The sequence below is a fragment of the Malaclemys terrapin genome, chromosome 6 (assembly GCF_027887155.1).
Source record: "Malaclemys terrapin pileata isolate rMalTer1 chromosome 6, rMalTer1.hap1, whole genome shotgun sequence".
In the NCBI taxonomy this organism is placed as follows: domain Eukaryota; kingdom Metazoa; phylum Chordata; order Testudines; family Emydidae; genus Malaclemys; species Malaclemys terrapin.
In genome coordinates, this window is record NC_071510.1 from 49484079 (window position 1) to 49621796 (window position 137718).

Here is a 137718-nt window from a genome sequence, read left to right on the forward strand (position 1 = left end):
GTAACTGAGGCGGGGGAGATTGGAGCCCAATGGGTGGAGGTGGCAGAAAAGAAAAAAACTAGTAGCAGTTGGAGCGAATGGGCAAGGACGTTGTTAATTATGTCCGGTCTTGTGAGGTGTGCCAACGAGTGGGAAAGCCCCAAGACCAGGTTAAAGCCCCTCTCCAGCCACTACCCATAATTGAGGTCCCATTTCAGCGCGTAGCTGTGGATATTCTGGGTCCTTTCCCAAAGAAGACACCCAGAGGAAAGCAGTACGTACTGACTTTCATGGATTTTGCTACCCGATGGCCGGAAGCAGTACCCTTAAGCAACACCAGGGCTAAAAGTGTGTGTCAGGCATTAACAGACATTTTTGCCAGGGTAGGGTGGCCCTCCGACATCCTTACAGATTCGGGAACTAACTTCCTGGCAGGAACCATGGAAAACCTGTGGGAAGCTCATGGGGTGAATCACTTGGTTGCCACCCCTTACCACCATGAAACCAATGGCCTAGTGGAGAGGTTTAATGGAACTTTGGGGGCCATGATACGTAAATTTGTAAATGAACACTCCAATGATTGGGACCTCGTGTTGCAGCAGTTGCTTTTTGCCTACAGGGATGTACCACATCCCAGTTTAGGGTTTTCACCATTTGAACTTGTGTATGGCCGTGAGGTTAAGGGGCCATTACAGTTGGTGAAGCAGCAATGGGAGGGGTTTACGCCTTTTCCAGGAACTAACATTCTAGACTTTGTAAGCAACCTACAAAACACCCTCCGACATTCTTTAGCCCTTGCTAAAGAAAACCTAAAGAATGCTCAGGAAGAGCAAAAGGCCTGGTATGATAAACATTCCAGAGAACGGTCCTTCAAAGTAGGAGACCTAGTCATGGTCTTAAAGGCGCTCCAGGCCCATAAAATGGAAGCGTCGTGGGAAGGACCATTCACGGTCCAGGAGCGCCTAGGAACTGTTAACTATCTCATAGCCTCCCCCACCTCCAACATAAAGCCTAAGGTATACCATGTTAATTCTCTTAAGCCCTTTTATTCCAGAGAATTAAACGTTTGCCAGTTTACAGCCCAGGAAACAGATGACGCGGAGTGGCCTGAAGGTGTCTACTACGAAGGAAAAAAGGATGGTGGCGTGGAAGAGGTGAACCTCTCCACGATCCTTGGATGTCTGCAGCGACAGCAGATCAAGGAGCTGTGCACAAGCTTTGCACCAATTTTCTCAGCCACTCCAGGATGGACCGAACGGGCATACCACTCCATTAACACAGAACTCCAGGAAGAAATCACAGCCAGTGTGGAACCGAACATCCAACACTATCTGTGATTTGGGGGGCGTGTCATAACTATAAAGGGAAGGGTAATAGCTGTCCTGTGTACAGTACTATAAAACCCCTCCTGGCCAGAGACTCCAAAATCCTTTTCCCTGTAAAGGGTTAAGAAGCTCAGGTAACCTGGCTGGCATCTGACCTAAAGGACCAATAAGGGAACAAGATACTTTCAAATCTTGGGGGGGAAGGCTGTTGTTTGTGTTCTTTGTTTTGGGAGTGTGTTCCTTCTCGGGACTGAGAGGGACCAGACATCAATCCAGGTTCTCCACATCTTTCTAAACAAGTCTCTCCTATTTCAAACTTGTAAGTAAATAGCCAGGCAAGGCGTGTTAGTTTTCCTTTGTTTTTCTCAACTTGTAAATGTACCTTTTACTAGAGTGTTTATCTTTGTTTGCTGTACTTTGAACCTGAGACTAGAGGGGAGTCCTCTGAGCTCTTTAAGTTTGATTACCCTGTAAGGTTAATTTCCATACTGATTTTACAGAGATGATTTTTACCTTTTTCTTTAATTAAAAGCCTTCTTTTTAAGAACCTGATTGATTTTTCCTTGTTTTAAGATCCAAGGGGTTTGGATCTTGATTCACCAGGAGTTGGTGGGAGGAAGGAGGGGGGATGGTTAATTTCCCCTTGTTTTAAGATCCAAGGGGTTTGGATCTGTTTTCACCAGGGACTTGGTGAAGTTTTTTTCAAGGTTTCCCAGGAATGGAATCCATTGAAATGGTGGCAGCAGAACCAGAGCTAAGCTGGTAGTTAAGCTTAGAAGTTTTCATGCAGGCCCCTACATTTGTACCCTAAAGTTCAAAGTGGGGATCCAGCCTTGACACCTTCCATTTCAGGTTTATAATTTGTATTGCTTGAAGTCATCAGTGTACTTTGAAATTTTCAGTATTATCATAGCCTCACTATGGACATGATCATATACGAACTGAAATCAATAGAAAGATTCCCATTGACTACCTTGAGTATTTGATCAGCCCCTATGAAAACAGGTCCTAAGCAATTAGATTAATTTCAGAACAACAGTACAGTCCATTCTCTGCACTCAGTCTGGAATTTGAAGTTGTAAGGCTTTTTCCATGTCAAAATGATTTTGGTATCAGAGATTTTGGTGTGTTTTCCTGACCAATTAGAGTCTATGGCTCCACCTGCTAGGAGCTCAGCATTCCGCATTAAATCCTGCCCCATTTAATCAATGGATAGTTTGCCATTGACTTCCATGGGGCCAGGACTGCACCAGATAGTTCTAAATGTAGCACAGCACTAAAGCAGATGCTAAGCATGTGCTTAAGAGCTTTTCTAGATCAGTGTGAAAGAACTGAGTACCTTGCAGGATTGAGTCCTATTTGTTTATGTATGTAAATTTAAAGTTTTCTATAGTGCTTGTAACTGTAGTATCTAAGCTCTGCACAAGTAAGTTAGGTCTGTTTTGTGATGAAGTTTGTAGTGGACTTCATTAAGTATTCTGCTCTTTGCTCATCTCTTCCAAAGTTTTCCAGGAAGTTCTATTTAGAAAATATAAAATTATAATTCTGGTTACAGTGGAAAAGCTTTGTCACAAAATAGGGCCTTGCAGTGTGTTCTAAAAAGTGGTTGGACTCTAGATTGGTCTAATCGTCTTCTAGTAGCTCATTCCCTAGTTGAGCCCCTTCCTCCAAGAATATTTTGTCTCTAGCTTCCATACACTTTGTTCTGGGTTTATTAGCTGCATTATTCTAGAGGACTAAAGCACATGGTGGATTTTTGGCTGATTTTTGTTGGCCTTACAAATCTGCACTTTTTTTGCAGACTGCCATCTTGTGCTGCAGAATAATTATTTTTAAAATCTCTAATCTTTATGATTGTGAAGATAACCTTTAAAATATAAACCAATTCAGTGATAGCTGGCTAAAGTTTGCAGACAGGGAGGTGTGACGGCTACTCGTTCATTTCAATGCCGTATTAACGCTATAACCTAAGATGATAATTTACATGTCTGCATTGTTAACTATTGTTGCTTATCAAAGTGCACAAGAAAAGCAAAAAATAGTATTAAGACAATCTATACAATCTTCTGCAAGTTATGTCTTGCTTTAATGTCCCAAGTGGGTCGTGCTTGGAACAGCATTAACACCATTTTCCCCCGTTTCAGCCTTTGAGCGCAGCTGTCTTGGCAGGCCATGGATGAAGATGATATCATTGATTCACTGAACTGGCAAAAGACACAAATTGAGAATCCATAGAGGAAGTGAAACAAAGCAGTGATGTACTCAGCTTCAAGTTACAATAATCCAGCCTGGACCTGATGAACATGTGGATCGTTGTGGCCCACTCCTCACTCAAAAGGAATGGACAAAGTCTCGTGACAAAATGAAGTTGGAATTAGAGATCCATCTTTTCTCTTCCACCTTGCAAGAAAAAGAGCAAGGGGAACATAAGCAATGGATACATTTTTTCTTCAACAAGGAAAACATATGCTACTCTCATGTATATCTGCTCACCTAGGTCTTAACAAAATTTATGTAATCTGAGTATATAACGCATGAGGTCTGTGATCTTGATTGCTTCTGCAGGGCAAGAAATATTTATTTCCTTCTCCCAACGCTGATGAAGGTGCTCATAAAGCAAAAATGACCGATTTATGTACATAGCCAGTACTGATTGTATGTATACATAGCGCCTAACACATTCTGATCCATGATCGGGGCTACCACAGTGCAAGTAATAATAATAGGAATAAATGTGTATGTTCTTTAGCCTCCTCTGCTGGTTGAGTTTCAGAAGAATCTCACTGGAGCATGGCCTGGATGTTAGTTGATGGAATTTAGATAAACATCTAACAGTATAAAATAGAAATGTAAGATAAGCAAAAAAACTATTGTAGGTGCATTAAGATTGTTATGAGAAAATTTACTTTTGTATTTCCTAACTTGTGATTGTTTAAAATTATAACCTTAATATTACGTGAACATAAGGGAGGTTGTTTTTGATATTTAAATGCTGAGCCCACTGTGGCTGCTACTGCAGTCTAAATAATAAATAATGTAATTTCCTTGTTTCTTTTTTGTGTGTTTGTTTGTTTAAGAATAATGAAAAATAGGTTCATTATCTCACCTAAATTTAGTAAAATTAAATTAAGTTGGGGATAAATCACTAGTCTATTTACTTATTTAAAAAAGAAAACAACTGAAAATCTTATCTTTCACACAGAGAACTGCAAACAGGTAAAAAAAATGCATGAGAATTAAAACTAACCCACTAAGAGATTATAATGTAGTGATTTTTACCAATAATAAGACCCATTGGAAAAAGAAATAATTTTATTTAATACCACCTGTCAAAGCTGAATCCCCACTCAGTCACTCCGAGTGCAGGAAGTGGGGGCCCACAAGGATTTTAAAAATTAATACTTGCCACTCCAGGCTTGTATTAAACTCCCAAGGTTACAGCTTCTCTCTGACCTTGGCTTGATAAACACTGCCACCACCCAAATGCAAAAAAAAAAAAAACCCTTTGAACCCAGGAAGGACCACTTGAGAATTCCTCCCTGTGGGGTACCCTCAAGCCCTTTCACCACCCTCCAGGGAAGAGCTGAGAAAGAAAACAAAGGAAATTAGCTGTGGCTATCAGCTAATCAAACAACATGCACAAACCTCTTAGGACACTCAAAATCCAATTAAAAAGAAAAAAGGAAAAAATACATCTGGATCTTAGGCTTTTTGCTAGATCTTAAAAGAAACAATTACAAAAATTAAGCACCCAAAATAGCTTTCTTGGGGGTTCAGCTTAAAGGTTAAACAAGATCATGAGGGGTTAGCACAGAGGAGATCCACAAGCCAAAATAAAGAAAATAAACCTGATCGCGTCTAGCTAAACATTCTGATTTACTTACACATTTGGAGTTCAGATAAGTAGTTCTAGGCATGATCTAATGATTTATGATCATACCTGGCTTAAGTTGCTTATAGCATGGCTGTTCTGTCCCTCCAGGCCAGAGAACAACAGACAAAGAGAAAGTTTCTTTCCCCATTTTAAAAAGTTCTAGCCTTCCCATTGACTCTTTTGGTCAGGAGCCCACTTTTTTTTTTCTTTACCTGGGGGACTTTTTAACCCTTTACAGGTAAAGCAAGTAAAGAACAGCTATGAAGAGGGATTTTACAGCTAACTGGCTGGCTGGGTGTCCATCCAAGGGAGCTATCCCCCCACTTTATTTATCACGCCACCTGAGAAATGACAAAGCTCCATTTTCAGCAAGATATTTAGGCACATGCATTCAGTCTGCAGTCAGTGTATACAACTCTAATTCAGTATGAATTGTGGGAAACAAACGCAGTATGTAGCCTTAACAATGCAAATTACTTGCATTTCCTGATCTCTAAATACACCTATTATAGCTGAGAGGTCTCTTTACCGTTATCATTATTTATCTAACATGCTTAACAATCACAGAATTCCCAAATTGCCAATCTCCTTCATATCGAAAAGCAATAGAACGGTTGTGTATACTGGAGAATTAATTCTACTGAAACAATGAAACAAATATGATTTTATTTTTAATTTTGAGGTCTGGAAAGACTTCAGTTAAAATCATAATCACAATCAAAACAGCAACCAATGTACAGTGCAATTCATTTTCAGTGAACATGGATTGAGTGAAACTGCTTCTAATTTAGTAAAATGAAAGTCCTAACGTTTCAATGTATTACAGTTTCATTTATACTGAAACTCTGTATACAGGCCCAGATCTTTTCTGTTTTATGCAAGATTTGGTGGTAGACTTATTTCACTATGACAGGTTTCTACTGTTTTATAAGGTACCTCAGACTAATTTAATAATAAACAAGAGCATAGTCTCTGTTAAATGAACCAAATAAAAAAAAAATCAGCTGCTGACTGCAACTCTGATGGTTCATCACAGTGCAGTACAACACGTGCAACAGCATGAATGCAGCATCTGTAAAGTATCTGTTTAACCTGCCATGTATTTCAGTAACCCGGAAATAATGCTGCATCAGAGAGAGCTAACGTAAGGTATGCACGTCTCTCTGTGTACCTTTGTGTCATAGCAACTGTCACCAATGTAGGTAAAGAATGAACTGGAGCTGAATAAATTCGACCAGAGATTAATTTCTGGCAGCATACTGAACCTACAGAAACAGTCATTATCTCCTACACGAGTGCAAGAAACACGCACAACAGGTGAGTGAAATATGGGGTTGCTGATAAGTAGAAGAATAACAAAAGAGGAGTATACTTCTGACTCATTCATTGTCAGTATTTAAACTTTTTCTCATGCCAAGTAGAGTTTTTTAGCTTGGAAAACCTATCAGAACTACTATGCAGTATATGAAATACCATAAACAAATATTACATACAACTGATTAATAAAGAAATAATGGCTATCGATTTTCTTTTAAATCTATTCTTTTTAAATACCTGTACAAAATCAAGAACATTCATACATTTTGGAATTTTCTTGCTGACTATATATATTTTTCTGAATAGTTCAAAGATGGCATTAGCAAGTGGACACTGGATTAGAAAAGAGGTAATTGGAGACTCCCCAACCCCTAGGTATGTTATAATGGTAATAACTGACTATTGTCTATCAGTCTCCTTCAAATACCCTGTTTTCTGTTTCACTTTTATACAGTAAAAGGGTGAGTTGGATTTAGTTCATGTTGCTGCACCTAATTTGGCCTATGAATAAGAAAATCTGCTGTTATTCAAACAGTGTTTTACATTTTCTATCTGCCTTTGCAGCTTAACATTAATTAAAAATCATATATCTTTCAGATGAAATATAAAACTGAGATTCTGATCACTTGTGATTACATAAGATCCCATAATATAATTTTTGCACAGTTAAGGATTTTAGCCTGGCTATTTTGGTCAAATTCCAGTTTGGGTAATTATGTTTTAGGACTCTATGTTGAAGATAGGGTCCATGTGTGCAAATGTGTTTACAGGATTAGATCTATAGTTTTCAAAGTAATATTCCAACAGAAACTGGGAAGGGAATCATTCTATCCCTGAACCACTCCCTATCAACCATTAATTTGTTTGAAAAATATTAATGGGACATATCAATTCTAGATAAAACCAGGAGATGAGTAGGGGAGTTGTAAAAAGGAACTTCTTCAATGACAGGGGCAAAGAGTTTATGGATAGAATGTATAAAATGAATTCTTTTCTTGACGCTAATGGTCCATCACCTTATTTACTGATTTAATAAAACTAACCACACAGGCACTTGGTGAATTTTTTTTTTTAATCTACTGAAATTCTGTGAATATATTTGTTTGGTCATTAATTTTATAATCTTTGTACTTGGATACTTAATAACAGTTGAAGCTGTGCTGGGACCTTCTTTATAGTTGAACAATTCATCTCTGGAAAACTACTATGTCCCTGGGCTTTGCAACTAAAAGGACACACTGGTGATAATAATCTAAAGGATTTTTTTTATTTCCTTTTCTCATCTGCAACAGTGGACAATGCTGCTTCATGTGTTTGAAGTGCCAATATTCCAGTCATGCAGCAGAATGTGCTTTCTTCTATTTTTGACAATCATGTTCTCTGTTTACAGTGCTCTCTCCTGGATTGCTTAATACCAGAGAAACTTTGCTTATATTAGTTTCAGTTCTTCCTTGACATTAGAGAGCCCATGGAATAAAACAGTCCTAAGAGCAAGCTATATCTAGGTGTGAATAAATAAGACTGAAAAAATTACAAAGAGCTTCTAGTGTCACTATCAAAGCCCTGTGGAGATACTTCTGGAAGTGCTAGGCCAACCACTAGTATTATCTGCAATGGGGGTGAAAAGGAAGAGGTAGATTGAACACCAAAGCTTCCCCAAAGTGGAAATGGAGAGGGGGATGGAAGACACACTGCTGAGTGAGAGGGGCTTTTATCTTTACCTATCCATCCTATTATCTTGTTGTGAGATTAACCCCATGCCCTCACTCTGCCAATGAGGACAGCCTCAGTAGTTCGCATCTCCCAGAATCAATTTCAGGCTCTCTCCCTTACTGTTACTTGTGTGTCGGAAAAATCTCCACCTTCAGGTTCCTCCTTAAAACTCACCTCTGCTGCTATGTATACAGAAAACTAGCATTGGATAATGGCTAGGCAGGTGGCAAGTTGTGATTCCTGATACTGATTGGCTATGAATTGTGCCATATGCTTGTCTGTACCGACATCCTAATATTTGATATCCCATCCTCTTCCTCCTCCCGTTCCTGACATGTATGTAATTTAGGCAATAAACTCTTTGGGACACTGATTCTTTTACAGCATCTAACACAATCAAGCCCTGGCCTGGCTGAGATCTCTTGTTGTTACCACAATATAAATGGCAAATAATCATAATGAACAGCCTTGATAGAAGAAAAAAATATTGCAGTCATGTCAACAACTCAGATTATTCACCATTGTTCTGTTTCATTTTTAGGCATGGACATGCATTGACAATGGCAGGCAACATAGCATTTGTATTTGGAGGCTGTTCCATTTATAATACCTTTGTAAGTGCAGCTGGATATCGTTGCCATAATTTATTGAACTGTTAACACTGAGCAATTTGTGGTAGAACTGTATTCAGTTACATCATTTAGTGCTTTTTATTTTAAATCTAGTTTTACTGTTTGTTGTTCTGAGTTCAGAAATGTTTACTTAAGAATCGTTGCAGAAGCATTCCATGTATTGTGTGCTGTGATGTATTTCAGTACTACACCCACTGCTCCCTGGTAACCATCTGTGTATTATTTCTTGTACCAGTCACTGTTTAATTAAAAGGGTTTTCTCTACTTTGGTGGTTTATTAATGTCCTGAGAATAAATATATCAACTTCAATTTCTTTCTCTGTCTCTCTCCCCCAGGATGATCAGCGAACATATTTCAATGACTTCTACATGTTGACAAGTGAGATATTTTTCATCTTTTGTGGCAGGCAAAATACTCATAGGTTTATTCCTCTTTTTGGAGTTGCACATATTTCACTGTGATAGGATGATCATTTGTGATACATATAACGTGTTATTACCATAGAAATAGTGAAGGGTTACTGCAAAAAGCAGTGAGACCAAGACTAAAATTGCTTAACAATAGTTTAAAAATTATTTCAGGTTTTCTTCCTGTTCTGCTAGGTTTGAATAGATGTACTGAAACAAAAGCTGCATAATTATAATTCTCCATGGATTTGAATGTACTTAATATCATCAACCAACATCTCCTCACTTAGAGTATTACCGAGCGAGCTTGTTTAGATATATTTTACAATCTAGTTGCTGATCTGCTGTGATTAATTATTTCTTTATATTTTTGGAGCAGTGATATTAGTATAATTTGCTGCTGCCAAATTACTAGCAAACAGAATGCCCAAATTCATGAGTGAAGTTTATCAACTTGAGACTTGTACTTCTTGCAGCCAGACATATTGCAAAGGAAATGAGTTTGTCTTGGAAGGACAGAGAGGAAGGGCAAGGGACTGGTAGCTCAAAGTTTTCTTCTTGCAGCTGTTGGACACTCCATGGCTCACTATGGGCATCAGTTTCACAGGAAGCAGCACAATCTTTTTCTCAAACAAAAATAAAAAGATTACAGGGAGAATAAGGCAAGTCTATTTTTAAAAGTGTACTAGTTGTAAATGTGCCTTATGAGAGAATATTATTGAGAATTTGAAGCATAACATTCCTTTTCAAACTTACTTTTCAGTGTGTTTATCTAATTACATTTTATAGAATGATAATGATTTTAATAATCAAACATATCCTTATTTATCAACAGTTACTCTTACTGATTTGACTTGGGAAAGAATACCTCATGATGGACATATTCCTTGTGCCAGAGAAGGTCATACACTTTGGTAAGCAAAGAATTCAGAACTTTCCCTGCCATCAGTTTGATAAATCTTTAGGTCATTCTCTCACACTTCCTCATTGTTATTTGGACAGCAACTTTTGAAAAATTAAATCACATAAGGAAAAATCAAAGCTTTCCATTTCAAGAGAATTGCTAAAAAGCCTGAATTCTGGTGGTAACTTAAAAATTGGAGATCACGTTCAACAAGTATTAGAATAAAAAAGTAAATGGGTTGTTATAGGCATCTGTCTTTTTCTGTAGACAAAGCTCCCAGAGTTCAAAACTGGATATAGCATCAAGCAATACACAAAATCATGAATAATTAAATAAGGATACACCATTAAAGAAATGAAATAAATAACAAAAGCTAGTAGTGGCAGTAGAAGAATTTACTCATGAGTAAATATATCGGTAACATTCTGGATTGTTTAAGTGCCTAAAAGTTGTATACTGCAACTTTCACAGGCCAGCCTATTTAGAGGAAAGTTTGCTTAATTCTGCATTCCACAGCTGCAGGATATGGAAGATTTCCCACTCTTGATTAGCAGTTGTGGCAAATTTCAGCTTGATTGGACTGTAGGTTCTCTTCAGCCATAAGAGTGGTTCATCGAAAAATTACTTGCTAATTCAAAATTTTATGGTCTTGCACAAAATTCACCCATAGGAAAGTAGAGTTCAACTTTAGAAATGTGTGTTTCACATTTTTATTTGATAACTATCAAATTCGATAGTAATTATGTTTCCTTTCCTCACTGCCTGTAGTTATAAACCACAACTTGGACACATCCATCTTTTCACTGTGGCATGTGGCTACACTACACACTGCCACAAGTGTAGACATAGCCTACATAGTAAATGGTAACTATCACTTGGGTTCCAGTGTACTCCTCGGCTATTTGGTGTGAATGGGAGCAAAATTGCAGAAATCTCATGTGGCTGAGAAGGGAGCTATGGGAAAGGCAATTGCACAGTAGCATTTTCCCCTACAGGGTAGCAGCAGCAGCCACTGCATGACCATTTTAGAAAACCACTCTATACGGCAATTCCATCTTTCAATACATAGAATGAACTAAAGAGGTTGAGTTAATGTTGCTGGGAGCAGCCTTATTTCTAGTTGTATACTCCAGTCACCCAAGAGGAGAAATCATTCAGTGCAGGCAGTGACCAAGACACTATGAATTCCATATTTCTTTAATAATTAACACACAAGCAAACATTTTCAAACCTGCATGCCTAAAGGTAGACTCCTAGATAAGAGTGGCCTGATTTTCAGAGGTGCTGAGCAACTGCAGCTCCCATTGACATCACTTGTGTTCCCAAGAAAAAATGGTTGTTCAGTGACCTGTACTTCCCTTGACTTTAATAGAAGCTGTAGGTGCTCAGCAAGTCTCAAGATAGGGCCTTTGTTTTTAGCCTAAAAGTTTAAAAATTAGGCACCAAGTTTAAAAATTTTGGACACAGTATCTCCGTAAAATAAGGGCCAGATATCCTGAACAATGTTTCTTTGATTAATTTAAATGATAGCTAGCACCCATAGGCCCACATACCATTTGGCTAAGTTATTTAAGAATGAGGACATGAGGGATCACTCAGTGTTTCAATATCAAGAATCATATTGAGCATAGAAATGTAGGGTTAAAGGGACCTTGAGAGTTCATCTAGTCCAGTCCTTTGCTTTGAGGCAGGACCAAGTATACGTTGACCATCCCTGACTAGGGTTGCCAACTTTGTAATATTTTTTAAATGGACAATCCAGCAGGAGTGCCGGAACCTCCTCCACCCCTCCTCTTCCCCCCGCCCCCACCCTGCCTCTTCCCTGAGGCCTTGCCCCCCATTCGCTCCTCTTCCCCCCCACACTCCCCATCACTTGCTGCTCTTCCCCACCCCCGCCCGTGTCATGAGGTACTTGCCTGTGGAGCCAGGGCTGAGAGCTGCAGACACCCAATGCAGATCAGGGCTGCCCAGAGGATTCAGGGGGCCTGGGGCAAAGCGGGGGAGCGGACATAAAAAAAGGCGCCACCCGCTGCGGCGCTTGTCCTCACTGGGCAGCGCTCCGAGTCTTCGGCAGCAGATCCTTCACTGGCTCTGGGTCTTCCATGGCACTGAAGGACCCCCCTGCTGCCGAAGTGCCACCGAAGTCCCGGAGTGAGGTGAAGGACCCCCCCGCCGCCGAAGTGCTGCCGAAGACCCGGAGCACCGCCAGGTGAGTAAAAATTAAAAAGGCACCTCTAGCCAGGAAAGGGATTCTCAGCCAGGGCTCGTGGGGCCCCTGCGGAGCCTGGGGCAAATTGCTCCACTTGCCCCCTCTCTCCCCCAGGCGGCCCTGATGCAGGTAGGAGGCGGCCCCGACTGAGTAGGGAATGGCGCAGGTGATGACTTGATGCCTCTCCACCTCCCCCGACCTCAATAACCAGACTTTGTGTGTCCTGTCAATATTTCCCTCACAGCTGGATTTCCACTTGAGCCATTCTTGGATTCCCTGTTGTGTGATTATTTGGCTCTCTTATGTATTCCTTTATAATTTGTTTTAAGATAGCAAGAAAACTTCTTTTTTTTTTGTATCTCTGAGGGGATTAAAGGAACAAAACAGCCTCAAAGAAAGAGGGAGTGGCAGCTCAGTGACATTCTTCTGTCCCTCTTGGTGAGCAGAAAACCCTCCATGAAGCTCGTACCCACATACATATTTGGGGATGACATGGGGCAGAAAGGGAGATCAGCTACTTTGCATAGCATGTTCCCCTTAATTACTGGCAGATTCCCATGTGAAAATTCACAGGATACTTAAATACTGGACAGACCAATATTAACTCTCTCCTGGGCCTTCTAGGTCCCTCAAAAAATAGGTAAAGCAAATAGGTGGGGTGAGCTAATGGTAACCTTGGTCCGGAGAGAGGATGGGTCATCACAAACACAATCTGGCTCAGTAATCCTATGGAGGGTGTCCAAGGCTGGCCTCGGTCTGTGGTAGCAGACTCAGAAAATAAAGGGAAAAATGCCCAAAATATATTTTAAACTGTCCTTTTAAGGGTCCAAACTCCAATTAGAAACGTTCTCCTTAAAGGAGCTTGCCTGTTTCTGGAGAAGGAAACCCAGGCTTCCATCAGCTGTGGAATGTTTGGAAAGAGTCCACTGCAAAGACCTGAGCAGGCTCCGTTGGGACCTTATAAGGAGATAAAAATATCAAACAGCCTTATCTACAGCCCTCTCCAAGTAGAGATAGAGCAGTCTGCTGTCAAATAGCAGTAGCTCTGATTCTTTTCCTCCATAGGCTGTTTAAATAGCTGCCTTACTGAATCCAGGTGGAGATTTTCTCTCTTCCTTGGCAGGCAAAACAGGTTGTGTGAAGGGTTCCTGTAGTAGGTCCTAGCCGGGGCTCGACCCTTCCGGACAGGAGGGGAGCCACACCGACTCACTACTGTGGGAACAAGTAGTCAGTTAGTCCCGAAACTCCGGCTCTTTAGTGCAGAGTCGGAGCAACCACAGTTAAAGCTCAGGCCCTTGACTGCAGGGGCTGAGCGAGCAAATAGTTCGGAGCCCAGGCCCTGGGTCAGGGCGGGGCAACCACAGTTAAAGCTCAGGCCCTTGACTGCAGGGGCTGAGCGAGCAAATAGTTCGGAGCCCAGGCCCTGGATCAGGGCGGGGCAAACACAGTTAGGCTCAGGCCCTTGTTTGCAGGGGCTGAGCGAGCAAATAGTTCAGAGCCCAGGCCCTGGATCAGGGCGGGGCAAACACAGTTAAAGCTCAGGCCCTTGACTGCAGGGGCTGAGCGAGCAAATAGTTCAGAGCCCAGGCCCTGGAGCAGGGCGGGGCAAACACAGTTAAAGCTCAGGCCCTTGACTGCAGGGGCTGAGCGAGCAAATAGTTCAGAGCCCAGGCCCTGGAGCAGGGCGGGGCAAACACAGTTAGGCTCAGGCCCTTGTTTGCAGGGGCTGAGCGAGCAAATAGTTCAGAGCCCAGGCCCTGGAGCAGGGCGGGGCAAACACAGTTAGGCTCAGGCCCTTGTTGCAGGGGCTGAGCGAGCAAATAGTTCAGAGCCCAGGCCCTGGATCAGGGCGGGGCAAACACAGTTAGGCTCAGGCCCTTGTTGCAGGGGCTGAGCGAGCAAATAGTTCAAAGGTACGCCTAGGCTTGCTGTAGCCGAGCGTTGGGTGAGGGGGAAGCCTGCCACCCGTGCAGGGGGTGGCAGGGGGGAACGCAGGCCCACCCACTCCACTGCGTTCCAGCCCGGGGCCCTAACAGCGGTTGCTGCCGCTGCTGGTCAGTGGGGTATCCAAACCGCAACACACTGACATAGGCTCACACTCAGTTGCAGCCGGACCGGGGTCGGCTATCCCCGGGCTACTTCCGTGATCCCCCTCACAGCCTACCTCGTTCGTTACGCCGGGATCGGGCCAGTCCATCTCCATGGGCTCCTCTCTGCCCGGGCTCGGCGGCAAGTCTGGTAGCTCTGCCGGGAAGTCCGGCCAATGGTCCTCAGGCGGCTCCTCTGGATAGCAGCAGGGGTGAAGGGGTTCGGGTCCAGTCTCACCCTCAGGGTTAGTGGGGTCCGGTTCCCAGGGGTTCTCCCAGTGGCGGGCGTGAACGGGCTCCGGCGGCTCCTCCTCGTAGTGGGCCCGGGGTAGCTCAGGCCAGCCAGGGTCCAAGCCCCGGTCTTCGACGGTCTCCTGGCCAGGAGCTACCGGCCGCACGTCTGCTCCCTGTGGTGGCTGAGACCCAACTGAGCTCTGGCGGCTGGCCTTTATACTTCCTGTCCCGCCCCTTGACTTCCGGGGGGCGGGGACAGGCGGTGGTGGTTCCACCCACTCCGGTGCCGGCACGTGGGCTCCCTCTTCTGGACAGGAGGGGAGCCACACCGACTCACTACAGTTCCCCTTTCCCTGTAGGAAATTAACCCCTTCCCTCACTGCTGTAGTGTGACATATGTACAACCAGTCCCAGAGGAGCTCAGTGATGTGCCTCCTGGATGCCACCACAAGGATTTATGGGATTGGACCCTGAGTTCCTTGCAGCTGGGTGAGATTTGCAGGCTGCACCCCAGGTCTCTCCCCAAAGCCACAAACCCGTCCTCCCTGAGAGAAGCACAAGGCACTAACTCCAAGTTCTAACTCATGAGACCAGAGCCTTAACTGGCATATCTCCATCATTAACTTCAGTGCCAGTTTACAACAGTGGAGGATGTGGCCATGGATTTTTTTAGTTATTTTTCCTATCCTGTGTTTTTTCCCCAGGAGAGGAACCCCATACCAGGCGGTAACAATATTTTCTTTCTTCTATTTGGAGCTCATCAGTACATCTTGTAGGCGAATCACATCAAGAGTGTGGTGGGGGAGATCCCAGGTCCTGTTTACATTAAACAAATTTACTCTAGTATAACTACATCAGTGTACACTGGTGCAAGCCCCTAAAGTAAACATGCTGCACAGATATGAAATAGTTTTCACCAGTGCAAATTCTCTGATGGAGCCTAATCTCAGTGCCTGACACTTAAGGACAGGGATCTCAAACAGACATCCCTGGAGCCGCATGTGGCCCGCGGGGTTGTTTTCTGCAGCCCGCGAACTCCTCACGGCCCCCCTCCCTAGCATTTACCTAGAGCAGCTCCAGCCCGACGCGCACCGGGGGAAGGGCAGGCTCCCGGGAAGGCCACTCCGGGAAGCGGCTGGAACATGGGGAAGGGGGGGCACAGGGCTCTGTGTGTTGCTCTTGCTTCAGGCAGCGCCCCCAGCAGCTCCCATTGGCCACAGTTCCCCGTTCAAGGCCAATGGGAGCTGCTGGGGGTGGTGCCTGTAGCAACAGCAACACACACAGACCCCTGTGCCCCTCCTCCCCCAGGTTCCGGCCACTTCCCGGAGTGGTGCGGGGACAGGCAGGCAGGCGGCCTGCCCTGCTCCCAGGTGCGTGTCGGGCCGGAGCCCACCCCCCGAGCTCCTCCTGCAGCCCAACCCCCTGCTGTACCCCACTCCCCTCCTGAGCCCAACCCCCTGCTGTACCTCACACCCCTCCTGCACCCCATACCCCAACTCCCTGCCCTGAGCCCCCACCACACCCCACACCCTCCTGTCCTCCCTGGGGGCAGGAAGGGGGCAGAGTTGGGATGGGGATTACAGGGAAGGGGTTGGAATGGGGGCAGGGCCTCATGAAAGGGGTGGAGTGGGGGCGGGGCCAAGGATGGCGGGGGAGGTGTCAGTAATGTGGCCCTCAGCCAATGTACTAGTCCTCATGTGACCCTCATGGTCATTTGAGTTTGAGACCCCTGCTTAAGGAAATGCGCATCAGAAGAGCAAACTACACTTTAGTACAGAAAACAATCTCATTCAAATAAAAATCTGGTATCTAAGGAGTAGAAACTTGCCATATAAGATATCCCACAGCAAAACTCTATCTGATCACATTTGTTAATCATTTTGGAACCACTTGTAAGGATCTTTAACATTTCCCCTGACTTATGTCATTGCCTTTAGACTAGGCTATCAATGTACCTTGCCCATATTAATGCACCACAGAAAAAAAATCATTCTCAGAGAAAAATGGAAGTTTTATCCTCTAAAAAATAATAATTCAGGACACTCTGCCCTTCTGAGAATTTCAAAGCTCTTTACAACATCAGTTAATTAAAACTCACAGCATCTTTATGGAGTGGGTTAGTATTATCCCCCTTTTTACAGATAAAAGTCCTTGTGCCTCACTCCTGTAAAGTGTTTTGACAAATCTCTGACTGAGTCAGGAATAGGGCTGAGGGGTCTACACTGGTGGGGGGGGGGGAATTGATCTAAGGCTACATCTACACTACAGGGGGGAGTCGATTTAAGATACACAAATTCAGCTACATGAATAGCGTAGCTGAATTAGACGTATCGCAGCCAACTTACCCCGCTGTGAGGACGGCGGCAAAATCGACCTCTGCGGCTTCCCGTCGATGTTTAAATAGCTGCCTCCCACCTCCGCTGGTGGAGTAAGAGCGTCGATTCGGGGATCGATTGTCGCGTCCCAACGGGACGCGATAAATCGATCCCCAAGAGGTCGATTTCTACCCGCCGATTCAGGCGGGTAGTGTAGACCCAGCCTAAGATATGCAACTTCAGCTACGAGAATAGCGTAGCTGAAGTCGATGTATCTTAGATCGACTTACTTACTTTGCATCCTCGCGGCACAGGATCAACGTCCGCGGCTCCCCCGTGGACTTTACTTCCACCTCTCGCTGAGCTGGAGTTCAGCAGTCGACGGGAAAGCAATCGGGGATCGATTTATCGCGTCTACACTACACGCGATAAATCGATCCCCGATAGATCGATCACTACCCGCCAATCCGGCGGGTACTGTAGACCTACCCTGAGCACCTTCCTTTGGACCACATTCCCTCGTTTATTCTTTCAGTCTGGGTGTATTTATTTATTTGTCATCGCAATATACTTGCAATTTGGGAGTTTGTAGTAAATAAGTACAATTTGCCTTTTCAGAAATGTTTTATTTTGTTGGTTTGGAACTCACTTAATGTGATACGTACAAACAGACAGAATACCTGAGAGACAAACAATTGTATGGCAGGGAGTCCTCAGTGATAAGAGACAAGTGGAAGTCTGGCTGTGAAGAAAATAACTGACTTCACTGTATTTTAAAATGGTCTCTACTTGAGGCTTACATTTATAATCTCTAACTTCCATAACATGGCCCCATGTGGGCCATAACAGTGGACTCTTTAAATTTGCCTGCTCCTGCAAGGTAAATAAACACTTATATCCAAGATACAAAAGACTTGTGATTTGGCTTAAGTTAATTAAGCCTGCTGTTCTGAAATACTGTAATTATCAAGATTCTTGGCTCAAGAAATCTAGATTTTCATAACAACATTCATTAATTCATCTTCATGTATGTAAAATTTGTTAGGGATACTGGAATGCATTGGATGTTAAATACTGCCTTGTTTTCCAAGAATGATAATGAATCATTATAACAAGGTTGTATCCATACTTTAAGCCAATAAGTGACAAGCATGTCTACAAAAAGTGCTGTTCAGTTGGAACAGTTGGGAGTATGCGATAGGTAGATCAAAGTGCAGCACAAAATCCTTCTTTAGCAAAACCAATACTGCAGAAATAACCACTGACTAAAAAGAAATAATTTGCACTTTATTAGCATCTTTTATCAAAGCATTATATCTCAAAAGCACTTCAAAACATTAACTATGAAGCACTGGGTCAATAAGATGATATATGATATTTGCTGCCATTTTCATTTTCTCCATTAATATTAAAAAATGTTAAAAAATAGAAGGAAATTGTGGCTAGAATACAAACGCTTATATTAGGCAAATTTGAGAAAGAGCCACGTGGTACCATTTTAACAGTGATGATGAATTAAATTTCAAATTATTGCATCAATGTGCTTTTGCTTTCCAGGTTTTTCATTTATAGATGAATTTGCTTTAAATACATAGACATGTTTCCATTTTTGGGTAAAAGGGTACTGCCAACTAATTTCCTCAGTTAATAAAATACTATCCAATTCGTTTTTAGATGTATCATGAGGCCAAAACAGCACTGAATATTTTAGTTACTCAGTGATGGAGTGGGGAGAACTTTTTACTAGATTCTTGGCATCAGAGGGCATCTTTTTCTATAATAGTTTTAAAGTCTATGGACCTAAACATCTTGACATTGTACCTTTTTGTAAATCTAAACAGCGTAGATACAATTAGTGGGGAGGTAAAAACTTTAATCGGAATCCAGATAAAATTTTATTGCAGCTGGATACAAAATACAGTTTATATATGTGCATTGCTAACAGGAATTAATAAAAAATGTAATGGGTTTTCTATACAAATCACTTTTAATAATTCAGGATATGTTTTATGAACCAATTGTAAAATCATTATTTTTATTACAGTGTAGTAAGAGGGAAGATATATTTATTTGGAGGGTGTTCAACCCAGGATGCTAAAGAATGTCTTCCAGGAGTCTACAGATTTGACCTCAGTGAGTAGAAATATAAGATTACATTTTGTGCTATTTATAGTTCACTAAGGTAATGATAAGTCTAAGGGACCATTATTCAAATTAAAGCAATATGCTGCTTTCACTATGAAAACTTGCAATGATTATTTTAATGTATTAATAATCAAGACACCCCCACATATGACTCCTAACATCTCTACCCTCCTCCAAAAATGGCATCCTTATCTTTTGTATGGAAAAAGACTATGCTCTCCACAGATTGAGAGCTGTAATTATCTTAGAATGAAAGGTTTTAGAAGATGAAACCTAAACAAAATCTGCTTTTGAATCTGCATTTATAGTGCATCTTTTTTTTTATTGGCAGAAATATTTATTAGACCTAATCCCACAAAAAAATTGAGCTAATTCTGTGTAGATATTGTTTAATAGTCAGTTAACTAAATAAAGATGGTTGGCAATGGATTTACTCTGTTTATTGCTATGTAGCTGTTACTCTAATTCTAGAGCTTACTTTCCCATGACCCGTAGAGAAATAAAAGGAATACAGCTCATTTAAGAGTGCCTCTTTGAGGTATTAGGGAGGCAAGGTGGGTGAGTAATATCTTTTATTGGACCAACTTCTGTTAGTAAGAGAGATGAGTTTACAGAGAACTCTTCTTCGGGTCTTCATTGAGTTATGTGTTCTTACTTCAGTCCCTGAAACAATGTGATTAGTAGTTGAGATTCCTTGCTGTAAACTTTCCATGTGAAAGGTTAATTCTGTACCAAATGTCAGTTCATGATGCACCACATTTCAAGTCAGGGCTTGTCTTCACTACCCGCCTAGATCGGCGGGTAGAAATCGATCTCTTGGGGATCGAATTATCGCGTCTCGTCGGGACACGACAATCGATCCCCGAATCGATGCGCGTACTCCACCAGCGCAGGTAGGAGTAAGTGCCGTTGATGGGGGAGCCACAGCGGTCAATTTGCCGCCATCCTCACAGCGGGGTAAGTCGGCTCGGATACGTCAAATTCAGCTACGCTATCACGTAGCTGAATTTGCGTATCTTAAATCGATCCCTCCCCTAGTATAGACCTAGCCTCAGAGTAACTAGTTCCACAAAGGAACATACTTTTAGGCACTGAGCTAGACCTGGGCAAGACCCTCTAAAAGTTATAATTTTAAGCATTCATACATAAAACAAATAAAACTAATGTGGGAGGGATAGCTCAGTAGTTTGAGCATTAGCTTGCTAAACCCAGGGTTGTGAGTTCAATTCTTGAGGGGGCCATTTAGGAATCTGAGGCAAAAGAATTGGTCCTGCTAGTGAAGGCAGTGGACTGGACTTGATGACCTTTCAAGGTCCCTTCCAGATCTATGGGATAGGTATATCTCCATATATTATGTAATGGCTACATTTTGAAAAGTTAATGTACAAGTCACTTTCCCAGACATTGTATAAGGTACATTATATATTTGGCTTGGGGGGGAAATGGGTTTTTTCCCCCAAAGATTAATGCACATTTTCAGTGTATATTCACATTCCTTAGGCAGAGGCATTAATATAAACACTATCAATATCACTTTGTACTGTATGATCATTGGATTTATTTATTTTGCAAAGTAAAAAACATTAAATAGTAATCAAAATTCAACAGTAAGGGCCAAATTTTCAAAATATTATGCACAAACGTGCACAAGCACCTCCCCTAGATATGCTGATAACCCTGACTTCAGAATATGCATTAGGGTAACTCACACAGTTTGCTTTGTATGTGACTCCTAATTTGCCTTCACACATTAGGGGATTTGCACAAGATTTCGGAAAGCTTTCTGAAGGTTATTACTATGTAATTTGGCTCAAAAATCAAGAGCAGAAGTCAGTAATTACAAAAATACATTATTGATTTGGTCTATAAAAGCATTATTACAATAAACCTATTTAAGATTGTTTGGTAATACTATATAAAGTTGCTGGTAACAGAGATGTGACCTATGATATATGTACTCGCTATAAAAATGATTTAACACTGCAGACATGCTGTATGGCTCTGATGTGTAAATGAGGTAAACTTTTACCAACCCCTCTCATTATTCATTTTTCTTTGTTTTGCTCTTCTGCAAAAATAACACATTTTTAAAAGTCTTTAGATTTTTTGATAAATAAGCTTTTTTAATTATTTTTTCAAGTAAGTAGCAATGGAAATAAAGGAACAAGTAATGGACAAGGTGTGTACAAACCAAATTCATGATGTAAATTTACAAAACAATGAAAATAAAAAGTGCAGTCTCAATCAGACAGTTTATTATTATTTGAAAAGATGAGCATACCATAAGAACATAAGAAAGGCCGTACCGGGTCAGACCAAAGGTCCATCTAGCCCAGTATCCTGTCTACCGACAGTGGCCAATGCCAGGTGCCCCAGAGGGAGTGAACCTAACAGGCAATGATCAAGTGATCTCTCTCCTGCCATCCATCTCCATCATCTGACAGACAGAGGCTAGGGACACCATTCCTTACCCGTCCGGGCTAATAGCCATTAATGAACTTAACCACCATGAATTTATCCACTTCTCTTTTAAACTCTGTTATAGTCCTAGCCTTCACAACCTTCTCAGGTAAGGAGTTCCACAAGTTGACTGTGCGCTGCGTGAAGAAGAACTTCCTTTTATTTGTTTTAAACCTACTGCCTATTAATTTCATTTGAAATTAGTTCTTGTATTACAGGAATAAGTACATAACTTTTCCTTATCCACTTTCTCCACATCACTCATGATTTTATATACCTCTATCATATCCCCCCTTAGTCTCCTCTTTTCCAAGCTGAAGAGTCCTAGCCTCTTTAATCTCTCCTCATATGGGACCCGTTCCAAACCCTTAATCATTTTAGTTGCCCTTTTCTGAACCTTTTCTAGTGCCAGTATATCTTTTTTGAGATGAGGAGACCACATCTGTACGCAGTATTTGAGATGAGGGCATACCATCGATTTATATAAGGGCAATAATATATTCTCAGTCTTATTCTCTATCCCCTTTTTAATGATTCCTAACATCCTGTTTGCTTTTTTGACCGCCTCTGCACACTGCGTGGACATTTTCAGAGAACTATCCACGATGACTCCAAGATCTTTTTCCTGACTTGTTGTAGCTAAATTAGCCCCCATCATATTGTATGTATAGTTGGGGTTGTTGTTGTAGCTAAATTAGCCCCCATCATATTGTATGTATAGTTGGGGTTGTTTTTTCCAATGTGCATTACTTTACGTTTATCCACATTAAATTTCATTTGCCATTTTGTTGCCCAATCACTTAGTTTTGTGAGATCTTTTTGAAGTTCTTCACAGTCTGCTTTGGACTTAACTATCTTTAGCAGTTTAGTATCATCTGCTAACTCATCTCATTAGCATGTAAGTACATTTTGTGCTAATGTTTAATATGTGAATTAAAGGCCTGATATAAATCCCACTGAAGTCAATGGGATTCTTTCCAATGACTTCAGTGGGCTTTGGATTGACGCCTTGAGAAATAAAAGTAAAGTGAGTGTGTGTTGGGTGCGGAGGGTATTGTGTATTTGGGGGAAGCCACAAAGGGATATGGTAATGGAATATTTGGCATTAAAACAATTGTGAGCATAGAATAACAAGGGAGGTGCTAATTGACAGGAGGAGCCAATAGGGACCTGTTATGTGTAGGGTGACCATACATCCTGTTTTGGCCGGGACAGTCCCTTTTTTAAGCCCTGTCCTGGCTATCCCAACTTTTTTCCAAAGGGAGGCATTTGTCCCATTTGCTCTTGCTGACTTGATCAGTTGGCAAGAGCAAACAGGACAAATGCCCACTTTTGTCAAAAAGTGGGGTATGGTGTGGATGGGGCAAGCAGAGATGCCACCTTGGGGGGTGGGATAGCTCAGTGGTTTGAGCATTGGCCTGCTAAACCCAGGGTTGTGAGTTCAATCCTTGAGGAGGCCATTTAGGGATCTGGGGCAAAATCAGTACTTGGTCCTGCTAGTGAAGGCAGGGGGCTGGACTCAATGATCTTTCAAGGTCCCTTCCAGTTCTAGGAGATAGGATATCTTTATTTATTTAATTTAACCCCATTATAGGGGGGAGACAGGGCTGGGGGAGTTTCAGCATGTTCCAGCTTGCGGGAGGGTGGGGAGCACAGGGTTCCAGCAACCAGGCAACAGCCTCCTGAGGGGGCCCCCCCGCATAGTTCCAGTGACTAGGCAATAGCCTCGGGGGTGGGGGAGGGGCAGGGTTTCAGTGATGGGCAACAGCATTGAGGGGTATCCCATTTTCTGTTTGGGAAATATGGTTACCCTAGTTACATGATGTATTTCATAGTTGGGTATGACGGGCTGTATTACTCATCTGGAGTCTGGGAACTTTGAGATTGGGATAAAGGTAACTCCTATAGAGAATGCTTTGGAATGTTTTATTTTGGAGTTGGAGTTGCTTGGTTTCCTTAGGGAAGAAGGGCCACTCGCCCACAGAAGACTTTCCTGGAGCAAGGATGTCTTATAGTATCTTCCAGGATAGGGAGAATAAGTCTAGGTTGCTTCTCCTTATCATTAGGATTAAAGATGCAGGTTCTGTTTTCTATTGTGTGAGGGTAAGTAGCATTAAAATCTTTCCAATAGCTACAGCTGATTATTGTATATAAAGAGGTGTGAGAACACATTTTTCAGGTACAGTCAGTAACATGGCACTGTGCTCACCAATGCCAAGAAGACAACAATGTGGAGTGGAGCTGGTGGAATTTAGAGCTTATGCAGAAGGTTGTCCAGGTCAGGGAATTTTTGGCAAAGAATCTTATAAATATAGGGCTGGAGGGCACCTGGAGAGGTCATTAAGTTCATCCCCTTGAGCTAAGTCAGGATTAAATAAACCTAAACCATCCCTGACAGAAGTTTGTCTCACCTGTTCTTAAAAACCTCCAATGACAGAGATTCCACCACTTCTCTTTGAAGCCTATTCCAATATTTAATTATTTTTATAGTTAGAAATTTTTTCCTAATATCTAACCTAACTCTCCCTTGGTGCAGATTAAGCCCATTACTTCTTGTCCTACCTTCAGTGGACATGGAGAACAATTGATCACTGTCCTCTTGATAACAACCTTAATATATTTTAAGACTAATCAATTCCCCTCTCATTCTTCTGTTCACTTGACTAAACATGCCTAGTTTTTTAACCTTTCCTCATAGGTCAGGTTTTCTAAATCTTTTATCATTTTTGTTGCTTTCCTCTGGACTCTCTCCAATTGATCCACATCTCTCTTAAAGTGTGACGCCCAAAACTGGACGTTCCAGCTTTGGCCGAGTGCTAAGTAGAGTGGGGCAATTACCTCTCACGTCTTCCATACAACACTCCTGTTAGTGCACCCCAGAATTATATTAGCCTTTGTTGCAACTGCATCACATTGTTGATTTATATGCAATTTGTGATCCACTATAATCCCCAGATCCTTTTCTGCAGTATTACTGCCCAACTAGTTATTCCCCATCTCATAGTCGTGCATTGATTTTTCCTTCCTACGTGCACTACTTTGCACTTGTCTTTATCAAATTTCATCTTGTTGATTTCAGACCAATTCTCCAATTTATCAAGCTCATTTTGAATTCTAATCCTGTCCTTCAAAGTGCTTGTAACGCCTCCGATCTTGGTGTCATCTGCAAATTTTATAAGAATACTCTCTACTACCTTATCCAAGTCATTTATGAAAATATTGAATAATACGAGACCTACAACAGACCCCTTCTTCACCCCACAGTCGGACTGTGTCAAAAGCCTTACTAAAAATCAAGATACTATTTATCATGTTTACTGCTTCCCCCATCCACTAGGCCAGTAACCCTGCCAAAAAAGCAAATTAGTTTCGTTTGGCATGATTTGTTCTTAAGTAATAGCCAACATGGATTTGTCATCACCCTATTATTCTCTAGGTGCTTACAGATTAACTGTTTAATAATTTATCCCAGTATCTTTCTAGGTATCAAAGTTAGACTGACTGGTTTATAATGCACCAGGTCCTCTTTGTTCTCCTTTTTAAAGATAGGCAAACATAGTACCTTTCTCCAGTCTTCTGGGATCTCACCTGTCCTCCATGAATTTTCAGAGATAATCTCTAATGGTTCCAAAACTGGATTCTGCTAGTTCCTTTAGTATCCTAGGATGAAATTCATCAAGCTTTGCTGACTTGAATCCATTTAATTAATCTAAATATTCTTTAACCTGTTCTTTCCCTACTTTGGCTTATGTTCCTTCCCCTTTGTTGTTAATATGAATTGTGTGTCACCATTAACCTATTTAGTGAAGACTAAAGCTAAACAGGCCTTAAACCCTTCAGCCTTCTTGATGTCATCCATTATTAGCTCTCCTTTCTCACTAAGTAGTGGACTAACACTTGATTTCATCTTTCTTTTGCTCCTAATATATTTATAGAACCTCTTCTTATTGGCTTTTATGTTCCTTGCTAGATGTAACTCATTTTGGCTTAGCCTTTCTGATTTTATCCCCACATGCTTGTGCACCTCTTTTGTGCTCATCCTTAGCAATTTGTTCAATGTTTCCACTTTTTATAGATTTTTTTTTAATTTTTCAATAATTAAAGAGCTCTTGATGCAGCCATATTGGCCTCTAACTATTTTTTCTCTCCTTCCTTTGCATCAGGATTGTTGGCTGTTGTGTCTTAAAAATTATCTCTGAGAAATTGTGATTTCTCCTGAACTTCTTTTTTTCCCTTAGATTTATTCCCATGTAACACTACCTACTAGTTCTCTGAGTTTGCAAAAGTCTCCTTTTTGAAGTCTTATTCTGCTGCTTCTTCCCTGATAGTCAGAATCAATCTAAAATGGCTGCCCTCCCTCAGTAATTCCTCCACCTTCTGAAACAAGAAGTTTTCCCCAACACATTCCAATAACTTATTGGACATTTTGTGTTTTGCTGAATTACTTTTCCAACAGATGCCGGGTTAGTTAAAGTCCCCAATTACTACCAGGTCTTATGTTTTGGATATTTCTGTTATTTATTCTAAAAATACCTCATTCACCTCCTCCTAGTGATTTTGTGCTCTGAAATAGTATCTCTACCATGAGGTCAGTCTGTTTTTTTCTCCTTTTATCTTCAACACACACTCTCCCCACCTTAGTATGACTATAGACTTTCAACTGGTCTGTGTGATAGTGAAACAGGAAAATGGACAAACCTCCAGCAGACTGTACAATCTGTGAGGTTTTCTGTCTGCAGTTTGCTAGTCTCCAATATAATCTGCTTGATACTTTATTTTGAATTAGGAATAGGTTGGCTGAAAGGTGGTAATTTTATGTTCTGTGATTCATCTCCTAATGAGATGTAAATATAGTCAGAGAACTTAAATATATTATCTGTCTCCTTCTCCCCCCGCTCCTCCAGTCTGTGTGTGTCACTTGTTTTCTCAGGCCCTGATCCTGCAATCAGATCCATGTGGCTAGATCCCAGCACCTGAGCAAGTCTCCTTTCACTTGCATGAATTCTGATGCAGGATCAGGACACGTGTTCGTCTCAGAATCCTCAAATATCTCCTCCCCTCCTGCTGATTTTTGCAGAAACAAATTTCTGTTTCTTCCCTAGTTTTAGGACTAGACATCTACCTCCACAAATAGCCTCTTTGCCAAAACATAATCTTGCCATATTTTTATAAGGCAGATATATCATCTGAATATTTACCTATTTTAGAGTTTGAAACAATAATTCACTAAGTGCTTGATTGTAGAGAGCAAGACACCCACCCTACTGTATGTGTACACACACACACACACACCCCTGCACAGTCTTCACAAACCTTGGTTCCAGCTTGCAGGAATGAGTGTGCACTATACAGCTGCTACTCTGTCTCCAAAGCAGGTGCACAGAAAGTGAACAGAGCATTAGCTACCCACCAGTGTGCCTGCCAGTGATGCTGAGCCAGCATAGAGAAAGTGGATAAAAATTCCAAATATTCCATTCTTTGGGAAGCAGAGGTTTTGTTCCTAGAGGAATTAGGCTATTGACACATATACAAGTCACCAGATTTAGGGAGTGGAATTGGAAAAAATCCAAAAAACTTATATTTTAAAAAGAGCTAGAAATCATCAGAGTCCTGCAGAGACTCAAGGAGCATATCTGCTCCGTAGCCCTCACATGTGTGCCACTCGTGTGAAAAATGTTGACAGATGTATCATGTGTAGAAACTAAAATGGAAACTGTTTGTTTCCCTTTCTTCTTGGTGAAAGTAGAGGAAGATTCTCTAAAATTTTGGTTTGTTGTTTTAGGTTCTTTAACATGGCAGAAGGTAAAAACCAATGGCATTGCACCTCAGACCCTCAGACACAGTTCAGCAGTAATAGGGGAAAATATCTATGTCTATGGTGGAGTTCATTATGGAAAAGCTGTTGATGACCTGTATATGTTCAGTACTGGTAAGTAAATCTACTCTGTTATAAAAAAATCATCACTCAGATTCTAAGAAAATATCTTTGAGTCCCACTCTTGCAAAAACACAGAATATTTTTTGCACAGAACGATGCAGCTTCCAGGCCAATGAAAAATTCCTGCATTAAAAATCTAAACGTTTTACCAGAATAAGGACAGTGGGTTCTATATATCATAAACTTGACCAGCTAAAGACAGTTTACAAATTAGTTTGAAGACTTACATTCATTCCTCATACTAAGATTTCCAAAAAAGACTTCAACTTAGCCCTCATTTCTCTGGGCTCATGCAGGTACATAGATGTCTAATTGACAGCATTTGCACCCACAATTAATTGCAGGTACAATTTTTGTGAACGTAAATTTGTGCCTTTAAAAGTGGAAGCCAGCCTCAAAATCAGGCCCTTTAAGTCTTCTTTTTTTTTTTTTTTTTTTTTTTGCATATGCCATGTGAATATAGAACAATTTCTTAATCATCAGTAACTTGCTTATTGTCTTTCATATTATGCACATGAGGTGAGACCCAAGAGTGAGCATATAGGCCAACATTTTTCAACTTGGGCACTTAATTTTTTTTTAAATGTTGCCCATATTGCAAGTAAAATACATACTACTTTCCTATAGTGGACTACAAAACTACAAAATCTCTCTTACACCTCACATTCTATTCATGTGAATTACTGTGCTCTGAAAACTATGCGGACATATTGTGCAAGCAATTTTTAAGCAGAACTCATGACTGCAGTCCAGAAAAACCAATTATATGTTAAAACAATTGGGTTTTATGTGTTACTGTTAGTTCAGCATACTAGTAATGACTTGTTTGCATTGCCATTACTATATCCTGTAATTTAAAATTCTATATTATGTTTCAGTATCTCTCAGCTGGACCCCAGTCAAAACCACTGGTTCAGCACCTGGGGCCAGGTTAGTGATTTTCTAAGACTACCTTCGTAGGGAATAAGGGATTAAATGATTAAGGGGACTGGATCAAAATGGAGTCACATACATAAAAGGTTTTGCCAATTAGCTCCAATTTCTACCCAAAAATAGCAAGAGTATACATCATATTTGGAATAATTTTGTGCTTCTTTCTGAGATTCACAAAGAAACGATGGCAACTTTTTAATATAGTCACACAAAAATAATTCATTAAAATTATGTTTAGGCTGTGATAAAGCAAGGTGATGCATAGGTAGGGAAGAAATGTACTGGATTCTTCTGTACTGACAAAATAGGCCACGTAAAGAAAGTTAAATATACACTCCTTGGGCCATTAAGTTAGAGAACAGGGTGTGTTCACATCATAACAATGCTTTGGATCTGAAAAAAAATCAGGCTCAAAATACAAAGAACTTTGAAGAAGAAATTTTCCTGGATGTTCAAGATTAAAGAGAAAAAAATTTCACAAAAAAAAATCAGCAAATATTTCACTAAAAAACAAACAAACAACAACACTGTATTTAGTTGACTTCTGAAGAATTGGTGTGCAAAATTTGGAAACTAAGCAAATGTATTTTTAAATAATATTCTGTTATTTAATGCTGTGTTTTTGCATGTGATTTGCATAAAACAATGAAGAAACAAAATGACAGAGCTTTGACTTCATTTTCCTTCATATCAGTAGAATCATTGACACATAAGAGAGCCATAGGCAAGTGTTTCATAAAGCAAAATAAAAAATATGGTTAGCTTTTATTTGGGAACATAAACTGCATGTAGTTGGGCTCTTTGGGCTTTTTTCAGTATGTGGACATATCAGGATGTCTACCTGCCTAGTACAGCTCCCTATCACAGATTCACTGCTTGCTGTTTCCCCAAGTGTCCTTCTGCACTCTCTCATGGGATTGTGCCCATTCTCTGTACAGAGGAACAAGACAGAAATGCTCTTTGTGTTCTTTCCCTACCTCTTGTGTGCCCCTGCAGGATATGGGCTACAATCTGGACCTAAATATTAAAGATGTTTGTTTCTTTACAGCTTAACAATACAAAATAGTCTATTTTTAAAACAGTATTGGAAAAACCCTATATATATTACATATACATACACACGATAGATTTTGCCTACCTATTAAGATTTCCCAACACTTCCCTCAGCACAGAAACTAAGGAGTGAATGGATACAGAGACTGAACCACTGTCTCATCCCTAGAAGGTCCATCTGAATCTCAGGTGAAGCACATTGGTGGAATAATATGGGGAGTTTGCATGAGCTCTACTCTGGCTCCCCCCCCCCCTTCATAAATGGAAGACTTCAGTCTCCAATTCAGCCAATCCAGCACCTTCCATTAGCACTAACGTCACATTTAAAAACCAAAATGTAAAATCATAGCTAATTTGCAGCCAAGCTTCTTCTGTCCCCAGCTGTCAGGATATAGGTAGATTTAAAAGGCTATTTGGTAAACCTTGTGTATGATAGATATATTATAAAAAATATCTAGACTATTCTGAGTCATTCATTAATTGAGCTCCAAACTAACTCTTAAAATGAGGAAAATTTCTATTTAGGTCATCTTCTCCGTCTCCCTTTCAGTTCAGGATGTTTCAAACAGTCAATTTTTTGGAGTTTGTTCTGTCCAGTTTTAAAACAACTCAAAATCGTTCCCTTATGAGACTAACCCATAGTCTAATAGACTTCACTACTAGTACATTTTTCCCCAGTGATGGACCAGATTCTGCTCACAGTTATATGGTGAAATTTCAGTGGAAGTTAATGGGAGTTAAACCTAGATGCTGACAGTAAGTTTTGTCCCATTAGGTCTACATTTTCCTTTCATAGATTTCAATTAATTCCATTAACCCTAGGTATAGTTCCTTGGAGTCACTTATAGTTTAACAAAATAATTGAAGTTTAATGGTACTGTCTGCCAAGTTCCAATTTCTAAGATGAAAGAAGGAAGTTTCTGCTCTTTGTTCAGGGAGCAACAGTCATTCTTCTTTCCAGGCTTTTTCTTTTCTCTATTTCTCATTTTCCTCTGTTTATAGAAATCACGTGGCACCAGATTTTTATATAATTCTTGACATAATGGGAGTGTCTCTCTCAACACACACAAGATTGTGGCAAGTGTTGTCTTGAAAAACATTCAAATTCTAAAAGCATGATAAGTGGTGTTATATATTTAGTGTAAAGCCTTAGACTCCTTCCAATAAAAGTAGGGTTCACTGAGAGCTCATTGAGTGTAAGGACAAACAGCAAGAATGGTACAACAAAAAGCACCAACTGGCTGTTCTCATGGGGTTCTAGGTGCAGTTCAGACTAGTGGAGGGTTGCCTCACTACTTGCCTTGCTAACAATGCTTTGTTGCTGAAGCTTCCAGACTGGGATGCTCAGAGCCAGCCCACAAGCATGTAGGCCACACCCTGAATGTGTGTGCTACATAGCCAGCCCTGGTTCAGCAGCTCTGATCCCAGCAGCCCATCTACAGCCCCACTCTGGTGTCTACCAGTCTCAGTTACAACCAGCAAGAGACCCTAACACACACCCAGTCCCAAATTATCCCAATATTCAGCCCACTCCTGGATAGTTCAGAGAAATAATAAGGTTCATTTGTTCCTTTACAGAGAAGGAAGTATATCACAGCTTATTAACCCAACTGAGGTAACTACACCTTCCCTGCAAACACAGGACTGAGTTGGGCTATGGTAAAACAAATTTATTAGCAGGACATAGGTTAAGTGATGCCAAGTAAAAGGAATAAAGTTAGAAAGGGTACAAGCAAGTAAGAGTGAAAACACATCTAAAAGTCTAAAACTTAATCTAGCAGGGTATAGGTTTTGTTGAAGATGGTCTCTCTCAACAGTCATTCCTCTCACCAGTCATTCTTCTTCCCAGCCATGGTGACTTTCGTTCAGTCAGGACCTTCAACAGAAGTACAAGATGCAGGCTTCCCTCGTCTTCCTAAGTGAAAGATCTTTGTCTGAGCAGGTTTCTTACCTGTATTCAGTTTCCAGAGACTTCAGCCTCTCCGTGGTTGAAGGACCCATCTTTTTCAGCATGCAAGAGCTCTGTTCCCTTGAGTCTGTCTAGTGATGGATGCCCAAGATGGCTTCTATCCTTGCTTTTATCTTCAAAAGTTCAATGATCTTCAGGATGACCTCATGCTGATTTTCCCTTCCTGTGGGTTTCCCATCCCCCTGTATGTAAATGGGGCTTCCATTGCTTTGATTCCACTGTGCTTAATTTACATAGGAGACAGATAGGTAGCTGCCTTATGCATTCTAGACTGGGCTCTGGCCTTTGTTCATAGGAGACTGGTAGATAGCTGCCTTCTCTCCTGTTTGACAGGGAATCTGTGTCTCCTGGTTTAGTCACAAGCTTTAAAGCATAATATCATTAAGTATCTAAATTTCTTCATATAGTATTACTCAGCGGTGGCTCCAGGCACCAGTGCAGCAAGCATGTGCCTGGGGCGGCAAGCCGCGGGGGGCGCCCTGGCGGTTGCTGCGAGGGCGGCAGTCAGGCAGCCTTTGGCAGCATGCCTGCGGGAGGTCCGCCGGTCCTGTGGATTCGGCGGCAATTCGGCAGCAGGTACGCTGAAGCCGTGGGACCGGCAGACCTCCCGCAGGCATGCCGCCGAATCCGCGGAACCGGGAACCTCCCACAGGCATGCTGCCAAAGGCAGCCTGCCTGCCGTGCGTGGGGCGGCAAAAAAGCTAGACCGCCCCTGGTATTACTACATACATGTCAGTGACATTAATCACCAGTGTGTCATTAACTTTCAGAAAAGACCTCACTCTATACACTTTTATAATACAGTAATATAGTATACAAGTGATTCAATTGCTTATCATTTGAGCATCAATACCCTCGGCAATGATGCAATAAGATTTAGCCACTGGCTACTCCACAGGCATCAGTTCAAAGTTCCCTGAACCCAAAAACTGTGGCAGGATATATTTCTTCCCCTTTTGGGTAGGACGTGGGATAGGGACCACAGTGTCCATTGCAAACCTATAAAATGCCTCTTGTATTACAGGCAAGGGGTGGAGACAAACTTTCTAGGGTCCTGCAGGTCTTTTTCTTTTTTGTGATAATTCACAAGACCTGCAATAATCTCCCACCTCATTCTGTGTCCCTGACCAGTAGAAATATTTCTTTAACCTCTCATAGGTTTTCTGGGCCCCTAAATGACCCGCAAAAGGACAGTCCTGGTGTTGGGCAGGTACAACCAGCTGCTTGTAAGGTTTTCCCAGGCTTTCCCTCCATGGGACATTCCCTGCATAGTCTCCCTACCTTTTCAAAAAATATTTCCCAATTTCCCTTCAGTGGAGGATCCCTTCAGGACATATCCCTTTATGCACCCTAGAGTGGGGTCTGTCCTTCATTCATCTGCAAAACACTGGCAGCTGGGACAGATTCTTCAGTAACAGGGGTTACTTCTTCCCATTCTCCAGCTCTAAGAGCATACTACTTTCCTTTGTTATGCAAGAGCTGGCCTCAGCACCTCCCACACTCAAAAGCACATTGCTTCTTCCTACCGAGATAGGGCTGTCCCTTGCCCTGACAGCTGTTTCTTTATCTGCACAATTCTCTGAGATCAAGGGACAATTATTCCTTTTTACTATGGGTTACAATTTTAACAATCTTGCACCTATTAAGAATATCATTTCCCACCAGCATTGCTGTGGGAATGCTGTCTAACTAGCCCAGCCTTCAAGGTAACTTTCGAGCCTTCCCAATCCAAATGCATTTTAACCAGAGTTACAGGAATTTTATATTTCTCCAATGCCAGCTCTACATCCTCACCAGGTAACATGTTAGTTTTTCTGACCATGGTTTCCCTGACCAGAGAAATTTGTGCACCACCAGTGTCTCTCCATTCCCTGCCATTTACTTCAGCAACCTTGATAAACTCCAGGTCCACCTCCTCAGAGTCAGACCTAACAAAATTAATCGGGCTCAGCATGCACCTCTGTGTGTTATAATCGGGATGTGGACAGTAAGACCTAGTGGTCAGAGCAGGGATCAGGGCTGGTCAGGTACCAGAGGGCCAAAATCCAAGACTGGCCAGAGGGCAGAACAAGACTCAGGCATCAGGAGATGGGCAGATTTGGAAACCAGAGTCTGGGGTCTCCTGCACACAGGTCTGAAGCTGATTTATTGGTGGGCATGTGGCGGAGGGCTTCCGAGAACTCGGCCAAAGTGAGAGGCAGCTCTAGCCAGATTTGGTCTCCTGCACTGACCGTTGGGAGTCCGTCCCAGAGCACTCTGCAAGCATCAGGATCGGTCGGATCTGGGGAGAAAAGGCCTGCATAGAGTTCCCTGGCCCTCCGACACATCTCCTCCAGATCCGTGAGGGCAGTGCCATCCTCTGCCAGGAGGCAGGTGACGTGCTTCTTGGTCCCCCTACTTTTCTCCAGGGTGTAGAAGAAGCGGGAGCCGCGACCCATCTCCCGAAGGAGGCGGATGCGGGATTGGACAAAGGCATCCCGGGCCCGATGGTCCTTGAGGGCCTGGAGCTTCTCCCACTTCTCCTGGCACACTCCGCAGAGGAATGGATCCTTGTTGCTGATGGACAGATGCCTCTCCAGCTCTAAGATCATCCGTTCCAACCGCTCTATCACTGCATGCCTCCGTCAGCTGGCGCCCCAGGTGTAGTCACAGCAGAAGATCCGGGCGCACACCTTCCCCACGTCCCACCACCGCCACGCCAAAGGAAAAGCACACCTCTGCCCTCTCCAGGCCAGCTAGAACTCCCAGAAGGTTGCCATGAAGCCCACATCCTCCAGTCTAGCTTAAGTACTGGTGCCAGCCAATCAGTGGGCGGTGAGGAACTGCCACTTAGGTCCTGCTGGTGTTACTTCCTGCTGAGTCCAGCCTCACAGAATCCTCCTGCCAGAGCCCAGCCTCCTGTGTTGATGTGGAGGTTTCAAAGGCCCAGGTACCCCATAGGACCAAGTTCTAACAGTGTGTTAATAATCACAGTATTAACCTGGGTGAAGGCTAAGTGTTTTGGGTTTTTTTTAAGCTTAGAGCAATTACACTGATAGCACCCTCTTTGACCATTCTCCTGCCCAGGAGGTCTGTGATGGGGATTTCTAGGAGGGGAACAATTCTGGGAAGGTGAGTGCCTGGGATCCTCACCACCCTCCACCTTCCCAGGGATAAAAGAAGGCCCCCTCTTTACACCAAGCTTCTGACCCGTCCTTCTCTGTCTTGCACTCATCAGACTTTTGGGCTTGCACAAAGGAATCAGGAAGTCAACTTCCTGTACAGAATGTAAAGATTTATCCCATACTGTGTCTTTGACTTCCCCAGAATGTTTGAGCAAAGAGATCAAACAACTGGACATAGTTCTCAGCCCCTTGTCCCTTTGCCTGTTCTTATTCGATCTTACTCGCTATGACTCATGCCAGCACTTTTCCTGAGATTTCTGAATTTCAACCTTTACACCTCAATGGTAATTTGAAACCTTTGCAAGACAGCTTTTTAAATTTGGGATATTTCAAAGTTTGTTCAATTGGCATTTCATGAAATACATTTAAGGTTTTATCAGACAACCTTGCAATCAGTGTGGGGACTTTCTTGTGTTCTGAAACTACAGTATGATTCTCACATAACCTTTCAAAAGTGGTAAAATATTCTTATATAGTCTGCTTCTTTATGTGAAGGGCAGAGCTTCTCCCAGGTAGGTGTTTCTTGGATGGAGGGAGCACCTAGGAACTCTGGTATCTTCCCTTGCTTGTACATTATGCTCTGGGCATGCAGCTTTTCCTTCTCATTTTCTTGGGTTCTTTCTCTTTCAGCTCCATGGCATGTTGGTGAGCAGCTATGTCTGCTTCCAGGACCAACCAGCGTGCTTCTTCTTGCTGCTGCCTTTCTGCCTCTCTCTCCTTGGCTCTCATGTCTGCTTCCCACTTTTAGTGTTCACACTCTGTCTTTCTGTTCATATAATCATTTTTGGTGTTCACGCACCTGTCTCATTTTGTCATTCTCCAACCTGGCCTGCAATAAGGGCTAGTCTATACTAGAAGCGCTACGGCAGCACAGCTGCACTGATGCAGCTGCACCACTGTCGCACATCTGGTGAAGACACTTTATGCTGATAGGAGAGAGCTCTCCCATTGGCATAATAAAACCACCGTCATATAAGATGGTAGCTATGTTGGCAGAAGAAGCTCTCCCACTGACATAGCGCTGTCCACATCGCTCGGAGGGCAGGGGTGGGGGTGGCTTATTCACACTCCTGAGTGACATAAGTTATACCGACATAAGTAGTAGTGTATACAAACCCTATCTTTGTAGTTGCTGACATTCCTGTTTTCATCTTTACATTTGTTCTATTTCCCTTACCCAAAATAAACAGAAAATAATAAAACTGTAACCTTTCTTTTACTGTTCCCAACCTTCACACTTGAGAATCACTTAAAGTTGTTACACCGGCACTTAAAGTGTAATTCTCAGTTAAAATAGCAAGCTGTGTGTAACCCTTGTTTTGACTATGCCATTGTCACCTTCTTGGGTCTAATCCAGACCGGTGAGGAGTTGTGCCACCTCATACCCTGTACTACAGAGTGCCTCAATGCTTGCTACTGTAGTTCTGTTAGGGCTGGTCCACACTAAGCCCCCAGTTCGAACTAAGATACGCAACTTCAGCTACGTGAAGTCGAAGTATCTTAGTTGGAACTTAAAGGTACTTACCGCGGGTCCACACGCGGCAGGTAGGCTCCCCCGTCGACTCCACCTACTCCTCTTGCGGAGCAGGATTACCGGTGTCGACGGCGAGCACTTCCGGGATCGATTTATCGCGTCTAGACAAGACGCGATAAATTGATCCCAGAAGATCGATTGCTTGCCGCCGAATCAGCGGGTAAGTATAGACGTACCCTTAGCAACAAGCACGCAGGTCACACTCTGAGTGTCTGTGTGTTATGCGGCCAGCCTTGGTTCAGCAACCCTGACCCCAGCAGCCTGTCTACAGCCCCTCAATCTTTATAGACCAGTAAACCTTTGAAATGGATTCTCCTAAAGGTTACCCCTGAAAGTAAAGTTTATTTAAGCTGTGCGGAAGGCGACATGAAGTCTAATGGTGAAGGAAGCTCCATGTTTTTTCTTCCCCTCCTGCTGTTTGCTAAAATGCAAATTGTTCTGTTTCCTTCAGTCTCCCCCTCCCACCAACTTGTTAGTTTGATGGCCCTGTTTACAACATATATGTGTACTGCAGTAAACCCATATTCTTTTGTTTAAGGCAGACTGTGCTTATGCACTGCTTGTGAAACACTTTTTAAGAATATAATTCTGGCACATATCATAACTCTTAATACCCACCACATACATACATCACACAAAAATATTAATGATAAGTGAGTTATTAGTTTTCAAATGATACCTCAGAAGGCATATTTTGTACAAAGATTACTACAATAGTGTGTAGGCTGTGAATACAGAGGTGCTTCGAGTCACAGGTATATTTTTAAATTAAGGGATTTCTAAGATAGCCATGTGATTTTAAGCAATCTTTCAAAGCACTTTAAAACCAGTAATTGTCATGAAAATAAAATATTTCTCATACATTTGCATTTACCATGAAAAAAGCTTTACTCTAAAAATCACAAGTTCTGCTTTATATATCAGATGCACAAAGAATTGGTTGTCAAATAGAATTTATTCTGACCCTGTCTCTGTATCTATATTTCGATTACATGGAATTACTCATTGCAAAGAAAACAAGGGGATGGGGAATTAGTAAATAGGCTTAAATCTTCGCACCTGGCAAGGCTTGATTAAATAGGCTTCCCACAGAGGAGTTCTGCAAGGCCTTGGAGTGCAGCATCCTACTTAGGAATGTGTCTCATACACACACACACGCCCTCCAATTGCAGCAGATCAAGCCTCCATGAAGCAGTGCTCCACAATTCAGAACTTCCTTTACAGCTGTCCACATCCTGCTCCTGCTGTTTACTATGAGCCAACAAGAAGCTGGCCAAAGTAAATAGATTAAGGTACCTTTAGAGTAGTTTCTTTTTCCTCTCAGCCAAAATGTTGCAAGTTATGATTGAGATGCATTGGCAGGACTATGTGACTGTTCACTAAGTGTCTCTTCCCTGCCATCAGTGTCACTTTTGTTAACACCACAGAAACTTTGAGCTCCAGTTCTGCACTAAGCCCCGTGGACCTTCACACATGCATGGAGACTCAATTAAGGTCATTGGGATTCTTTAGCAATGGTCTTGTCTACACCCAAAAGTTGTTACAGTTTTAACTATATTGGTATAGGATTTTCCATGGCCAGGTGGCCTAGCAGCTGGCCTTTCAATCTGTAAGGCCAGAGAGGATGGTAGGGGGACCCAGGCCCTCCCTCTCCACTGGGTCCCAGCCCAGGGCCCTATGTAGGTCAACCCCTAAACAGAGGAGTTGGGTCTGCCTCCCAGTGTGTGTTCCGTGGGTTTCTTCCTACAAGTCTCTTTAGTTTGGGGCATGGCCCCACTAGTCCAGATGCCCAACATCTAGGGATTATTTGCATACTTCCCTTGGCAGGGGAACATTTGCTTGCCTCAAGTGGCTGTGCTAGCTGGCAGGTTTCTGATCCATCTCAGCCAGCAGATAGCTCCTGCCATCTCACCAGTCAGCTGCCAAATGAGCCAGCCTCCCTTCTTTTCTACCCCCTCCAGACCTGGTATTGGCTGCAGGTATAGCAGGGCAGGGCTAGCTGAACCCAAAGGTTTTCTTTAATCCTCACTGTGCCAGATGGCAGTTTCTTTGCTCCTTCATAGGCCCCGATTCTGCAATTGGTTGGGTCCTACAACAGGTGCAGCAGATGCTTACATGCTAACAATTGCAAGATCAGGGCCTAATTCTCCAACCCCCAAATATCCTTGTAACTCAAAATTTGTGCTCTAGTCAATCCCATATCCATAATTTTTATCAAAATTAGTAGTTACAAAATCCCAGTTTTATAAAGGTTTTGTGATCTTCCCTGAGATCTTAAAAATTAATAAATCAGGGATTTACGTGTATCACTGGTGACCTGCATAGGAAACTATATCCAGTTTGTATCTTTCTCTATGCTATATAAAAAAGGCTTGAAAGTCTTGTAAAATTATATGTCTGTTCTTGTATTAGCAATGCAGGTCTTTCCTGGGCTGAAAGACTTCACAATGCCTGGAGAACTAGTGAAATGGTGACATCACAATACCCAAAAGAGTGCAATTGTGGGGGAGGGATTTAGTTAGACTATTTAAAACCTTTTTGGGATGTGTTTTAGTAACACCTATTTAATTCCAGTGACAAATTAACATTTGGAATTAAGGGAGCATTTGTTAAAAGATCCAGCACTCTCTTCTATCACAATAAACATCCCTTATGCCTCCCCGGCTTGACAGTCCTGAACCCTTATATTTTTATGGTGAAAAGCAAGTATTAACAAAGCAAATAACAAACAAGGCATCTGGGCAGTCTTTATAAAGAAAGGGACATCAGACCAATTTAAAAAAAAATACTTCACAGATCACATTTAGGGTTAAACTGATTCCTGTAGCTTTTATATTTTAATAAAATATTTACAGGCTAGACTTTTGAAGGTATTCAGGTATCTAAAGCTGCAGATAGATGCTTAGTGGGATTTACAAAGGTGCCTAACTCCTATTGGTTTCAATGAAAATTAGGTGCCTGTGTGCTCTTAAAATCCGACTAGGCATCTATCTGTATGTATAAGCCTTTAATATACCTTTAAAACTCTGGCCCTACATTACTTTTGAATACTGCAAATCCTTATTCATGATGAAAGGATGATATTGTAATGATGCTACTCATACATGCACTTGTAGGTCCAGCCTATTATATTAACATTTTGGGAAACTTTTTGGACTTTAAGAAAGCCAAACATTTTCTCATTGCAAAAACTCTCTCCTCTCTGGATCAGGAAGAAATGGGAATCGATATGGCCAATGTGGACATTTCTAAAAACTCTTTCCTGCCAAAATTCTCCTATCTATGATTTTAAGGCTTCTTTTTCTCCTTTAGGATATTATTTAGTGTAGGAGTTTTCATTCTATAATACTAATTTAAGACAGGGAATTGTTGTATCGGAGTTACTATGGAGAAATGATTTCTCAGATGTACAGCTGTCTAGTCTTTGTTAATTATGCTTTAATTAGAAAACATAAGGTTTTTTTTTTTTTCTTTTTTAACCAGATTATTTCTTTTGTACAATGGATTTGTTGTAGCCTTCTTATATCTACCTTTATCCTACTGGCATATAACAGTCCCCAAGGATCACTTGAGAACCTCATGCCCTGCCCCGCCCCTGACATGTCCCCTTCCTCTCTGCTCTCAAAATGTCCCTTACATAGGATGGGGCAAGAGGAGCTCATGTAGGGCTGATTACTCCATCCCTGTGCCAGCACACTCCCTGACATCCCTCAGGTTCAGGGGGTTGGAAAGGTGGGGAAAACCACCTAAGCCACCCACCCCACCTCCATGCACTGAGCCCCACTTTAGTGCACCTGGAGAGCTGGGGATTTAGCCCAAGATATTGAAAGGTGGATGAGGGAACCTCTCTGGAATGACAAGGAAAAGTGGTTGAGTTGTTTATAGATGTAATGCACACAAGCACATGTGCAGCTACTATATGGAAATAAGAGCTAATGCTTCTTCAGAGAAGGGGAGGAAAGCACAGATGCTGTAACACTACTGCTATGAGTGTAACAAACAGGATATATTTTCCCCTATGTTGTTCTGACCTGTAATGAATAGCAGTCTGGCTTCTTCCGGTTTCAGTAATTGTGCTTACTTAGTGAATGTTAGAAAAACTGTTGGCTTCAAATGTTATTTTATTCTTTTCAGGTCAGGCCATGCTTTTGCAACAGTTGGACAAGTAATATACATGTTTGGCGGTTCTTCGGGTGAAAATATTTACTGCACTGATGTGCATGCATTGGATACAGGTATCTTTTAGAATTGCAGATGATTTCCTTCTTAGTACATTTTATAGATATATAAAGTGTGATAAGAGAAGAGGAGTATCACAAACCTGTCTTACAGATCCCGTGGTACTATTTCTAACCTCCCAGCAGGATCCAGAGTTGGTGCAGAATTGCTCTGCAGCCAATACTCCATTCTGAGGACAGGACTAGGCCCCGCAGCCTTAGTGCCCCTTCCATTGATAGAAGGACTGGAGAATCTGCACAACAGTAGGGACTTCAGTCAGACCTCCAAAGAACTGCTGCATGTAGCTGTGCAAGAGCTTCTTCTGTACTGGACTCCACACAATGCAGAAGAGCCTGCACCTACTTTGTGAGCTCTTGGATTGTTTCTTCCTGGCCCCTGTGCTGCAAAACTACCAAGGTTCATCTCTGTTAGTGGGCACCTACAGAGGAGGGGAGAAAATTTTGACCTTTGTGTGAAGTATCATTTTTGTTACCTGTCTTTGAGAGATGTGCCAAGAATACAGTCTTAAATATAAGCTTGTAAATATAGTACTGAAAAGGTGAATTTACAACAGAAAATTAAAGCCAGCCAAAGCACATTGAAAGAGTTGCATAGTTTATTTAATTACATTTGCTTTATTCATAAGTCTGATAGGCCTGCAAAATAGAAATCCTTAAAAGCATCATAGAAACAGGCACACACAGCTGGAGTGTAGATGAAAATGTACCCCTTTTTCTATCCTTCCCACTTAAATCCATCCTCACCCACCACATTTACTGTCTTCAGAGGAACCACACAGGGTAAATTGAGATACTTCCTAGAAATTTCTCATTGTTTCATTTCAAATATCTTCTTTCCTAGGTTGGATATGAGCTAACTGATATGAAATAATTGTATTGCCTTGTCATGCATTTGTATATTGCCTCATGAAAATACACCTAATGTATTTACAGCTGCAGACTGGATTCAGGGACAACCTAAATTATTAGGAGGGGCCGGTCATTAAGTTATTTGTCTGGAGACAACTGCTTCTTTCACCTATCCTGAGTCAGGAAAAAAGACAGTAGAAACAAGCCACTATCTCAAGCCCCTCTTGTGAACTGTTTGTCTTCTAGGATAAGTTAATTGAAATTTCCCTCTCCCAACTCAAACTTGAATTTTAATATGTCCAGATGGAAATAGGCCATTTTTGCAGAGACCTTGGCTTTTTCACTGTAAAGGGAGTTTTCCAGCTCAAAAATCGCCTTTATTTTTATCAGAGGTTTGAGATGAGACTGCATGGGGGCAAATAGGCTGTGGCCTCGGTATGGTTGCATGGGGCCAGGTGTGGCCCCTGCATAACTACATGGAGCCAGAGGGGTGAGCAAGACAATTTACCCCTCTCTGCAGCTGTGCAAAGGTTACACACAGACCAGTCCCTGTCCTGCCTGCACTTTGGGGAGCACAAAGACAGCCTAGCCTTGGTCACCCCTTCCACTTCCCCCCAGGAAGCAGGGCTCTGCAGAGGGAGGAGGCAGGAGGCAGGGCTGTGATCCCACTCCCCTTCTGCATCAGTTTGTGGAGTGGAGTCAGCACATAAAGGTAGCAGATTGCTCACCTCTTATGTACGAGGAGCATCACCGGAAAGATTGTGCCAACCTCCCGAGTGCTCCTTCTGAGGCATTGCTACTTGAATGGCCTTCTCTTCAGGACAGTGGCTGAAAAGCCACAATCTAGCTCAAAATGTTTCACTCCAGCTGACCTGCAAAAAATATTTTTCCCCCACATTGTTTCTTCAGCAGTGATAGTTGGTGGTTTTGCACCACTCTGTTTTGTTAACCCATGAACTATAACTGTAACTTCCTTTGATCTATTAGCCTTTCAAGTAATACTTCTTGCAACAATTTACTATGCCGTCCCACCAAGTTTTCTGCTGGTGAACTAAACAAATTGGGAGAAAATAAATCTGGATCCCCCACAAGTCCATCTTTGCAACCAGCTTTTGGATTATAGCTGCACTTTAAAAGGCTGTAGTATGTAAATTTTATGATTTTCAGATAGCAAGGGAAATCAATGGAAAATATATAATTATGTGAGGCTCTTTTCCAACAGGTTTGTTAACCTGGCAGCAGTGTGAAATCAAGGGAGAGATACCCAGTGGAAGGTCACATCACACATTTACAGCACACCATGACAAGGTATAGACCAAATGTCATTTTTCTGTCCTGGTTTATTTTTTCTGTAATTCCAATATGGAAGGAAGATGCAGGAATGTCTCCTTCTCAACACTTCTCAGATATATACTCTTAAAGAAGGTGTAATGAGATTCACCTCTAGGTTTTTCTGAGCAGCAGTATGATCAAGAAGTCTAGTACAGGAGTAGGAGCCAGGAACTCCTGCCCTTTAATTTTTGTCTACTCCATTTGAGGCCTCATTTTCAAAGGTGCTAAGCAACCATAGATCCCATTGACTTCATATGGAATTTTGGGTGCTCAGTGCTTCTGAAAGTGTCTCAAAATGAACACCAAAAAACGGAGGCATCCCATAGAAATGCCCGCTTTAGAAAAAGTTGATCTTAATATCTCTTCCCCAGATTCCCATCTTAGAAACAGGGATAATAATACTTACTTACCCCACACAGATGCTGTCAGAATATATTCATTAATTCTCGAAAGTGGAGTATATTATTTTTTCAAATGTAAAGCCATATGCAAGTGCTAAGTTTTCAGTTGGGATTTCCTCATAAATATCACTGGCACAATGTGATCCATTTGTTGTATAGGTCGCTTGTTCAAATTTAGCCCAGATTACTAGTGATTGAATGTTATTGCTCTCTAGCTTTTTTGTCTGTGTGAGTGAGTGAATGTCCCTGGTCCAGTTCCCAGTGGACAGGTGCCTACATCAATAAACATCACTACAGTTGGCAATCTCATCAGAGAGACTCTAGATCAGTGATGGGCAACCTGCGGCCGGCGGGCCACATGCGGCCCATCAGGGTAATCTGTTTGTGGGCTGCAAGACATTTTGCTGATATTGACCATCCGCAGGCGCAGCCCCCCCACAGCTCCCAGTGGCCACTGGGAGCCAGGGATGGCTCCAGGATTTTTGCTGCCCCATTCTTCGGCAGCAATTTGGCGGCAGGTCCTTCGCTCCAAGAGGGAGTGAGGGACCCACCGCCGAATTGCCACCGAAGAGCCGGACATGCTGCCTCTCTCCGTTGGCCACCCCAAGCACCTGCTTGCTGCACTGGTGCCTGGAGCTGGCCCTGCTGGGAGCTGCGGGGGGCCGTGCCTGCAGACAGTCAACATAAGCAAAATGTCTCACAGCCCGCAATCAGATTACCCTGATGGGCTGCATGTGGCCTGTGGGCCGCAGGTTGCCCACCACTGCTCTAGACTGAATGGGCATGGAGGCTGAACAAACTTCACAATCCTTGTAGCATTCTTTCCAGCACAGAGCTCAGGACCAGTGGCAGAGCAATGCCAGTGCTTTTTAGTAGTGCATAAATGAAGGAGTTCAGTTTGCAATACTGTCAAACATAGCAAATAACTTTCATGCAAACACTATGCTCACTTTTAAAAATATCATTACTTCCTGCAAGACTTGCTTATGTCTCATAGTTTCCTCTGTTGCCACACTGCATAGGTTGCTGAAAGAGTGCTGAATGCCATATCTTTTTCTTCTAAAGTCTAACCACACTATATGCGCTACCTTCTGGGAATCCAACAACCTGGACGATGAGCGAAAGTACTGATTCTCTTCCTTTTCACTGCAGTCTGAAACACCTCTTACTTGCAAACGCTGAAGCATTTTTGCATTCACTAATATATGGACAATGTTCAGAATGCCCAAGAATCTGTCTATTTTAAGGTTTTCTATAGCCTCATCAGTGTAATAACCAAGCAGTAAATCCAGGTAAATTAGTTCCACATAGAGAGAGTCCAGTGGATTTCGTTACATTGTCTACTCTTCTCCTTTCCTTAGTAATAAGAGTTAATAAATAATTAGGTTTTCTTCCCCCACCTACCCGCCTCTCTTTTTTTTTTTTTTTTTTTTTTGCGGGGTGGTATAGGTGATATGTGTGTGTTGAGAGGAGAGGGGAGTTTTCATGTTGTTTTTCTAGATACATACAGTTAAATTGCAGGGAAAGAGACTTTCCATAAGATAATACTTTGAGAACAGAGTCATATATATTGTATTACAGTTGCAATTCTTGCCAACAGGATATCTATTTGTTTGGAGGAATATATGAATCTAAAGATGGTAATAAAACAACAAAGAATGATGTAAAGAAATTAAGCTTAGGTGAGTAAAAATGCAAAAAGAGGGTTGTCAGCACAATTTTTTAATCACTGAATAGAGCAAGATACTATGCAGTACTATCCTAAAGCTAAATGGCTGCACAAGGGCATAGTCTTGTAATAAAATGAACCTGAGTACATCTTTAAATATGTGTGGAGCTACATAAAAATACATCCAAATGCACAAGTGCATCTCTGTAGTCAATATATGATCAATCATTTAACAATTTATTGAAAATTTGTAAGATTTAATTAAAAGTTGTATAATATTTATACACACATATATGCTCCAAATCTAACACCACTCTCTATCCCCTTAAAGATGTTATCACACCTTCCAGTTTTGCCTTGAATCTGTAATGTAAGGTTGCACAGCATTTTATGGCTTACATTAGGTTGCAATGTTTCTCTAGACAAGCTCTGTAAACCACTTTAATTCAACACTTTTTGTTGCCCAAGAGATTGCAGGAAACCTCTGAACCTCTCCCTTCCTTCCCTTGGTGAGCAGTTACTCACCCAAGTGGTTCTATAGAAGTCCTTGAGACTACATAGGGAAGTAACTGCTCAAGAGCAGGAACAGAAGGTTCACAATGTGACCTATAGTGATTTGGGAAGGCTGCAAAACGCCATTCTTTAGGAAAGTCAGATTTCAAATATGATTTCACCTGTTGTTTTAAACAATGGTCATGCAAAAAGAATGGACATACCGTGGAGTTGTACAATACTCATGTTGGGCTGCAGTTAGTGACTGCTTAGCACGTTTTTTCTAACTGTTTTCCTTAAACAGAGGAGAAAAATGTTACACCTGTTTATAAATTCATTGTCATTTAGTTTTTCCATGTTTTTGTGCAGAGAAGCTTTTTTAACCAACTTTTCTGGTTTAAAATAAACAAGTATATTTAAAATTAAATAGTTGCAATGACATTTAAAAAAAGTTAAATCTGACAATACATTGGCTCACTTTTCTGTCTCCTTTCAAGGTGAATCCCTGCAGGACACTAAGTAAAAAGGAACTTTATGAGTGTAATTTATTATAGAGCCACACTGTTGATGAGAATTAGGGGGAGCAGGGAACTATTGGAAATATTTTCAAGAAAATTAATGCAACTTTTTTTAACCAGGGTTTTGTTGTTGTTGTTTGTTGTTTTTCCATGATTTCTCACCCCAGAATTTCAGGTGACTGAAAACTATTTGCATTGAAGCCTGCAAAAACTTGAAAAGCCATTTTTGCATGAAAATTCACCCACATGAATTTTAACAAAGTTGCTGGAGGAAGTTCCTTCCAAAACCCACATGATTTAATGGATTAAGTACAGCAGACTAAACTGTGATCTGCTGGTGCTGAGTTATTTTCAGAAGTTCTACCTTCTTGGCTATAATGCAGTATGGCAAAGGGCATGATCAGACAGGAATCACTTGCTGTGCTTTATGGCACATGCATAACCCCATATTGTGAAATCTTTATACATAATTTTCTATTGGATCTACCAGAGTAACAACACAAATAGTGCCACAGAATGCAACTTCTACATTGTGTGTTCTTTGTGTCCTTTGTCACATATCATCACTCCCATCACATATCTTTTTTGCTTGACAATACATATCGTCACTTTTTGTGATGGCTCTCCCTTTGTGCCCTAAATTATTGTTTAGAGTTGCTGGTCTTGAATCAACCCTGAGATATTTTTGACTTCTATCAGCTTATTCCAGTGAACAAAGCCTTTGGTGGCAGGAAGTCTACCTGGAAGTGGGATTGAGATGCAAAACACCTGTAACTCATGCTCTGCCTTGAGGTCGAGAGCCAGATAGCAATTGTCTCTATGCATCCGAAGAAGTGAGGTTTTTACTCACGAAAGCTTATGCCCAAATAAATCTGTTAGTCTTTAAGGTGCCACCAGACTCTTTGTTGTTTTTGTAGATACAGACTAACACGGCTACCCCCTGATACTAGATAGCAATTATGAAAGTTTAAAGCTACCAAACACTTGGAGTGTGTCTCTCTGCGGCAGAGCTATCCTCCTTGTCACAAGGGCATGAATTGAGTTCACGGTGTGCAGCTAAACAGATGCCATGTTCACTCCATAGATGGCTGCATTTCACTGATGGGCAGAGATCCCTGTATATGGAAGTGGGAAAACACTTTGAGATCACTTGGGATTAAAAGTCATATAAATGTAACAGATTTACTGCATTAACATTATTATCCTCCTTGACATTACAAATAGACTTCCCTATCATGGCTTACATTACTACATTACATTAGTGGGAGGAGTTGCAAACTCGGAGGAGGATAGGGATACTCTGCAGGGAGACTTGAATGAGCTTGTGAATTGGAGTATCAGAAATAGGATGAAATTTAATAGTAAAAAGTGTAAGGTGATGCACTTGGGGACGAATAATAACAATTTTAGTTACAAGATGGGGACGCATTGGTTAGAAGTAACGGAAGAGGAGAAGGACCTAGGGGTCCTTGTGGACCGCAGGATGACTATGAGTCGGCAATGTGACGTGGCGGTGAAAAAAGCCAATGCGGTCTTGGGATGTATTAGGCGAGGTATATCTAGTAGAGATAGGGAGGTCCTGCTTCCGTTGTATAAGGCGCTGGTGAGACCTCATTTGGAGTACTGTGTGCAGTTCTGGTCTCCAATGTTTAAAAAAGATGAACTCAAACTGGAACGGGTGCAGAGAAGGGCAACTAAGATGATCAGAGGAATGGAAAACCTGTCGTATGAAAAGAGATTAGAGGAGCTTGGGTTGTTTAGTCTGACAAAGCGAAGGCTGAGGGGGGATATGATTGCTATCTTTAAATATATCAGAGGGGTTAATACAAGGGAGGGAGAGGAATTATTCCAGTTTAGTACTAATGTGGACACGAGAACGAATGGATACAAACTGGCCGGGGGGAAGTTTAGGCTTGAAATTAGACGAAGGTTTCTTACCATCAGAGGGGTGAAATATTGGAACGGCCTTCCGAGGGAAACGGTGGGGGCGACGGACCTGTCTGGTTTTAAGATTAAGTTGGATGAGTTTATGGAGGGAATGGTTTAATGATAAAACATAGTAGCCAAGGAAAACCAAGCAATGGTACATGAACAGCATAATGGCCAACAAGGGTCAGGCTAGAGACTCTTGCCTATATGCTCGGGGTATTACTGATCGCCATATTTGGGGTCGGGAAGGAATTTTCCTCCAGGGTAGATTGGCTGAGCCTCTGGAGGTTTTTCGCCTTCCTCCGCAGCATGGGGCAGGGATCACTAGCAGGAGGGTCTCAGCCGATTGAAGTCACTAAAACACAGGATTGGGGACTTCAACGGTAGAGTCCAGGGAAGGGTCTTGCGGCCTGCAGCATGCAGGGGGTCAGACCAGATGATCATAATGGTCCCTTCTGACCTTAATGTCTATGAGTCTATGAGTCTATGAATCATCTCCCATCCTTGGAATGTTTTTCTTAGCTGCTTATTTTGAGTAAATCTATTTTAAGACAATAACTTGGGTATACATTTCTTTTTGGAATGTGTTTGGCTTTAGTGATTTTGATCTTTCTGAGGTCAGTCATTAGTTTTTGGAAGACTGAAAGATACCTGTCTGAAAGGGCTTTCTTTTTGTCATTAGAGGATTACCCAGAATTCTTTGTTTTGCATTTTCCCCTGTGGCTTTCACTACTGCTGTTCTTTGCTTGGCAGGTCCTATAATTATACAAATGTCTTAGGCTTGCAAGTGCTTCATGTGTAATACTGAGAATATCTAGGGCCTAACTTACTGCAAAGACATGTCTGTCAATGCATTGACAGTAGATATGTTCTATTTTTGATTTCTGTCTTTTGTATTTTACAGCAAAGATGAAATGGAAGATGCCACTTTATGTAGGGATCCCCCCCGCTTGCAGACACAACCATGTAGCATTTATTCTTCATAGCCATGTAAGTGAATGTAATGTTAAAGCAGAATTCTGCCATCCCTAAACTTTACTAACTGTGTTTCATCCTTACTGATTTAAAGAGCCTACCTGCAATCTGTATTTATTCAGGCAACATACAGCTCGGCTGTTTCTTCAGTTCTTAATTGTATATGTAGTCACCGTATAGACCTACATTTTAGTTTTCTATTTTCTATTAATCCCCATGTTGATTTTAATCATTCTTTTCAAAACACAATTTACAACAATTAAATAGTTGCATTTAACAAAATAAAAATAGTTTATTAATACATGAAACAATGTACAGAAAGTCCAGTAAATCAAGGTTTTTTAAGGGCAGTAGTAGGAGCAGAGTGAAGTACGAGCAAGGCTTCTTATGGATTGTTGTTGCTCACCACACTGTTTCAAGTATAAATGTAGACTTCCAAGTATTCCACTCAGCATCTTTTTGACTGTCATTAGTGAAAGAGTTCTCCACAGGAGCTACACCACAAAGACTGTTGCTTCAGCTCTTCTTCACATCCCAGCAATATCTCTGGATATCTTTTTCTCAGATTCTACCTTGTTTTTCAGTGGTTAAATTTCAAAGGTCTTTGCTTTGAGCATTTCAATACATTTTTGCAGCTGTTCATCAGTTGTTGTTTTTTTCAGTGCTCTGGTGGCTGACTCTGGCACCTGCTTGAAGCTCTGGCACTCCTGGTTTCTTGTGCTTGACATTGTCTCTGCACCTCAACGCCTGCTTTGGTGCAGCTACATTTTTTCCTTTGTACCTCAGTGCCTGTGTTTCTAGTGACTCCGTGCTACTGCAGTACCTCACCACCAGTGTTTCTCAGTGGTTTAACACCAAACTTTGCATTTTGGCTTGGCTTCCATCTTGGCATTTAGCATTTGCTTCACTGTTCCACATCTTTGGGACATTACTTAATGTAGCAGTTTGTCTATTAGGTATGGTGGGTGCTTCCCTGGAGGAGCCTGCACCCTTTTCCTTTTCACAGGAAGTAACTTCTAAAACGGAAGGAAGGTTGCACAGTAGCAATTCATGTGAATGAAACACATGATGTCTGTGATGACTGATAATCTTTGTGCCATCTATCTTGGAGTCAGCCACAACGTGCATGGGTGACAGACATGCTTGCAAATATTACCCAAAGAACTTAAGAAATGTTCAGAATGACTCCAAGCATGCTTTGATAAACCCCTGGGGTACTCCTGTAAGTCCAAAACAAGGTGTGTCACATCACTGACTAAACCCTCAAGGCATAAAACTGAGTTGGCCAAGACCCCTGAGCACTAGGACTCAGCACTGGTGCTGTGTTGGTACAAACCGACCTTCTCTATGACACGTCCATTGTAGCCTTTTCCTCAAAGTGGCTCACACAGTCACCTCTAGCATTGGGGGGTTCCACTAAGTATCGGTTCCTGAATGCACTCGAGTGGTCTCGGAGCCTGATCTTGCAGTGAGATCAATGACAAAGCTCACATTGACTCCAGTGGTGCAGGATCAGGCCCTCAGTCTTTGAAGTCAGTTGTTCTGAGCTCCAGCTCCTCAGGTAAGGAGGGACCGTCCACATGAGAGACTGCGGTAGAAGGCACTGATTGCAGGCCAGCAGCGCTCCCCTGTTGAAGCTGCTAACTAGACAGCTCTATAGTGTGGGCTCTAAACTTTCTTTTGCAGGCAGTAAATATAAACCAAAAAGGGTTTTCGTGTGTATTTTATTTTATTTATTTAACACTCTCCACCCAATAGTGTTGCCAATGCATTGGAGTGAGCAACAGAAATTACTCAGGACTGTTCCTCTATGAGATTAGATGGTAGTGGGTCTTCTTCCCTTGCCGACACAAGGACTGTGGGAACAGCTAAGGAGGCTCTCTTCTGAACTACTGGAAGTCCCAAAATGAGCATAAAGTCACTCTCTGGGATGAGCTGCTCAACTTCTTTCAGAGGGGCAGGGAGACTGGAAACATCTTCTCTAGAGGAAATTAGGCAACAACTTCTGTAAGGTCCTGCATAGACCGGGCTGAGCAGTTCCTCTCCTCGCCTGGGGCAGGGCAGGCAGATTATGTCAGAGTCTTCTGTGCGGGGATCCCAGGCAGTGACACAGTCAGGCATTTTCCATTTATTGGAATTATACAGTTTTTTCAAGAAGAGTTTTACTGTATTCGATTGGAGTGAGCACCAGGAACCATAAATACAGAATGTACTATACTAAAGGGCCTCTGCAAACATTAACTGATACATTAATGTGATTATGCAACCCTGTCATTATTTTGGTTTGCTATTGATGTCACTTGCTTTTTCATTGTTCCCAGCTCTATATCTTTGGTGGCATGAATGAGGAAGAAGAACTCAATGATATAATGGGGATGAAATTGATAAACCCATCAGACAGACAACCTAGTAAGTTTACTATGAATTTGGTAAATTCTAAACTTATTGTTAACTTGAAGCCAATTCTTCATGTGTCCGTCCTTTCCCGCTCCCATCTTATGCCAAATTCTGTGATAATATGTCTATAGAAAGACAGTACTATTATGTTTGCTTAACATGGGCTTCCAGAGCTGCTGTTCACTCCTTAAAATGCTATTTAATACATCACCTAAACTGACTGTCATGATCTCTGGAAAACATACACTCTATCTGGTCTGATAGGGCCCAGTCCTCTGAGGTGCTGAGTGCCACCTGTGAGGAACTGAACTCCTTTGACAGTCATTGACTTGAAGATCAAATAGCAGTGTGCTTGTTTTCTGAAGAAAATAACTTTCAGTTAACTTTAGTGGGAGTTAAGAGCTCTCATCACCTGGTAGGATCACATGCTCAAGTATTACCTTAAGTTACACTGTAAAATAGTTCACTAAAATGTACTTAGTCCCTTAATACCATAGGATTGGTTTTCCACTTTTAGCCTTTTTAAAATAAGAATAATGGTAATATCAGCTAGTTGTAGTCATAGATCCAACTAAAATATTGTAAATATAACAGGGTGTGGCCCTCTGTTCACTTCTGTCTTCTTGTTCAAATGACTGTAACAACTCTGATTTGTAAACACTGACATATAGCTTATTTGGGTTATCTCAACCACCACCTCTTTTACAGTCCATGCAGCAACTCCGTTTACAGTGACATACAAACCTCATCCCCCTTTTGCCAGCAAGAAGAGAGGGAAGAGATCTCGCCACACAGAGATCTCCCTTTTACCCAGCCCTATTCCTATCCCTTATGCCATTCTCATTGCCCCTTCCCCTTGCACTTCCTTCCTGTGTGCCATTCTACTCTTTCAGTTAATGGGTTAACTAGCTTGTTAGCGCCCCCAGCTCAAACTGATCTAGTAATTAGCTCCAGCTTCACAAGAACATAAGAATGGCCATACTGGGTCAGACCATAGTAGCCCAATATCCTGTCTTCTGACAGTAGCCAATACCAGGTGCCCCAGAGGGAATGAACAAAACAGGTAATCACCAAGTGATCCATCCCCTGTCACCATTCCCAGGTTCTGACAAACAGAGGCTAGGGACCCCATCCCTGTCCATCCTGGCTAATAGCCACTGATGGACCTATCCTCCATGGCTTCCATCAGTCAGGTCTTCTTTGGGGAAACTACTTGGACTTAAATTGACTAACGTGCTGGTTCAGCTGCTGGTTCTCATCACTCTGTCACAGTAAGTAATAGTTCATCTAAAATGTGTTTCTTATTAAATGTCTGAGTAAAATGAGCACAGTAGCTCATAACAAAATGAGCACTGGCACTAACCCTATTATCAGCAGGAGAAAATAGCCCATCTTAACTGATGACTCTCGTTAAAGTTAGTATGGCAACACCCATTTTTTCATGTCCTCTGTGTATATATATCTTCCTACTGTACTTTCCACTGCATGCATCTGATGAAGTGGGTTTTAGCCCACAAAAGCTTATGCTCAGATAAATTTGTTAGTCTCTAAGGTGCCACAAGTACTCCTCGTTCTTTTTGCTGATACAGACTAACATGGCTACCATTCTGAAACCTATAATAATGCTGAATTGATTTTAATTCATGACATTACTAAAAGCTGTTTAAAAATATCTGAGAGAATACATTATTTTCACCCATAAAAGGTGGTGTGAATCGTTAATGCCTACAATGCTCATTTTGTGAATTAGGAGTCTTAATTACCAGCATCCCAGTAATATGTGTCTACCATATTTCCAGACTAGACAGCATGTTATGGAGCGAGTAGTGTTGTTTTCACAATTACCACAAGATGTCATCACACTAACCCACTTTGTGGGTGTCAGCCTAGTAATGTGCGCCAGCTTCACTTGTACACTGTGTGACTGGTGTCCTTTTCAGCTGCATACATCCTCACTATCCCTCTTTATAATTAGCAGTAGGTAATTCTCAGCAGGGACAGGGTTTGTTCAACATTACAAATTTTTGTTCTTATTCAAAGCTCTGAAGCTTTTCCAGTATCCTTTGGACAGTCCCCAATTGTCAGTTTCCCTGCAACACAATTCCTCCTCCAACAAGCCCCATCTCCCCATAGCAGGGGAGTGTTGCTAGCAGCAGGATCTTCAATGGTGTGAAAAAGGACTCTTCTCTCCCACGTTGGTGGCAGGCACTCTTGGTGAGGAAGGTTCTCTGTGGTCTGTCTGGCTGATCTCTTCCAGTGGCATGTCATTTCTGAGGAGGAGATTGATGTGCAAACCTCTAATTTGAGGTGTGGGCCTCTATCTTCCCACTAGAGGCAGTAGCTGGGTGGCAAGACCCGGAGGTCTAAGTGATTCATTTCTCTTCATACTTCATGACACTGTGGAATTGCCTTGGGCTTTCACCCCAGAATGCACAATGTGTGCTTCTCAAGTCAGAGAACAATTGAAATCTCATGCTTGCTGCATTCTGGGACTCAAGTTAGTAGTAAAGCCCGGCAGTGTCAGGAAGTGGGAGAAAGCTGAAACAAGGTTGCAAGCCACTGGGCATATTCTCTGACTGGGGAGGGTACAATTAAGCTCCCAACAACTACACCTCTACCCCGATATAACGCTGTTCTCGGGAGCCAAAAAATCTTACCGCATTATAGGTGAAACCGTGTTATATCGAACTTGCTTTGATCCGCCGGAGCGCACAGCTCCACCCCCACCCCCGGAGCACTGCTTTACCGCGTTATATCCGAATTCGTGTTATATCGGGGTAGAGGTGTATTTAGGCCAAGACCCCTCCTCAGGACTGGCTTTATTTTCAAACCTGTCTGCTGTCCTTGTCTAAGGGTATGTCCACGCTGCAAATAAAAACCTGCAGCTGGCCCATGCCCGCTGACTCGGGCTGCAGGGCTTTTTCATTGCTGTGTAAACTTCCTGGCTCAGATTGCAGCCCAAGCTCTGGGAACCTCCCACCTCATGGGTCCTAGAGACCAGGCTCCAATCCAAGCCTGTAAGTCTACACTGCAAAGAAACGGCCCCACAGCCCAAGCCCCAGGAGCCCCAGTCAGCTGGCTTGGTCCAGCCGCAGGTATCTAATTGCACTGTAGACATACCCTAAGAAGCGGGAAGCATTATATCTGCATTCTGGTAGGTCACATATTTGGTACTAGTCACGTGCCCTGCCACTGCAGCTCACAGTTTTAAAAGGCTCAAGGGCTATAACAAGTGCCCTGGGGGTCTGGGTCGTGTGCATGTTCACCAAGGCCCATCTTGTATGTATGCAGAGGTACAGATGTTTCCAAGTGTTGTGTAATGAAATGCAAGAAAAGAAAATGAAGAGTTGGGGAGAGAGAGAGAGAGAAGCAAGAGCCCATCTCAGCTGATCTCAGTCCATCATGCTGGTACAGAGAGGCAATTCCCGAGGTAGCTAGAATACAAGTAATATAGGGGTTTACTCTTATTTAATATTTATATTACAGTAGTACCCAAAAGCCCCAAACAGGATCAGGGTCCTATTATGTGAGGCCTTATATAAATCAAGATGTGGACACAGTCCATATCCTGAAGAGTTCAATAACTTAAGCTGCACCTAAAAGTGAATAGGGATAGTCTTTGGATGGCTTGTATAATGTGTTCCAGGCACATACCCTATTCCCAATGTGGCAAGCTGGCAGCCACATTCTGTATCAACTGAAGCTTCAAATTATCTTGAGTGTGTGATTTTTGCTATGCTAACATTTTATCACTTCAAAACTTGTCTTGTGGATGAACATTCATAGCAGTTAAAAAAGCTATACACATGTTATTGTAATGATATGGTCTCAGCCAAAATACATTATAAAAATAGTAGAAAGATCCCATAATGGTTCTGATCTATCACTCCTTGTTCATAAAATGTGTTGTTAGACTAATGGCAAATTGATGTCTTAATTTCAGTAATGAAGGAGATTCTCTCAGAATTTGGAATCCAGGGAGTAAGCAGCAGGTATTCTTTATATTTTTGTTTCTTTGCTTTCTTTCTTTCTATGGGAAAACGCAGGAAAGATTGAATATTTGTGATTTTTTTCATATTGGCTCTGCCTTTGACTGAGCTGGCCTCTCCATGCAGTACAAAGTATTTTCTGTGAATAAATCATCATAAATATGTGATTCGTTGATTTTTTGAATCTGGCTCATAACTAATAATTGCCCACATTTCAGTGACAAATACAATGGCCCAGCTACATAAATCAATTCCCTTGCTACTCAGAGAACAGCATTTAATAGCGATAAAGGAATAAGCTGATATTCAGATGTGGGTCCTATTATTCTGGACCCTTAATACAAAGGCTGTCTGCCTTTACTCCTCTTCTTCTCTGGTTTATCTGAGGCTATGTCTACACTGGGCCTGTACCCAAGTCCTGGCTCGCATGCATGCATCTGCATATTAGCTAAGCCCACCACCAGAGTCCACACTGCAGAGCTGCACAGACGCCATACCCCATGTAGCCATGTCCATACTGACAGTGTAGCTACATGGCGTTTCGGAGTCCTGAGTGTCCTCACCATCTGGAGAAGCCCTAGTATTGGTTTGTGGGAGAACTTGTCTGTTCTTCTCAGACCCCTGTGCAGAAGTGCTTTCAGCCTGCCACATTTTAAATGCTGTTTTTTTGTGAGGCGCTTGCAAGTTGTGAATGCTGTTCACTTCTGTCCAGTCCATCCCGGGAAGAGCGTGGGACCAACTGATCAGCTGCACCTGTTTGCAAATGAATGGTTTAAGTAGCAGAGCAGATGTTCAGCAAGACACTGGATGGCATTTCAGGAGCACGTTCTAAGACAAAGAAAGCAGCTGAACTTGGAGGAGGATTCATTCACAGCAGACTGGACACAGCTAATGAATGCCACAATTGGTCCTTATTTTCCATGTATAGACCGGCATATCTGGTGCAGGACAACTAGCATAGTGTGGTAGGACCACATGCTTCCATCTTGGATACCATGTGGTGTCAGCCTGGGGAGGATGCAAGTCTGAGGATAGGGTGGATGCCCTCTGGGAGTCTCCTATGTACCTCCCTCTGCCCAGGATAAACAATAACAGAGTGTTTGTTTAAAAATAAACTTTTCTCAGCTTGGCATCCATCTTGGATACCACATGGTGGTGGGGGCAGCTGGAGCGAGGGGGTCTGGAGCGAGGGAAGGTGCCCTATTGTGACAGATTTATGTTACCAGTCTGCCTGGGGCTTCAGGGATCAGGCTGAGGCCGCAGGATCTTTAGAAGAGGAGATGAAGGAGCACACCAAGTGACTAAGTTTAAAGCTTTATTAACCAAATAACAGTGGTGAGTGCTGGGTGCGCCCCACATCACTCAAAGGGAGGAAGAAAGCGTTAGTGCCCAAGCCCTAACCCACTTTCATACTTACACACGCACAACCCAAGGCTGGCCAAGCCTGGGTGTAACGTAAGAAGAAGTGGGGGGGAAAGATGAGAGTTCTACCCTGTGCACAGGTTGTCTAGGGTCCGCTGTAAATCTCTGTCTTGCTTCAGCTCTCAGGAGAGTTTTAAGCCCTGGGTTCTTCTGGGGGCGTTTCATCCAGTGGCCCCCATCCCCCGTGGTCTCTGTACCAGTCCAAACCGGCCTTCTGCAGTTCCTTTGGCTTCCCCAAAACACACCGGTTTCAGGGTCGCGAGACTGTTGTGTTCCCATTCGCTGGCCTTCGCAATCTTATTAGTTTTGCAACCCCTTCAGTTCTGTCTGGCTCAGTTCTCCTTTCTCACGGCTAGCCGGGGTTGTGATACAGGCTTCCGGCTGTTTGGCAGCAGAGAGCTTGTTTGTGTGCACTGGCCTTGGGCTGCAGTTTCGTTCCTTATCTTTGGTTCGTCAAGTTAACCCGTTCCTTTCTCCCTTCCTCCCTCTTTGGCCCTTTGTAACCTGCAAAGGAATCTTCCATTCCACACTCATACCTTTAACCCTTCCCAAGATACTTCCCAATGCATATGGAGATGTTAGCAATATACAGTGCTGGTGCTTACCCAGGGGACCCCATGAGTGGGGGAGGCATTTTATTGTGACACTATGAGAGTTTCTTGTGTACTGCCCTCCACCCAGGATAAACAAACCTGTTCCCGGAACATAACATCTTTCTCCATAGCAGAACAGGGAATTGTGTGAATGACAATGGAAGAGTAAGTAGACTCGAGGACAGGTCACCACGTCATCGCTATGACCACACTACACAGTGACCAGGTAGCAAGGTGGGTCATGGGTCAATGTGCAGTTTTACCCAGGCCTCCAGACAGGTTTGCCAGCTCCATTTCTACACACCTTTGAACACGCATCTCAGGGATTTGAGTGAGAATGATAGGAATGTAGGAGGCAATGACTAGCGATTTGACACACCGAAAGCCGGAAATGTAGACATACTCTCAGAGAACATCTCTTGCCACCCTGGCCTTCATGTGGACAAAGACACTCATCTGTCTTCTCAGCAAGGATGCCAGTGATATTCATTTACCTCCTGAAGACTTAAGGAGGGAGGACCTGAAATAGTAGATTGAGGATATCAAGTAGGAAGATACTGGATATGGGGAGAGAAAAATAGAAGAGTCAAAGATGACACTAATGCTGAAAGATTAAGTTCTCAAATATTGCTGCTGTTTTGCAAATGTATTATTTGATTCACCCAACTGTAGCATATAGTTCTGTGCTTAATAACTTTGTCCCCTTGAACTAAATCAATATTCTAATACCTGACCTCAAACAACTTCCAGATCAACTAAGAGAAAAAGAGAATTCACCTCCTTTGCAGTCATTTTTATTTGTTTAGAAAAGTGTTTAGTTTCAGGCTCGTTATTAATACCATGATTTTGTGTTTGTGTGTGTGTACAGGTTTACTCCCACCAAAATACCCAAAGTGAAATATGAATTAATGGTATCACCTTTTCCTGCCAGAATGGAGTCCCCACCTGCAATCCCAGTAAGTATCTCACCTCAGTTTCACTAGATCTAAGGAGGTTTGTTTCTTTATGTAACATTGCAGCTGTGGTTTTATCCAGAACACTTAGGAAATGTGCATTCACCTGAAAGTTAAGCAGTAAGACATGACAGGATGTGCTTCATGCTATACAACATTACCCTGCAGGTGCCTTGTGAGGAACAAAGCTAAGGCAAGTTTCCTGAATATCTTGGGCATGATGTTGCACCTTATTGTGCCTCTGGGTAATTACAAAATGGCTTCATGAAAGAAAAATTATTCCTGTTTGCTTGGGGGTTTAGTTGGTTGTTTTTTTAGTGTGGATTTTATATAGATCCTTCCACTTGGAGGGGAAAAAGTCAAAGAAATAAACATTTTAAGGGCCAGATCTCTCTCTCACACACACCCTGACTGGAATGCCCAAGAGGGAGGTGAACTCCATGAGCTGACCCTGGCAGAGATTTTCTTGAATCAGCCCTTAAGGATTTGTGGAGAGGAATGTCTGTACTGAGAACAGGAATTGTCTTACAGGGGTGACTGCTGCATTGCTGCTTCTCCTACCACCCCCACCCCACCCCCGGGCAACATAATTTCTGCAGTTATTGGCTGGGGTCCCCCTGTGGCAGCTCTGTAGCTGCTGCAGAGGTGACTCAGAGAGAGCAATATAGCTCTCAACTGTAGTTCTTCCACCTAGCTGTCTACAAGGCACTTTGCATTGCTCAGAAAGCAACACTTCCCCTCTTCTACTTTTTGGTCTTGTACCATGAACTCAGCAGCATTCCATCCATGATGCAGAGCTCCAGCAGAGAAGCATTAGGGTTGCCAATTTGGTTGGCTGTATTCCTGGAGGTTTCATCTCATGACATGATCTTTAATTAAAGATTAATCTTTAATTCCTGGAGACTCCCGGGCAATCCTGGAGGGATGGCAACCCTAAGAAGCATCCACATTCAGTAAGGAGAGGGGGATGGAGTGACAGAGGAAGTATGGATGCTCTCCAACTTATTCAAGCGTTCCGTTCCGGAACACCTTGAGTAACTCGAATTTTGCGTAAGTTGGGAACATATACCCGACCATTACACACACACACAAAAAATTCTAGCTTACGGAATTTACAGAACTTTTTCAGTAAGTGCAGATTTGCGTAAGTCGGGCTTGCGTAACCCAGGGAGCGTCTATACTCTCCCTTCTGTGCAGCAAGGTCAAGGGTTCCTGCCTGGCTTTGTTTATACTAAGCATGAAAGTAAGAAAAAGGGATCTACAGAACCAGAACCTATTTTAATGTTGTTTATTCTGAAAGAGGTTTCTCTTCCTTTCTCCTTTGACTTAGCAGAAATGGGGTTAAACACTGAACATATTCTTTTTTGGGGGAAGCTGCTAAAGTGTTTGAGTATCTCCAGGAGGAGTAAAAGAGAGAGATACATTAATTAAATAAATAAACTGAAGAGAAAGCTCTGAGGGGGGACATAATGTATTTCATCTTTCCCACCTGACAGGTGTATCACGTTAATGGCCTCCACTCTGAGTCATCTCCTTTGGTGCTAAGGTTTTGGTTTGGAGGTATTATTTTGGCCGGGGAAGGGGGGTGGAGGGGGAGGAAGCTCTTTAAGGTCCCAGTTCAGTAAAGCTTTTAAATACATGCTTAAATACTTTGCTGAATAGGGCTGGATGGCTGAATTGGAGCCTAAATTGCTCCTTCTATTATCATTATACCTTGCATAGTAATTTTAGCAGTTATTTTCAAATTATGGGCTAATAGACTCTTTTAATTTGGTACAAGCCATTCAGGTCAATTTCATGTATTTCTTATGGTATCACATGAAAAAATTGAGTATGCCAGCCCCATCTTCAACCTGCTTTTGGGGATATAATTTGAAAATTATTGCTACAATACAATTACTATATAACTATTTGCTGTAGGTAACAATTTAAATGGGTCACATGTTCCTTGAATCACTTGCATATAAAGATTTCCCAGATTGCCCAATAACAGCATTGCTTAGCAAATAAATTACTGGGTTCTTAACTTATGTAGTAAAATATTTAATTATTGATTTAATTGTCAAGTAAATACGTTGCTCAGTAAAGGAATTAATTTCTATTACTAAACATTATACTACAGAGTATTTGCTAAATGGATGCATTATTTTATTACTATCAATAATTTCAGTGTAATTCCATCCCCCCTGCAGATGATTTGAGATCAGCCTTCAGAAGAATTTCAGCCCTGTCTGTGAGACCAGTGGTAAAAACCAATATGTGCAGGCCACTCTCCTAAAGAGACTGAATAACTAATGCTGTGAACAGGATTAAATGAGGAAAATTCATAGCAAAACAAATTTATTGTTTAGAACAGAAAAGGTAAAAATCACTGCTGAGCAGAGACAAGGTGGAAAAATGTGCAAATAAATAACTAGAGTAAACCAAAAATCACAACTGGCATCCCCCTATGAAATAATGATCAACATGAGTCTGTGTTGTAGTGAAATCTATCATCTCTTACCATCACCCAGGGAAAAACTGGTAGATAGAACAGTAGGTCTTGATGGGAAAACTCATAGATGACTTAGACCATTGTAGGTTTAAGGGGAGATGCTAATAATCATTAAATGCCTTCTCTTCTTCTGTGATTCTTTATGGTATCTCAAGCTGTGTTAACTTATGATTTTCTACATAGGCAGCTCAACTCAGAGATTTCATTTCTGTACGTAACCAAGCAATGGACATGATCACAAGGGCCTTTGCCTTGCTGGACTTGGAGTTTCAAAAGCTAGACACGTATGTATTATTTAGAGTCTCTAGAAATGTTCTTTGTGTTTTGTGGGAGATGGGGGGTAAAAATCTCTTAAAGGGGGCAAGGATAAGGATTATTATGGGAACCAATATTTTACGAGCAAAAAATACGATAGAAATGTCTACAAATGTAAAAGTTCAGCAAGATGATTCGGCTTTTTAAATAAAGGGCTGCAAGCTTCATTATCATTAAACTGTTTTCCCCTCCATGGAGCAGTATGCATCATATGGCTGTGGCTGCTGCCAAAAAGATAATGTGATATTCAGAAACCTCAAAGGGCATAATTGCTCTACTGTTTGCTCACAATTTGTTTAAAGTTTAATATGCAGTATGTATTTTAAAATTTGGATGTTAGTTATTATATCATGAGTAGGTTGACCAGATGTCCTGATTTTATAGGGACAGTCCCGATTTTTGGGTCTTTTTCTTATATAGGCTCCTATTACCCCCCACATTTGCTGTCTGGTCACCCTACATCAGTAGTTCCCAAACTGGGGTTCGCAAACCCCTGGGGGTTCGCAGAACGTTACAGGGGATTCGCCAGAAAAATTTCACTAATGGCAGACAGAGGACCCCGGGCATTAGAGACAGCAGGTGGGACCCAGTTGCAGGGCAGACACCCCGAGCCCCAGGGAGAGCGGGGCCGGGTAGTTGGGGCTGGCAGCCCGAGCCCCAGGGAGAGCGGGACCGGGCAGTTGGGGCTGGCAACCTGCGCCCTGCCCCCACCAACAGGGTAGCCAGCAGTCCGAACCCCAGCGCTCCGCGTGGGACTGGCAGCCCAAGCCCCAGGGAGAGCAGGGCCAGGCAGTTGGGGCTGGCAGCCCGAGCCCTGCCCCCATCAGCAGGGGAGCCGGCAGCCCGAACCCCAGCGCTCCCCACGCAGGGCTGGCAGCCCACGCCCTGGGAAGACTGGGGTCAGGCAGTTGGGGCTGGCAGCCCCAGCTCTGCCCCTGTCAGCAGGGGAGCCAGCAACCCAAACCCCAGCCCGAGCCCCAGGAAGAGCGGGGCGGGCAGTTGTGGCATCCATCACATTGAGGAAATTTAAACTTAAATCCCTGAAAATATTCATTTTTAGGAGGGGGTTCACGAGATTTCACAATTTAGTGAAAGGGGTTCGCGGACTGTTAAAGTTGGGAACCACTGCCCTACATGAATGTCAAAGTATTTTAAGCAACTTACAGAGAAACATGAAAGAGTTACTACTAGGCTTAGTTCTAGTTCTCAGAGCCCGATGGCCCCCTCTGGCAGAAAAACAATACAGAAAGGGACTCAGAGGAAGGAAATTTCCTTAAGGATCATCTTGCAGAGATCCTTCCCTCAGGTTGCTTCACTAGGCGAGTGAGCTTATCCCCTGTGGTACAGGTTGCAGGAGCCACCCACAAATCTGAAGGATTCCTGGGTATCTGTGGGAGATCAGAGTCATCCATGTGCATAACCTGTACTTCCACAGTTGCTTGAGCCCCCAGTGGAATCCTGTGCTCCATCCCTGGCAGCATACCACCACCGTAGCTATGTTATCAGGGACTTGCCTGCAGCTGCCCCTGGGGAAAAGATAATACAGCTCCAATTTGTATTTTCTGAATAATCTTTTCAGGGCTATACTGGGGGAGGGGGATCCACCCAGGTCCACCTATTCTGTGTTCCTTTCTCCAGCCCTGTGTCTACAGAGTGCCCTTCATGTGGTAAAGATGAGGGGAATATTACCCAATTCCCCGCTCCTTCCTGAGAGGTGGAATAACCACCCTCAGTTCTTAGGGGATGTACCATCCTACACAGAGATAATTAGTTGAAGGGCCTTTTGTCTTTGCACTAATTTCCTTGTTACTAATTTCCTTTGCACTAATTTCCTTGTTACCTACCTTTTGGTTTTGTTTTCAGTGTTGTTTAGAGCTTCTTTCTTTTGGATGTTTAATTTCCTTTTAGAGCCTTCTGTAGCAATGGGTGAACCACACAAAGTTTGGAGGTTCAGATCAACAGCGCAAAGTTTGATGCTGATCATAAGCTTTTCTAAAATCTTTTTGGTCTGAAAACCTTGAAAGATCAAGTTCTGGCAGGATTTCCAGTATTTACTACAGCTTTAGCCTGGCTAGAAATAGCACACAAAAAGTCTTTCCCATGGTTTTCCGATTCTTGCTGTCCTTGCCAGAATCACAGTGTACACTTTACAGAGATGAGTGATGATTTTTTTGGGAAAGGGCCCTAGGGGAGGCTAACTTGCTTCTCCTTCCCTCTGAGTTGTAGTGCTCAAATTGCCATTGGATTTATAACACAGCTGTTGGAGTTCTGCTGTGAGTAGTGTGTGTCTGGGCAGGTACTGGTTGCTGAGGTTCAGCAGCTCCCCGCTGGATTTGAGAGGCCTTGTTCAAGTGCAGCCAGGTTCAGTGGACATCAAGCTAAATAGTTGAAGATCAAACTACATATCCCATTGCCAATATTTTATTTTTTTCTTTCAAAATAAAACCACAAGGAAATTGTACACACAAAACTAGCGTAAATGCATTGCTGAAACTGGGAAATCAGACCTCCAGAAGAGAGGAAATGCAGGGTTAAAGTTGAAAACCTTAACTCTGACCCATCTGCTAATTCTTTGTTAATGTAATACAAACAGGGATTTCTTATAACAGCCCTGTGTAAAGTAAGATTTGATTATGTAGGAATGCACAAGGAGGGAGAGAGGGCAGGTAGAGAGGTGTCTAGGTAGAGTCTGTTCCTTTTAAGGTCAATGGGGACCTGGGGCCAGCCAACTCTGTTCCAAGGCATGGCCCCTTTAAGAAAAGGTAGGAGGATCATGAGACCAAACTAGGAATAGGATACTGTGCCTGAGGCATGTGATCATCTGATGAGGATTAAAAAGTAGTGCTGTTTGATCAGTTAGGAGGAACCTAGAGAGGTTGTCTTGTGGTAGGACTACATGATGATGGGTTTGGGAAGCCTGACAGTTCAGGCACAGCCCCAAGAAGGAGGGCTATGGTGACCTTATCTCAAAGGAAAGAGAAGTTTGAGCCCAGGGACTGGTGCCACGAAAAGACCTGGTGGGGTGTTTCTTACTAGAGGGGCCCACAGGCTGGAGAGGAACCAACAGAGCTCCCAGGTAGAGAAGGAACTGGGGAGTTGTGAAAGAGCTTGAGCTTGAGCTTGAAACAAGGGACTTGATTCTTGTCAGTCTCATGGCTGCTCACCACTGAATAGCGGGTGTAAAAGTGACCAGTCTCATGTTCACTTGATAATAAGTCTGGTCTATTTCACTGTTGCAATTCAGCAGTGACTAGTATGAAACTGACAAGGATCGTGTCAATTTCAGTGAGTGGCTTCTACCCTCCATAGCTCCATTTGTGAAATACTGTGGGATTTCAGTTCTCTGAAAACTTTTGATTAGTTGGTTTTCATTCCCATTTGGGATGAAAAATATTTTTTTAAATACAAAATTTCATGCAGAACTAAAATTTGGTTTCCTGGACAGCTTTGACAGTATCTGTTTAAGACAAAGTGCTTCCAGGAGCTCTGTTGCAGCAGTGCACTATGAAGCCCACAATTCCCAGTCTAGACTGGATCAGTTCCAGTGAAATTCATTACCTTGAGATTATTCCACTGACCAAGGTCTTACAATAGAAAACTTTTGCTAAAACGTCTTGTTGTTGTTCCTTGTGTTTGAGCTCCACTGGGGGTGACAATGTAGGCAAAGCTGCCCTCAATTTCCAGTATTTTAAGTAAAGTTGGGCAGGAACCAGACTTCCTGTTTCATGGGAAATTCTGAAATTTTTAAAACTTTTCTGTTTTGAAATAGAATAATTAAAAAATTTGAAATCTCTCAGGAAACAACATTTTGAAAAGTTCATTTTCAGGTCATTTGAAATGTTTTGTTCTAATTTTCACTTGTATTAAAAAAACTTGAAACAATAACATCTTTTCAAAATGAAAAACTGGAAATTTATTGGAATTCCCCATTCTGCTTTTTTAAGTGAAATTTTGTTGAAATCTACACAAATGTTTCATTTTTGGCAAATTGGAATTTTCTTCTGACAGAAAATGTTCCAGAAAATTTCTGACCAGCTCTCATTTTAAACTATATGTCATTTAGCTCTGTTAGACAACATGTGCTTAAAATGCTGATGCCTATAACATGCTCTGTCTACATTAGTGTTGTCACTATTAATAACACCAGTTGTTGTCTGATCCTTTTCAATGATTAATAATGCTTGGATTGGTTGCCAGTTGATCTGATTAATGAGCTGAGGGTAATAGGGCTCTTCGTCCCAGAATCAATCAGGCTACACAGAACTAAACCAACCAATTCCGATATCTTGTAGGGAACCTCGAGGGGTCTGGCAAGGAACTCACACTGAAGGCAAAGTAAAGCCTTAGAAATTTTTATCAGGATCAATAATAAAGCCAGAAAAGCTCTGAGCCACATAAACAGATAGGAATAATACAGTATTGGGGATATCTGTGGTACCATTCTTTGCATATGCTCTTAGATTTGCATACTTATACCCTTCCTTGAGGTACTGATGGTAAGACAAAGGATCAGCCTTGTCTATGGCATGCCAAACGAATCCTGTGGTCCAGGTTCCTCAATGCCCAAGATTGATGAAGGGTCAAATGATGGAAAACTAGCCCCCTCCACATGGTGGTTTGCCCTATTATAGGTAGAGCCCTGCGCGGATACAAGTTTATACCCTCAGATGCGGATATCCACGGATATAAATCGGTGGAACTGCAGGGCTCTCCCAAGAACCACAGCAGTGAAAGGAGCAGAACGTGGGGCCGCCGCTCCCAGGAACCAGCACCTCACTCCAGCAGCTCCTCCAGCGTGGCTGTACTACCTCCGTTCCTTCCATGTAACTGTCTGCGTCTCCTGTCTGGGTGGATGCGCGCTGATTGAACACAAGAGCGTGACCAGGAACAGCTGCCGGTAAGCCTGGTGCCCACCCCAGTGGGCGGCGCTGGGGGCAGTACAGCCACACTGGAGGAGCTGCTGGTGCAGGGCGCTGGCTCCTGGGAGTGGCAGCCCCACATTCTGTTCCTTTCGCCGCTGCGGTTACCAGGAGAGCCCTGTGGTTCCGTGGATACCAATTTATATCTGCAGATATCTGCATCTGCGGGTATGAATTTGTATCTGCGCAAGGCTCTAATGATAGGGCCTGAACACTAGCATGAATATTCATTCTAATGCTCAGCCTTCCATGTCCAAATCTAATTTCCTCACCCTCAAACTATTGGGGTGCACTTATCCTATAGGTTAACATATTAATACATATTCATACCATTTTGACTCATTATTTTATACATCACCTCTTGCTCAAGCAAATTTGTGTTTAGATATCTGCCAATGATCGTATCCTAAAATATCCCAGCTCAGTATCACTTTTATGTCCCTACGGTTACCGGCTATCATTAGGTTTCAACTTCTGCTATTGAGCAAGCTATTCCTAATTCTCCAAAATCTAAGGGTAACTATTAGGCCATTTATCTATGCCAAGGGTCACAGGACTACTATATTTGATTATACTTAAATTAACCTGCCTAAGCTAATATCTTACTGTATACAGGCCTGTAGGTTTCTTGTATTACAACTTAGTATAAAGGCCAGGGTAGCTCTATGGGCTACACAGTGGAGCTGAAACAGTGGGGACATTTTAGCAAAAGTATTCTAGTATAAACACAACTTAAGTGGCGGGAAAAGTTGTTTGTTTGGCACATTTAATATAATTTTTAGAGTGGACAATAGGAAGCAATCCCGCACAAACAAGAAGCTGGACTAGAGATAATGTAACAATTAGATCTTTTCTGTCTATTTTCTCTGACATTTCTAGATTGTAAGCGTGAAAAGGGGTAATTTTTTTTATGATTTTGCCAGGGTGCCAATTAGATTTTAAAGCTGAAATCTAACAAACTAGGTTTGCCAGTTGGGTAAGTTATTTTTATTGAATCCAGGGAGTGTTAGCTTACCAGTTTTAATGCTGGGTTCTTTCCAGGTCAATTTTTAACTTGAACAGTATTCCTTAAATCAGGACACTTCACACTTGCTTATTCTTAGCCAACCAACAATGTATTTATTCACCCAGAACCTCATTAGTATACAATCAACAGTTCACCATTCAAATGTAGACACAACCAATATTCTAGGTGTGTACTATACACACAATACAGTCTTGCAAAAAAATTATTACAGAGTAGAGTTGAGGCTCAGCAGTTATTTTGAGGAACAGTGCAAATTACCAAGATTTCTTACTACATTTACTTATCAGTTATTTAGTACCAACACATTTATCACACTTCCAAGGATACACTTGTCTTTAAGGCACTTTGAAGAGTGTGGGTAGTATGGTACAAATGGATTGGTCCAAAAAGGACAAGTTTAGAATATTAAAAGCAATTGCTTAAAGTTATTGTTTTCAGTCTCACTTGGTTTATAGAGGAATTAAAATTAAAAATATGGTTGCTTGAGAGAAACCATTAGACAGTGTGGGCTCAGCAAAATAATATACAGTTCTTTATGTTAAAGAAATAGGAGTAATACAATCTCTGAACTGAAATCCCCTCACCACTTTTTATCCCTTTAGCCCTGGGATGGGGAGGGTCATTTCCACAAGGCTGGTCTGGTCTGGACCTAGGTCACACTTTTAGGATTCCGAAGCTTCTTGTTGGATTCAGTCAACTCTCTTGAGCACATGGTGACCTCAGTTTATATACCCTAGTTTCAGGACTAATTGGAAGGGATCACCCTCGAATTCCTGATACATGCCAAGTAAGTGCTTAGATTTCAGCTCTTATTTTCTCTGATGCTTTCATTGGTATCCAGTAGATGGCACCGGTATATAACAAATTTTTTTAATCCATTTCTTATCGGAGGCTTTTCAAGCTTGATTCATTTCAAGGATTGTTCTTCATTATTAGCCCCTACTATTAATTGGGATCCCTTCTCCTTCTCCCCACCCCTTTTAAGTAATCCTTGGAATTTCTAAACATTATAGCTGACAGTTTCCTAACTCAAAAAGTGTTACAGCCGACATGGGGGAATTCTATATTAGGCCTTGTCCTAACGTAAAGAGGAAAAGACTACAGAACTAAAAGTTGAATGAATTGATCATATTTATAATGTGCAAACAGAATCTGGACTTTATATATGGTGCTTTAATAGGGCTAAGCTGACTCAGCTGGTAGAAAGAATTTAATCAGAAAAATGTGCATGATAATGTGCATCCTTTAAGAATGCCTTACTAGATGCCCAAAAAGCCAAAATCCCACAACTGAGGAAGAAGACTGTGCGGATTAAAAAAAAAAAAAAAAAATGGTTTAGAAGGGAAGTGAAGGCAGCTATAAAAATAATAAAATAATAATATATAATGAATGGAAGAAAGGGGGAGTTGATAGTCAGAAGTTAGGAATTGTAGAAAATTGATAAGGAAAGCCAAGGGACACAAGGAGAAATGTATGGTCAACAGACAAGGACAATAAGGAGTTTTAAAAATATATTAGGAACAAAAAGAATCCTGACAATGGTATTGGTTCATTATTAGCTAGAAATGAAAGAACTGTCAATAATAATGCATAAAAAGCAAAAAAAGAAAGTGTTCAATAAGTATTTTTGTTCTGTATTTGAAGGAAAAAAAGATGATGAAGTCTCATTATATGGTCCTAACACTCTTTCCATCCCACTAGTATCTCTAGAGGATGTTAAAGAGAAGCCTCCAAAGTCAGACATTTTAAAATCAGCAGGTCCAGAGAAATTGCATCCAAGAGTTTTAAAAGAACTGGCTGAGGAGCTCATTGGACTTGTATTGTTGCTTTTCAATAATTCTTTGAGCACTGGGAAAGTTCTAGAAGAATGGAAAAAACCTAAGGTGCCAATTTTTAAAAAGGATAAACAGGGTGACTCAGGTAATTGTGGGCCTGTCAGCCTGATGTCAATCCCAAGCAAGATAATGGAGTGATGATATGGGGCTGAATTAATAAATAATTAGAGGAAGGTAATGTAATTAATGCAAATCAGCATAGGTTTATGGGAAATAGCTCCTGTGAAACCAATTTTATATCTTTTTGATGAGATTACAAGTTTGGTTGATACAGGTCAAGTGTTGACATTATGTACTTAGATTTCTGTAAGGAGTGTGACTTGGTACTACATAATATTTTTGATTAAAAAACTTGGACGATATAAAATTATCATGGCATACATCAAATGGATTAAAAACTGGCTAAAGGATAGATCTCAAAATGTAACTATAAATGGGAATAGTCATTGAGCCGGCCTGTTTCCAGTGTGGTCCTGCTTGGCCCTATGCTATTTAACATTTTTATCAATGACCGGGAAGAAAATATAAAAGTTTGCAGAAGACACAAAAATTGGTGAGGTGGTTAATAATGGAGAGGAAAGGTCACTGATACAGAGCTATCTAGATCACTTGGTAAACTGGGCACAAGCAAATAATGTGTGTCTTAATACAGCTAAATGTAAATGAATGTAGCTGGAAACAAAGAATATTGGCCATACTTACCATATGGGAAACTCTATCCTGGGAAACAGTGACTCTGAAAAAGATTTGGGGGTCCTGGTAGATAATCAGCTAAATATGAGCTCCCAGCATAACATTGTGTCCAAAAGAGTTAATGCAATCCTTGGATACATAAAGAGGGGAATCTCGAGTAAAGAGAATAGAGAGTTTATTTTACTGCTGTATTTGGCACTTGTGAGACTGCTGATGTAATAGTGTCCAGTTATGGTTCCCATAATTCAGGAAGGATGTTGATAAATTGGAGAAGGTTCAGAGAAGAGTCACAAGAATGACTAAAGAATTGGAAAACATGCTCAAAGAATTTGATCTTTTTAGCTTAACAAAGAGAAGGTTAAGGGGTGACTTGGTTACAGCCTTTAAGTAACTGCATAGGGAACAACTATTTAATAATGGACTTTTCAGTGTAGCAGAGAAAGGTCTAACACGATCCAATGGCTGGAAGTTGAAGCTAGACACATTCAAACTGGAAATAAGGCATGTATTTTTAACAGTGAGAGTAGTTAACCATTGGAACAATTTACTAAGGGTTCCAGTGGAGTCTCCATCACTGGCAATTTTTAAATCAAGATTGGATATCTTTCTAAAAGATATGCTCTAGGAATTATTTGTGCCAGACAATTGCTATTACTTTGAGAATACAACAATGATTTACAAAGAAAACAAACAAAATCCCATAATCTTCTAAATCTGAAGGGGACACTGCATACATTCTTTGATTATACATTAGCATTTCAAATTATTTATGATTTACAATAGAACAAGAGATTTTTTCCACATATACAACAAGAAGTCTGGTGGCACCTTAAAGACTAACAGATTTATTTGGGCATAAGCTTTTGTGGGTAAAAAACCTCACTTCTTCAGATGCAGTGAAAATTACAGATGCAGGCATTATATACTGACACATGGAGAGAAGGGAGTTACCTCACAAGTGGAGAACCAGTGTTGACAGGACCAATTTGATCAGGGTGGATGTAGTCCACTCGCAATAATAGATGAGGAGGTGTCAATTCCAGGAGAGGCAAAGCTGCTTTTGTAATGAGCCAGCCACTCCCAGTCCTATTCAAACCCAAATTAATGGTGTTCAATTTGCAAATGAATTTTAGTTCTACTGTTTCTCTTTGAAGTCCGTTTCTGAAGTTTTTTGGTTCAAGTATAGCTACTTTTAAATCTGTTATAGAATGTCCAGCGAGATTGAAGTGTTGTCCTACTGGCTTTTGTATGTTACCATTCCTGATGTCCAATTTATGTCCATTTATTCTTTTATGTAAGGACTGTCCGGTTTGGCCAATGTACATGGCAGAGGGGCATTGCTGGCACATGATGGCATATATAACATTAGTAGACATGCAGGTGAATGAACCCTTGATGATGTGGCTGATGTGGTTGGGTCCTCTGATGTTGTCACTAGAGTAGATATGGGGACAGAGTAGGCAATGAGGTTTGCTACAGGGATTGGTTCCTGGGTTAGTATTTCTGTGGTGTGGTGTTTAGTTGCTGGTGAGTATTTGCTTCAGGTTGGGGGTCTGATAGTAAGCAAGGACTGGCCTGCCTCCCAAGGTCTGTGAGAATGAGGGATCATTTTCCAGGATAAGTTGTAGATCGTTGATAATGTGCTGGAGAGGTTTTAGCTGGGGGCTGTACATGATGGCCAGTGGTGTTCTGTTATTTTCCTTGTTGGGCCTGTCATGTAATAGGTGATTTCTGGGTACCCGTCTCACTCTGTCAATCTGTTTCCTCACTTCCCCCAGGTGGGTATTGTAGTTTTAAGAATGCTTGATAAAGATCTTGTAGGTATGTATCTCTGTCTGAGAGATTGGAACAAATTCGGTTGTATTTTCGGGCTTGGCTGTAGACAATGGATCATGTGATGTGTCCTGGATGGAAGCTGGAGGATGTAGGTAAGTATAGCTGTCAGTAGGTTTCCAGTGATAGGGTGGTGTTTATGTGACCATCACTTATTTGCACTATAGTGTCCAAGAAGTGGATCTCTTGTGTGGACTGGTCCAGGCTGAGGTTGATGGTGGGGTGGAAATTGTTGAAATCCAGGTGGAATTCTTCAAGGGCCTCCTTTCCAGGGGTCCATATGATGAAGATGTCATCAATGTAGCGCAAGTAGAGGAGGAGTGTTAGGGGACGAGAACTGAGGAAGCGTTGTTCTAAGTCAGCCATAAAAATGTTGACATACTGTGGGGCCATGAGGTTACCCATAGCAGTGCCCCTGACTTGAACGTATATAAGTTGTCCCCAAATCAAATGGTTGTGGGTGAGGACAAAGTCACAAAGCTCAGCCACCAGGTGTGTGGTGGACTCATCAGGGATACTGTTCTTGACAGCTTGTAGTCCATCCTCATGTGGATGTGGTGTAAAGAGCTTCTACATCCATGGTGGCAAGGATGGTGTTTTCAGGAAGATCACCAGTGCATTATAGTTTCCTCAGGAACTCGGTGGTGTCTCGAAGGTAGCTAGGAGTGCTGGTAGCATAGGGTCTGAGGAGAGAGTCCAAATAGCCAGATAATCCCGCTGTAAGAGTGCCGATGCCTGAGATGATGGGGCGTCCAGGGTTTCCAGGTTTATGGATCCTGGGTAGCAGATAGAATATCCCTGGTCAGGGCTCTGGGGGTGTGTTCGTGTAGCTATACTTGAACAAAAATTTTCACCCCATGCATCTGAAGAAGTGGTGTAGGTAATCCACCTCCCTGCGAGACGGTAGGTAGCTCAACAGACAAATTCTTCTCTCGACCTAGCGCTGTCTGCCCTAGAGGTTAGGTCAGTTTAACTATGCCATTCAGGGGTGTGGACCAACACAGCTACAACAACACTGCATACAACTTGGTAACTTAGGGCTAGTCTACACTGAAACGCTAAAGCGCTGCTGCGGCAGTGCTTTAACGTGGCTTGTGTAGTCGTGGCAGAGCACTGTGAGAGAGCTCTCCCAGCGCTCTTAAAAAAAAACACTCACCACTTCACAGCACTGACACTTGCTGTGCTCAGGGAGGTGTTTTTTCACACCCCTGAGCAAGAAAGTTGCAGCTCTGTAAAGTACCAGCATAGACAAGCTCTTAGTGTTCTTCTGGGCTAGGTTGGGTAGGAGAAAGAGGTTTTATTTATATGCAAAGTATGAAAGATTCTTGTTAATAGCCTAGACAATACTCTCATTTAGCCATTTTAGTTTCCATTCTTGGCAAGAGGCACTCCTGTCCTAGGCTGATTTGTGGGTGCTTAGATAAAGTGTCTCAAATGATGTGAACCATTTTCTTAGTGTCTTTACTTCTTAGGTGGATTCTATTTTGTGATAAACAGAGGTGGATAGCTTTTTTTAATTTCTGAGGGCCAGAAGGAATCAGAAAGTATTGATCATTCAAGGGATATCTGTTCTATATATCCCTTACAAGATTCTATTATATATTTATTGTTACAGAAAAGCTATCTTAAACATCCCATTTTCTAAACAAGGCCACAGAAAGAAATAAAAATATTGTTAAAAGTAACTTTAAAAATATGTTTAAAAACTGCAAATCTGTTTTTAAAAATGCTGTACCATTAAAATTGGTTTACACTTCATAACGATTTTAATATTCTCAAAAATCTTTTTAGGAAAAATAGAAATTAGGACAGAAAAAGCACTGGAACTGAGAGAGAGTTTTCTTGGTTCATTTTGGAATTAAGAGCCTCCATTTTGGAATGCAGAGTTTCTCAGAATTATGATAGTAAGCTTTCATCAGATAGTTAGAAATACATAAAGATTACTCTCTTCTTGCAAAAATTTAAATCTTTCTCACTGTATGGCAAGAGTTTAGATAGGCTGTGTGTACACTTACTTTGTTACCACACACAAACGAGACCATTAAAAATATAATTATTATTTTATATTTTGCTTTGTTTTGTAGGGAGTTCAAGCAAGGAACTATAAAAGCATAGATTCTACTTTAATCAACAATATAGATGTATTTGTAACTATCACAGCACCTATAAGGGACTGGGGGAGGGATAGCTCAGTGGTTTGAGCATTGGCCTGCTAAACCCAGGGTTGTGAGTTCAATCCTTGAGGGGGCCACTTGGGAATCTGGGGCAAAATCAGTACTTGGTCCTGCTAGTGAAGGCAGGGGGCTGGACTTGATGACCTTTCAAGGTCCCTTCCAGTTCTAGGAGATGGGATATCTCCATTATTATTATTATTATAAGCCTCTGGCTTTGATCCTACAATTGACTTTGTGGATGGATCCTTGCCCGTTTGAGGAGCTTCATTGATTTTAATGAGGAGCCACCTTGTATGAGGGGTTTGGCCGGGGCTCGTTCCTCTCCGGGGCGGCGGGGGACCACACCGCTTCGGTACTTCCTTCCAGTTGTTGATGGGGAATTAGCCTGGCCGTGGGAGTCTCTCGCCGTGGCAGCAGTAGAGGCGAACACAGACAGTTATTCGTGCCCGGCCCGTGGTCGGCGGCAATAGTGAGTCCAGGGCTCAGGTCCTCAGGCAGGAGCTGAGCAACAGTTTATATAATTAGCAGGCCCCGGCCTTGGGTCGGGGCAGGGCCACAGAGAGTCAGTGGCTTAGGCCCTCAGACACGGGCTGAGCAAAGGCAAGTAAACAACCAGCCCAGGCTCTCGGCTCGGAGGGGCCTGGGAGAGGGGGAGACTGCCACCCAGAATTTGGGTGGCAGGGGGGACGCAGGCCCTCCCATTCCACTGCATCCCAGCCCAGGGCCTTAGCAGCGGCAGAGGACCCACTGCTGTGTCAGTGGGGATCCTGGCCGCAACACACTGACATAGGCTCTGGCAGTGCTGCAGCTAGACTACAGTTGGCTGCCCCCGGGGACACTTCCTAACTTTCCCTCTAGAGGTACCTGGGTCTGGACGGTGTCCTCCAGGGGTTCAAGTACCATGGGCTTCTCAGGGTAACTGGCAAGGGGTAGGCTTGGCAGCTCCTCCGGGCTCTGGTCAGCATCAGGCATTGGTTGGGCGGGCCAGTCTTCGGGTCTGCCACCGGTTGCCGGGGTCTCCCAACTGGGAGCTAGGCCACAGGCATCTGGCCTCTCCAGTGGCTGCTTCTGCAGTGAGCTCTGGGGTTGGGCTTTTATACTTCCTGTCCTGCGCTTTGACCTCTGGGGGGCGGGTGCAGGACTCGCTGGCTCTGCCCACTTTGGTGTCCAGAGGGGCTCGTCCCTCTCTGAGACGGTGGGGGACCACATCGCCTCGCTACACACCTGCATAGAGTTCATTGCGGAACTGAGGCTTTAGATCCTAATCCTGCAAACATTTATGCATGTGCTTAATTTAACTGTACCGTGAGTAGCCCTACTGAAGATAAAGGGCAATTCAGAGTAGTAAAGTTAAGCACATGCAGAATTGGGGCCTTCATCAACAAGGCTGCATGAGAATATTGCCATGAGACCTGGGAAAAATGCCTAAATTCACATTTTTGAAACTTATCCTGCTAGAAACTCCACCATGTTCACATTATGGCATGTCCTTTCTCTTTTTGCCTCAAGTAGGGTGACCAGACAGCAAATGTGAAAAATCGGGATGGGGGTGGGGGGTAATAGGAGCCTATATAAGAAAAAGACCCAAAAATCAGAACTGTCCCTATAAAATCAGGACATCTGATCACCCTAGCCTCAAGGGAAAGGGGTCTCTAACCTGACAATTGAATGAGGCCTACTGAGGCCTCACTTAAGGTTCCTCAGGGAGAACAGGCTGCAACCCTCGGATCCTGTGTTGTAGCATAGAAAACTAGATCCTCCCTGGAGTATCCTGGATCCTCAACTCTGTGCAGTATGATTCCTTAAGGAGCTGTTATTTTTGCTATTGCTTCTCCTCCTCAGCGTCTGTAGTCTCCCCACATACCTCCACCCAGGGGATAAAAGGAGTGAAGGAAGGAAGTTTGGAGCGACATTAATTCCCGGGCAGATTTCCACTTGGAAATTTGTGTGGAAACTAGGCATGTTTAGGGGCTGCTCTAGAAGTGTGCCCTCCTAAACCACAGACCTCTAACACCTGGTATTCCAGCACAGACCTGATCAAATAATTCCATTTACATTTAAAATCTATATTTAAAATGGCGTATTGTGTTTTTAAAATAACTGAAGCCACCAACATCCTTGGAAAACAGGCCTTTTTAATTTGGTAATTTCATGACTTGTTTGTTTTTACTAAACATATTTTCCCCTCCCCCCAATTTACTTTACAGTGAGAAAGCTGAATTAGTTCAGGCCACAATTGCTTTCCAACAAGAAAAGGAGGCTTACAACAAACAGTTCAGATATCAACAGCAGGTGGGTTTCTGTATTTATAAAAGATATGGTGAAAAAGTGGCTGCATGTTCATAGATGGAATTTATTTCTTCAGCAATTACATATTAGCAAAGTATGGGGACACAAAAGTTAAAACATCTCTTGATGCTAACTAGGCTCAACTTGCACAACTCAGGTGTCGATAAATTAGAGAGGGTTCAGAAGAGAGCCCCAGGAATTATTAAAGGATTAGAAAACATGTCTTATAATGATAGACTCAAAGAGCTCAATCTATTTAGTTTAACAAAGAGAAGGTTAAGAAGTGACTTGATTACAGTCTAGGAAGTACCTACATGGGGAACAACCAAATCTTTTTTTAAACGGCTAGTTGCAGGATAAAAAAGGGAATGGGGATTAGCCTGCAGAGCTGCCCTCTCCCCCACTTCATTTTCCCAGCTATAAAAATCTTATCTGGCAATAAATCAGAAATGGAGACTGCATCATTTCTTTTACTTTCAAGAATGGAAACAAGGGCAAGTTCACAAACATCTTGGGCCAGATTCACTAGGCTGCAGGCCCCTGGAAATAGGAAGTCCACTTGGAGCTGGGGCACAGCACCTTTCAGGAACTCACATTGCCCCAAAAGTGGAAATGGCCACCATAGGAGAGAGCAGGGACAGATCAGCTGAGAGTTGTAAGGATTCAGTGTCTCTTCTAAGCAGTTTCCTGCAGAGGAGCTCCTGTACTGCCCCAACAGTAATTTAAAGCTGTTTTTCTCTGGAAGAACTGCTGAGGATAGCAGTTGCACTGCTGCCTACCTTTCCAGAGCAAATCCCCCCTCCATTGTTGCTACTTTTGCAGGTGTAAGGGATGAACTTTTCTATTTTTGTTTTTATCACCATGACATGTGGGCACCTGTTTTGCACCCGTACCCTATCCCCAAAGGAGTGAATCTGTCCCCACTGTAAGTGTGCAAGAGATAAGACAGAAAACGTAGTAACCATCAAATTACACTGTGGGAAAGTGTTAGATCTACACAGGCGTTGTAATATGTCTCTACATAACTTAGCCAGCTGTTATGTCCCTTGGCTACCAAATTCCAAGACATCCTGCTGTTCTTCTGAAAGATTAATAGTCTGTTTTTCCTGTAACATTCTATTCTGCTTCTCCTGTTTTGTAGGATTGAGATTCCTCTCTGTCATGTAGCAGCATCTACATATATTTGTTATTAGATTAAATCTTTCATTTTGATAGCTTTCTATAAAGGATGCTTTCACCTACCACTTAGAGTTTAGGTGCCTGATTTTGGACATTTAAAATATAGGGTGTCTCTAGATCTTGACCCTACTGCTCTCTCCCTGGTCCCTAATTCCTGGTAATTCACAGCATTTTCTTTCTTTGGTCTGCTCTTTCTGCTAACCTAGAGATGCTAATCAAGGCTCTCCACATCCAATCCTTTTCAGAACAGTACTGCAGGCAGCAACAAATTCATTTGCTTTATGGCAATCCAGGCACAAATCTATCCAAGGTTTCAGAGTAGCAGCCGTGTTAGACTGTATCCGCAAAAAGAACAGGAGTACTTGTGGCACCTTAGAAACTAAATCTATCCAAGAATCTCACCCATATATATGATGAAGTTGTGCTCAGAATCTCTTGCCTCCAGCCTGGTTGCAACAGATTATTTTACCTAGTTTTATCCCTCATGGAGATGACTCAAAATTTTGGGAGAAACTTGACAGGCAGGGTTGCCTTGAAAAGCAAGTTATTTACAGTGTATTCAGCTGCTTCCTCCCTCTAGTCCTGTAAGGCCTGTCAAGGCATTTGCTTTCCTTGAAGGGAGAAGATCTAAGCTGTTGCCTGCTAGTGGGAAGCCTGAACTGACCTCCTGATCTATAATATTTGCCTTCTCCACAAATCTTGCAAGCAGTTAAGACTGATCTGTGTCTTTCCTTTGCCCAATGCCCATTCCTCTATGACTAGAACTGAAGGAGACTCATCATTGGTCCCCAGCACCCAGTCTCCACAGTACCACTACCCACACCACACTGCGTCTGTAAGTCCCTCCTTCCCATTTTGTGCTCCTTTCATGTCTTAGGGCTTGTGTACACTGGCACTTTACAGCACTGCAACTTTCTCACTCAGGGGCGTGAAAAAACATCCCCCTGAGCGCAGCAAGTTTCAGCGCTGTAAAGCACCAGTGTAGACAGTGCACCAGCGCTGGGAACTGTGCTCCCAGCACTGGTAGCTACGCCCCTCGTGGAGGGGGTTTATTTAGAGCACTCAGCGCTGCGCTGCGGGAGAGCTCTCTTCCAGCGCTGTGCTACAACCACACAAGGCACATTAAAGTGCTGCCATGGCAACACTTTAATGTTGCCAGTGTAGACTAGCCCTTATTCTTTATTTGTGATAGATTAGTGCCTACTATATACTGGTCATTTTCCAAACATTCAGAAAGGACAGCTCTTGCTCCAAAGAGCTCACAAATCAAAGGGTATGTCTACAGTTAAAACATTACAGCAGCACGAATGCAACAGAGCTGCAGCACTGTAGCACTTCAGTGTAGACACTCATTACAATGACGGGAGAGGATCTGCTTTGCTGTAGTTAATCCACATCCCCAAGAGGCAGTAGCTAGGTTAATGGAAGATTTCTTCCATGGACCTAGCTCACTCTACGCCAGGGGTTAGATTGGCAGAGCTACGTCTCTCAGGGATCTGAAGAGGCGGAGCTATTCCAACGTAAATTTTCAGTATAGACCAGCCCTAAGCAGCTCCTGGTCTCTCACTTGCCGTAGAGCCCAAAGATAGTCATGGCCTCAAATGCCAGCAAGATGTACATGGTACTCAGCTCCATGTCTTCTTTATTTAAATGCACATAGGATATTTGGGAAATGGTGCTGTCTGGCTGAGAGAAATGAAAGGCAGCTGGGTGAAGCTGAACCTGGGCAAGATAAGGGAATGCTGGTGGGAAAAGGGGAAACTTTGAAAGAAAGAAAGACCAGGAAAGAAACCCCTATGGCCTGACTCCAGATTGTTAAATTGGTCTGCAGCCTCAGGCACTCTTCCTGGTCTCCTCACTAGTGCTGGACACAGAGATAGTGATACCCACAAAAATGTATTTATCCATCTAAAACTAGCAATAAGACTGCATCCCATTTTACCTAATATAGACCAGGCCATAAGAATCCATGCCTTTGTCACCTCCACGATGGACTATTCCAACTCACTACTCCAATATTAAAACAGCTTCAGTTAGTCCAGAATGCAGTAGCCCTCTTCTTCAGCATGACCGGCAACTGAGAGCAGTGCTCGGTGCACTATATTGGCTCACAGAGAATGTGGGAACCTTTATTACCTTACACCAGCACCACCACTTTTCTCTTTCTTGGTCATTGTTAGCTACTCCCCAAGTATTTGCCTGCCACTGCCTTTTGCAACACAACACAGGGTGGAAACCCTTGCCTGTGCCTTGTTGTCTGAGGTGAGAGTGGGGAGGTTAGGTTTCAGAATGCTTTTTTCCTTCCATATCCCTCGCTGGAGTTTGCAGCATGCTTTTTCATGTCCAGGACCAGGATGGACTGGGTGAACCTTCCCCACACACAGCAGCAATTTTCTTAATGAGGACAAAATTGACTAAAAACAGAGAGAAAGTGGAGTAAGAACAAAAAAGAAATTGTTTGGTTACATACCTAGACATACACTTTGCATAAGATAAATCAAGTAAGACGCTCTCTGCATCATGTTCCAAAAAGCACTGTGTGGCTCGGAGCCCAGAGTCAGAGTTCCACCCCCACCCTGTTCCAAGGTGAAAGAGAGTCTCCCTTCCCTTTGTTCAGGGACCTCACTTTTCCCTGCCCTGCAGCTTTCCTGTCTAGAAATGCCTCCCATCATCTAGTGTTATTGTAGCCATGTCAGTCCTAGGTGGGTGAGGTAATATCTTTTATTGAATCAGCTTCTGGTGGTGAGAGAGACAAGCTTTGGAGACTCAACATGGAGCTCTTCTTCAAGACCTAAAAGAAGACTCCACTCTAGAGGGTGGCAACTTCATATTTCCAATTTGTATTGCCCATCAAAAACCACTTTACTTGATGGGCAGACTGCTCTGTGAAATACAGTCTTTCAAATGGGTAGTTAAACTTTTGAAAGGTGATAATTAAAGACTATTGGAATCTCAATAGGACATCTCTCAGGCATTAGCTCAACAAAACCTTAGAGAAAACAGCAGGTCCAAAACCTATTGTGTAAAAAAACCTAAATACCTAAAAAGTTATTGGGGGCGGGGGGAGGAGAGACTTGTTTGGAGAATGGGGGTAGCCACCCTAGATAATGGGCGAGACATGATAGGTGAGGTAATATCTTTTATTGGACCAAGTTCCAACTTCTCTTGTGTGAGAGAGACAAAGCTTTCAAGCTACATAGAGTTCTTCTTCAGGTCTTCCCCTAAGAACTTTTTAGGTACTTATTTAGTTTTTTACCCAATAGGTTTTGGACTTACTGTTTTCTCTAAAGTTTTGTTGAGCTAATGCCAGAGAGATGTCCTATTGAGAATCCAGTGGCCTTTAATCATCACCTTTCAAAAGTTTAACTACCCATTTGAAAGACTGTATTTCACAGAGCAGTCTGCCCATCAAGTAAAGTGGCTTCTGATGGGCAATACAAATTGTTCACTGAATAAGGTCTGGCTGAGGAAGAATCTTTCTAAAACTAAAACTCCCCCCTCCTCAGATTATAAATATTACTTTGACATGTTCAGTCCATCACAACTCTCCAGTGAAACAGTACAAGATATTGTACCGCACAGAACACCTTTCTCTTCATGATCTCCCTCAACTACTACATTTCTCTGCAACCCTCTGTGAAGCTTGTGAGAGTGAAGGATTTCTTAGCAACAGGCCCAAAGCTTTGGAACTCATTAATGGAGGAGTAAGAATGAGCTCAAATCTCATTGCCAGCGGGATAAAGTGCAGTGCTCACTTATTAGACTGTGCTATCCCACAGCAACTATACAAAGCAAAGAAAAATAGAGTGGAAGAGGAGGAAAAAAGAGAAAAAAAGATGTAACAGGAGAGATATGGAAGAAACTTGACAAAGCATCATCTGATATAGAAATTCCTGTCTCCAAAGCAGAGGAGGGTGTTATACTTGGATACTTGATAGATATCAGACAACCATTACTTGAGTTTATTTGAACACAAAGACAAAATATCCACCTTTTAACCTTTTACAAGATTGGCTAATTAGCAAGCAGCACAGCAGTCTCTTTGTTTCCTAAATCACAGATTGTTTTAGGTGACAGGTGGGACCAACTATTGAAGAGCAAATCATCCCAGGAAATGTAGATTTTCTTAATGTGAAAGTTTAAAGTGCAGGAGTAAAACCCTGAGTCAGGATCAAATCCAGATGTGTTGTACAAAATATTTTTCACTAATATTTGTGAAAAACTGAAAAGCAGTTTTCCTTCCTTCCTTCTGACCCCCTGCTCCTCATTCAGACACTCCTGTGCTCAGCCAACTACCCGGCTTCCCCAATACTTTTTTATGAGCTTCTCTTCCACTCTGCTTTCCCCTAGAAAACCAGCAATTCCCAGGCTGTAACAAAAGTCCCAGCTTTCCTGGAGAAAGGGCAGCAGACATCAGCTCTCCCAGCCCCATTTATTTTCTTTTTCAGAGCTTTCAGCCCCCACTTCTGGCATCTCCATTGGCATAAGCTGGCACAACTCTATTGATTTCAGTGGAAACCAAGCCAAATTCAGCTCTGTCTTTAAATTGTTGAGCTACACTGGAAGTTGACTTTGTATTTGATCGTGGGCCTTCATATTTATTGCATTTCAATTGTTCTACAACAAATTTGCTCAATTTACAAATAGAAAAATATGTTCTAATTGCCAAGTCTGCAAACTCAGCCTTTAACCTGAAAATCAAATTGAGCTAATACTGGCTAAGACATCACCAGCCGCAGAGATCCTGTAATTGGAACATATTTAACAACTCTGTTGATGCATGAGCCAGAATAAAATCAGCTCATTCTCTCAGTTTTGTTAGCTCTGCAGGACTAACAGGAGTAAGAAGTTGTACAGATTTATCTTAGTCAGTAAATTCAGTTGCTGTGACACTAAATATCCCCTGGAATCCGGTCCATTAAGTAAGAAAGGTGCCATTTTGTATACGCACTTTTCAAAGCTGGAGTGCAATTTACAGGCTCTGTACTGCAGAACCCAGTTCACACAAGTAGTTGTTACTTGGACCATCTAAGCCTTGAACACTGTCTGTACTGGGTGTCCCCTGTAAGTGATGTGACAGGTCATCCTGTCCTTCCTCTCTGTGATGTAGAAGTGGTCTCCAAGCTAGCCCCACACAATGTGAGTCAAAGTCTACAAAAGGGGTATTGGACTTCACTCACAAGTAGCACCATTCAGGTGCAAGCATAGGCCTGCTAAGTATTATTATTCACATTAGCAAGACTTACTTAGATGAGGAAACATCTGCAGAAATAATAGCTTACTGCATTTGTCAAAGAAAACAATGTTCTTTATTATCACTGGTTAAGCAGAAAACTGAACAAAATATAGCTTAGGGAGACTGAAGAAATTTAAACGTGTCCTGAAATTAGGAAGAATCCTAGGATGTGAGTATGCCTTTGACAGCTGTTTCCTGAAAGATGCACTGGACTAGATACTGGCTTGTCTTTTAATGTCCGTAATTGAACATAGACAACTTTAAAGCCAGTACCACTTAGCACATCTTTTAATTTTTGTTTGTTTTTAAACCAGGAGCTGCAAGAGATGCTAGATAAGCACAAGGCCCAAAATGAAGCCTGGCTCAAAGCCAGAGCAGAGGAAAATGACAAGGAAAGGAAAGAAATATGTAAACTGAGGGTAAACTTTTTCCAAAGTAACATATAACTGTGTGCATAACTGGAGAGTCCATTTGGATCCTTTCTATATGTGTTGTGGGCACAATTCTTATAGCAATAATGAAATAAGCAAAATGTGTTTTTTTTTTCTTGAACACCACATATGAAGATGATACAACAACAACAAAACCACTGTTCACAAAGTATTCTAGAAGGAAATGTTAAATGAATCACCGCCTGCTAGTTCTGGATTACATTTTTAAATTGCTTTCAAATAATTTAATTGTTTTCCCCTTCAGCTTTTTAGTTACGGTAGCTAAAATACATAAACATGTTTCCAGCAACCAAACAATCAATTTTTGCATGAACGATAAACATGTTTTGTTTCACTATTGCTCTGTTTTAGTTCTGATTTATCTTTAAGAATTCCTCTGGTAAGAACTGAACCAAAAAAGTCTACTTTTAAAATAGTTAACAACCCCCCCTGCCCTATACTAGTTTATTTAAAAAACTTAAAATACATTATTTTATCCATATAGAGCCAGTTTTAATAATTATCACAATGATTTTCCTTATTAATGTAGCTTTGTTTGTTTTTTAATGCATGCAAACATTCTTTTTATCCTCCTCCTCAGTGGCCCAGTCCTGCCATCCTCACTCAGAGCCAGATTCTCCCCCGTGCTTCGAGTAGAGAGGAGTGCAAGCAGATTATAACTGAGTCAGGGCCACAGAACATGACAGCACCAGCTCTGCAGTATGTTCTCCTCTCCTCCCCCAATAAGGGAAACTGCAGAAGCCTTTTTCCTAGACTGTGCCAGGTCAGGCCTCTGAGGTATTTGGAGGTAGGGCCAGGGATAGAACTAGGGAGCAGGTGCAGTCTGGAGTGTGCTGCCATGCTGAATCCATGGATTATCCAATCAGGCGTTAACATTAATAACTAGGGACTCTCCTTCATGGCTACTACTGTGAAGCTGCAGGGGGTGTCAGCCAGCGGTAGAATGGATCCTGAATAAGAAACTGGCAGGGAGAGGGGCCCTGTGCATTGGCTGCATGGGACCCTGGGCTTCTGGAAATCTCAGGAAGTCAGGAGACCAAACCCTCACTCCAACCATTACACAAGGGGAGAGCAAGCCCAGCCTTGTGAAGTTACAGTGAGGGGGGAACTTAGGGCCACCAGACAGCAAGAGTGAAAAATCAGGACCGGGGTGGCGGGTAATAAGAGCCTATATAAGAAAAAGACCCCAAAATCAGGACACCTGGTCACCCTAGGGGAACTCCACCGCTGAAACTTGGAGATTCCTCCTGCTGCTGACATAAAAAACAGTTTGGGAAGAACATGGTTCTGAGCCCCTACTCAGACAGAACCCCCATTAGAATTGGGGTTTGACTAAGGAATAATAGATGGTAGTTATAAATTCTGCTGTACAACATGTCTGAGCAAGGCCCACTTATGCTCAGAAAATATAGAGCATTTGGCTGAAAGTTTCTGAAATTTTGGCCTTGCTGATAAGGCATGAGAGGGAGTTGGTTGGTAGGTAAAGAGAAGTACTCAATAGCTTTCATGGGAACTAGATGCTCTCTGTGGAATCATCCTCTGCTCAGCCCATAGATTTCCATGCAGAAACTAGAGTTGGAGGTAATGCTGTTAGAAACGTAATAATTCTTGCTGGGTCCCCTCTCTCAGGTTTCTACTAAGTAGCCTCAGGGGAACTCAGCCTGCTGGAGCTGTGTTACTAAAGGGGAAGGGGTAATAGAGAAACACAGGAAGCAGCCATCCATCTGGGCTTTTTTTTGCCACCGGGGATCTGAAAGTATTTTTTCCTGGGGATTCATTGGATTTATTAAATAGGGAGGCTTCACTCCCTGCCTACTCCAAGCCCCAAACCCTGCCATGAGAGGGGACAAATTCCTGCAATCTATATGGCAAGCCCTTGAATTTTCAGTTTGATCTGGCCCTAAATTATTTTTTCCACTTGGCAGTGAGCTAGTTGGATTTTGTTTGTTTTGGTTTTTGAATTTTACTTGACTGAAAGAGAGAGTCTGGTCATAGCTGTGGCTCTCTAGCACTTATGGGTTTTTTTGATTGGAGGGGGGGTGGGTGGGGAGGTGGTGGTATATTTTAACTCATTTTTTATATTAGTTGCCAGGACTGGATGTTTCATCTAAAGCGTGGTCTCCTGCCTTTTGTAGGAAGAGATTCTTCATGATCAGGAGAGGCTAAAAGAAGAACAGCAAAATGTTCAACAGCGCAATCAGCAGCTGCTTTCTATTATGCAACAGTTTAAAGGAATGTGACCAGTCTGCTGAATAAAGCCTGAACCACATGAGCAGGATCATAGCAACAATACAACCCTACTTGAACAACTGAGCTCTTTATACTAATATAAAAAAGATCCAGTTACTGTGCATGTTGAAGGACCATATTCGGTTAGTGTGAAAAGGAGTTTAATCTCCTTAGGTTCTCTCATGAGCACTGGAATGATATCTCAATTAAATTTCCACCCACTACCTTTTGTGCATTTTCCATTTTGATTCAATGTTTTTTTCAGATTTTTGAAGAATTATTTTTTGCCTTGTCTGAGCTTAAAAAAGAAGAAAAGGCAGAACACTATGGCTGCCCCTATGAAAGCTGGACCTACGGAGTTTTATTTCAGGGTCATGCAGTTAAGATTAGGATGTCATTCATATACCAGCCAAAAGAACAGCGCGGTTGTCAAGTAGGACATTCTTCTTTTAAAAAAAAAGTTAAATATTTTGTAACAGTGGGAAAGAAGACAGAAACCATAGCTAGGATAATATGATTAGATTTTATGGCCAGATTCTGCTTACAACTAAACTGGTGTAACTGAAGAACAAGTCTATTGACTATAATGGAGTTACATTGAATTCATACAGGGGGAAACTAGGAACAGAATTTTGAAACTGAGCTTTGCATTGGAGGGACCAAATATGGACCATGTTTAAACAGCTTACAGTGATAAAGCAAAAAATCATGTTTGTTGGGTATGGAGGAATTGTCAAAGGTTTTAGGCATTTTGTTTTCAGCTTGATTCATGAAAAAAAAAGTTATTTCAGTCATCTGCTTCTCTGTATTAAACTATTTCTCCTTTTTAAATTTCAATGGGCTGCTTTATACCATCAGTTTTCAGGCAGAACTCCCTAGTGTTTGAAATCAGTGGGGAGTTTTGCTGAAAAATTGCTGGCACTATATAACCCCACATCTTAAAAATCATTTTTTTAACAAACTAATTGTCAGTGTTTGTAAAGGGAAAAGTTGGAAACATTACACTATATTAGTAACATTCACCCCAATTTCAGAAGTGATGTAGAAGTTAGATCTCCTTATACTCATGCTGTAGTACGTTCATGCCCAAAGCATAAGTGACTCTAAGATGGTCTAATGTACACACTGTAAAGAAAGGAAGTGTGAGTAAAAGTAGGGGAGAAGTCCTACTTGAACTTATGCATTCTTACATCCTCCTGTTAGTTGGTTTTCTTGGTACACTTCTGTGTGGTCCCCTTGGCATGAGAGTATCAATTCAGGCCTGGTCTACACTAGAAAATTAGATCAGATTAACTACATCAGTCAGGGGTATGAAAAATCCACACCTTTGAGTGGTGTTGTTAAACCAGCATAAATCCTTGTGTAGCCAGCACCGATCAACAGAAGAATTCTTCCATCGAGCAAGCTAGTGCCTCTTGAGCATAGGTACTGGAACTAGAGGTGCTGGGGGCGATGCCATACCCCCTGGCTTGAAGTAGTAATAACAACCCAAATATGTGGTTTCCGCCTTCAACATTCCCACTATAACAATTGTCCCAACACCACTGCTCTCGAGATGGATTATCTACAGTGATGGGAAAACCACTCCTATTGGCAACAGGTAGTATCTACACTGAAACACTACAGCAGTGCAGCTGTAGCATTTTAAGTGTAGACAAGCCCTCAGACTCAAATGGCCTAAATTCAGAGGTGTTGTGAAAGGGGGTGATGCAATTAAGTTACACGTTGGTAAGTGGGTATGAGTCGGAGTAAGTCAGTCTAAGGAAGTAGAGGACTGCTGGGGTATTTTTCACTCTCTGACTCAATGACTTGCAGAAAGCTAGCCAGCCAATTGAGTAAGCAGTAATGAGTCCTTCACAGCAGAATAGCTTAAAGCAGCTTTTTGTTAGTATGTATAAATACCAAATTCCAAATAGCATAAAAAATGGTTGCCATAGCACTTGGCCCCCAAACTAAAGGTGCTATTCAGCCACTTTTAGTATCTTGCGATTTGAATGCTGGGATATATCTGAGCGGAGGCTACAGAGTAAATAGATATTTATAAAATACATTGTTATTATACTGCAGCTGTGGAAGGCACAGGCATCGCTCAGTGAGGAGGAATTCACTGGGGCTTAATTCCTCCTCAGACAGTGAAATCTCAGGGACTGTCCCCCACCACCTGAGCAGCTGCCAAGAAAATAGACCACATTCTTTACCCATTCCAGTTTTACTTGGAGTGAAAAATTAACTGTCCATTGGATCCTCACTCCCACACCATGTGTACGACAAGGCTGCTCCCAAGCTTTCCAGCTTACCAGTAGCAGCAGGAGAGTCTGGAGCCATCCTGGGCAACCACAACAGCAGGACACGCAGAGATCACCTGACCTCTTGGACTTCCCCCTCCCCACCCTGTTTCGGTCAGTTAGCATTGGGCTGATGGGCCACCCCTTATGCTCATCTTGCCTCTCCCCAGACTCCTCCCATGCCATTCTTTCCCCCCTTTGCAGTTTGCTGCTTCCCCCATGTCACCTGGTCCCCCAGTGGCCTCCCCCCTTGCAATTCGTCCCCCCCCTATCTTGCATGGTCCCCCTCACCTCACAGTTGACTGCCTTCCAGTTTGTTACCTGCCTCCCCTGGCCACCACCCCACCTATGTTTCCCCTTTATTGTTTGTTACCTACCTCTCCCATCCTGCCCAGTTTCCCTCCTCTTGCTACTTTGTTGCCAGTCCAAGCCTCTTCCCCTTACTGTATGTTCTCTACCTTCACTATCCTCACCTGCCTTATGCACCTGCGCATTCCCAGTGCTTGTGATTCTCCACCCCCATTTTGTTTTCACTCCCTCCCCATCCACTGCACCCTTCACACCTACATCTGCCCATTGCTCCCAGTGCAGCTGGTGGAGCTAGTTTACCCAAAACTGCCTGCTGTGACCCCCCAACTTCTTTGTTGGTTTGTTTTAATTCCACCATTTTCTGTTTGCACCATCCTGCTGCCACTCATAGCCTAGTGAGGAGGAATAGTTAGCATCCATTTTCCCTCCTCCCCCCCTTAATAATTTCTTCCCCCCAGCCCCCACTCCTGTGGCTGTTCCCATCACCTGTCCTCAATGGCGGATCCCAACTCTGCCACATGTGAAGCTTCTGCTCTGGTGGCTGCATCCATGGGGGAAAGAGAGGGAAGAGATTCAGGGGGAGGTTCCCCAGTCACCACTGTTGCCCCATCTTGGTTTTCTCTCCCATCCACCCCTGTGGCTACCACCACCAACACTGGGACAATGGCAGCAGCAGGGACCCTGCTGCTAAAAGTCCTACCACTACCAAGGGAGCCCCCCCTCAATCATCAAAAAGGACCAGGGTAGGAAAAAGGGCAAGAGCCCTCCTTCCATGGTGGCAGCAGCTTCTGCCATGACCCCACCAGCAGTCAGGCTTCCACCTCCCTTAAGAAGAAAAACACCAAGCAGGGAACTAGGAGGTAAGATTTCCAACTGACTCCCTGGAACCATGATGACTTCCACTTAACTATGCTGAGTTTATGATAAAGACTTGGCACAGGCTGACTGGCTCTTTAAGGAGAGCTGGGCACACCCCCACCTGTAACATGCTTAACTCACTTCCCCAGGTGGGGAAAATGAGTAAAGACACATGACAGGCCGCCTGGGGTGGAGATAAGAGAGAAGCATAGGGAAAGTCAAAGTGATACTTTAGGGAAGATAGCATGAGGTTTGGAGCTTAGGAGAGACTTTAAGGTGCCCAGGAGGGGCTGAGGAGAAAAGACAATCTCTTAGGAGGGAGTAGGCCCAGTTTAAGACCAGGAGTGAACATGGAAGACTGTTTTTGTGTTTGTTTTGGACTTGGATAGCCTACAGGGGTGGACTTCCTTCTTTAATGACTTACCCAGAGGACCAAGTCGCTGCAGCAACCAAACCATGCTAGAAGGTCAGGAGATCCAACCTGAGTGAAAGGAAGCTGAGGTAGGAGCTTGCCTGAAGCCAGACTGGAGACTAGGTGGTGTTGTGATGAGACCCCCCCCCTCATGAGACTGGAGAAAAGTCAAAATGGGAGAGGGCTGCTTGAAATCAAATTAAATAAGATCTTAGAAAACCATCACTTCACTACTCCTATTCTTTCAAGGAAAAGGACACCAGACTCTATATGAAGATAAAAACCAAGTTCCAATTTATTGCTAGCAACTAAGTAGCAAAAATATAGTCTCTTTATTGTTCTCTGGTTAGAAAACTCATATACTACATCCTGAGACAACCACCCAAGCAGTAACACATTTCATAAATGTTTAAAAAGACAATATAAGTGATTAGATATAAATATAGTAAAATAGTTACAGAAAACAAGACATATCAACAAATATATTAGTCTTAATTTTAGCTAAAAAATTGCCTTTTATGGGTACAGAGTATCTTAATACTAACATCAACCTGCATTGAGACTACTCTCACAAGCAGGAATCAAGCTGTAGCAGTTTCAGAGTTGATATTGTAGCGCCTAGCTGAATAAGAACTGCTGCTACGTGTGAGTTTTAAATATTTGTAGGAACTTGTTTATGGGCATGAGTATTTCAAAGTCTACTTTTGCCTTTCTTCCTTCCAGACAGGATATCATGGTAGACCGTAACTAGTGGTCAGCTGGGCTGTTAGGCTCTTTTTGCCATTCTTGTCTCCATAACAGTGGTTGCCCGTGCTTCAAGCTTTTTCTGGTCAGGTCTGTCATCTCTCCTTGCATCATTCTTGGATTTGGTTAGCCTAATAACTCATAAATCAGTGAATCCATGACCCATTTCACCCACTTCCTTGTTTTGCAGTTGTTATTTATAATCCTCAAATTTGCGGGATAGCTTCCCTGATGCTTTTAGGCTACAAAGTGTAATAAAAAGGGGTTTTATATCCAGATAACTAACTTGAATTTGCTATCTTGATATAAAATCTTTGCAGAGATAGGCACATGTTGTAGTAAGAGGAGGCCCTGAGAGATAAACCTTGGTATCAGAGGCCTGGTATGAGGCCTAAGGCCTGAACTAAAGTAATGGTCAAGACTTTGCTAACATAAAGCAAAGTTAAGCTGTGAGCCAGAGGCAGGCCCTGCTCACAGAACCTGGCAAGAAAAGGGCTGATGCTGCAAAAAGAGACATACCTAAAAGGTACTGGACACCAGATATTAGAACATACACTATACTGGAACATTCCACAGATAACATGGAACAAGCCGACCCATCCCAATGACAGGGGCAAAAGGGTAAAATGATGGATAGAATTGTTTTGATCAAACGAACATGTACAAGGTGAGAGGCGGCACCTTACTACCTAGAGGGGTTGTACCTTGCTACGTAGAGGGGTTGCACCTCAGTGCGTCAGGAGTGATGTGTAATTTGTTTGTACCGGTGTATAAGAATGTATCCCTGGGGTGGTGTCTTTGTCCGGCCAGGGGGGCAGTGGAAAGTCCCACCACTGAGCCGGGTCCTTGCCAAGAGGCACTTTCTCATAGTATGCCCCGAGTTAGGCTCAGAAACCTACAGGGAACCGCCATTGTGTCCGAGGTCGCAATAAACCTACTCGACGTGATTTTGCATCTTACTAGACTCTGTGGTTATTGGGGGTTCTCTTCGGGTCTGCTGGGTCAGCTATCTGCGCAGAGCTGGGGCAGCACACAGAGGGAACACACGCACCCAGCCGAGTGATATCAATGTAGGAGAAAGCAGAGCACCACACCGGTAGCATCTCACAACACATGTGATTACTACTTTGATGTGGCTAGTTAAAGTCAACACAATGGCCCCTATTTCCCCAGTTGGGGCTGGCCTCATCTAACTGTATCAAAGTAAAAACTACAGAGCCTTGTCTCGGCTAGAATTTTACATCAAAATAGCTAACTTTCTGTAAATACACATTTTTCTTGCAGTGAAGACATAGCCATAAACTATTCACTGGCTTGCCTACTAACTTACTGCAAAAGAAGTGGAGCCCCTTTTCAACCTCTTGGCTAGTGGAAGTTTGGGGCCATGGAAATGTTCCATTTGGGCATAGAAATTGAGATAGTCAGGTATGCCTTTGATGCAGATTTGTTTCTTCACAAAGAATGTACAAAGTCCTAGACTTCTGAATACAGAAGAAATTAAATAGCATGAAAAAGCTTTGTTTTCTCACAATGCCACAAGCACTCTTTTTTTCAGCCTGCACTCCTGACTCAAAAATCTCTCTGCAGGTTTCTTCCAGGTTCAGACAACATGTTTTCAGCCACTCTTCCTGTCTGTCTGTGTCATTGTCTGGTCCTTTGTTCTGGCTATTCTCTCTCTCCTCTCCTTTCCTCCCCCCATCCCAAAACAATACTTTGCAAAAGTCCTTTTTCGTCCACAGTCCAAAACTCCTGTGTGGGTTCACATAAACCTTTTGTCTTAGGTAGAGGCCTATGATTAACTGACCCCTTTCAGTTTTGTGAGAGACAAGGCGGGTGAGGTAATATCTTTTATTGGTCCAACTCCTGTTGGCAGAAGGGACAAGCTTCACAGAGCTCTTCCTCAGGGTCTGAAGAAGGTAACTAGAGTGTTCAAGCTAAATACAAAGTGGGACAAATTGCTAAGCATAAGGGACTCACAGCAAATTCTCTAGAGGGTTAAAATTAACCATGTGGCTGTTACCCAAAACTATATCTCCAATAATGAGTATTTTCATAGATTACTGGTGGTTCAGTAGTATATGCATTTCTTTTGTTCTCTAGCTTTTTACACTACTCCTACAACAGTGCGTTTACATCAGTTAATTCTTTCTGTAAGGCACGGAAAAAAAACTCACCTCTCAGAAGAAGGAAACATTAAGTCAAGTTAGCACCTTCCCAGTTCCAGGCTGTTCCTTGGGATTGAGTGCCCACTGGCACAATTTACACTGCCTCACTGGGCTAAGTGATGACATCCTGTTCCTTCCTGGCTGTGGGTAGCAGCGCTGCTCAGAATCTCCACAAAACCATTTCTCCACACCTGGGATGTCCTCCTGCCCCCAGCCAAGGCCCTGGGCCAGTGTGTGCAAGGACGTCAACTGTAGATGACTCCTTGGTCCCTGCACCCTGGGAATTGTCCCCCGACTGGATCCAGGACTTTTAGAGCCCCTTTACACTGGTCCTTACCTCCAGCATAAAGGAGCTAGGGTGAGGATCTCACCCTCAACAAATCACTTGGGTTTAGTATATGAACCTCTGCCTTCACTCATATTTTTAATTATATTAAAATGGTGAGGTCCATTTATGGATGTAAAACCCAACTTTTTTTTTTTTTTTTTTTTTGTTATTTTAGGCTGTGAGTACAGAAATACATGTTTGTATTCATTTCACTTTTAATTTGTTGCTTCCTATCACTTAGATGAGCAAAACAATTTTTAAAATTACACTTTGAAACAAAAGGGTCTCTTTTTTCCAGGTTTTTAGAACAGATTTTATATGTACAGCCATGTTATAAGTCCCTGAATATAAGAGTTTATCACAGAAACACCAATAGATGCTTATACTGTAATTGTTAATTGGAAATTTTAACTGTAATAAAATTATTAAGTTGAAGCACTTGTCAGTGAATATCAGGTGCCAAACTCTGCTCTGTTATACTGGCATACATTCAGAATAATTATTGGCTTCAGGGAAGCTACTCCAGATCTACACCAGTGTAAATGAACACAGAATTTCTTTAGATATGCATGTTTTAGAAAATTTAGATCATAAAGCTATTGTTCTTGCTCCAAATGGCAACAATGGTAAAACTCTCACTGACTTCACTGGTGCAAGATCAGGCCCTAAATGAAGAAGTAATTTGGTATAGTTTTAACACTAGCAAAAATATTGTGCTACTTTAAATAGAGTAGAAATTACAGGTGATAATAAGAAATCCTGGAGTTCTCTGACAGTGAAATAGCTATCATCATAATGTTCTACTAATGTATCATTAGTAACCAATTATATTTAAACTGTTTTTACTTCATTTGTTCATATGCAGTTAAATTTCTTAAATGGATCAAAAGATTATTTCACTTTAAAAGGTGCATGGAGAAAAGTGTGTGTGAGTGAGAGAGAGAGAGAGGAGATCAAGAGATCTCTTTTTACATAACAGTACTGATCCCCAGTTGCTTAGTGGGAAGGATAGAACACCCTCCCCTAGTGGAGTGTGACTAATGGAAAAAGAATCCTCAGGAATTAAATTTGATTATTAGCCTCTACCTCCAAGCAAATAATCATGAAGGGAAACATCCTCTTCAGAAGCCATTACTAAAACTTCTTGATTGTTCATTGTAGATGGATGTTATCTGCTCAAGGTAGAGATTTAAATAGGCAATACTCCTTAATACTAAGAGGAGCTACACAGTTGAAAAGCCCCAAACTGAGAATTACGGATAAGTGATAGCAACTCTGTAGTAAGGTTGCAATAGAGTTTAAAGCCAGTTTTCAAATTTCTCTATAATCCAGATATACTACCCAATTCCAACACACTATGCTGTGTAAGAATTGGGTAGTATTCCTTCAAATAACTTGTGAGCGCCCACTCTGTGATTCAGAAGCCACCAGACACCCACCAGAGCAGCAGTGTGCATACATAGCTAGGCCTTGCATATTATACATGTTTAGTAAACAGAGTTATTTGGACCCTCTTGTGCCTGTGTGATTCTTTCATATTACATTTGGGATGTAAAGAGCAAATGACTCTACTCATAGTCATAGAGTCATATTATGCTCTAATAAATTTGTTAGTCTCTAAGGTGCCACAAGTACTCCTGTTCTTCTTTTTGCGGATACAGACTAACACGGCTGTTACTCTGAAACTACTCATAGTCATAGATTTAAAGACTAGGAGGGAATCATTATGATCCTCTTGTCTCACCTCCTGATTAACACAGGCCATGGATTTCATCCAGTACTTTCTGCATCTAGTCCAACAACTTGTGGTTCAATTTTATTTTTTTTCAGATGTATCCAATCTTGATTTAAAGACTCCAAATTATCACATCTCTTGATCATTTGTTCCAATGGTTAATTTCCCTTCCTGTTAAAACAGCAGCCTATTTCCAGTTTGAACATTGCTGAGTTCAATTTCCAGTCAGTAGATCTTGACCTTCAATCTATAGATTGAAGAGCCCTCAGGTATCAGTGTGGTTGATTAGTCAGAGAAATATTTTAACTTTGCATTTTTCTTTTTCTAATCTGAGGTTTCTTTTTTAATGTAGCTGCAATGCTCTTGTAAAGGGGTTTGTCAGTTGGGTTGCTTATACTGTAATTCTTGTGTAAAAGCTGTGACTCTGTGTTTCCTGGTTTTTTGAATGTTTAAATTTGAGGAATTAATCTCTCCCATTCAGGAAGTGCAGGGGGAGGAGGAGGCAACACACTGCTGTATGGCAGCAATTTTAACTCCATGTTTACAGGGAGTTTGGTGAGTGATTCTCCCCGTAAGTCTGCTGTGCTGTTTGTTGCCATTGTTTAACTAGTAAGTAATTTTTCCTTTTTTTTTTTTTTTTTTTATCATATTTTTAATGAGACATAGAATTCAGGACCACATGATGAAGAGCTGGGTGAAACCTCTCTGTTTTGAGAGTTTGAAAAGTTAGTCCATGCAGCCATGTTAAACTTTGACACCACATACTCAAACTTTTTGCTTCCCATTTCCTTGTTTTATAAATCTGGGGTTTATTAGGTGTAACCCATCCCCAAATGGGTATTATTGATATTATTCTGCCATCTCCCCCCTAGCCCTTCTCCTTTTGTCATTTTGTACACCATTTTTTCTCTACTCCCCTCTGTCTTGGCTCAGGGTTACCTGCATCTCTGTCCTCTTTCTGCTCTCTCTAGTGCGCTGTTCCCTTCTCACCCTCCCCCAGTGACTTCACCTATGGTCAAGGTGGATTTCCACAATTCTCACACTCTTACACCAGGCTTTTGGCTACTGTACCATGTGTATCAACCATACTTATCCTGCAGGTCCGACTGAGTTTGGACACCTGCGTTTCTTCCCTTCAGGAGTCTATGAGCAGTGATCTACAATGCTGTTGGCATATCTATTAGGCTTACAATCCTCTTATGGTAAACTAGTTGGGCTTAACTTCTTCAGATACTCCAGAGTGATTGTCTTGTTCCCCTGAACAACTCTCCCCCCTCTCTTAAGAAGGAGATCCTCCTTAAACTTCCAGAAGTATTTTATTCTTCTGTGTTCTGGAGCTTTGGCCCTTCTGGACAAGACTGATTATGCACGTTGGCTGGAGAGAAGGTAAAATGTTCAAAGCTAAGAGGTTGGGGCATTGACCCTTAACAACCTTCAAGTGTTTGCTGAAAGGTAGGTTATCTCAAGCTATTCTTTGCCCTTCTTGCTTGTTTTTTTCTAGCTGCACTCTATTGAACTAAATCAATATATTCATTCAGTAAACATATAGCATTTGTACATTATTTCAGAGCAGCTCCACTTCCATAATGCCTTCTTCCTGGATTTGTGACTTATCAAAGTCATAACCAAACACCTCAAATATGCCAGAGGTAATGTCATTAATTTCTGGATTACTTTCTATATGCTAAGGTTTATTAAAATTGTAAAATAAATACAAGATATTGAAGGGAAATATGCAAAAACACAGAAAGGAAGGAAAAAGGCCAATGAATTCATATACATATTCTAGATCTCTCCTGATCCAAAGATGCCACTGACTTCAGTGGTCTTTGGATCAGGCCTTAAATTTGTTTTAACAAGCAATGATTATGACAGTTTCTCTTCAAAACCAGTAGGCTGTACTTGTGAAGAAATTTTCTAGCTAAAGCACAGCTGGTACTAAAATGCCTGTGTTATGGTCTAATAAATATAAAATAGAGAAACTCTAACAAGAGCACTTTTGTACTTTCAGAGTTTATGGGCTAACTAAAGTAATTATACAGTAACTCCTCGCTTAACGTTGTAGTTATGTTCCTGAAAAATGAGACTTTAAGCAAAACGATGTTAAGTGAATCCAATTTCCCCATAAGAATTAATGTAAATGGCGGGGTTAGGTTCCAGGGAAATTTCACCAGACAAAAAACTATATATTACATAGATATACACACAGTATACGTTTTGAACAAACAATGTAATACTGTTCTCAGCTATGATGATTGTGAAGCTTGGTTGAGGTGGTAAAGTCAGAGGGTGGAATGCCTTACTGCTAAATGATGAACTAGCACTCGGCTGAGCCCTCAAGGGTTAACACATTGTTGTTAATGTAGCCTCTCATCAAGGCAGCACAAACATGAGGGAGGGGAGACAGTACAGCAGACAGAAACAGACACACACCTTGTGTGTGGGAAAGAGAGAGAGAGCTGCACACTGTCCCTTTAAGTAAGCTGACCTACTCTTAAGTGCATTTTCTTTTTAAGTGGATCAGGAAGTTGAGACAACAGCTGCTGCCCCAAGCTCTCTGTCTTGTTCCCTCCGTGTCCCCTCCCTGCTCTATATGGAGAAGGGGTAAGCGGGGTGCAGGAGCAGGGGGGAGAGGGACACCCTGACATTAGCCCCCTCTCCTCCCCCCCTGCACAGTAAGCAGGAGTCTCTGGGAACAGCTCCAAGGTAGAGGGCAGGAGCAGCACATGGCAGTGGGGGGAGGGAGGTGAACTGCCAATTGATAGCCTGCTGAGCAGCTGCAGCACAGGGAAGTTAGGGGAGCTGATAGTGGGGCTGCCAGTCTACCCTGGTTCCAAGCCCCCACCAGCTAGCTGCAACGGGCTGCTCATGCAGTGGACAAAGCAGGCGGCTGCCAAATGACATTAGAAGGGAGCATTGCACAACTTTAAATGAGCATGTTCCCTAATTGATCAGCAATGTAACAACGTTAACCGGGACAACTTTAAGTGAGGAGTTACTGTGTAATGCTGATAAACCCCAGTTGTCGGTGGATGGGATCGAACCTGGGACCTCTGGAACTTAGTGCATGAGCCTCTACTCCATGAGCTAAAAGCCAACTGGCTGTTAAGCAGACTCATTTTATCTCTCTCTTTAAGTGGTCTTGGTGCCACTAGATGGGACAGAACACCACATCTAAAAGGTGTGTGAGTTACAATTAGTCTAACTGTACCTTCAACTGTAACTGCCTTGCCCTATAATTAATTAGTAAAACTCTTTCTAACATGTTCCCATTCAAGTATTTCTAAGGACCTGTCTTCCCACTTCATCATTTAGGAAAGTTTTGTATATAGTTTTGTAGATAATTTTGGTTAAAATGGAGCTGGAGAAAACTGGAATCCTTCCAGGAATTCAATACTTTACTTTGCTGAAGACTAAACAATTTCTTTTAAGGATTAGTAAATTATCTGGAGTACAAATAATCCTGTTCTCTACCTATACCTCTGTACCATGCAGAGATGGGATCCCTTGTCTTAAAAATCACAGAGTAAAAGAATAAACTGTAATTTATAACTGAGGAAAGGAGGCATAGCATATACACACTGTCCTGCATTGTAAAAATCTAGAACAGGCAATTATACTTCCTGCCCCACTTTCTTCCTCCTACTTTCTCTCCTTTCCCCCCTTAGCCTGTCTTTACTGCCACCCTCTGAATAGACACTACTTGCTGATAAGATTGCAAAAACAGAAGTAGATTAGCTAGTCATCAACTTCCTCCTCATCCTCTCCTTCTTTGATCTAGTAGTGGTTAGCCTCGGGAACTGCCTGCCCAGACTCCTGGATTCCCTTTTCAGTGGAGCCACTGCTCACTAGGGTGACCTTGGGCAAGTCAATTGATCTCATTGTGTCTTAGTTTCCCCATCTATAAAATGTGTATAACTCATAGGGTTGATCTGAGGCTTTATTAATGTTGGTAAATTATTTTGACACAATCAGATGGCAGGCACTAAGTAAGTGTACTTTTCTCCCCCTTCTCTTCCCTCCCCACCCTTACCCGCCCTTTATTTCACTTTCCCTCCATCATGCAGTACAGTGACAGAAATCCTGGCTCCATTACAGTCAGTGGTAAAACTCCCATTGACTTATATGAAGCCAGGATTTCACCCAGTGAATTTAGTTATCTGCATTTTAATAGTATTACAGCTTAAGAGTTTTGCTCCAAACTGATCTCATGGCATATACAGAACAATGGGATTTGAGTAACAGTCCATTCATGTAAATAAAATCAAAACTACAGATGTAGTTAGTGAGCATATCTGCATATGTAACTAGAAAGCTAAACATTCTTGTAGTGGATTTAAAGTGAGATAACTGTGAGCAACAGTCCTTTGTGTTCCTCTGATGGCTATTCAAAAGAGTCTGAAGCCTCTTTTCACTTCTCATAACAATTTGAATGTCTTTTACTTTCAGCATATTTCATACAAAGTCTCCTCAGCATTTTTGCTCTAAGGTCTGTGCATTACTTCCATTTATAAGGGTGACTCTTTTGTTAGGTCTTTTCAATTTCCACACAATCCCTAGACATGTTTTGATCACTTTAGGGTTCTTGACAGGATTCTCTCCCACTCTTCTCACTTACAAGAAAGGGAGAGGGCAGCAACTTAAGCTAAGGAAAAGTGGGCACAAAAGAAGGTGGAGTTGCTTTACACAATAACAATTACAAGTAGCAAGGGCAGCAATAGGATCAGTGAAACAAATAGGGACAATTTAAAATTTTAAACAGGTTTTAAAAAGGAAATAACTTCAGGGGGAAATGCAGGATATCTTTGCTAACTCAAAGGACAGAACAAACTTATACAAGCCTGCTGGCCTTGAAGCCTAAATGTCCCATTTTTTTAACTAGGATACATGAAAGGATGAATATGATTAAGTGATAAAGCATAAAGAAGTGATCTTTGTCTGGCCCCAGTACTTCTTCACACGGGAATCGGAGCCCACATATGCCTTCGGCTTTAATCTTGGTGAGATCTCACATTTGAGATCCATATTGGCCAGCACAAGATGCCCCATTATTCATACTGTAATTGCTCTAATGAGCTCACATTTTCTTCACATGTGCTCTGATTTCTAAAAAAAGTAAATTAAGAACACAGAGAACTGCTTCCTGCTATGGATTTGTGCTAAAAATGTAGCTACAGGTACCGCTGTGGCTGGTTATTTGATCCATACTGAATTGCTTATAGAGATTCAGGATGGGTGTTTACAGTAAGAACCAACTTCAGTACCGATGCCGAAGACTACCAGGAGGATGTGATGGTGGAAAGGGCGCATGGTGCTAGAAAGAGGTGTAATGGTGGAAAAAGCTGAATAAGTTGTAACATAGATCACAGATGCATTTGACACTACAATAAATTGTAGGGCTGTAACTGAGGGGATTGATGGGGAGCAGGATAATAGAAAACATTTTCATCTCGTATTTACTAGCCTGCTAATCCTTTTTTAGAAGGCTGCTACTGTACATATATCAAATCTTTTCCAAGTCTGATTTCATTTCCCTTTTATATGCAGGAATATTACAATTAATTTACATTGTGCAATACTGTTTTTTATTTTACCTATACCCTAAGGTGTGTACTCTCTAATCTATGGGCCTACTTATCCCCTCAGATAGGCATGGGCAACTCCTATTGTTACTTACATGCATCTGAAGACCAAGGGCCTGAATATCCCCTCCATTAGGGCAAATATGCATTGCTCTCCACCAGCACAATCGGGAGGGGCGAGGGACTTGGGGAAGGAGTGGAATGGGGGTGGGGCGAGGGCGGAGCAGGGGCTGTGGGGTTGAGCACCCACTGGCCAGAGGAGAAGTTGGTACCTGTGAATAGCACAAGCAAGGGGGAATAAAGTTAGGGTATGTCTACACTACAAAATTAGGTCAATTTAATAGAAGTCAATTTTTTAGAAATTGATTTGATACTGTCGATTGTGTGTGTCCCTACTAAGCGCATTAAGTCGGCAGTGTGCGTCCACAGTACCGAGGCATCTGAAGAAGTGAGGTTCTTACCCACGAAAGCTTATGCTCCTAATACTTCTGTTAGTCTTAAAGGTGCCACAGGACCCTCTGTTGCTTTTTACAGATTCAGACTAACACGGCTACCCCTCTGATACTTGAGGCTAGCATTGACTTTCGGAGCGTTGCACTGTGGTAGCTATCCCACAGTTCCCGCAGTCTCCGCTGCCCATTGGAATTCTGGGTTGAGCTCCCAATGCCTGATGGGGCAAAAACATTGTCACGGGTTGTTCTGGGTACATGTCGTCAGGCCCCCCCTCCTTCCCTCCCTCCATGAAAGCAACGGCAAAAAATCGTTTCTTGCCTTTTTTCCTGGGTTACCTGTGCAGACAACATACCACAGCAAGCATGGAGCCCGCTCAGCTGTATGTTTCCTGGATGCTGCTGGCAGATGCGGTACTGCAGTGCTACACAGAAGCATCCCCTTGCCTTGCCTTGCCTTGCCTTGCCTTGCCTTGCCTTGCTTTGCGGATGGCAGATGGTGCAATACGACTGCTAGCCCTCGTCATTGTCATCGTCCCGTGGGTGCTCCTGGCTGACCAGGTTGGTCGGGAACGCCTGGACAAAAATGGGAATGACTCCAGGTCATTCTCTTCTTTAAGTTTCATCTAATAGAGATTCAGTCCTGTCTGGAATATCATGCCAGCTGGAGGCTTCTGCCTCCGGCTGCTCTCCCAGTCAGCAGTACCGCGCGGTTGCACCTACCCCAGCCTATCCCTTGCTCCCATGGCTCATGAAGCCTGGACAGTAGTAAGGAACAGTTCAACTATAGGCTGAGCAAGTGCAGGATGGTGGTAGAATGTGCCTTTGGACATTTAAAAGCTCACTGGCGCAGTTTACTGACTTGGTTAGACCTCAGCGAAACCAATATGCCCATTGTTATTTCTGCTTGCTGTGTGCTCCACAATATCTGTGAGAGTAAGGGGGAGACATTTATGGCAGGGTGGGAGGTTGAGGCAAATCGCCTGGCCACTGATTACGCACAGCCAGACACCAGGGTGGTTAGAAGAGCACAGCAGGGCATGCTGCGCATCAGAGAAGCTTTGAAAACCAGTTTCATGACTGGCCAGGCTACGGTGTGAAAGTTCTGTTTGTTTCTCCTTGATGAAAACCCGCCCCCTTGGTTCACTCTACTTCCCTGTAAGGCAACTGCCCTCCCTCCCCTCTTTGATCTCCGCTTGCAGAGGCAATAAAGTAATTGTTGTTTCAAATTCATGCATTCTTTATTAATTCATCACACAAATGCGGGGATAACTGCCAAGGTAGCCCGGGAGGGGTGGGGGAGGAGGGAAGCACAGGGGTAGGGTTGTTATAGGGGAACCCCCTAGAATGGCATGCAGCTCATCATAGAAGTGGCATGTCTGGGGCTCTGACCCAGAGCGGCCGTTTGCCTCTCTGGTTCTTCGGTAGGCTTCACGCTGCACTACTGCGGGTCCCTGTTATAATCTCTGTCCTTCATGCCCTTGGAGATTTTTTTCAAATATTCTGGCATTTCTTCTTTTGGAACAGAGTTCAGATAGCACGGATTTGTCTCCTCATACAGCGATCAGATCCCTTACTTCCCGTTCAGTCCATGCTGGAGCTCTTTTGCAATTCTGGGACTCCATGGTCACCTGTGCTGATCAGCTCGCTATGCTGGCCAAACAGGAAATGAAATTCAAAAGTTCCTGGGGCTTTTCCTGTCTACCTGGCCAGTGCATCTGAGTTGAGAGTGCTGTCCAGAGTGGTCAAAATGGAGCACTCTGAGTTAGCTCTGGGAGGCCAATACTGTTGAATTACATCCACACTACCCCAAATTCGACCCAGCAGGATCGATTTCAGTGCTAATCCCCTCGTCGGGGAGGAATACAGAAATCGATTTTAAGAACCCTTTAAGTCGACAAAAATGGCTTTGTTGTGTGGACGGGTGCAGGGTTAAATCGATCTAATGCTGCTAAATTTGACCTAAACTCGTACTGTAGACCAGGGCTTAGAAAGGCTAAAGCACAAAATGAGTTACATGTAGCAAGGAATATAAAAAGCAATAAGAAGAGATTCTTTAAATACATTAGGAGCAACAGAAAGATGAAGGAAAGTATAGGGCCTCTCTTTAGCAGGGCAGGAGAGCTAATAACTGATGACCTAAGTTCCCTCTAAGCTGTGTGACCATGCAGCAGGCTATCAAGGGCATGCAGTCATGCAGCCTTAGGGGCCTGGAGTGGAGTGGAGAGGAGAGAGGTAGGGGGCGTGCAGGGCTGTGGCAGAGAGAAGCACCTCTCCCCCGGCCCCAGCCCCGGGGCTTCCGCGGCAAGGAGAGGTCCCTCTCCCCCAGCCCTGGCATGGGGCTGCCATGGCCAAGGAGAGGCGCCTCTCACCGGGCCTCGGGGCTGCTGTGGCAAGAAAGGGCTGGGGGGAGTCCTCTCTCCCCACTGCAGCCCCAGGGCAGCCTGCGCCCCAAACCCCTCATCCCCCCACCCCCAGAACTCGCACTCCCAGCCAGAGCCCTTAATCCCCCTCCCCCGCACTCCCAACCCTTTGCTCTAGCCCTGAGCCCCCTCCCAGACCCCAAACCTCTCATCCCCAGCCCCACTCCAGGGCCCGCATCCCCCAGCCAGAGCCCTCACCCCTCCCGCACCCCAACCATCTGCCCCAGCCCTGAGCCCTCTCCCACACTCCGAATCCCTCAGCCCCACCCCGCCACACATCACCTCCATATTGGTACATATAACAAAATTCATCCCACACATGGATGTAAAAAATTAGAAGGAACACTGCTGATGACATTAAGAAAGTAGAGTTGTTTCATGTTTATTTTGCTTTTTTGGGGTGGAAGATGATGACTTTCACACAGTCCACCCTGTTAAGTGGGAAATAATGACTGACATCAAACTGTCGATGGAACATCTAACCTCCCAGTCAAAAGAACAACAAAATAAGTCTACCTTGTCAGGGTCAATGTTCTAGGCAGATTGGACCTGGGGTGTAGAGATGCATAGCTCCCGAATCGCCAGTCCACAGGCGCGGCAAACTGCTCCCATGGCTACGAGGCAGGAGTGACCTTCAATCCAGCGTTTGTGTTTGGGAAACTTATTTGGCTGATTTGATTGTACCCTCGCAGCTGGTGTTCACGCGCTCAAGAGATGGGTTCGTTATCTTATGTGCATGTATACTGCCTGGCTCTTCTATGCGCAAGAATGTAACCACTAAGAAGAGTTGTAAACAAAGTAAGGAGAGAAATAAAAACCCCAGGAAAGTTTTCCTGAGAGGCTTTTTGCAAGAGGCTTGTAAAGCTCTCTAGCTACCACAGACCTGGCGTTCTGTTTCCTTTCCTGCGTCGTCACCACAGCTGGTGACCCCGACGTGATACCCCTCTACTCACCGGCTGGATACGCCGAGCGCGCCCGCGGCTGTTTGCCGCCCCTTATTCGTGAGTATGGGGGGGAAACTTTCCAGTGCCCAGAAGGAGCACGCAAGAGAGTTACAAGAGATTATACGACAGCGATCATGTGTCGCTGTCCCGGTCGCTCATATTGAGGACCTCCTAAGGGAAATAGATCGCCAGTGCCCCTGGTATCCAGACTGCGGGTCATTGCAGCTTTTTGATTGGATACAGATTGGGATCACCTTGTATAGTAAACCCCGTGCCCCAGTTCAGTGCCTGCTGCTCTGGCAGCGTTGTAAGGAGGCACTGGAGGGGATCGGCCCCAACAGCCCCAAGCCGGTCCCCCTTTTGCCCCCAGGTGATGGGCCACCCCCCTCCTGCCCACAGCTGACCCTCCCTGCGCCGCCGCCCGTGGCGGCGCCCCCCTGCCTACCGGTCGGGCAGGGGGGCACTGTCGCCGCGGCAGTGCGGCAAGCGCGTGAGGCCGGTCTCTTGACCGATGAGGAATCCAAGTGTGGGTTCGAGGCGTTTCCCGTCTCTTGGCGGGATAATGGAAATGGGGGGCAGATAGTGGACTGGGAGGCTCTCCCCTACTCAGTTCTGCGCGAGCTCCGCAAGGCAGTTCGTGAGACCGGGGTGCGGTCCACTTTCACCCTGGGGATCTTGGAAGGTGTGTCAAACGGTTACTTCTTGCTCCCCCAAGATTGGAAGGACATGTGTCGCATGGTGCTGTCTCCCGCGCAATACGTTGTGTGGGATAGCGAGTACCAGCGAGAGGCGCTTGCAGCAGCAGCGCAAGGTGGGGGGGCTTATCTTGCTGAGCAGTTATATGGCACAGGGCAGTTTTCGAGCATCCCCGAGCAGGCGGCGGGCACGCCCCGGGTAGCTTTTCCCATCATTGGCCAGTGTGTCCGTCGCGCGTTCCGCAGGGTCCCCGCTGCAGGCGAGTCCTCTAAGTCCTTTGCGGTTACTCGGCAGGGTGCCACCGAACCATTCCACCAGTTTATTGACCGCCTCCAAGAGGCAGTCCAGAGGCAGATTGATAACCCGCAAGCCCAGACTGAACTAATGATAAAATTGGCTTACGAAAATGCCAATGCAGACTGCCGCCGTGCCATGCAGGCAGTGGTCGGGCGCCCCGGGTATACCCTGGCAGAATTGCTGCAGGCGTGTGCTGACGTAGGCACTCAGACCCATCAGATGGCCCTGCTGGCAGCTGCCCTGCACAAGGGGCAGAAGCCTCAGGGGAACTGCTTTAACTGCCAGAAGCCCGGACATTTTTGGCGGGAGTGTCGGGCCCCTGCGGGGGGCATGTGTAAAAACAAACCCAAGCCCCGGACAGACCAGAGGCCCCGCACGCTGTGTCCGAAATGCAAAAAGGGCTACCATTGGGCTGCGCAGTGTCGCTTGGCCGGGGGTGACAGCCGGGTCTTGGCTGCTAACCGAGACAACCCCCCGGGAAACTAGTAGGCGGGCCTGCGACCAGCCCGAGACCCAAGGCCGCGCCCCTCTCCGTGCACGACGCCCCCGCCGCCACAAGGGGCAGTGCGGGGATTGACCTTGTTAATCAGGAAAATATGGATATCACTCTCCCCGGGGAGGTCCTCCTCATGCCGTCCCAGATTCAGGGCCCGCTGCCGGAGGGCATGGTGGGCCTTGTCCTACCCCGCTCGTCCGCCAGCAAGCAGGGCCTGTTTGTGGTGCCTGGGGTGGTGGATTCGGACTATGGTGGAATTATCCATGTTCAACTGTGGAGTCATCTCCCGAAACGGCTGTTTCAGGGAGATGCCTGGGCGCAACTCATACTTGTGCCCTACTCCCTTCCGGCAGGGGGAAGAAACGTTCCCCGAACCGGAGGCTTCGGGTCCACCGACCAGCGCACTATTCACCCACAAGTGGCAGCAGTTGTTAAAGACATTGGAGCACCCCAACCCAAACGCATTTACTGCCTCAACGATCAGCCGTTCGAGGGTGTTATTGACTCTGGGGCAGACATTACCGTCATTGCCGCTGCGCAGTGGCCCGCCCATTGGCCCACAGAGCAGGCTCCGGCAGTTTGGGGTGTGGGCGGGGCACAGGACTCACAACGAAGTGCCCGATGGTTGGAGGTTAGGGCGCCCCAAGGCATCCGCCGCGCCCGTATCCGGCCTATCATTCTCCCCGTCCACCTCAACCTGTGGGGCCGTGATTTATTGACACAGTTCACTGCCACCATCCATATCAATGATTAGGCATACGGCCCTCCCCCTCCGTTGGCTCACTGACGAACCCGTATGGGTTGCGCAGTGGCCGCTTCCTTTAGAAAAGCTGGAGGCCGTCCAGCACTTGGTTAATGACCAGCTGAAGGCAGGACGTTTGGAGGAGTCCACTAGCCCCTTTAATACCCCCGTGTTTGTGATTAAAAAGAAATCTGGCAAGTGGCGCCTCCTGCAGGACCTTCGCGCCATTAACAAAATTATACAGCCTATGGGTCCCCTGCAGTGTGGTACCCCTAATCCCAACCTTATTCCCTGTGATTACCGGTTATTTGTAATAGATTTAAAGGATTGTTTTTTTACCATCCCCTTGCACCCTGAGGACCGGGTGCACTTTGCCTTCACTGTTCCGGTTTTGAATCACTCCCAGCCCACTCCACGCTATCAGTGGAATGTGCTCCCTCAAGGCATGTTGAATAGCCCCACCTTGTGTCAGCATTTTGTTGCGCAGGCCCTACGGCCCTTCCGCGCAGCACACCCAGATGCCTTAATTTACCACTACATGGATGACATCCTGGTGGCTCACCCCGTCCTCCCTGATGACTGGCTGGACGAACTGCGCCACCAGCTTGCGGCGTGTGGCCTGGTTGTGGCACCGGACAAGATCCAGCGTCAGCCACCCTTTTTGTATCTTGGTCACCGCATGCTCCAGTCATATGCCCGTCCAGTTTGTCCCGAGTTGGTATTGCCCAACCATCTTACGTTTGTACAGCTTCAACAGTTATTGGGGTCCCTTAATTGGATTCGTCCTTTTTGCCCTCTGACTACCTCCATGCTGTCCCCTCTTTTTTCTGGCCTTCGGCAGGGCCGTCTCCCCGGAGATATCATTCCCGTTTCCCAGGAACAGCGCCAAGCGGTCACCCTCATTAACCAGACCCTGGCCCAGGTGTGGGTCGACCGCCGAGAAAGGGAACAGCCCCTTTTTGCCATTTTGCTTCCCACACTCTCACAACCGACAGCTGTCCTCGCCCAGGAGGGGGCGGCAGCGCGTCTTCGTTTAATTGAATGGATTTATTTGACCCACTCCCCTCCGCATACTATTCAGACACTCCCTCAACAGGCCGCAGAGCTGATTTTTAAAGTGCGAGAACGGTCCCGTACCCTCTTGGGTTGGGACCCCGTTGCCATTATTGTCCCCATCCCGGCTAAAGACTGGGAACGCACTGTCTCTTGCAGTGCCACCCTCCAATTGTCTCTTGCTGACTATGTTGGGGAAGTTAAATATCACATTCCCCCTGATCCCCGTCTTTCATTCCTACAACAACGTTGCCTTCACCTCCGGCCGTCCTTGTCAACCGTCCCCATTAAGGATGCGCTTACCCTTTTTACGGACGGCGGCCCAACACGAGGTGCGGTCAGCTGGCAGGTGCAAGGCACTTGGCAAGTCCGCTTTACCCTGCCTCAGCGCTCCCCACAGCGCGCAGAGTTGGCTGCTGTCATCCTGGCCTGCCGATGCTTCCAGGATGACCCTTTTAATTTGATTACTGACAGTCTTTATGTTACTAATGTTCTTAAGTCTCTTCCAGGTTCCTATGTGTCGCCCTCCTGTGATGACAATTTGTTGGCCCTTTTTCTTACCCTGCAACAGCTCCTTTCCTCCCGCTCTAGCCCACTGTTTGTGGCACACATTCGCAGTCACACCACACTACCGGGCCTATTAACAGAAGGCAACACGGTGGCCGACCAGGCGGTCAAATCGGTGGCCTCAATTTTTTCCTCCCCAATCGAAAGCCACGCCTTTTTTCATCAATCCGCCAAGGCCCTTGCCAAGCAGTTCACTCTCCCATTGTATCAGGCGCAGGCCATTGTTCGCCAGTGTGACCTTTGCGCTTCTCTCTCCAATAGCCCGGAGGTAGGGGTTAACCCTCGTGGAACCTCGGCCAACCAGCTCTGGCAAATGGATGTTACACATTTCCCTCCCTTTGCCCCCTGGCAGTATCTTCACGTGTGTGTAGATACCTTTTCCCATTATGTGTGGGTCACCCCCCAGAAGGGTGAGGCCTCTCGTCATGTTATTAATCACATGATTCGCGCTATGGCAATCATGGGTCACCCATCCCATCTTAAGACCGACAACGGCCCCGCCTACTGTAGCTCGGCCTTTGCCTCCTTCTGTACCACGTGGGACATTGTCCACACGTTTGGTATCCCGTATAACCCCACAGGCCAGGCCATTGTGGAACGAGCCAATCGTGCGCTCAAACAAGCCCTGGTCCGCCAAAAACAGAAAGGGGGGATTCCCGTAGGCCTTCCTCCCCGCCAGGAATGGCTGGCTGCAGTGCTTTTTACCCTGAATCATTTGAATTTGACTGACAACTACTCTGCAGCAGAATGTCATTTTCGCAGCTACCAGGCCTTGCCCCGCCCCTTTGTTAAATATCGCAAGGCCCCAGACCCTCAGTGGCATGGCCCAGTGCCCCTTATAACGTGGGGACGAGGGCATGCTGCCGTTTCTCTTCCTACAGGTCCGTTGTGGGTCCCGGCGCGTAACGTCCGCCCGTGGCACGGCGATGGCCTGGCACCAGGGACTATCGAACCCCATTCCACAGTTCAACCTACATCTACAAGATCCCGAGCGTCCTCGCCAGCGCCCCCCGCGGGGGCCCCCGCAGCGCATAACCTGGGGACAGGTTAAAGCCCTTTCATTGCAGGCCGAGCAGCTGCGAGTGCAGCAGCAGCTAGAACCTACCGCAGAAAATTACCTTGTGACATTGTTAGCTTGCCTTAATGCTAATTCACTCCTTATTTTGTGTGTATTGGGGAGTTTCCTGTTGGCCCCTAGCTGCCAAGGCGAACCCCAGATGGAGCAGCGGCTGCAGTTTAACACCTGGGTCCACCTGGCAGAAGTATTAAATCAATCTGATTTCTGCCTGGCCGTTGCCCCGGAAATGCAAGGTCTGTTAAGTACCTGCCTTGTTCCTGTCTGTAAACCACCCAGCAACATCTGGGGTGTGAGACAGTGAAAGAAATGTGCTGTTTTAAGCTTGCTGATAATAGTTTTGTATGCAATAGCAAATTGATATGCTGAAATGCTATGCTTAAGTCATCCGCCAAGACGTTTTTCTTCCTTGGTAGGATTATATTTAGTTATAGCCACCCTTAGAGTGGATGAAGACCCTTTTATAGTATGGGGTCCTAGTTTTGATGTTTGACGTTTTACTTTGCTGCTTTGTTTAATGTATACCCAATCTAGTGGCATTGTGTATGCTACCCTGCGAGAGTGTTTTGTTTAAACACCGCATTTATAAAATAAAACAGGGGGAGATGTAGAGATGCATAGCTCCCGAATCGCCAGTCCACAGGCGCAGCAAACTGCTCCCATGGCTACGAGGCAGGAGTGACCTTCAATCCAGCGTTTGTGTTTGGGAAACTTATTTGGCTGATTTGATTGTACCCTCGCAGCTGGTGTTCACGCGCTCAAGAGATGGGTTCGTTATCTTATGTGCATGTATACTGCCTGGCTCTTCTATGCGCAAGAATGTAACCACTAAGAAGAGTTGTAAACAAAGTAAGGAGAGAAATAAAAACCCCAGGAAAAGTTTTCCTGAGAGGCTTTTTGCAAGAGGCTTGTAAAGCTCTCTAGCTACCACAGACCTGGCGTTCTGTTTCCTTTCCTGCGTCGTCACCACACTGGGGTAAAGATCTGCCAATTGAATATTGAGGCCTCTCTCAGTTGGGCCAAGTGTGACTACCTGGAGAAAATGCTGAAGACTGCTGTCCTAAACATCCGCTCCCTCCAGGAGACCAATGTTCCAAAGGAAGAAAAAGCCTGTTGCTACAAAATCAATGGCTATAAACTCAGCTCCAGCAATTACCACTCAAAATAAAGGCTGGCAATTTACATAAAGCAGGAGCTCAGTGAATGTGTTTCTGTCTCCAGCAGCATACAAACAAACAACACATTGGCAAGCTTACCATCGCTAATATATATCAACCACCTGGGGCTCTGTGCCCTCAGCCAGCTCTGCAGAATGCACAGGACCCTGCTGTATTTGCTTGCACCTGTAATAGTCAGTTCACCCAGTGGGGCTATGCAGCAAACCACATTGCAGGTGAAGAACTGACATGCTGGGCATCCGCAGATTATATGTTCCTCCTTTTTTATGTGAAAGGGCATGTCTTTTCCAGTCTGCAAGATGGGGCAGAGGATACTGCCCTCACCTGAATGTCATATCTAAAGGTGATACCAGGGCCACCAATACCCGCATTGCAGATCGTCCTCTATGATTTCCTGAACAGCCAGCACAGACCAGTACTGCCCATATTGGCATTCAAATCCCAGTTCTCTACTTAAAACCAGTGCTGCACTAGAACTTCAAAAAAGCAGACTGGGCCCTTTCACTAGGACTGTGGACAATACAACCTCCCACATTCCCCCAGCACGGAAGACTTTTGACCATTTTACTGAGTTCCTAATCTCCGCTACACAGAAGAACAATCTCCTCCCCTACCCCCCAGGGACACATGTCCTTGTACACTCTTTGGTGAACTGCAGAGCGCCAAGAGCTCCTCCATAAATATGATGAGTGAAGAGACTCAGAAATTGGAAAAGCCCTCCTGGCATCAGTGGATGCAGCAAGGTGGAAACAGTGGCTAGAGCAGATGCGCTTGGAGTCTGCTGCAACACCTTGGGGTTGCAAATCTCACACATGCCACTAGGCTGCAGGTGAAAGACAATGCCATTGCTGCTAAATTTTTATGGACATCAAAACAGCCTGTGGACAAACAGTATTACAACCAAGTCCGGCATCAGCTCTAGCAGGTGATGTCCACATGTGCTCCATCATCCCAATGATTTGGACCATTCACAAGTAAGGAGATTTATGAAGCCATTGTAGCCATGAAATTGGGAAAAGCAGCAAGAAAAGAAAGTATCTATCCTGAGTTCCTATATAACCTGGGTCCACTAGCACAGTAATGGATGATGCAGCTTTTCACCAACATCCTGGAGACTGGTGAAATCTGCAGTGTGTGGACAGAAGTCAAAGTTATTGCACTCCTAAAGCCTGAAAAACGTGCAGATTACCCGTCTAGTTATAGTCCAGTCTCCCTCTTGAGCATCACCTACCCTCGTTCTGAACCAAATTGAGCCAATGTGGATGTCAGCCTACCCTAGGAGCAAGCTGGTTTTTGACTGCACAGAAGTTGCTGCGACTGGGTCCTGGCCCTCATGGCAAACATAGAGACTGGATTTTAGTAGAGGGAGGGGTCAGAGAGAGGGAAAAGCAGGAGAAACAGAAGAAGAGAAGGAGCAGAAAGCCAGCTACCCTGAACAAGCACAGTCTCTTCTAGGTCTCGAACCCTGGGGCTTAGTCTCCCTCCTGGGTTTTCACTTTCCCTCCACTCTGCTCCCAGAGAGTTGACTCTAGACTCTCTTCCTATAGTCTCTTTCTGCTGTAAACATCCTGGCTTTATAATCCAGCCTACTCCAGCCCAGCTGAGCCTCTTATTCAGTTAAACCTGGATCTCCCACCAGGTGCAACCAGGCACCCGCTCTGGCCCCTCAGGCCCACATTAACCCCTTCAGGGCCTGATTGTGGTACAAACCCCTTCACAATGTATTAGGAAAGCTAAGGGATGAATTTTACACCCAGCACATACAACAAAGTGTTCCAGGTACCACACGAAAAGCAAATTTAGGATAATGAATCAAGACACTTGAGTCAGCCCTACAGCTTGAACTGCTGTTTATTTCCTGGACTGTTAGGCTATCCGGGGTGGTCCCAGATGATTGGAAAAAGGCTAATGTAGTGCCCATCTTTAAAAAAGGGAAGAAGGAGGATCCAGGGAACTACAGGCCAGTCAGCCTCACCTCAGTCCCTGGAAAAATCATGGAGCAGGTCCTCAAGGAATCAATTCTGGAGCACTTAGAGGAGAGGAAAGTGATCAGGAACAGTCAGCATGGATTCACCAAGGGCAAGTCATGCCTGACTAACCTAATTGCCTTCTATGACAAGATAACTGGCTCTGTGGATGAGGGGAAAGCAGTGGACGTGTTATTCCTTGACTTTAGCAAAACTTTTGATACGGTCTCCCACAGTATTCTTGCCAGCAAGTTAAAGAAGTATGTGCTGGATGAACGGACTATAAGGTGGATAGAAAGCTGGCTAGATCATTGGGCTCAACGGGTAGTGATCAACGGTTCCATGTCTAGTTGGCAGCTGGTATCAAGCGGAGTGCCCCAAGGGTCAGTCCTGGGGCCAGTTTTGTTCAATATCATCGTTAATGATCTGGAGGATGGCGTGGACTGCACCCTCAGCAAGTTTGCAGATGACACTAAACTGGGAGGAGTGATAGATACGCTGGATAGCATACAGAGGGACCTAGACAAATTAGAGGATTAGGCCAAAAGAAATCTGATGAGGTTCAACAAGGACAAGTGCAGAGTCCTGCACTTAGGATGGAAGAATCCCATGCACTGCTACAGACTAGGGACCGAATGGCTAGGCAGCAGTTCTGCAGAAAAGGATCTAGGGGTTACAGTGGCCAAGAAGCTGGATATGAGTCGACAGTGTGCCCTTGTTGCCAAGAAGGCTAACGGCATTTTGGGCTGTATAAGTAGGGGCATTGCCAGCAGATCGAGGGACGTGATCATTTCCCTCTATTCGACATTGGTGAGGCCTCATCTGTAGTACTGTGTCCAGTTTTGGGCCCCACACTTCAAGAAGGATGTGGAAAAATTGGAAAGAGTCCAGCGGAGGGCAACAAAAATTATTAGGGGGCTGGAGCGCACGACTTATGAGGAGAGGCTGAGGGAACTGGGATTGTTTAGTCCACAGAAGAGAAGAATGAGGGGGGATTTGATAGCTGCTTTCAACTACCTGAAAGGGGGTTCCAAAGAGGATGGATCTAGACTGTTCTCAGTGGTACCAGATGACAGAACAAGGAGTAATGGTCTCAAGTTGCAGTGGGGGATGTTTAGGTTGGATATTAGGAAAAACTTTTTTACTAGGAGGGTGGTGAAGCACCGGAATGGGTTACCTAGTGAGGTGGTGGAATCTCCTTCCTTAGAGGTTTTTAAAGTCAGGCTTGACAAAGCCCTGGCTCAGATGATTTAGTTGGGAATTGGTCCTGCTTTGAGCATGGGGTTAGACTAGATGACCTCCTGAGGTCCCTTCCAACCCTGATATTCTATGATTCTATGACTACTGCTGACTTGTAAGTTATCCTAAGTAGTTTCTTGATGGAGGATGGGGAGTCTACCAAAAACCAGGTGAGCTGCATTTTTAGGCTCCTTTTAGCCTTTCTTGAGGGCACCTCTCAGATGACCGACCTGACTTCCTGCACCTCATTGCAAGGGTGGAACAACGTGGTGTATTTACCCTTATACAGGAGCACTGGGCTGCAGCCCATCTGTTCCCCAGCTGTGTTAACCCATCAGGCCCAGCTGTGTTTGGCACCTGTGAGTTCTTTTCCTCTGAAAGCCTGTGACAGTGGTTGATTTCAGTGAGTCAAACAGCTTTTTCAAAACAAAGCATTATATATTCTTTCACCTAGCAATCAAAGTCAAGAGTTAATAATAACAATAAAAGCCTATCTGTATATTTTCTCCTTACCTAAACCCAAATCTTTCTTTGGGAGCTGTGGTATGTTCTCCTCAACACGGCATCTCCATTCAGCCCATGCACCTCCATGTCTGGGCTGGAGATGCAGACTGTGCTGTGGCAACGTGCTCATTGTGTCTCCCTCAGTCTTTGTGCCTCTGGGGATCAGCCTGCTGACAACTCACTCAATCTTCCCTAACGCCCTCCACCTTCCTGACAAAACTAGCATCTTTAAGGTTCTAATACTTCCTCTGATCTTAGGTTTGGTGTGGGAAGAGTAAACTTTGCCAGTCTAGTGGATGCTGGGCTTATGGATATTTCCCACTTGATAGCTTCTCCCTTGATATTCCCTATGATAGCACCTGACCTTTGCCCTTATTTTGTTTCCTGTTGGTTTCCTCCTTATAGCTTCCTTTTAATTTAACTAAAAACATTCAGGCAAGATAGTAGCACACAGATGAATAGAGGTGCACATGATTTCAAAAAAAAAAAAAAAAAAAAAAAAAAAAAAAGCACATTCCTCATCCACATCGCTCCTGCATTAAAGAAAGAACTAAGCAGGGTCACTTCTCAAGTGACCAAGAGACATTTGGGCATCTACTTCCTGGATGGTGCATCCATTATAAACTCTTCTGATTTCAAACTTCAAACAGTAAGTAAGACTTCCCATAACCAAATAAATATACATTTCTCACTACATTGTACAAATATTTTCCCGTGTGATCCTCCTTGCAGCCTGCTTTTGATTTAACACTATGCATTCAGGCAGAATAATATCATACAGGTAAACTGAGATGCACCTGGTATTTATAAAAAATCATATACATAACTCCTTCATTTTCCACATCAGTATTTGGAAAAGTGTCTGAATCATTGCCTTTTGAATATTTAAATAATTTGAGCTGGCAAAATATGAGCAAAAGGTCTATGGTAAGTGCACAATCTAAAATCTCTCTATGTAATTGTCTCAGATTCTTAATTTACTATTGCTGAAAAATGTGAGTTGACCTAAATATAATTCCATAACAGTAATAGTTTTTAGATTAAATTATTATATTGTGTGCTTTTCCTTTACATCAATACAAAGTGATTGACTCCATATAGTTTGTCAGTCAGTAGGATATATGTTTGCTGGAGTCTTGAAAGAAGCAGGATAATTTTTAATGCAAGTTGATAATATTACACACGTTATTGTGGAGGAGTGGCAATGACCCCGTATACTGAAGTTGCCTAATACTTCCTAGAACTTCCACAAAAGACTGATTTCAACCCAGAACAAATATTTGTATCTTGGAATAAACATTTGTGATGCATCCACACTATCCTTTGTAACCATGCTAACTACCTTGGGGGTTAACTGGAAATCCATTCACTCAAGGTTAAAAACAAAAATCCAATGGTATGTCTAGATTTGAGGATGGAGCCTTATTGGGTTTGTTTCTACTACATTTTTTACATCAAGTGAAACTTGGATAACAAAATTAGATAGTGAAACTGGCAAGACTGAATCTTGCACACCAGCTAAATGCCATTTTGTTTGGGTTCACAACACCACAGAAAGTATAAATAAAGCAAAACAAACAAACAAAAAGCCACCTGTGTTACATTAAAATATACTAAGTTGTCCTAAAAACATTTTTCTTTAAATTAACTCTTTGAAAATTGTGTGTGAGAGAGAGAGTGTGGAGATAGAGTGTTAGTTGGGCTTAAATGAGATTTAAATGGTGCATAGATCTTTGTGCTGGCAGCCACAGAGTAACCTTAATAAACACTAACATAGGAATATTTTGTGCTCTGCCATTCCTTGAAAAATGTCCAAATCTATCCATGTGAATGTTCACTTCAATAGTGTTACATTTATGTAAGTGAGGTGGATAAAAAACATTGTGGTTTTAAATAGTACAGCTGTGACAACTTAATATTATTTTATTTCACCCAAGGGGAATAGAATTCTCTCAGGTTCCTTCTGTAACAAATGTTTATGCGAGACAGGGCAATAAAATCTCAGCTGTTCCTAATCAGACAGGACTTCCTTCATTCTTCATCCAAATTTCCCAGACCCACATAACTACTATTTTTCCACTGTTGTAAGTTACAAACATCTGAGGTGTTAACTTAACGTCCTTTAAAAATATGCCTACATTATGAATCATGGAAGAGCATCTCCAGGGGCGGCTCTATGTATTTTGCCACCCCAAGCACAGCAGTCAGGTGGCTTTCAGCAGTGTGCCTGCTGGCGGTCCGCTGGTAACGCGGATTCGGAGGCATGCCTGCGGGAGGGCCGCCGGTCCTGCACCTTCGGCATACCCGCCGCCGAATTGCCGTGGAAACCGCGGGGCCGGTGGACCTCCTACAGGCATGCCACCGAAGGCAGCCTGACTGCTGCCCTCATGGTGACCGGCACGCCACCCTCAGTGGCTTGCTGCCCCAGGCACGCACTTGGTGCGCCGGTGCCTGGAGCCACCCCTGAGCCGGGGGGAGAGACAGAAGGGAAGTGGCCAGGGCTTCCTTCAGCTGGAGTGCTCGCCACTTGGCCCTTACTGCTGCGCTGCCTGCAGGTGAAAGGAAGGACACGGGCTGCCGGCTTGCTGCAGACCTGGCATCGGCTGGGACAGATGGAGCGCGCAGCCCACTCCCAGCAGGGCACTCCCCTCCTCCACCCCCTACAGGGCGGCTGGAGCAGCGAACCAAAAAAAAAAGGAAAAAAAGGGTGGCCATGCCACCCTAGGACTGGACAGAATGCCGCTCCTTAGAATCTGCCGCCCCAAGCACGAGCTTGCTCAGCTGGTGCCTGGAGCCGGCCCTGAGCATCTCACATTGTAAACCAGAAAAACCCATTGGAGGGAGATCTTTTTTTTTTTTCCCTACATAGTGATTCTCCTCCCGTTCCATGATTCAAACCAAGTTGTTTTTGCAGTAAGAGGCACAAGTTCTTTTTAAAAGTAATAGGGTAGGATCTTCCACTTATCACTCAGGAAAAATGTCTGATTTCAAGAAGAGCTTTGCCCAAATAAGAAGAGTAGGACTGGCTCAAATTATTAAATATAGAATTATAGGCCCTGATCATGCAAGTACTTAAACATGTAAGTAGTCCACTGACAGAGGAACTATTCACATGTTTGCAGATTTGGGACCATATGCTGTATCCAGGGCCGACGAGCGGGGGGAAAGCCGGTACAAATTACCGGGGCCCGGCAGTCCGGAAGGGGTCCCGGGGCCCAGCTTCCCCCCCCCACCTCCTCGGCCCTGTTTAGCCAGTCCGCCCTTGCTGGAAGGCCCAAAAAAAAATTTTCACCGGGGCCCGAACCTGCTCTCAGCGGCCCTGGCTGTATCTCTTCTAGGACTAGAGAAGGAGTGGTTGAAATGGCTTGTAAAAAAGACTTCAGTAGCATTTGTATGCCTCTTATTATTGCACATTCTCTCCTATCTTATGAGGAGTTGGTAGCTTTGTAAGACATGAATGTTTCATCCTGTTGTTCTCTGTGCAATTCTGCAAAACTGAAATTGATTGAAGAAATACAGATAATCACTTTGGTCATATTAAACTGGAGCAAAAGAGAATTTCAGATAAAATAGTAGCTATCCTTGTAAATCAAGGACATCTGAAAAGCACAAAGTGTACTTCTCCATCCTAGGCAATGTTATTTTTCCTTTGGCTTCCATTACTTGTTCTTGTGGTCTGTGAACTGTGTCCTAATTGCCCCATGTAAGAACCATATCAAAATGTGTCTTCCCTTTCAAGTTTAGAATGCCTTTCTTTCCTATTGCCATTTTTAAACTGTGCTATCTATCAAAGGTATTTCTCAGCCCTATGGGTCAATGAATTATGATTATTCTCTATGAAACTGACTTGTGACTAATAAAAGGCAGGCAGAATACTTGTACAGAAGTACTCTTGAAAAGCAATGCACATAACTCTATTTCTTGTCTATCTGTTTTTAAGCTTTTTATTTCCCCTTTTGGGATAAAATTAATATATCCCCATTTAAAATATAAAATACAGAATTTTTTTAAATTTAGTACAACTATCCCCAAATTCCAGCAATTGTAGTTTTGATATTAATCTAGTGCAATCGTATATGTTGGTATTTATTTTTATAGTTTTGGTCCCATGTTCATATCTGAAAAAAGAAAAAATGAGCATAATTCTGTTCTGTCCCACTTGTTCAACTTGTCCCTCTTGATTTAGTGGGAATCGCACCCATGTGAATAAAAGCATAAGTTGGCTCATTACCTCTTGTTCACTTCCAAGCCAGTCTCTCTCTTTATAATCTCTAAAATCTCATTTGTCTTTCACTGTCTCTATTACTACTGCAGGGATAAACAGCTTTTGGATGGGATTTTCCAAAAATGTTCAGTGTTGTTCCTCACTCTGCTCCCACTAACATCAATGGGAATGGATTTAAATTGCATGGGTGCAATTCCAGCTCAACAGGAATTGACTTCCATGGTAGCAGTCAGGACAATGCTGAGTACTTCTGAAAATCTTAGCCCTTTGTTCTCTTGTTCAATTTCTTTCCCCTTGCCCAGCTACACAAGCCTTCCCCTACAGTTCCCTCCACAAAACTAAGCTAGAAAAATAAGTTTCAATGCCATTTCACAATTATTTCATCACAAAATTTTCTTGTGGTTTCTCAAACCTTCCATTTTCACTACTGGTAACCAACACTGAACTAACCATTCATTCACTGGCATCTCTTCACAATAGATTCTACACAATAACTGTCCTAAAGAATAGTGTGGCATCACTTTCCTGAATATAACTAATACATTAAATATTTTTTAAATCCATGAGCACTCTCATGACTTAATATGAAGAAAGAGTGGAGAATATAATCTTTCAGACTGACTGCTTAATTTTTGGCGATGGGTAGATTGGAAAGTAGTGTGACCCACCTTTTATTTCTTCTTTTTGTGATACGACCAGTCTGTTGCCACTTCAGAATGTTCAGATTTGTAAAAATGTCCTTTACATTGGCAGGCTCACTTGCTCATTTATTTGTTCTTTTGTTTTGATCTCGCTCTCTCTATAATGCCTCTCTTTACTTCATAGTTCAGCTTTTCTGAATCACTTTCTTCCTAAGTGCCCTTGTTTCTGCACTATGTGTCAAGAAACCACACTGTTATGACAACCCATTTGATCCACAGTTAGGGATCTTGCAGTTCAGAGTAATAGTCATCCTTCTGAAAGACTCTCCATTGTGTGTTCTCTTTACCTCCTCTTACAGATTAGGAGAAAGCATGTAATTTTCTCCAAGTAGACATTTGTCTTAATAGCTTCTAATTCTTTCTCATCAGATGTGATCCTTTCTTTCACAACATTTACACTAAATATGTTTGTCTTTTGCATATTCATTATGAGTCTGTTTTCTTACTCTCTGCTCAGCAATCTATTGCTTCAAGGTCTTCTGGGATTTCAACAAAGTAATCTGTAACACTGTATGGGCTGACTGCTGTTCTCTGTTGTTCTTAGTGTCACTTTTATCTTTAAAAGGTTCTGAAGATCTTCCTCAAGAAGAAGGGAAAATTTTTGGTGAGTTACTGAAAATAATAAAGTAAGAAATCCTTTTTAAAGTTTGCCCTTTCTGGTATGCCTCTGTGAGATGAGACTAGCATTGGCTGTCCCTATTTTCAAAATCAGTTAAAACAAACCATGCTCAGCGCTAAACCCAATTAGATATACATCAGTTTCAAAAACAAATTCAAGTCGTTCTTTAAGGATGCATAACCACTTAAAACCTCTTTTACTTGGTTCTTAAACAATGTAGTAACAGAATACTTGCCTTTCTAAAGCACAGCAAAGTAGGCTGCCCTGTACTGCTAAGGCATATGTGCTGTGATATTCCGGCAGCATTCAGGCTTGCATGAGTCCTATGACTCTGTGGTACTTACTAAGCCCTGTTGATCACAGTGTTGTTCTGATTCCTGGTCATGGAGGTAGGCTGAATAATAATATACAAATATTAATAAGGATATGGTTGAATTTTATACCCACCAAACTTATTCTCTTATTTGCTTAATTGTAGCTTCTTCAACAAACTTCTCTAGTGATTTGGATGTGACAGGCTGCCAGTAGTGAAATAACAGTAGTTATTTTAACCTCTATGAATGAAATGTATTAGCACTACTGTTCTTTCACTTTCTGTACAATTCATTGTCTAGTTCTCACTTTCCATTATATTAGTGTATTTCCTAAAGATTATTATCAACCCAGCTATGTGCTCACCTTCATAAAATTGAAGGTGCAGGGACAGATTGTGGTTGGCCCCTACGCTGGGATGCAAACAGCAGGTCATGGAGGTATACAAGGAGTTTCTCTCTACATCTTGCAACACTGACCATAATTACAGCCATGCTTTCTTGAGAACAGGGACTGTTTTCTGTTAGTGCCTCTTCCAAGCCATCCTAAGGGCTTGTCTCCACAGGGGGATCGACGCGTGGCGATTGATCCACCAAGGGTCGATCGCTCTCTGGCTGACTCCGGTACTCCACCGGAACGAGAAGCATAAGGTAAGTCAAGGGAAGAGTTTCTCCCGTCGACCCAGTGTGGTGTAGACACCACAATAAGTCGACCTAAGGTATGTCGACTCCAGCTGGAGTTATGTAACTTAGGTCGACTTAGCCCTGCATAGCATAGATCTGCCCTAAGAAAGGGCAGGGAAAAGAAACTTAATGGCTGCAGAAGGAAGCACATGTTGTATTTCCTTCAGGGATGGGACAAGGAACACAGTTCAACTGTGCTTTTAGAGGCACTGTGCCTTCCTGAGACACAGTGCCTCCTGGATCTTTCTCCAGGTTAATTACCGGGTGATAAGAACACACCTTTTTTCCCCACCTAGTGAAGATTAACTCTTGTGGGTCAATGCCTAATAGGAATAATCTGTCTCAATCTTTTTCATCTCTTTTACCCCTCCATTGGCTTAGTATCAGCTGCCATTGCTGCAGTTGGTTCACTTGCTGCTATTTGCAAGGAAATAAAGTGGGGACTGTATTTTGGAATAGTCAAACCTTTTAAAACCTAGAAATAGGCCAATAACGATGTATACATTGGGGTTTTAAAATTCAGATTTGCTTGATTCGTTGAGAACTGAACTGAGCAGTTGGAAATATTTTTTTTTAGTCAATTTGCTCACATTTTTCAATACTAATTTAATATCCGTGAGATTTCCTGGGATTTTATTAACCTTGCAATCAACTTTCGTCTTCATCTGACTTTAGACAAGATTTTTCACCACCACAGAGGTGGGTTGAAAAATCATATTAATGTTAAAGACAGCAAGATTTTTTTTTTTAAATGTCCAGATGAGTTCCAAGAACCCCAGAGCAAATTCTGGGTTTGGTTAGACTGTAATATGCCTTCCTCAACAAGACACTTATGTAGCAGCCATTCAAGTTTGTTCCCGAATTGTTACTGTCTTTATAAATTACTAATCTTTCTGTGGGATGCAGGGAGTTGGACAAAGGAGCAAATTAGCAGGGCATATTTTAAATAAAGGTGGGCTCAAATTGCAAACTTCAGGTCTGAACTTAGATCCGAATTTCAACTTCCCCAAAGTTTGGTGGGCTGTGGATTTGGTGTTCAGTATAAACCCATCTGTAATTTTATTAACTTAAAATTTTAAAAAAAATGTATTAAAGAAGAGCTAAAAGTTAAGGGTTGTGTGTGTGTGTGTGATGTGAATGTGAAATTTATCAAAAACATATTGGGCTATAGAAGAAAATCCCAGGAAGTTCAAAGGAAAAGAGCATTCAATGAGAGGGATAGGAGAAGTGCTTATTTTTTTCCCCTAGCCTTTTAGAATGTGTGTGTCTGAGACCAACTTAGAGTGTACTTCTGTCAACAAGTTGCAGTGACAGGCATATACATCACTGAGGGACTTGCTAGCGGTATTGTCCTTAACCACATCTGGTAGTGGCAAGATTGAAGGTTGAGGTAACTGTAAAAGGGTTGGGAAGATTGATCTGTGAAGTTGTCTGATTGTTGGGGGATGGGTTGCCAGCACCAGAGTACAGGGTGGACTGAATTGCTAACCCTACTAAGGTAGACAGTGCTACAGCAGATTCCCTCATGGAGCATCCACTCTGCTATGATTCTGCATTCAAATGAGCCCTGGTTACAAATCCTTTGGTGTATTCTAATCGTGTTTTTTGTTTTTGTTTTTTTTTTTGCCCATGCTTCTGCCTTGGTTGCCTAATTTCCTATAGAACATCCCCATAACAGCATCTTCTCCCCCCAATTAGATCAATCTCTCTGGGGAGAAAGAGGGGCTCTTGCTCTTTTTTGACCACAACTACTGGAACAAGTGCCTCATGTGATCCCTGTATTTTGTTTAATCATATTACTGCAGTATTTACTTAGTTAAATATTAAAGAGTTATATGATATACCATACATGGCTGCTAAGGTAAATGAGTTTTTTGGTACATGTAGTAATCTGTAGCATGCACTTAAATACTGTCCTGAGTAGGGATGTTTTCCTGAACTGAAACCTAAGGGTCTGATACAAGTCAATAGAAAGACTTAGCCTATGGTGCTGAGGACCTTCTATAAAGTGATGAGCCCCTCATCTTGCACTGAAATTTGCATCATTAACTTTTTTTTTGCAATACCAACATATTGGTTCCACCTCAGAGGAGACAGTTAAGAGTTAATTATTTCATCCAAGCTATGAAATAACTTGTGCTACTAAAAATGAAACAAACTCCAGAGATGCACAATCTTTAGTCTGAAAATACATCTCTACCATGTGAAAAAAGAGAGACACATGGATCTAAAGTTAAGCATGTTCGGAAGTATGAAAGAACTTTGAAAAGCATCAGATAAGCATTCATGCTTCCAAGGAGCCTCAGCTACAGTAAGGCCATGTCTACACTACAAACTTTGGTCAATGTAAGTTGTGTTGGTGTACAGCCATTGAAGTCTGTATACTACTCAGGTGTGTGCATACTTGGCTGCTTGTGTCAGCGCTGCACATATTCACCAGCGGTTCATGTGTCTATGTAAAATGCAGTCCATCATGGGTAGGTATTCCAGTGTGCCATGAGATAGTAATGACCTGCTCAGGGATCTCTGGGAGCGAGGGATCAAATTCCCAGCATGCAACTTTCTTGTCCCATAATGCCATCCATATCCCCATAATTTTTGCACTTCTTTAAAAAATCCTACAAAGCCCCGAGGCACTTTTCAGTGTCTGCCATCTCTGGCAGAAGTACAGAGCAAGCAGAGCTCTGCATTATTCTCATGAACATTGCAAATACAGGGTACACGACTCTCCTGTATTTGCAACCCACAGGGACAACAGGAGGATTTCTTTGAGGACAGTTTCTGAAGGACCTAGCCAAAAAAAATTTCAAGATACTTGGTGATGTTCATGGAGCAGCAACTGATGGTAGAGCTCTGTTTCTGGGCCTGAGAAATGAGCACTGACTGGTGATCAAATCGTAATGCAGGTTTGGGATGACAAGCAGTCAGTGAAGAACTTTCGGGTGCAAAAGGCCACATTCTTGGATCTGTGTGCCAAGCTCACTCCAGCCCTCCAGCACATGGACACAAGAATGAAAGCTACATTGACAGTGGCAATCACACTTTGGAACACTGGATTGCTACAGGTCAATGGGAAATCATTTTGGAGTTGGAAAATCCATAGTGGGGCCTATTGTCATGAAAGTGTGCATGGTCATTAATCATCTCCTGCTATGCAGGATTGTGACTCTTGACAGTGTGCAGGAAATAGTGTGAATGGATTTTCAGCAATGGAGTGTCCGAACTGTGCTGGGGTGACAGACAGTACACACATCCCTATTTTGGTACCAGCCCACCTTGCCATAGAATATATGAACAGAAAGGGCTACTTTTCTATGGTTATGCAAGCACTGGTGGATCAATGTGGGTTGCTCAGGAAAGGTGTATGACACATCTTTGGGAACGCAGGACTGTTTAGAAAGCTGCAAGCAGGGACATTCTTTCCCAATCAGCAGATTACCATTGGCAATAGGTGTAGAGATATGTTTGTAGAAGATTATACTTTACAGACACTCTTTCCTAAGGGACAGACTCGTGGGACCACATAGTGTTGCAGGTGTGGGATGTTTCTCAGTGGCTGCGAAATTTTCGCATGCGTAAGGGCACTTTCATGGAACTTTGTGGCTTGCTTTCCCCTGCCCTGAAGCACAAGAATACCAAGATGAGAGCAGCCCTCACAGTTGAGAAGCAAGTGGCGATATCCCTCTGGAAACTTGCAACACCAGACAGCTACTGGTCAGTCAGGAATCAATTTGGAGTGGGCAAATCTACTGTGGGGGCTGCTGTGATCCAAGTTGCCAGTGCAATCACTGAGGTGTTGCTATCAAGGGTAGTGACTCTAGGAAATGTGCAGGTCATAATGGATGGCTTTGCTGCAATGGGGTTCCCTAACTGTGGTGAGGCGATAGACAGAACACATATCCCTATCTTGGGATCGGACCACCTTGTCAGCCAGTATGTAAACTGCAAGAGGTACTTTTCAATGGTGCTGCAAGCACTGGTGGATCACAAGGGATGTTTCACTGACATCAACATGGGATGACTAGGAAAGGTGCATGACGCTTGCATCTTCAGGAACTCTGGTCTGTTTGAACAGCTAAAGGAAGGAACTTACTTCCCAGACCAGAAAATTACCATTGGGGATGTTGAAATGCCTATAGTTATCCTTGGGGACCCAGCCTATCCCTTAATGCCATGGCTCATGAAGGCATACACAGGCACCCAGGACAGTAGTAAGGAGCTATTCAACTATAGGCTGAGCAAGTGCAGAATGGTGGTAGAATGTGTATTTGGATGTTTAAAAGCTCGCTGGCGCAGTTTACTGACTAGGTTAGACCTCAGCGACACCAATATTCCCATTGTTATTGCTGCTTGCTGTGTACTCCACAATCTCTGTGAGAGTAAGGGGGAGACGTTTATGGTGGGGTGGGAGGTTGAAGCAAGTCTCCTGGTGGCCGATTACGCGCAGCCAGACACCAAGGCAATTAGAAGAGCACAGCTGGGTGCCCTGCACATCAGAGAAGCTTTGAAAACCAGTTTCATGACAGGCCAGGCTACCGTGTGACAGTTCTCTTTGTTTTCCTTGATGAATACCCGCCTCCTTGGTTGACTCTACTTCCCTGTAAGCAGGGCCAGCTCCAGCATTTTTGCCACCCCAAGCAGTGGGGAAAAAAAGAAAAACCCGATTGAGCTGCTGCCAAAGTGCTGCCGACAATGACCCGGATGTGCTGCCCCAACAACAGATGGACTGCCACCCCTTTCTATTGGCCGCCCCAGGCACCTGCTTCCTTCGCTGGCCCTGCCTGTAAGCCAACTGACCTCCCCTCTTTGATCATCAGTTTCAGAGGCAATAAAGTCATTATTGTTTCAAAATCATGCATTCTTTATTAATTCATCACACAAAAAGGGGGAAAACTCGCAAGGTAGCCTGGGAGGGGTGGATGAGGAGGGAAGCACTGATACTAGACACGTGGTTGGGGAGCAGGGGAGGAGGGAAGGACAAGGCCACACTACAGTTCAAAACTTATTGAATACCAGCCTTCTGTTGCTTGGGTAATCCTCTGGGGTGGAGTGGCTGGGTGCCCATAGCCTCCCTCTCCCCCTCCCCCGCGTTCTTGAGCATCTGGGTGAGGAGGCTATGGAACTTGGGGAGGAGGGCAGGCAGTTACAGGGGCTGCAGTAGTGGTCTGTGCTCCTTCTGCCTTTCCTGCAGCTCCACAAGACACCTGAGCAAGTCAGTTTGCTCCCCCATTAACCACAGCATTGCATCCAGCCTCCTCTCAGCATGCTCCTCTCTTCTCTCATCGTGTTCATTTAACGCTTTCCTGGACTCTGCCATTGTTTGCCTCCACGCATTCTGCTGAACTCTTTCAGTGTGGGAGGACTGCATGAGCTCTGAGAACATCTCATCGCGAGTGTGTTTTTTTCACCTTCTAATCTGCGCTAGCCTCTAGGATGGAAATGATAGGAGGAGCATAGAAACATTTGCAGCTGCGGGAGGAAAAAAAAGGGAGAGTAGTATTTAAAAAAAGATAAGTTTTAGAGAACAAAAGGAAGACTATTTCACACTGAATCAAGCGATTCACATTACATAGCACATGTGCTTTTGCTACAAGATCGCATTTTCCCTCTTATATTGAATGCCTGCCAGTTTGGTGTGAGACATCACACGCTCGGCTGGGCAACAGAATTCGGCTTGCAGGCAGCCATGGTAAGGCAAAGGGTTTCAGCTTCTTCATAACATGTGGGAATGGTTTTAAACAGCAGCACCCTCCTTTCCCATACCAAGCAAAGCCGTTGGGTTGGCCATTTAAAAAGGAGGGGCTGCGGTTTTAGGGTGAATGTGCAGCACAATCAAACCCCACCCCCAATTCTCTGGGATGATCGCTTCACCTCCCCCCGCTCCCCAACCACGTGTCTAGTATCAGGGAAGATTCCCGTCAGCCAAACGCAAACAGTTTAGCATGAACAGGCCTCCCCCGCACTGCGTGGCTAACAGCAGGAATGATTTATTTTCAGCCAAAGGCAAACAGCCAAAGCCCGGGCCCATTCGCTGCAAGGTTTTGTTCTGCAATGATTCCAGACTACTTGCTACTGGCTTGGCATGGTAAATTAATCATTAAACATGCTTGCTTTTAAACCCTGTATTATATTTACAAAGATACACTCCCAGAGGTTCCTTCTCTGGCTTCATGGTCCGGGAGCCCACTTTGGGAAGGTTGGGAGGGTATTGGCTCCAGGGTGATGAACAGTTCCTGGCTGCTGGGGAGAAGGGATTCTCCGCTTGCCTGCTGTGCGCTATCCTCAACCTCCTTCTCCTCCTCATCTTCCAACTCCTCATCCCTGTTGCGTGAGACTCCCCCCTTGCAGGTGTCAACGGACAGTGGTGGGCTAGTGGTAGGGGCTACCACTAGAATTGCATGCAGCTCATCATAGAACTGACATGTATGGGGCTCTGACCTGGAGCTACTGTTTGCATCCTTTGTTTTTTGATAGACTTGCCTCAGCTCCTTAACTTTCACGCGGCACTGCTGTGTGTCCCTGTTGTAGCCTCTGTCCATCATGCCTTGGAGATTTTGGCAAATATATTGGCATTTCGTCTTTTGGAACAGAGTTCTGCCTGCACGGATTCTTCTCCCCATACAGCGATCAGATCCAGTACCACCCGTTTGGTCCATGCTGGAGCTCTTTTGTGATTCTGAAACTCCATTGTCGCCTGTGCTGATGAGCTCTGCATGGTCACCTGTGCTGATCAGCGCGCCACGCTGGCCAAACAGGAAATTAAAAAAGTTTCTGGGGCTTTTCCTGTCTACCTGGCCAGTGCATCTGAGTTGAGAGTGCTGTCCAGAGCAGTCACAATGGAGCACTCTGGGATAGCTCCCGGAGGCCAATACCATCTAATTGCGTCCACCCTACCTGAAATTCGACCCAGCAAGATCGATTTTAGCCCTAAATCCCTTGCCGGGGAGGAGTACAGAAATAGATTTTAAGAGCCTTTTAAGTTAACAAAAAAGGCTTGGTCATGTGGACAGGTGTAGAGTTAAATCGACCTAATGCTGCTAAATTCGACCTAAACTCATAGTGTAGACCTGGTCTAAGGATTAACACAGGTGATCAGCCTTTACACTATTTTAATAGGTCGACCATGGCTCTACGCCATTTGGGGAGGAGATTTTATTGTGTCACTAGTGCTTATGTCATCCGGAGACAAATTTGAGTGTAGACACTTGCACACATAGGTCAATGCAAGGCGACTAACACCAACCTAACTTTGTAGAGTAGACCAGGCCTTAGTTACTTTTCCAAATTAAGCATGTATGTACTTTTCCTTCAGTGTAAACTCAAAATGGATTGATGCTTTGATTATTTTCTTTGTATATAGCCTAGACATAAATTTTAAAAAATGGGCCTTAACCAGAAGTGATGATATCTTAATTATAATAGTATGACAGAGCTGCACAAACTTAATAATGTGGAAAGAAGATCCTATAACAGGAACAGTGAATAAGCAGTAAATGAGAGCAAATTGTTCAACACACACACACAAGATTAAAGCAAAATTTAATGAGGTATGATACGTTTTATTATAATTTTAAAGTGCTCTGAAATAGTTACAAACTAAAAGTCACAGAAGGCAAAAACACAAGCTTTATCTATAAAGATGTTTTTCTCATGTCTATATAGAAGGAAAAATCCCCTTACAATTTTTGTTAAGAATCTTCAATCAGTATTTCAGACTCTCATCTTCTCCATCATCAGTACTGTGTCTCTGAAAGAAAAGAATTTTCATATTTTCTTTTGGAACTATTAGGATGTGAAATAGGGAGGTCATCTCTGTCTCTCTCAGATTTCTTTACCAGTGTTTTCTTTTCTGCTATGTTTCTTTTTATATGATCACTGTTAGACTCCCCAGGGGAGCTATAAAACACAAAGCACAGAAGGTACATGTCTCTCAAATGTTTCCTAGCCTGGTGTTCAACAAAAATTCTCAAGGTGGAAATAAATGTTATCTGTGTGAAAATTAAGTTGCTAAGATTACAAGGTCATTGTAAAGGAAATAAGGAAGAGGATACATATACCTGAAATATACTCCTACTTTGATCTTTACAGAATTTGTCCCTATTTGCATGGAAGCCACCAAAACAAAAGCCATAATTTGTCTGCCAGCAAGCAAATAATGTATAGTATACCTGCATTACAAGGATCACTCATTCAGGACTATCTCTTGCTATGAGTGGAAAAAGTCTATTGAAAGATGAGACCTCTCTGCATGATGAATAGTCACTTATGTTTCAAAGGGGTGTCTGGCTAATATCAGTGACTTTCTCTCCTGACACTTTTATTAGATTATTTCTTCACTAGCTTGTCATTAGCTGGTATCTGTTAAGAGCATGAGAAGACCATTTATTTACAAAAGGGAATAATGGAATAACTATGCCGTAAAAAGTTAGTAGGAGACAAAATAAACCGTAGCAAAATGGCAAGTTTTGCCAGTATCACTTTCTAGTGTAGACCAGGCCTTGATGTGACTGAACATCTGGCCCTATACAACGTATATTTTCTGCTATAAACCCACCACTTCTCTGGCATTTGGTCACTTTTGGAACTCACTCCAGTCTTTTGAACTCACTGATGGATGAATTAGGCCAACGCAGAATGAATGTGAATGCTTAGGTTCTAAATGTGAGTCATCTTTAGTTGATTTTTTCCCTGTCAGGTTCAGGGATTCTCTGTTTTTCATTCCAGATAAGGCAGTGAGTTTTTGCAAGCTTATTTCTCTGGGGGTGAGGCTGTTGATCTAAAGTCATTTGGTGTGCTGGCAGAGAACAGAGATTTTGGAATAGGCAGAGCCTTACAAACACACTTGCTCATCCACAACAAATAGGGTTGCCAACTGTCTAATCACACAAACCCAAACACCTATGCCCCGCCCTTCCCAGAGGCCAGGCCCCTGCTCACTCCAGCTCCCCTCCCTCAGTCAGTCACTCCCCCACCCTCACTCACTTTCACTGGGCTGGGGCAGGGTGTTGGGGGGTGGGAGCATGGGCAGCAGGTAGGGGAGGCTGTGCCTCCCCAAACAGCCAGGTGTAGACCGGCCCACTCTCCGCCCTTAGGGCCCCATTTTGGCAGTGCCGCTCGGCTCCAGGGGCTGGAGCCATGCCGCCCACTTTCCGGGACTGGGGGGCTGCAATGAGACTGTGCGATCTCCCTCCTGGCGCTCCAGGGCTGGGGGGCTGCGGGCACTAGCCAGCCTGGGGCGGGGGCAGGAGCGCCGCCAGCTTTTCTGCCACCCTAGGCAGCAGAAGGTCCTGCCGCCGAAATACCACCGCGGTCGCCGCCCCCCAAATTGTAGTGCCCTAGGCAACCGCCTAGGTCACCTAATGGGTTGCACTGGCCCCGGGTGGGGGCCGGCAGCTACAGCAGGGGAACTCTGGGTTCTGGGGTGCGCAGAAGGGGCAGGGTCTTGGGTGGAAGGGGCAGGGCTGGGGGCTAGCCTCCCCCAGCCAGTGGTTTATCTGATGCCCAGGTGCGAGAGTGGGTGTGGGGTGCAGGCTCTGGGAGGATTTTGGGTGTGGGAGGGGGCTGGGATGGGGTTTGGGGTATGGGAGGGGATGTGGGGTGCAGGCTCCAACCAGGCGGTGCTTACCTCGGGTGGCTCCCGGCATAGACTCCGACTTCTAATGGCGTTGGTGGGTGCTCGACCCCTTCTGCCCCCTCCCCGCCCTGACTCCACCCCTGCCCTGCCCCCTCCCCTGAGCGCGCCGCGTTCCCACTCCTCCTTCCCAGAGCTTGCTATAGCTGTTTGGCGGTAGCAAGTGCTGGGAGGAGCAGGGACGTGGCGCGCTCAGGGGAGGAGGAGGAAGCAGAGGAGGAGGTGAGGTGCGGGGGTGGGGTGGGGAACTTGGCTGCCGGTGGGTGCAGAGCATCCACTAATTTTTCCCCATGGGTGTGCCAGCCCCGGAGCACCCACAAAATTGGCGCCTATGGCTCCCGGAAGCGGCGGCATGTCCGGCAGCGGCTCCTAGGCTCAGGCGTGGCCAGGCGGCTCTGCGAGCTGCTCCCGCTTGCAGGCATCGCCCCCACAGCTCCCATTGGCCGAGGTTCCCTGTTCCTGGCCAATGGGAGCTGCAGAGTCAGTGCTCGGGGTGGGGGCAGCATGTAGAGACCCCTTGGCCAACCCAAGCCTAGGAGCCGCTGTCAGACATACTGTCTGCTTCCCGGAGCAGTGTGGAGCCAGGGCAGGTAGGGAGCCTGCCTTAGCCTCACTGCGCCACCAGACTTTAAGCAGCCTAAAATCTCCCAGATTGGCTTCAGTAGCCTGCAGCAGATCAATTCCGATTCCAGGAGCTCCCAGCCAAACCAGGAGGAGTGGCAACCCTAACAGGAAATAGGGCATTTTCCTTTGAAAGTTTGGCCTTATTCACTTGCTTCTGCAGAATGTATGCTCTCATTTAAAAAATAAAGCCCCAGATCTGCAAAAGTATTTAGGCTCCTAACTTCTATTAATTTCAATGGAAGTTAGGAGCTTAAATACTTTTGTGGACTGGGCCAAGGCTCTTTTGGCTGTGAAAATCTTCTGAATGTGAAAGTCACTTCTGTGACTTTGCAGACTGATATCCTAAAATACTAGAGAAATATCATCTGGCTCCATTCATATCACTGAGGTATTATTTCTGAAGCCTGCCACAGTGCTACTTAATGAGTCTGTATATACCACCAAAAACAACTAAATCAGGGAACCCTGGTATAGCACAGTTAGGCTCTATCCCCATGACATATCTTAACTATGCTGTAACCAGGCCATGAAATATCCACGTTGGTAGTAGACACCTGTTTCGTAGTGCAAATGGGCACCATGTCAGACTCTGTTTTGTTATGCTTATAAGAAGCACACAGAATCTTTCTAAAAGGACAGGTTTCAGAGTAGCAGCCGTGTTAGTCTGTATCCGCAAAAAGAACAGGAGTACTTGTGGCACCTTAGAGACTAACAAATTTATTAGAGCATAAGCTTTCGTGGACTACAGCCCACTTCTTCGGATGGTTCGTGGACTACAGCCCACTTCTTCGGATACATCCGAAGAAGTGGGCTGTAGTCCACGAAAGCTTATGCTCTAATAAATTTGTTAGTCTCTAAGGTGCCACAAGTACTCCTGTTCTTTTTTCTAAAAGGAATAAGGCAATACACCGCATTTATTGAGAGTACAATTTAAGCATTAAAATCAGCATATGCTTCCATTCTCTTTCTCTCTCTCTCACACACCCACCCCAAAAGGTTCTGCAGCTGGATTTTATAATTACACACACACACACACCCAAAGGTTCTGCAAATGGATTTTATAGTTACCACTCCTTACTGTTGTTCGGTCAGTTCCAGTGGCCAGCTGAAACTGCACATGAGGGAGGGGAGCTGTTCAAAGCTCCGATGCAGAACGAATCCAAAGTCCCATGGCAATACACCCTTCTTTATAGTGATAAGTTCCCATATAAGTCTATGGACCTTGCTGTGTCACACCAGAGCTGTCAATCATGAGGTATTCAAGGTTGCTCTTAATTAGCATTATTTTGAGTTGTTACTGGGAGGATCCGCAGCTGTTTCTTATCTCATCCTTTTGGCTCAACTCCTTATCTCGTCCTTGGGGTGTATGCCTTTGCTTTAGTGTTGTCAATCTGCCATCAGGGTGATTGATAATAAAATTGGTGCCTCTTGGCTCCTCCACTGTCTTCCTGACCATCCAGCCCAGTTGTCCTTTCTCAGTTAATTACCATACATTCTTCACTCACACCAAACAGTAAATAAAGCAATTGCAGAGATAAAACTTCTATCCTTCTAAGAACAAATGTTAACACAATCAGCAAAAAATAAACTCAGTAAGAAAAATAAACAAAAAGCTAGCAAAATGGAGTAAAATAAACAAAATGGAGTACAATTTTACTTGAAACAATTTCTTCCCATTAGGCTTTTGGCCTACGTTGTCCCCACTTTGACCCTTTAATATCAATATATTAAATGGGTCACATCTTGTGTAATTGCTTTAAGGCAACATATTACGAAGCAATTTGGGCTTGTGCTTTTAATTTGAGGTACATTCTCTTAATCCAACAGCACCTAAAACACATTATGACAAACATTATTCCAATTAGTACAAAGAAAACAATTATGGGATGAATCATAATATTTAAAACTGATGTCCATGAGGGGGACCAGCCTCTAAAAATGTCATACCAATGGTGCACCATCATTTGTTGAGCTACTTGTTGGATACTTTTAGAATTTCAGTTCCTTTGTGCAAAATAGCTAGACTTCATGTTAGTACTTTTGTCTGGGTTGCTGCAATTAATTGACTCATTTGCTTATTCCCTGCTAGCCATTGGTATGAGTTGGTCCAATTAACTCCCAAAGAAAAATTAAAACTCAGGGCATTATTGGCATCTACTAGTTAACATCCCTATCTTCATGAACCAGAAAATAGTAAGTCATGGTGGGGGTTTGAAATATTGCATTGCACATAATTGTTGTAAAGGTGGCCTTTGAGTATACTTTTCCTACCACTCAATTTTTTCCAACCCAATAATACAAACACAATTCTTTCCATTATAGTATACTTTGGTGGTGCTATTATCCAATTCATCCCAAGAGGATGTGCTAAATTTTTGTTTTGCATGGAGTAAGGTTCCTCTAAAATCAGCAAGGTGGGGCATTCCCACTGTCAGGTAGTCCATTTTTCACATGATTTACCCTTAGTTTTATCCTTCAAGACTTATATGTGGAGCTTCTGGAAGACTTCAACCATTCCTCTCCTATCCAAACCCTGTATGTACCTCAAACACTAAAAGGGACTTGGATATATATTTGTCTGGCTAATGATTCATAGATTCTAGGACTGGAAGGGACCTCGAGAGGTCATCGAGTCCAGTCCCCTGCCCACATGGCAGGACCAAATACTGTCTAGACCATCCCTGATAGACATTTATCTAACCTACTCTTAAATATCTCCAGAGATGGAGATTCCACAACCTCCCTAGGCAATTTATTACAGTGTTTAACCACCCTGACAGTTAGGAACTTTTTCCTAATGTCCAACCTAGACCTCCCTTGCTGCAGTTTAAACCCATTGCTTCTTGTTCTATCCTTAGAGGCTAAGGTGAACAAGTTTTCTCCCTCCTCCTTATGACACCCTTTTAAATACCTGAAAACTGCTATCATGTCCCCTCTCAGTCTTCTCTTTTCCAAACTAAAAAAACCCAATTCTTTCAGCCTTCCTTCATAGGTCATGTTCTCAAGACCGTTAATCATTCTTGTTGCTCTTCTCTGGACCCTTTCCAATTTCTCCACATCTTTTTAAAAATGCGGTGCCCAGATTACTCCACACAATACTCCAGCTGAGGCCTAACCAGAGCAGAGTAGAGTGGAAGAATGACTTCTCGTGTCTTGCTCACAACACACCTGTTAATACATCCCAGAATCATGTTTGCTTTTTTTGCAACAGCATCACACTGTTGACTCATATTTAGCTTGTGGTCCACTATAACCCCTAGATCCCTTTCTGCCATACTCCTTCCTAGACAGTCTCTTCCCATTCTGTATGTGTGAAACTGATTTTTTCTTCCTAAGTGGAGCACTTTGCATTTGTCTTTGTTAAACTTCATCCTGTTTAACTCAGACCATTTCTCCAATTTGTCCAGATCATTTTGAATTATGACCCTGTCCTCCAAAGCAGTTGCAATCCCTCCCAGTTTGGTATCATCCGCAAACTTAATAAGCGTACTTTCTATGCCAATATCTAAGTCGTTGATGAAGATATTGAACAGAGCCGGTCCCAAAACAGACCCCTACGGTACCCCACTCGTTATGCCTTTCCAGCAGGACTGGGAACCATTAATAACAACTCTCTGAGTACGGTTATCCAGCCAGTTATGCACCCACCTTATAGTAGCCCCATCTAAATTGTATTTGCCTAGTTTATCAATAAGAATATCATGCGAGACCATATCAAATACCTTACTAAAGTCTAGGTATACCACATCCACAGCTTCACCCTTATCCACAAGGCTCGTTATCCTATCAAAGAAAGCTATCAGATTGGTTTGACATGATTTGTTCTTCACAAATCCATGCTGGCTGTTCCCTATCACCTTACCACCTTCCAAGTGTTTGCAGATGATTTCCTTAATTACTTGCTCCATTATCTTCCCTGGCACAGAAGTTAAACTAACTGGTCTGAAGTTTCCTGTGTTGTTTTTATTTCCCTTTTTAGGGATACAGCTCCTTGAGTATTCTAGGATGCATTTCATCAGGCCCTGGTGACTTGCAGGCATCTAACTTTTCTAAGTGATTTTTAACTTGTTCTTTTTTAATTTTTCTGCTAAACCTACCCACTTCCCATTAGCATTCACTATGTTAGGCATTCCTTCAGACTTCTCAGTGAAGACCGAAACAAAGAAGTCATTAAGCATCTCTGCCATTTCCAAGTTTCCTGATACTGTTTCTCCCTCTTCACTAAGCAGTGGGCCTACCCTGTCTTTGGTCTTCCTCTTGCTTCTAATGTATTGATAAAAAGTCTTCTTGTTTCCCTTTATTCCCGTAGCTAGTTTGAGCTCATTTTGTGCCTTTGCCTTTCTAATCTTGCCCCTGCATTCCTGTGTTGTTTGCCTATATTCATCCTTTGTAATCTGTCCTAGTTTCCATTTTTTATATGACTCCTTTTTATTTTTTAGATCATGCAAGATCTCGTGGTTAAGCCAAGGTGGTCTTTTGCCACATTTTCTATCTTTCCTAACCAGCGGAATAGCTTGCTTTTGGGCCCTTAATAGTGTCCCTTTGAAAAACTGCCAACTCTCCTCAGTTGTTTTTCCCCTCAGTCTTGATTCCCATGGGACCTTACCTATCAGCTCTCTGAGCTTACCAAAATCTGCCTTCCTGAAATCCATTGTCTCTATTTTGCTGTTCTCCCTTCTACCCTTCCTTAGAATTGCAAACTCTATGATTTCATGATCACTTTCACCCAGGCTGCCTTCTACTTTCAAATTCTCAACAAGTTCCTCCCTATTTATTAAAATCAAGTCTAGAACAGCTTCCCCCTAGTAGCTTTTTCAACCTTCTGAAATAAAAAGTTGTCTGCAATGCAGTCCAAGAATTTGTTGGATAGTCTGTGCCCCGCTGTGTTATTTTCCCAACATATATCCGGATAGTTGAAGTCCCCCATCACCACCAAATCTTGGGCTTTGGATGATTTTGTTAGTTGCTTAAAAAAAGCCTCATCCACCTCTTCCACCTGGTTAGGTGGCCTGTAGTAGACTCCTAGCATGACATCTCCCTTGTTTTTTACCCCTTTTAGCCTAACCCAGAGACTCTCAACACTTCCGTCTCCTATGTCCATCTCTACCTCAGTCCAAGTGTGTACATTTTTAATATATAAGGCAACACCTCCTCCCTTTTTCCCCTGTCTATCCTTCCTGAGCAAGCTGTACCTATCCACACCAACATTCCAATCATGTGTATTATCCCACCAAGTTTCAGTGATGCCAACAATGTCATAGTTGTATTTATTTATTAGCACTTCCAGTTCTTCCTGCTTATTACCCATACTTCTCGCATTTGTACATAGGCATCAAAGATACTGGTTTGATCTTTCCTCCCAGTTTTGTCCTGACCCTCCTTTCTCTCTGCCTATAGCCCACACTCCCTCTCGTTTCCGACCCTCTCCCAGGTCTCCATGTTCCCCACTTACCTGTGGGCTTTGCTCACCTGTCCCCGTCGAACCTAGTTTAGAAGATGACTTGTTAAAGGTTATTAGTTAGATTAAGTTTGGGTTCTAACCTCAAACTTCAGTAAATTTGACCCCTAGTCCATGCTCTCCTTCACTCCCCTGAGATGTGACAGAGCTTCTTTTGTGCCTTGATACTTGTGTTACTGTGTCAACACCAACTAAATCATTTTGCCATACTATCTCTGTCAAACACAAGCTTGCAAAAGTTCAGATAAGGCAAAATGAGGCTGTGACACCCTATACCTCAAAGTAATGTCTGTTAGTCTATAAGGTGCCACAGGACTCTTGCTCGCTTTTTACAGATCCAGACTAACACGGCTACCCCTTTGATTTCCTTACCTCAGAGTAGTATCCTGTAACCCCTATATTCATTGTTCAAATATGGTTGTGATATTTCATACAAAGCATGCCTTGTAATATATCATATGAAAGGTCATGATATGCTGAAACCAATTGTTCTGTCAAAATATGTATATCATTAGTGTGTATGAAGTTATCAGATGTTGTTGTGTGGTTGTTATTGAAATATGCTGTGAGTTTGGGAGTTGCCCACTGCTAGTTCTTCAGTGACAACAGAGGGAATGACCCATGTTGACAATAGGAGGTGCTACTACCCCTGAAATGGATCTTTACTGGCTCCCGGTGGAGCAGATTACTTTCATATCAGTGAAAAAAGTCCACAGTAATTATCTTCAATACACAGCAGTTTATGGAGAAGGAATTACACAAGCAGTAAAGGGTTATATTAAGCACATAACTCCTATGTTAGACATTAAGAGCTATACATTAAGAGCTATACATTCCTCTTAACAAGTCTCTCTTTCACAAACATACACAAACAGGCCCTGCTCTAGCCTCACGCAGTTCCTGCTTGACAAACAGAGAAGATGGTTACCAATTTTATATTCGGCTTCTTTTCTCCTGGTCTGTTCTTCTCAGCCCTCTGGTCTGTCTCAGATTTCCTCCAGGCAGGGCCCTCGATGCCTTGAGAGCCCTCTGTTTCACAGTCCTACTTGAGCCCACAGAGCAGAGGTTTGGCTACTCTGTCTAGCAATGTTGCTTCTTCAAGAGTTAATTAAGGAATCCCAACCACAGTAATTTACTTTGCTTGATTCTTATACTCTTTTTCCCCAAAGGAGACACGTCTTAAAAGCATGCCCAGTGGACGTATGGTTACTAATTTTTACCTGATTAGTATTTTAGAAGGGGCTGGGTGGTAGTGGTACCGAACGAAGATCACCCATGTTTACTCACTCATCAGTCATTCACTCTCTCTGTGTGACATTCCTGCTGTAAGGTCACTATAACCAGGTCGACCTGTGCTCCATGCTGGAACTTTATACACGTGATATTTATTTTCGTATGGGCCCATATTTGCTGACTAATAGGTTCAACATTGATTGTACACACAGTCTTTGCCATCCTTTATCAAATTTGCTTCTGCTTAAAAGGAACCTGCTCCCAGGATCCTCTGCAGCCATTCAGCCATGTTTAAGTCATGTCAAGTTATGCTCTCACCATTCATTCAGCCTGGCCACACCAATTTGGCACCATCCCAACAACCCACAGCCAGGCGGGCGTTAAATGACCATTAATCATCAGGGAAGTTGTAAACAAGAGATTTATAATTTTGTAGGAGAGTTGCACAAGCATCACACAATGGGGCTTGCTCAACTCTGTGACTCAGCAAGGCCAACAGAACTTGTCTGGACCAGTACTTTCCAGGACTGAGGATATTAAAAAAGGGGACAGTGGCATTATGAGATTACTTCTCCTCCCTCACCTACGCTGAAGGCAACAAGAACAGTGGGAAGACAAAGACTTGAGCTGAGGAGACTGGTCCCAGGCTGAGAAGGAAAGTCAGCCCGTGCATTAAGGACTGTAACCTGCCTGCAACATCCAGTGCAGTGAGAAAAACTGCATGATCCAAACACTGGTAAGTCTAATAAGGTTTAGGATTAAGACTGTGTACTTACTTTTTATTTTCTTTGGTTACTATCTCCGATCTTTATGCCTACCATTTATAATCATTTAACATCTACCTTTCTGTAGTTAATAAACTTATTTTAATGGTTTATCCTTACCAGTAAGTTTGTCTGAAGTACTTGGGGAATCTGATAAGGTTACAAAGGCTGGTACATATCCACTTTCCTTTGATGAAGTGGCAAACTAATTAATAAGTTTGCAGTGTTCAAGAGAAGGTCTTGAGCAGTGATAGACGGTATATTTCTCGGTGGAAGGATGGGGGCTTGGGAGACTTGCTGGTGTTTCCCTGCGTATAGTTCATGGGTGGCTTGGAGAGCATTCATGCAATGTAGCTGGGTGTGCCGCTGCATGTTGGTGGGTGAGTGATAGTGCCTGGAAGGGTTTGCTGCTTGTCACTGGCAAAGCATTGTGAGAGACAGCCCAGGCTGGAGAATTAAGGGGGCACAGTGGTCCCACAATTCCAGGTTGTACCCCTGAGATCCTGTCACAGTGCTGGTTCACAGATTACGGCCTCACCAATTCACCCAGTTTCATTATTAGAGCAATGGTTGTCTGGCAGAGAAGAGTATGTTTGATCAGCTGATGTTCTCCATGTATTGCTTGCATTTGTAAGGCTGTGAAAAGGTCCTGATGTTATATCCTTGGATGAATTAGCAAGAGAAAATTAACTATGATTAGGTGATAATGTGTTCTTATTTATATACAGTTTCATCTAAAATCTTTGTTTTCATTTCTGGCTGTATGAGGATTATGTTTTCACACTGGTTTATGCT

At 43.3% G+C, this 137718-nt stretch overlaps 1 protein-coding gene and 1 long non-coding RNA gene across 5 annotated transcripts; one reads left to right on the top strand and one right to left on the bottom strand.

Moving 5' to 3' along the window:
- The first annotated feature begins 6377 nt into the window (after positions 1-6377).
- LOC128838887 (uncharacterized) lies at positions 6378-85355 on the top strand. Of its 4 annotated transcripts, none has more exons than XM_054031346.1 (19): positions 6378-6495; positions 6802-6870; positions 8750-8822; positions 9177-9219; positions 10084-10162; positions 19042-19130; positions 27385-27531; positions 28419-28470; positions 40328-40428; positions 42503-42588; positions 44614-44695; positions 48526-48611; positions 50918-51005; positions 54937-54985; positions 57866-57953; positions 60628-60728; positions 75448-75532; positions 82259-82363; positions 84482-85355. In XM_054031346.1, exons 2-19 carry the CDS (start codon positions 6809-6811, stop codon positions 84560-84562), a joined length of 1497 nt encoding a protein of 498 aa, XP_053887321.1. In that variant the 5' UTR covers positions 6378-6495; positions 6802-6808; the 3' UTR covers positions 84563-85355. The 4 variants fall into 4 exon arrangements, with proteins under 4 accessions (XP_053887321.1, XP_053887320.1, XP_053887324.1 ...); XM_054031345.1 differs by having other exon boundaries at positions 84532-85355; XM_054031349.1 differs by lacking the exon at positions 82259-82363 and having other exon boundaries at positions 84532-85355.
- Positions 85356-124097: 38742 nt separating this feature from the next.
- LOC128839640 (uncharacterized) lies at positions 124098-136131 on the bottom strand. The gene is made up of 3 exons (XR_008445491.1): positions 135855-136131; positions 126894-126960; positions 124098-124682 (listed from the first exon to the last, which is right to left on the bottom strand). It is a non-coding gene; the product is annotated as an uncharacterized LOC128839640 (long non-coding RNA).
- Positions 136132-137718: the final 1587 nt, after the last annotated feature.

What these genes read in the sequence shown, in the direction of transcription:
- LOC128838887 (XM_054031345.1), top strand. Translation starts at nt 6,809, where the DNA reads ATGGCATTAGCAAGTGGACACTGGATTAGAAAAGAGGTAATTGGAGAC. An exon ending in CCCATCAGACAGACAACCTA is followed by an intron (nt 51,006 to 54,936) that starts GTAAGTTTACTA and finishes TCTTAATTTCAG; the next exon opens with TAATGAAGGAGATTCTCTCA. An exon ending in AAGAAATATGTAAACTGAGG is followed by an intron (nt 82,364 to 84,531) that starts GTAAACTTTTTC and finishes TGCCTTTTGTAG; the next exon opens with GAAGAGATTCTTCATGATCA.